Source organism: Crassostrea angulata, chromosome 4, assembly GCF_025612915.1.
Source record: "Crassostrea angulata isolate pt1a10 chromosome 4, ASM2561291v2, whole genome shotgun sequence".
Lineage (NCBI taxonomy): Eukaryota > Metazoa > Mollusca > Bivalvia > Ostreida > Ostreidae > Magallana > Magallana angulata.
In genome coordinates this window covers 38,505,711-38,618,239 of record NC_069114.1, presented here as the reverse complement: position 1 = coordinate 38,618,239, position 112,529 = coordinate 38,505,711, and the positions used below count along the sequence as shown (strand labels likewise).

At 34.8% G+C, this 112,529-nt stretch overlaps 11 protein-coding genes, 1 long non-coding RNA gene and 1 pseudogene across 17 annotated transcripts in view; 9 read left to right on the top strand and 4 right to left on the bottom strand.

Moving 5' to 3' along the window:
* Positions 1-1,696: 1,696 nt before the first annotated feature.
* Positions 1,697-4,690, top strand: LOC128179759 (uncharacterized; annotated as a pseudogene).
* A 1,010-nt stretch (positions 4,691-5,700) lies between these two features.
* Positions 5,701-12,335, bottom strand: LOC128181467 (N-acetyl-D-glucosamine kinase-like). Its single transcript, XM_052849869.1, has 11 exons — positions 12,196-12,335; positions 11,939-12,056; positions 10,819-10,903; positions 10,621-10,719; positions 9,911-10,052; positions 9,380-9,490; positions 9,024-9,136; positions 8,369-8,456; positions 7,882-7,982; positions 7,351-7,429; positions 5,701-7,008 (listed from the first exon to the last, which is right to left on the bottom strand). The coding sequence occupies exons 1-11, from the start codon at positions 12,239-12,241 to the stop codon at positions 6,830-6,832; spliced, it is 1,161 nt and encodes a 386-aa protein (XP_052705829.1). The 5' UTR covers positions 12,242-12,335; the 3' UTR covers positions 5,701-6,829.
* On the top strand, positions 12,218-14,891 carry LOC128181468 (transmembrane protein 230-like). The gene is made up of 3 exons (XM_052849870.1): positions 12,218-12,358; positions 13,370-13,492; positions 14,200-14,891. The coding sequence occupies exons 1-3, from the start codon at positions 12,269-12,271 to the stop codon at positions 14,335-14,337; spliced, it is 351 nt and encodes a 116-aa protein (XP_052705830.1). The 5' UTR covers positions 12,218-12,268; the 3' UTR covers positions 14,338-14,891.
* Positions 14,892-20,567: 5,676 nt separating this feature from the next.
* On the top strand, positions 20,568-26,675 carry LOC128181210 (uncharacterized). The gene is made up of 3 exons (XM_052849520.1): positions 20,568-20,645; positions 20,958-21,035; positions 25,417-26,675. The coding sequence occupies exons 2-3, from the start codon at positions 20,968-20,970 to the stop codon at positions 26,486-26,488; spliced, it is 1,140 nt and encodes a 379-aa protein (XP_052705480.1). The 5' UTR covers positions 20,568-20,645; positions 20,958-20,967; the 3' UTR covers positions 26,489-26,675.
* Positions 26,676-31,042: 4,367 nt separating this feature from the next.
* Positions 31,043-35,804, top strand: LOC128180060 (steroid 17-alpha-hydroxylase/17,20 lyase-like). The gene is made up of 11 exons (XM_052847869.1): positions 31,043-31,139; positions 31,724-31,876; positions 31,976-32,053; positions 32,410-32,508; positions 32,606-32,699; positions 32,816-32,971; positions 33,290-33,501; positions 33,651-33,782; positions 34,521-34,622; positions 34,910-35,041; positions 35,339-35,804. The coding sequence occupies exons 2-11, from the start codon at positions 31,735-31,737 to the stop codon at positions 35,698-35,700; spliced, it is 1,509 nt and encodes a 502-aa protein (XP_052703829.1). The 5' UTR covers positions 31,043-31,139; positions 31,724-31,734; the 3' UTR covers positions 35,701-35,804.
* Positions 35,805-42,921: 7,117 nt separating this feature from the next.
* LOC128180062 (uncharacterized) lies at positions 42,922-53,000 on the top strand. Of its 2 annotated transcripts, XM_052847872.1 has the most exons (4): positions 42,948-42,978; positions 43,203-43,253; positions 44,269-44,349; positions 51,141-53,000. In XM_052847872.1, exons 2-4 carry the CDS (start codon positions 43,207-43,209, stop codon positions 52,207-52,209), a joined length of 1,197 nt encoding a protein of 398 aa, XP_052703832.1. In that variant the 5' UTR covers positions 42,948-42,978; positions 43,203-43,206; the 3' UTR covers positions 52,210-53,000. The 2 variants fall into 2 exon arrangements, with proteins under 2 accessions (XP_052703833.1, XP_052703832.1); XM_052847873.1 differs by lacking the exon at positions 43,203-43,253 and having other exon boundaries at positions 42,922-42,978.
* Positions 53,001-56,358: 3,358 nt separating this feature from the next.
* Positions 56,359-64,297, top strand: LOC128180061 (steroid 17-alpha-hydroxylase/17,20 lyase-like). The gene is made up of 11 exons (XM_052847871.1): positions 56,359-56,411; positions 60,192-60,344; positions 60,445-60,522; positions 60,870-60,968; positions 61,074-61,167; positions 61,279-61,434; positions 61,793-62,004; positions 62,154-62,285; positions 63,021-63,122; positions 63,407-63,538; positions 63,836-64,297. Exons 2-11 carry the CDS (start codon positions 60,203-60,205, stop codon positions 64,192-64,194), a joined length of 1,506 nt encoding a protein of 501 aa, XP_052703831.1. The 5' UTR covers positions 56,359-56,411; positions 60,192-60,202; the 3' UTR covers positions 64,195-64,297.
* Positions 64,298-64,380: 83 nt separating this feature from the next.
* LOC128180059 (histone-lysine N-methyltransferase NSD2-like) lies at positions 64,381-79,911 on the bottom strand. 3 transcript variants are annotated; one of them, XM_052847866.1, is made up of 19 exons: positions 79,762-79,911; positions 76,816-77,075; positions 75,917-76,498; positions 74,850-75,494; positions 74,430-74,512; positions 74,256-74,330; positions 73,789-73,954; positions 72,258-72,461; positions 71,934-72,113; positions 71,521-71,677; positions 71,225-71,353; positions 70,959-71,038; positions 70,469-70,581; positions 69,126-69,395; positions 67,641-67,762; positions 67,099-67,235; positions 66,856-66,962; positions 66,383-66,590; positions 64,381-65,841 (listed from the first exon to the last, which is right to left on the bottom strand). In XM_052847866.1, the coding sequence occupies exons 2-19, from the start codon at positions 77,021-77,023 to the stop codon at positions 65,375-65,377; spliced, it is 3,933 nt and encodes a 1,310-aa protein (XP_052703826.1). In that variant the 5' UTR covers positions 77,024-77,075; positions 79,762-79,911; the 3' UTR covers positions 64,381-65,374. The 3 variants fall into 3 exon arrangements, with proteins under 3 accessions (XP_052703826.1, XP_052703827.1, XP_052703828.1); XM_052847867.1 differs by having other exon boundaries at positions 79,807-79,911; XM_052847868.1 differs by having other exon boundaries at positions 79,867-79,885.
* Positions 79,912-82,238: 2,327 nt separating this feature from the next.
* On the top strand, positions 82,239-88,334 carry LOC128181189 (arginine and glutamate-rich protein 1-like). Its single transcript, XM_052849493.1, has 5 exons — positions 82,239-82,464; positions 82,785-82,895; positions 83,220-83,445; positions 85,515-85,598; positions 87,743-88,334. The coding sequence occupies exons 1-5, from the start codon at positions 82,283-82,285 to the stop codon at positions 87,902-87,904; spliced, it is 765 nt and encodes a 254-aa protein (XP_052705453.1). The 5' UTR covers positions 82,239-82,282; the 3' UTR covers positions 87,905-88,334.
* A 931-nt stretch (positions 88,335-89,265) lies between these two features.
* Positions 89,266-91,469, top strand: LOC128181607 (uncharacterized). Its single transcript, XR_008243337.1, has 3 exons — positions 89,266-89,411; positions 90,852-90,947; positions 91,197-91,469. It is a non-coding gene; the product is annotated as an uncharacterized LOC128181607 (long non-coding RNA).
* A 2,078-nt stretch (positions 91,470-93,547) lies between these two features.
* Positions 93,548-100,395, bottom strand: LOC128181241 (E3 ubiquitin-protein ligase TRIM33-like). 3 transcript variants are annotated; one of them, XM_052849557.1, is made up of 7 exons: positions 100,195-100,394; positions 97,361-98,830; positions 96,394-96,495; positions 96,058-96,099; positions 95,828-95,938; positions 95,365-95,406; positions 93,548-95,203 (listed from the first exon to the last, which is right to left on the bottom strand). In XM_052849557.1, exons 2-7 carry the CDS (start codon positions 98,823-98,825, stop codon positions 94,560-94,562), a joined length of 2,406 nt encoding a protein of 801 aa, XP_052705517.1. In that variant the 5' UTR covers positions 98,826-98,830; positions 100,195-100,394; the 3' UTR covers positions 93,548-94,559. The 3 variants fall into 3 exon arrangements, with proteins under 3 accessions (XP_052705517.1, XP_052705518.1, XP_052705519.1); XM_052849558.1 differs by lacking the exon at positions 96,058-96,099 and having other exon boundaries at positions 100,195-100,395; XM_052849559.1 differs by lacking the exons at positions 96,058-96,099; positions 96,394-96,495 and having other exon boundaries at positions 100,195-100,395.
* A 2,203-nt stretch (positions 100,396-102,598) lies between these two features.
* LOC128182403 (cell division cycle protein 20 homolog) lies at positions 102,599-109,647 on the top strand. The gene is made up of 11 exons (XM_052851016.1): positions 102,599-102,725; positions 103,576-103,715; positions 103,855-104,005; positions 104,229-104,434; positions 104,586-104,711; positions 105,159-105,355; positions 105,698-105,792; positions 106,173-106,401; positions 106,722-106,847; positions 108,586-108,703; positions 108,842-109,647. The coding sequence occupies exons 2-11, from the start codon at positions 103,589-103,591 to the stop codon at positions 109,021-109,023; spliced, it is 1,557 nt and encodes a 518-aa protein (XP_052706976.1). The 5' UTR covers positions 102,599-102,725; positions 103,576-103,588; the 3' UTR covers positions 109,024-109,647.
* Positions 109,648-110,423: 776 nt separating this feature from the next.
* The window catches only part of LOC128182259 (uncharacterized), a 3,389-nt gene continuing 1,283 nt past the window's right edge, over positions 110,424-112,529 (bottom strand). The window contains exons 6-12 of the mRNA XM_052850850.1: positions 111,900-112,004; positions 111,686-111,721; positions 111,458-111,556; positions 111,256-111,328; positions 111,105-111,155; positions 110,865-110,981; positions 110,424-110,739 (exon numbers count right to left, since the gene is read on the bottom strand). Coding sequence (XP_052706810.1) covers positions 110,647-110,739; positions 110,865-110,981; positions 111,105-111,155; positions 111,256-111,328; positions 111,458-111,556; positions 111,686-111,721; positions 111,900-112,004 — 574 coding nt within the window. The 3' untranslated portion in view covers positions 110,424-110,646. The remainder of the gene's footprint in view (positions 110,740-110,864; positions 110,982-111,104; positions 111,156-111,255; positions 111,329-111,457; positions 111,557-111,685; positions 111,722-111,899; positions 112,005-112,529) is intronic.

The window sequence follows — 112,529 nt, the reverse complement described above, 5'->3', positions numbered from 1 at the left end:
AGTGACATGTTTTATCTCATTCATTCTCTGCATTAATTAATCCACTTCTTGCATGTTCAACTTGTGTTGTGTACGATGATTAATGACATACAGGTATAGTCTACGAGCGATGATCACGGTCTTTATGTAAACTGAGACAAATTACTGATTGGAATTTATGTCACCTTTTTCTCATCGTTCTAGCTATGAAGCGAAGCATATACAATGGTACTGGTACTGAATATACAGCAAGGTGGCGTGATTTCCGGTCCCGCGCCACCAATCTAATTTCAGTGGCATATACAGAGTTTTTACGAGAATTTACGGTAGTAAGAACAATAAATTCTTTTAAAGATTATTACAAAAGCTCCTTTAAGATTATTACAAAAGCTCCGTTGTAAATTTTCAGTTGACTTGTTACGATTAGTGTTTGTCCGTCGTCGTCCGTCGTCTGTTAGAATTTGAACATCTTTATTATGAACATCTGAAATCAATTAATCTAAACCAATCTTGACCAAGTTTAATAAGAAGCATTTGTAGGGTAGGGATGTAGGCATAAATTTCATAAATCCCACTCCCTTGGGACCTTAAATGTCGGGTTAAACCTGTTCAACTTAACTCAACCTTCAAATACCTTTTTCTGTGCTCCAAGGCGTCTGGCAAAAAAACAAAGTGAGTGGCAATGATAAGAAGTGCGCCAAAAAGCAAGTGTATTTTATTATTTACATGAGCATTAGATTTTCAAAAAAAGATATACCATTTTCAATCATTTAAACACACCGGAAATAAATCTTATTATCAAAATCATATCCTCAAAATTTATACATGTACATGTAATAGTGAACTAGAATTTTAATTAAAGTCTACTCTCAGCTTATGGTCTCGGAACCTGGTAGTTTTTAACTTGCAAAACAAGCTGCTTCAATTTGTTTAGCAAGACTTCAATGATTTTAAAGGGTTAGAGTCTTTCCTGAACAAGTGGTCCTTGATTAATCAAAACAATTTACTATCTTGATAATTTTTTTTTAAATTTAAAATGTCAACATTCAGTGAAAAGATCTGTGTGAGATAAAATCAACAACCCACTGATTATTCCAATGAACATTTTTAAAATCAAGGCGTAGCAATGGTACTTTTTAAAAGCAATCTAATTTTGTTATGTTTGTAATCTGTAGTATATACGATTAATAAAAATAGAAATTGTGTCTAAGAACGGGCACTTTGTGGTATATATTTTCAAAAACCAGCAATTCTCTTCGTCGCACTATTTATTGAAGTGTTGTAACCAGGAAGTTAACTAAAGACGTTATGTGACGTTACAATTTATAATCGCGCAATAACATCCATTGTGACGTCATTATTGTTTATACAGTATCTGTATATGCAAATACGTTTTCGAGCGCTTATAATTCAATGCAACTACATTAATAATGGAAGTTAGTATCTTATATGAAATATAATTACAATAAGAAAAATGGATATAATTTTCCTAAGATATTTATATTTCGTAAAATTTGATAATTGAGTTGACTTTTTATTGCAGGAAAAGAATACCTTTCCAACAGAAAAAATCGTGTCATTGTACAATAACTTCTCCGATGATACTGCAAATGCCGGGTAAATCTCAGATCTACACATTAAATCGAAAATATTAATTGTTTATATTCTCTGATATATGTATGTCTCTGTATTCTAAATTTAACAGACGTTTGTCAGAAGACACTGGAGCAGAGGAGGAGTCCCCTCTCTCTGTAGAACAGATATTCCAGAATATGAGACAGAGAGAAATGGAGATGTAAGATACATGTAATTCAAATCAATTCAGTCTCTTTTTGGTGATAAAACTGATAAAATGGAGAATAGGACTGCTTAGAAGAATTTCCCATTCTGTATTTTAAGTCTTGCATTTGTTATATTAGACTTCTGAGGGTTGGGTTTCTGGAATTAGACAAAGAGACGCCTAGCAAGAGTGTCACCAACAGCATTGCAGATAGAGGGACGAGTGAGGTGGAAGTCGAGCATAGACATGACAGCATGATATTCCATGAAGAAAATAAACAAAATTCAGCAACTGCCAGGTATAACAATATAAAGTTTAACTCATGTTCCAATTTGAGCAAAATAAATGCAATATTTTAGAATCTGAGAAAAAAATTACAATCTTTATAGATCAGATATTGATCTTCCTGGCGACGAAGCATGGAACGAACCCCAACTAACAGCCGAGGAGCTCTATCAGAGAATAAGACAGAAGGAAATTGAAACGTAAGTTTATTTAAAGGGGCATGGTCACGATTTTGGTCAAATTTTATTTTTCTGTTTTTATTCTTTACAATGCTTTATGAATGCATTTCTAATGATCAAATGAAATTTGGGTGCCCGTCGATGAGTTTTTAGCAAGATACAGGGCTCACAATTCTTCGTCATGTAAACAAGGCTCGTGCTCTGTTTTTGTTTACATAGGTTCAATATACCAGTTAAAATCTTTTTCAAGATGATTTGTCTATATTCTTATTCATTTAAGCATAATTAAACAGTTCTAAACGATTAGTACATTCATTTAAGGTCTAAAACTGGAATTTTCACTTCAACATTCAAAATGTTAACAAAAGCTTTGTTTACATAGCGAGGAATTGTCAGCTCTGTAACTCGCTTATAACTCAACAAATGACACTCAAAATTTGGTTGCCTATTAAAAATGCCTTAATAAGGCATTATAAACATTAAAATCGAAAAAATAATTTTTGACCAAAATCGTGACCATGCCTCTTTAAGATGAAATATGTATGTATATACCGTCTACTACATTTATTATTCCTTTGCAGAAACTTCGTTAAAAATAATCATTCTTAATTGGATAACCAGTCTTACATGAATGTATTTTTATCAGAACAATTACATGTAAATCAAAACTTTTAAACCTTCGCATAATTAAAGTACGCATATGTAAGATAAGCACGGAGTTTGTTGTCTTTCCTGAACAGATTGGAAAAAGCAGGATTCCCTGGCACACTCGCACAACAACCTCTGGTCAAAAGTAACAATGAAATTGAGGCCAATACCTTCCCTTCAGACTGCGCTGATGGGGGACTTCAAAATTCGGCAGCGACACAGTAATACTTTTAACTTGTTTACAATTAATTGATGACAGTTACTTCTGAATTGTCCATAGCAAAATCCATAAGTCCGAATTGAAGGAACTTCTATGGCATTTTCTTTCAGTTCCAAAACAAGACTCTCGAAAGAGAATGACACACAGAGTCGGCCCTTTGCCACTGTTGAAAAACTGTATCAGAAAATTAGACAACGAGAAATAGACACGTAAGCTATGTGGTTCCAAATGTATTTATATCATATACACTAAATCAGATACAATAATTTTTTTTTATTCAAGATGATAATTTTTCAGTTCATTCTCTGACTTTCGCAGACAATTCAAGAAATCTTGCAAAACTAAATTGACATGAGGCTTTCGTGTTTTCTTTACAGATCCCAGAAAGCTAGATTTCTAGGTGCAGCATCAAGGTAGGTAAATCAGCTGTCTGCCGGACTATTTGTTAAAAAAATATTCGACCTACATTCTTTTATACAGTTTGACACAATTTAGTACGTATAAGTCTAGGTGAGCTATGATTTGTAACCCCCTTCCCCCGTCTCTATTTCCCACAGCTCCACCCTCCTGATGTCTGGGGGTAAGACACAGAGTGAACCGGACAAAATGACCGTGGAGGAGTTCTTCCAGTCCATACGACAGCACGATGTCAACATGTAGGTCACGTTAAGTAACACCGCCCATTAACTTCTACCATCCAATGTTACATGCATGCATAATATAAAAATACCAAACATCTCTCTCTCTCTCTCTCTCTCTCTCTCTTTCTCTCTCTCTCTCCTTTACATGTATTTATTTATTTATTTCAAAATACGTACCTGTTTTACTTTTTTAGACTGGTGAGATCAGGGTACCCAGGGGCCAGCTATTATGAGCTGGACAGCGACGATTCCGCTTCTGACATTGTAGTAAGACAGGGTTTTTTTCGGTGGACTTATTAATTTTACTTGTATGCTATATGTTTGTTAAACTTTTTAATATAATTTTTTTTACAGAAATTCGTCAAGAAAATTCTTGGAATATGTATCCCATCTATAGAAATTAGATCCTTTTTTACCTACCACAGTATTTTGATTTAATATTTTTGATTTTTTTTTTCAACAGACTTCAGCTAGTTTTCAAGGGGAGATAATATCCCCGGAAGATATGGTGGACTATTTTACCTCTGCAGTGTACGGTTGTTTCCCCTGTTGCTATTATAGAAGAATGTCCAAAACACATTCAAACCCTGTAAGCATACCGCGGGTTCTTTCGAATAAGATTTAAATTTTTATTCCATGAAAGTTACAAGACAAAGCTTAGGCGGTACGGTTCTTTAATATTGATTTATATATATTCCATTTAGGACAAAAAGAAAGAAAAGAATGAAAAGAATAAAAGACCAAGCCTGCTGAGAAGATTAAGGCAGTTTTTAACCAGAACCTTTTTCAGGAGAAGAGAGTAAGATGATGGTGATGATGATGATCAGGAGGGGAATGATTAAGCTACATCGCTAGCTACCGGAATTTATAATCATGTTTACCTCTGAATATTCTGAGAATTTTCAGTATTTTTAGCCATGTTTACCTTTTAATTTTGATAGATCATATTTACCTATGTATTGCCATCAGTACTGAGTATAAGTTGGTAAGACTCTAGTGCCCTAAGTTACAGTCACTCCGTGATAGCACGTACATGTACTTATCTTTTTTAAAACGTTTACATGAGGAAGTAAAAACCTGATTGTTTTACAGGAAAGTTGTTTCTGAATTTATTGCTCCAGATCCCCTTCTCGTCGTGGGACATCATCAAAAACACTCAGTCTAACAGACTCATAAATATACAGAAATTGAACTTAGTCGACTCCTCGTTCAGTGTAAATCAGGTACTCCCGAGGCGCTATATTGCGTATGTAAGTCTATTTTAGGTAGATAATGTATGTCTTGTTTTGTGAAGTGGTTATAAAAAGTTTTCAATATGATGTTCTTATACAATATACATCAAACAACAAATTAATAACAGTGAAATATAAATGTGAATATAGAAAGATAATTTAATTCTTTTTTAAAAAACCCCACAGTTCAAAATTCTGAACTGTTGCTCTCAATTTCAAATTCGAAATTATTCTTAGGGAAAGTTTGCAATCCATGCATCAAATTGTGGGGAAGAAGTATATATTTTCATGTTTCCACGGAAACGTACTTTTATTATTCTTACACAAGTGTTTCATCATCAGTGAACAATACTGCAATTGTCTTTAAAAGTAGAAAATTTATATTCAATTTTTGGAATAACAAAAACAAATATAATGCTTTTTTTGTTATTTAAAGTAAAATGTAATAAAGATATTTATAAATACAGTACAACCTTTTCGCTAATCATTCATAATGTGATGTTCATCGGACCATAAACCTTCATTCAGAAATACATCATCCTGTGGTTATCGGTGCCTGTGACGTCAGAATAACTAATTCCACCATTGGTTGAAATTGCATCACTGCCATTCAAATGTCACCTTAACATAACTGATACGTCTTGTGGTATTTCTTTTCTTTGTTTTTTTCCCTTGGTATATTTATATTTTTGGTTCGGTGTATTTAAAAATTGGTATACAGAACACACAGAATACAATAATCTACAATTCTTTAATAAATGTATATAGCATAAATTGTCAAAAGTCAAAATGATCATAAAAAAATGATTGATATACCTCAACAAATTATAATTGTAATTATTGCACAGTCAAAAATATACAAATTGATTTCAATTATCAAAATTAAAAGTAATCATTCATACAATAAACAGTTAAATAACATGTGATGGTTAAACCTAATGCCCTTGTAGAGGAATAAGTCTGATCAATTTGTTCTTAAACTTGATGACTTAATTTATTATCTATTTACCCAAGAGGAAGGTTATAAGTTCTGTCAAAGGTTAAAGGGGAAGGAGCAGTTGCATCATTGATCCTGAGCTTGAGAAATGACCTTGAATTTTTACTAGTTATCTATATCTGACCTTGACCTTACAGATTACAAAGAATGCAGTCTCCATTTTGTAAACTCCAAAAAAAAAAATGTTGAGTTTTACCAGTAGATAAGAAAGGGCGAGAGACAAGGCAAACAACATTATGCCTCACATTTTAAAAGTTATGGGCAATAAATCTATACATGAACATCAATAAATGTATGTACATGTATTTATTGATTCTACGCTGTTTTGGGACCTTGTATATTATCAACCATACTGAAATTCTTTGATACATGTTGCTATAAATGTGTTCATACATACAAGGCTTAAGGCATTCTATCATCTAATTTCATACATGTTGTATATATGGCAAAACTGGCACTCTAAATATACGTTTATACTCATATTGCAGGAATGCATACAGACAAGCAATTAATTTTTTTTTTAATCATCTTGGAATGTGTTTATTTTAGATAAATATAAAATTAATTACAACCAAATATCTACTCATGTACCTTTCAAATCTTTAAAAAGATGACTCAAAAATGACCCGTTACTATACTCAATTAGTTTAATGTATTAAGTAATTTTTTTATCAGCATCCCTACAGTATTGCACAATTTTAGAACACTACAATGCTTATCTGTGTAATGCAACTATACGTTATTTGGTTCATTTTGATTTTCCCTCTCAAAAGATTTATAAAATCATACTGCTGAACACTCATAGAGATATCACAACTCTGAGCTAAACGGCATGCTCATACAAGACTCAATAACAATGAAATCATTGTTAGAATTCGGCCTTGAAGTAGACTGCTGCATTCTGGGAGTAGTTGATCGGGAGGTTGTGTTTGATGGACCGTGCCCCCAGGCTGGCGGCCCCTACAGCGGCCGATTCCTTCAGGTCCAGCAGACTGATTTTGGATATTCTAGGGTTCCTTTTCCTGTCCTGTAAAACCTTCACAAAACCTGGAAATAAATAATGGTAGAAAATTAAGAATTAAAATTTGGAAAATTAATAAAGAATTTCAATTTTTGATGCTTAAAGTTCACATCATTCTCACAAAGCAATCATTAAAATGTATACATAGAAAACTTTGTGTGTGATATTACTAGTACCTCAAGAAAACTTGAACTTTTACACATAAAATTTGATTTACTTGAACTTACAAACATAAAATTTATTTAAAATCAAAGTCATAAAGACAGTAGGAAAAATTAATATTCGGTTATTACTGTAAATGAAAAAAAAAATAATTTTAATAATACTCGTGACAATGTGCTGTATTTAAATTTCTGTGAGATAATTACCGTCCTTCATGATGTCCCAGCTCTTCCACACAGAGCCCACCGTCACTACCTGTAGCCCACTGGGGGTGTTCAGTAACTCCTGACCGACAAAAGATAGGGAATGAATCTTACCTCAAACCTTTACTGATAACATATCCTTTCTATGAGAGCGAACACAAAAATAGAGTAAACATGATATTTATACTGCATAATTATCTGACTGAGCCAATCTCATCGAATGAATAATTGTTTTATGATAATTACTATAAACAGGGAAATATTCGCTCCCCAATTTTATTTTCGCACTCATAGTCAGCGGGCAAATTACGACTGGGCAAATTCCAACGTGTCAGATCATCTTAAAGTAAACCCAAACGTGTCTGGATGAATTCAAGATGGAGCAAATCTGTTTGCAAGTGTAGAAGGGCGAAAATATCACGAGGCTAAAATAACCCAGTATACAGTATCTTAACAGAAAATAATGAGAGAAAAAAACTTGTCATTGCATTTTTTCAACATGTAAATAAAGTGTCAAAAAACGAGGCATTCTACCTCTGTAATTTTGGGTTCTACACCCAGAATGTGCTCTGCTAGTATTTCTCCAGCCTGTCTGAAGAGGTCCAGACACAGTTTGTCCTGTTTATCTTTGGCACCTGTAATACATGTATATATTTGTATAAAATTTAAAAAAAAAGGATTTTTATATTCATTAAAACACTATAAACAAAAAACAGTTGCCATTTTTATCACATTTTTTCCCTATTTAATGAATAATGCTATAATTATTATCATTTATTTCAAAATTAGAATTCGTTCCATTAAAATCAAAAGAAAATATACTATGTACTTGAATCAATAATCTTGACCGCTATACCGGTATATTATTATATATAAAAAAAAATTCATTTATGGAATAAAACAAATACAAGAGATAATCAATGGATTCTTTTTTGAAATATGTTGCATATAATTCTGGGTGTAAGAACTGAACATGCAGGTGGAAATATTTTGTTTAATTTGAGTAACACAGCATGCTGACCTTGAGCAAGTTCCTTACACAGGCCTGCTATGAAGGATTTTTCAAACTTGGAATAAAAGTAATGGAGAAGTTCATCTCTTTCACTGATCTGAAAACAGAAAATTACAGTAGTTTATATATCCCTGTGTGTTTAATATGTTCTATAGCAAATAAGTATTTTTATATATGAATATGATGTACATTTACATCTTACAACTGTGATATGTATATGCTTTGTGATTAGTGTGTTTAGATTACAAACATGATCAATATAACAAATGACTACATATACACTTAAATTTCAAAGTACTTATTTTTTTATATTTTCCAATTACATTTATTACAGATATACAAGACATGACCAGTATTCAATTGCATGTAAAATTGATTTATATAGGTTGATATATAAATGTTTTCCATTTTTCCATTTAATGATCTTACATCACTACAGACTATTATTTGTTTAAAAATATAACAGTTCAATATACATCAAAGATTCTTAAACCAACACAAATCAATAAATAAGGTACTGAGTTTTTAAAGATAAATCTCTATTGAACAAATTCTTAATCACATGAAACATGAATGGGACACACATTTTTAATATCTCAGTAAAAAAAACTGTTGACAAGTTGCTTTCTGGGGATGAGATAAGACTTCATTTTTTTTTTAATACCTTGAAATATTTCATCATTGCTTCTTTCACAAACGTTATGTCATAAGGCGAAACTTTCAGATTATCCTCATGGTCGAACACAATTTTGATGGCTTTCTGTGTAATCCAATAAGCTGAAAGCAAAAGGTAAATAATACAGTTACATGTATTAGTAGATACAAATTGGTTTTACATTAAGTGAGATATGTTTTAATTAGTTCACAAATATCTACATAATTTGTGAGTGTTTAATTTTTTTTTTAGATATCGAAATAATGGCAAACTAAAATAAGATCTAATCCAAATATACAGGATATATGGTACAGGTATGTTTCCAAGTTTTCAAGTTTACAGATTTAGAGCTTTTGATACAGTACCTGAGCCTTCATCACCTAGGAGATGACCCCAGCCTCCACACCTGTAGGATTCCCCACTAGGAGCTATCAGCATACAGTTGGACCCAGTTCCAGCGATTAAAACAATCCCTCCTGATAAATGTCAGAGTGCTTGTATCTTAAAATACTACTCTAGAGTGGTTTTAATATGCACAAAAAGAATTCAGATTATCAGAATTAATGTTTGATGTCTCAGACATCAGTCCAGTTCTTTGTCAAGCTGAAACCACCATAATTTGTCCATAAAGTGATGGTCCGTAAAAAAATTAATGAAAGCATTGCAGGAATAAATAACGGAGTTACAGAAGTTATGGACCCTGATCCTTACAATAATATACACTCTCTGATTTCATTGTAACTTTTCCACAATAATACTGATTGTCTGAGCAAAGTCATTATCCATGATCACATTCTGGTTTCACAGTAACTTTTTTTTTTCTGTCACTATATATAGTGACTTTACTGATTCTATGTGAGGTCATTAACGACGAACATTTATTACTTAAACTGTACCTTTCTCTGTGGCAGTTGCTATGGCACCTGCAGTATCACTGGCAATGTACACATTCTGACTACATTGTGGGTACTTGGACTTCATTCCACTGATCAGCTGATCTTGAGCCTCTTTCTGATCAGCACCACTCATTGACAAACCCTGTCCAGGAAAGAAAATGGTACAGGCAAAAAATGACATTTATCATAAAAAAAAAAAATGAGGGAAAATCTTGATGGATTTCCTGCAATGCTTTAATAATCAATTCACAACCAGTCAGCAACTTGTTTCCCACATTATAAAGATTTTTACAGATAGCATAAAAAAAATTATGGTCTTTGAGCCAATGAGGATAGTTTCATTTTATGAACATACTTTGGTAAATGTAATGTAATTCAATGTTTACATTTTTATATTTTATTTCACCATCATAAAACATAGTAATCTAGGTTAAGCACGTGAGTAAGCACATATATTGAATGAAAGATCTTTCATAATTTTGGCTGAAATTAGTTAAGCTTAATACCTGGAGTGACCTCATCTGCAGTGCAGGTGTAACCCAAGCTTAATCTTGGCAAAGATTAGACCTATTGGTAAACATATAGGAAGACAAAATGACCTGGTGGATCTGCATTAAAATTTAGTTTTCCGTTTGTTTCTTCATGTGTTCCTGTAGAAGGTAAAACCCTCATGATCAATGCAAAAATATTACGTAGCTACATGTACTTACCAGAGAAGCTAACTTCGTGCCAGAATCCAGGCCTGCTTTAGTTTTGGCTTCTTCCACCATATTGTTCACCCTCTTTAAACACTCTTCCTGGCCAATTAACTAACAAAGGAAATTTCATCATAAAAATTCCTGTAACATCAATGGCTTTAAATCAGTTGTAATTATTATTTAATGTATTATCTTTCTCTCTGAACAAACCCATTGATTTGTGGATGGTCCATCTGTCCAGGCCAAGATGTCTCCCTTTTCATTCATCAGAACCATTTTAGAATGGGTTGCACCACTAAAACAATCAAGGAAGTCTTATACACTGTATTATGAGATAAATCAAGAGTGACCAGACCTGGTTTCTTCTTTAAAATTACTATGACATACCAAGTAAGCAAAAAAACAGTTTCCAAAAGCTTTATTTAAATTTTGAATAATATGCTATATAATGGTATACTGTTTGTAAACTAAAGGAAGTACAGTGGAAGAGGACTTGTTATTAGCTTAAGTTTGCTGTTTCAAAACGATCCATCTTTATTATACTACATGTACATTATCCTAGAAATGTTGACCAGATGGATGCAACCCAACAGTATTTTTTTTCTCTACTTCAAGATTTAGGAACCCTTGCATACAACAATTTTCTATCAGATCAACACTTGAAGAGTCACCTTTTCCAAACAAAAAATTAGGACTGATATTAAGTGATGGTCTGTCAGTGTACATTAGACTGTAGTACTTTTACTATAGTCTGTCATATGTTATCGCTTCCATCACATTTTGGCAATCTTCCATTTAAAACATGGTACACAGTAAATAGTCAAATCCCAGATCTCTTTACTGACTTTCTTTTGTACCCAGAGAAATTGACAGGAATGAAGACGGATTTCTTGTGGAGATTTCTATATATAAGAAATTTTGACTTCTTCTTTCCATTTTAAAGTAATCAGAGCATCCAATTTTTTAATCTTACCATCTGGGTACTTTCATGTTGTTTGCGATGCAACATCTTCCTATACTGTAGATTTTTAGCCCTTGTGTTCTTTAACATAAAAAGATAAAGGGGCGTGCCGCGGTTCAAAGATTTGATATGGTTGGAATTGTTAGGTATTTATGAACATCGAATAATTGAAGAGAGAATACTGCATAAACATGTTGGGACAGTGTATACCGCTGTCCTACTGACCTATACAGATTGACTAGCTGTTTGTAACTAGCTGTTTGTACAGTAAAAGTGAGAAAGGTTGAGACTTTGACTCCCTGTAGGTTGTTAATCGTTATCACTCAATTCAACTGAAAGCATTGATTGAATAGAAATTTTAAAATATACCCTTCGACCCCTCCATAGTATCCCGTTGATGTCATTTCTGTTGGTTTCCACAATCCAAAACAACAGCAGTCACCTTGTCTACTTTCACTTTCTCCAGGAAGATCGAACCCGATTTGTTCTGAAATTCATTGTCAATATAAATATGTAACAAGATAAAAACATCAATAGTACTAAGATGGAGATGCAATGGCATGAAATAGAATAATCATATGAAAAATTAAGAAGAAAATAATGATTAAAGGTTTTCAAGGAAATACCTGCCGATTTTGAATCGGGCTCGATAATCTTCACATTTGTTGACATGAATATTTGTTTTCTTCTTCTTTGTGGATGATGCCGAAAAAATCAGTACTTAACGGGGGTTCTGCTCAATATTACAAGCTAACCAAGGCGCATGACGATGGGTATATCGATTTACAGGTAATTCAGTTTCTGAATGTCCCATCCTACAAATTATACACTGTCGGGTGATGGGTATCCGCAATTCTCTCAGTCTCTAGGTGTCCTCTGTCTTGTTAGGTGTTTTACCTGACATAGTTGGATTGACAGGTTGTCAGAGTATACAACTATTTTACGAACGGATATAGGTGGAAATGAATGTGAAAGTTTGTCAAAGGGGACCGATATCTCTGTATGGTTACCAGAAAATTTAGTCTGCATACCAAGGCTGCTCAGGGAAATTCTTGTAAAGAATGAATCAGTGAAATCAGTAGATACATGTAGCGAGACGTTGTAGAACATTGTTTCAAATTTACCTCCTGACAAACAAATTCTTCAAACTTTAAGCCAATTTACAAATAAGTTTTATGAGGATAATCAATTGCTTTCAGACGACACACAGTCACACACAAACTTAATATAGTTTAGCAGGAACCTGCACTTGAAATTGTAATTCTGTAGAAGCAGAAATATTTGTTGAGGATTTAATTTTGTTATTTTCGTTGGCAGTATAAATCAACAAAATAAAATCCATAACGAAATTTTAACCCAAGTATTAATGAATACAAAGAGATTACAATATGACGAAATTTAATGCCAACAAAATCTTATTTAAAAACAACGAAATTTTGACCTAACGAAGATATGTGCTTCTACAGTATAGTCCCTTCCAATATATGATTTTGTTGCAACGGATGAAAATCAAAGTTGACTTGTATATTTTGTTAATTTTACTAAGACATTGATTGTCATAAATATTTCATGCAAACATATACTTTACTGAAGTCTTAGATCCTACTTAATTTTTTTTTTTTTTTTGCTTGACTTCATTTCATTAGATCAATGATTTCATTATTCATAGTGGACAAAAAAAGTTTTTGAATCAAATTTTACAAGCAAATACCATTAAATAAAATACCAAAGAATATCAATAAGATATAAAATATATAACAAAAACAAAATTGCTAAATTATTTGGGGGGATTTTTTTTAGTTCCAGAGACCTCCTCCCAAAGTGCCATACAAGGCTATACTGCTGGCGACAGTATTGTTTTCAATAGGAACCATTCTCCTGGTGGTTGGAGCCTTGTTGTTGTCTGGAAACATCAGTGCAGAGGTAACTGTGCAGTAACTACATGTAATGCATTTCCAAAACTCTGTGTCAAGAGACATAACCCCTATAATGTTCAAACAGTTTGTCTGCTAATCTTTAAATTTGTCTCTAAGATATTTATGCAGCACATTTTTTTGATAAAAATACACATTCCTGTGAAAGAAGTGCAATAATGAATTGAAATAAATGAAAGGGAAAATATGAAAAGTAATTTCATTCACACATTATCATTTTTCAATTGGAGAAATTCACAGGAACGAAAACTGATTTTTCTTATGGAGATTTATTATAGGGATTCTTGACATATTTTCTCCATTCGGAGTACCTCACACAATTTTTCATCAGCAAGCCTGAAAGATAATGTTGAAAAATTGTGCGAGAAATTCAGAGTGACTTCTGAATGGAGAAAATATGTGCTGCATAAATATCTTTGGACAGACTATGAGTAAAATGTGAATCAAGGATATCTTGGGATAGAGTATAGATTTTGGGGTGGATGGGTGGTTGTTGGTGATGGATTGTCTATTTTCAACATTTAAATATTTGTAAAATTTTCTTATCTCTTGGAGACTTGCTATTTTCATGCCTAAATATGTATCAGAGAGAAACATCTCATCTCTTTAGCACAAAGAAGAAAAAAGTTTACAGATCAATAAATGAAATAACAATTGGTCTAAATGGCTATCAGTCTCCCTCTTCTTTCTTTGCAGTATGCGGACAGGACGTGGCCGGTGTTAATCATTGGAGCACTCATGTTTATTCCTGGAGCTTACCATGTAAGAATCGCTTACTACGCATACAAAGGATATGACGGATTCTCTTATGATGATATTCCAGAGTTTGACTGAGGACCTTGTAGCTTTACTTTTTTTGATGCATTCCACATGTAAATAGTCATTTAACCTTCTGTGTTCTTCATTTGATGTAAAAGACTTCACTTGTGATAGTTTGGTTATTAGAACTAAGTGTATTGTAACCAGTTGCAACAAATATGTTCACAAATGATTAAATAAATCTAATAGCTAGTATTCAATTTAAAAAAAAAGAAATCCACTTGTAAAACTTGTTTTGGAGAAGGTAATGTTTTATTATATTTTCCTTGTGTTAATACATGTACTGGTAGTTATTAACTTCATTAACATCATGCGTTAAGTGTGCATTTTTTTATATTATGATATTAATATCAATTTTAAATCATTTTTACTATCACATATTTTCTGAGATTTTATGATTGTCTGAAGTCTTTGTATCACATAATAACTTTTGATGTTATTGGTCTTTATTTCTGTTTTATTTTTCTAGTCTGTCCATATTTATATATGCATATTATTGTACACCATGCATCATGTGCATTAAACAGACTGATCACTCCATGCAAAGTGCAGTCAGTTAAACTGATGTATTTCTGGATGTAATACTTAGAATTTGACTAAGCTGTTTTAGCAAGAGCTTTGACTTTCAGTGGGATGTTATTATCTATTTTGTTCATCAAAACAAGCTGTCAAATATAAACCTCCTTTCTTCTAAATTGCAAAGAAAAAGCTCATTAATATTTCATAGTCTGTCAAAATCAGACGCCCCCACCCCCCACCCCATGCAAGATCTGCTCTGTTGTGTGAAATTGATGTTGATTTATCTGAAATAAACAGCCCTGGATAATAAAGTTTGGCAAGTGTCATCATGTTTTATTTCATATTCATATCTATTAGCCAATGACTGAACAGTTAATGAGTCAAATTGAAGTTATGTCACATACTGTCCAAAGTCCAAGCTCTTATTAAAACGACTCTATAATAGTTTTGACTTAAGCATTCCCACCACGCTGAAGGGGATTAATTCAAATGTACCTTTACAAAATTTAGTGTTTGAATTCCTCTCGAGATTCTTTTGTTGATATGGACACGTCAAAAATTGGTTTCAATTTCACGCGTACCCATTACCTGTAGGAATAATCTTGCCGTTGTCAGGAAATGAGTTCTTACAACAATTATTTAAACGCAATAATATTCTATGTAGGCACCCATGGCCTTTTGTAATAATAAAACAGTATTTCGATTCCTTGTGTTTAAAATTTCTTGATATATGAGTCAAAGCAAAATTCATATTAAGTTCTTTGCTGTAAAAAAATCCTCATGACATGAAAAATATAGGCAAAGTCCACTATCTCATATTATGATGAATATGGACTGAAGACCAGATGCTGTAAAAAATGAAAGGTGACAGAACAAAACACCTCCAAATCCCCTGAAAACAAAATAAGAATCTCTCTCTCTCTCTCTCTCTCTCTCTCTCTCTCTCTCTCTCTCTCTCTCTCTCTCTCTGCGTGTCATACGTCATACTACATCGTCGGATACTCACGCGTGATCACGTCTTTCATTCATCAGAAAAAGACGTGATAACCTGGCGGTATCCAACGATGGTCATATTAGATCAGTGACCTTAAATAAATCTTCATAAAATTACTCAAAACATTTGTTAAAATAACAATTAATCAAATGATGCTTGACTTGCATCAATTTTGGCGTGTATATAACACCATGGTGCACGCATTTAGTCGAAGGGGCATCTCTGAGATTGACCAGCCGTGAGAAAAAAGGTATGAAATATTTGTTACATTAAGATTTTATAAAGCCTAAAAGAAGACGTTATTACTATATACTATATTACAGGCGTTAAGTTATACATGTAACTTAATGAACTGAACACTGTTAAGTAACAATGTGTTTAAATGCAGTTGTAAAGGTATATCTAATAACTCTTCAGATAACTAACTCATTATAATTAACGAGATACCTTGTAATTAACTTTATAGAACGAGATACCAACTCGTTTGAAAGAAATAATCACGAGATGAGATACTTACTCGCAACAACGAGATAAACCCACCTTTTCATTGGCTAATCAAAAGTTCTGCGCCAATCAAATATCATCTCTCAAATTCTTAATGATTAAAAACATCACTTAATAGAATATTTAGCTACTGCTGATTGGATGAAGAAGTGGGTTATGTTCTAAAGAGAGATAAATAATTCGTTATAACAAGATGACTAGTTAACTCGTTATAACGAGATATTATCTAATTATATAGTACGAGTTAAATATTATTTCACCTTTAAGAATATTAGCTTATTGGGCCTTTTTTTCAATTTCGTTGATTTTTTGTTTACTCTATTGTAGTCTAAACACAATGAAGACGTTTTTTGTCCTGACGCTTCTGTCACTTTTGGTGGCCGTCCATTGTCAGGTCCAGTACGGCTCTCCCTTCAGTCTGTGGAGCCCCTGGCGGACCTATAGCCCCTACAGACGCTGGAACCCCTGGGACAGGGGGGATGACAATGGGTGGAGGAACTACAACGACGACAGTGGCTGGGGGAGGGGGAATAGCGACGACAATGATTGGTGGAGACGATAAAACAATTAATCTTATATATATTGTGGACTCAGTGATATAAATGAAAGGAACTTTGGTGCATTCTGAGGAACAGACTTATTAAAAAAAAAAAGTCCAAGATGTTACGTATAGCTGGTTTTGCTACACACCACCTTCTCTAACTTTATGTCTTGCTGTTATTTCGATGATTGAACCAAACAGCAATAAAGTTTGATCATGGTTTTAGTGTGAATTTTACAATATAGATTATATTATTTCATGTTTAATCACCACTCGTTAGTCGTTAGTCTAGAGAAGTGTATATATTATTTTTAAACGTTATTTTTTTCCATCATGTAACACTGCGATACGTTTTGTTCGACGATGGACTATTTGAAATTTTACATTTTCCAGTGTCTTTCTCTGTGATAACAATACATAGTCCAGAACATTTTATCAATGACGCAAAAGACGTACTGCTGGGGCGCAAGCGGGGTTTGCAAAGTTCCTAGTATACAAATTGAAAATAACGCAAAAATGTCGATAAATAAATATTGAATAATTAGTGAAAATTATCTATATATTAGTAATAAGGAATCATTTTTTTAATATGATGAGGTGATCAAATACGGTGGGGGTCAAATTTGGATTCAGTGTTTTCATTTTTTTTCTGTGTATCTTTTCCTCCGCAGTAGGGACAGCTTTCTCCATCCGGCTGTTTGATGTCTAAATCACCCCCCCCCCAAAAAAAACAAAACAACAAAAAAAAAACCCTAAATCTCCGAATAACTTTTGGTGTATTGTTTAGCACGATATCTTCATGTATTTTCACAATTGGCCTCTTTGTTTTCACGTGTTAAATCCATACTGTTATCACTTTTTTTTTAGTGTATTTTAATGAGGACTATCTTTCTTTAGTAACTGGTTTCTATTCAACAAAACAATAATATTCTGTTATAGTAAGTTTGTATAAAGAATATCAGTTGGATGTTAAAATGTTAATTCTTTGGTTTTAGGTCGAATTCAAAGAAACATTTTTTTTGACATTATACAGTTTATTGTTCTATAGAACAGAATTTGGCCGTGCGCCGTGACCTCATTTTTGCAGTTTTAAATTCTAAAAGATTAGCTCATGTTGATTAACATTATTGCTAAACTAGGTCTACCAAATTTGGTGATAAGATATTGTATACAATCAATAATTCTACGAAATAAAAATTATAATTCGAGTTACCAATTTATATTAACGGAGGCAAAATAAACATATCTCAATTTGATATCTACTGTCCAGCGTGTTTAAAATATCATTCTTGGGATACATGAATAAATCTTATTCTGGCTCTTCAAAACCGTCAGAGTTGTAACCATCCTATGTTTTTATAGTATGTAGTCTAGTAAAAAAGGACAAAATTTTCAGTAACCTATTGCTTCGTCACCGATTCAAACTTTCTAAAATGATTTTGTTTGCTTTTAACAACCTGTACATGTATCTTTGAAATCAGCTTACCCGTTTATTTCATAAAAAGGGTGAAAATCAACTTTCTACATTGATGCATACTTAGTACATTGTTTTAAAATCTCTTATTCAGAAGAAAATGTTTTCCAAGTTTACAACGGAGACTTCACACAGTAATGTTGAATAAAAAATAAGCAGGTATGCAAAATATTACATTACAAGAGTTTAAATAACTTTATTCTGACAATCTTAAATTATCTCAAAACATTACCTTTACATGCGATTAAAAGAAATAATTTTTTTTTTTTAAATTATAACTTTTTCGGGATTCGAACCCAGTCAAAAATATAAGACACGGTGTTAGTCTATTCTATCTACGTTACCACTCGACTAATCTAGACATGAAATAATGAGGGAAAATTTTATACATTGTTTATAGATTTCAAAGGTATTAATGATTTTTTTTCCAAAATTCAGATTTATTAAAAATATGCCTATTTGAAACAAATATCGGAAATAGCAGTTTTCAAGAAATTGTCTTATTCTAAACGTTAAGATTAAATTAATTTTGTTTCAAGGAGGCATTTTTTCACAATGATGAGGATTCCCCTTTTATATAGCGGGAATTCTGCCACATTTGTCTGTGTAACCATTTTAAAACTTATTTCATGGTCTTAAATAAGTTAATACAAACTTTCGAAATAAAATTCTACACTGCTTTATTTACAACGTTGCATGGAAAAAAAGAATTACATCGAATTCTGTAATTTTGATTTTTCTATTTTATCTGCAACTCCTTTAGGGAAAATTAGCATAGGAAGTGCAACACCTTCTTTTACTTACCTTTTATAACCAATTTATCAATTAGTTAAAAGAAAGCTGTAAATATAATCAATAAAATGCTTTCTTTGATTATTCATGCGGGCTATGGAGGTAGCGATCATTGCAGAAAAAAATTTACATAACATGCTATAACGCGGGTTATGTATTTTTCTGCAATGTCGCCACCTTCATACCAGGTATCCTGTATGAATCACCAAAGAAAGCATTTTATTGTTTAAATAATCAGTTGTTAAAGGACATATCATGCATGAAATTTGGGTAAAAAAGAAACAGAAAGATAACGAAACAATTAATATTACTTTTGTATACTACTCACCAGGTGTGCACATGCATAATTGTATGTGATGTTTACGTAACATTAGTTGCGCCTTTATTCTCAATAAACGTGACTGGATGACTGCCGCAGATTTTTTTTTCTTGTTTTTTTTAGTTTTTGTTTTTTCTTTTTAAGAAATCAACAACAATATTAAAAATTTCACCGGGATATGAATTTAACTTGGATGGTCACGTAATCAAATCCTGTGAAGCCCGAAGGGACTCTCAGAAGATTTGATCACGTACCAAATGTAAATATTGTTTCTTGAACGTTATTGCACATTTGCAAAACAAAGCTAACTGGAGATATATGCAGCTTGTTAAATCTGTGAACATGTACAATGCAAACTACTATTATTTTACAACAACACTCGATGTTTGCACAGTCTATTTGATGTAAACTCAAAGGCATTTCAAACCTCTTTACTGTAAGAAACTTTAACGTTATACACAGTACATTGTGTTTATCTACGGTACATTTCACATTTAAAAAAAGGTAACACGCCACACTTTATCATGCTCTCAGAGCACTAGTCTTGTATATTCCCCTGTCAAGAATACAAGAACTGAAAATATGTGATGGCAGAAATTCTTTATGTAAAATGGAGTGTTGCACAAACTAAAAGAACTATTTTAAATTCAGGGGTTAAATGTCAAATGGTCCTGGGATCAATATTCACAAAAAATAGAAGTTCCTGCAACATTCGAACTCGAGACCTTCGGGTCAGTAGATCGAAGCTACAGCTATTTCGCTATGTACAGATTTGGCGATATATCAGCTTAACACAAGATATTGCAGATACCGGGTGGTTTGTAGTACAAATGTACTGGTAGCTCCCTGGGAAGGTTGACACAAAGGGGACACAAACGTAACACTTTGAACAAAATCAACCAACCCCTACATCGATGGTTAAGGTAAAATCACCAATCAATCTTCATCCATGGCAGAAAAAAAAGTTTTGTTACACGAACAAGACGCTCTATTACACACTTTGTGTAGAACGATCCTTGATTGACGAGTTCATTGAAATTGACTTACATGCATCGGTCAAACGCCGGGTTCAGATAAGTACTGTCAGCAAGATGTATTAAAGACTGGTGACTGTCACTCGGCGTCTTCAGAGGGACCCGGGACTCGACACCTTTCTATCGTCAAGGGATCTTAATTATAGGTAAAAATCCTACTGCAAGTCTTCAGACTCCATGTTATCTATTCATAGTTTTACTATTGTAAAAAAAAATTGTGCTTAAGATTATAGAATTTATAATTTTTCCGTTTTCTTATTATATAAAACTAAATATCTTTGATCATACCGATTTCAGAACGAATATTTATTTATCGTAATTTTTAATAATATTTTCTTGATCGTATTCAATGTATATACTTTTGTTTTTGCTGCAAGGAATAAAGATTTGCCAATTTAATTTGGTTTCTAGAGCTGATGTCTAAACCCTTGTTTAATTATATTGTTTATTATTTTCAGAGTCTCCAATATGAGGACGGTTTGTTTGGGGTTGGTGCTTTTAGTATCAGTTGCCAGTGCGCAGCTGTCATTGAGGAGGTAATAATTAGATGAAATTATTTAATTATGTAAAGGGGAGTTGTGTGGGTTTTGTGGGTGTGGATGGTTTGTGGGCATGGGGGTGCCACTTTGACGGCAAACATAATCTTTAGTTGTGTTAGTGGTTATAAAAGCATTAATCCCTCCTTTTAATAATGTTTAGTTCGCCAGCTAATAGATACACCTTCATGTACACGTAAATGTAATACAGAAAGCTTAAATAAGAAAGATTTATATTTATCTGATACGCGCTTGAAGATTTTGTTAATACATGTAGAGAGATAAAGCTTGTAATTGTTCGTGCAAAAAAAAAAATAAGAAAAAGGGGGGGGGGGAGGAAAAGAAGACGATAGCATTATCAACTTCCATTTAGTTTTCCCATCTCTATTTCTAACGAAAGTCGATATAATACAGTAACAACAATGTGTGTGTTTCATACATGAAGGGCATGGAAGTAAAGGGAATTGCAAAATTTACACTAAAAGTATTATGATATTTCGTAATTTCAGTCTGTGAAGTGAAAGGAACTATTGTGAATTACAAAAGAATTGACCTATAGGGGAGATGGATTTCCCGGGAAAGATCACTCGTGAAAATCAAAGTTTTTTGTTATTTTCTAACGTATATATATATATATCTAAATTTGCTCTTGCAATTTTATTATTAATCTTCAAAGTTGGTTTAAAGAGCATTTTCTCAGTAACATGGTATATTTCTGCATGATTTTGGCCGAGATAATCTCCAGATAATTTGACAGTTTTTTGCTCAAAGGAATAGATAAAGAATTTTAGGTGCACCTCGGCCCTGGGATCGAATTTTGCAAAAAAACCGACAAAAATTTCGGAAACTAATTTCTATCATTGTGGTATATATTTACATCGAAAAGTTTAAGTTCTGGAGAGCTCAACAGGTTAAACTGCTGACTATATGTAACAAATGATGTGTTGTGTGCCCTGGTTCGATTCCATCTGTGGCTATACGCTTTCTTTCTTTTTAAATCAACAGCATTTGTAAACACTGTCTTATTTTTTTTTTTTTTGGAGAATTGTGCATTTTGTATATTTAACTTCGATCTTCTTCCATAAATGCACATTTGCTCTTTGAATTAAAGATATTGATGTAAATCTCCGACAACTCTGCCAACACTAGGTCACGTGGTAGCTTGATGACACGACCTCTAAACAGAGAATGACTCTCTGCTTGTCGGAGATTTACGGAGAAAGCCGATGATTGAACAAGATTATATTGAACTCTGGCGTAGGAATACATACGACTGCAAAAATATCTAAATTGTTCGTACTACTGTGGTTTCATTAATATTCGAGGGCATCAATTTTCGTGGATGAAGTGAAAATCACAGTTTCAAGGATACGTAAATTCGTGGCCAATGACCCTTATCAATACAAAATGTTAAGAAAAATTGCACTTCAATGAACATTCAATTTCGTGGATCAACTTAACAACGAAATCCACGAAAATTGGTATTCAACGAATATTGATGAAACCACAGTATTTAAAATCTATTTTTAGGGTATTTATGAATAAGTTTTATTGAAAATAAACAATGTTTCTGATACATTACATCGAATTTATCGATTATTTTCAAGAACTAAGTCTTGTCAGCGATGATGATTTGTGCTTAGGTCTAAACACTGTTTCAGTTCCGGTTTGCCAGAATAACTGCATAGGAGAGTTGATTAAAATCAACTCCCAAAAATCACGCTGAGCAAAAACTGTTGCGTTTGGCTTTCCAGAACATCTTTAGGAAATTTTATAATTATGGGAGAGGTACTGCAGAGTAGATGCAGTTCACTCTTTGCAAAGAACGTGTGCAGTGGTGACATTTTATGCCAAAAATGCGGGAGAATGGTTTACAGATTAGACTAAAATGGGGGTAGGTCAGTTGAGTTTTCCGCCCCACTGCCATTTCGGCATCAGGTACGTCCCCTTATACCAAGGATGCAGCTGTTAATTTGAGAAGATTTCAGTTGAATGTACAATGTACAGTGAATGATGATGTGTTCGAACGCCTTGTGAAAATCCTATGGTGTTCCGATGGGGCCACTTCGACCTTCGCGCTTTCGCCTTTAGGTCGAAGATGCGAGAGTGCGAAGTTGCGAAGGCGAAAGTGCGAGAATGCGACGGCGAAGGAGCGAAAGTGCGAAGATGCGACGGCGAAGCGCGAAGTTGCGATGGCGAAAGTGCGAAGGGGCGAAGGAGCGATACTACTATCGCTCCTTCGCCTTCGCAACTTCGCACTCTCGCCTTCGCAACTTCGCACTTTCGCCTTCGCCTTTTTTTTATAGCATTCAGAAAGTCTCAGTCGATTACATAGAATTTGATGCAGGCAGCGTACTCGCCAAGGTTTTCCGATTAATCCATGATATTATTGGTACGCATGCACTAGGCCATTGTGCTTACAATGAATATTTATAAATATTTTAATGTGTATGTGACATATATGTTTACCAGTGCTGGTTATGCATAATCTTTACACTCCACATAAAATGTAATGTCCGCCATAATGTATACATATGCACTTCCAGACTCCTGTCACTTACCAGCCGTCTGTTTACCATGGATCAAACACAATATTATTCTAATTTCATAATGCGACACTCCTTGCTCATGTATGGATCTAGAGGGGGAGAGGGGCCCCCAGGTAAATTCAATATCAATAACTTCACACATGCAGTAAAGGGAGAGAGAGGGTCCGGATCCCATCCCCCGGAAAATTTAAATTTTATCAATTATATATGATTAAAACTCTCCAAAATATGCCACACCCCCCACCCCGGCAAATTTAATTATCCATCGACCCCCCCCCCCCCCGGAAAAAGTTATGGATCTGCGCAGGCTGTTGAAAATAAATTCTAAAAAGTTCATCGTCTGCCTCAGATGTCCTTTTGTACAGCTAAAATTGTCTTTAAACGATAGAGAGCTCAACAATTATAAAAAAGGCGAAGGCGAGAGTGCGAAGTTGCGATGGCGAAGGTGCGATAATGGTATCGCTTCTTCGCCTTCGCAACTTCGCACTTTCGCCTTCGCATCTTCGCGCTTCGCCGTCGCATCTTCGCACTTTCGCTCCTTCGCCGTCGCACCTTCGCACTTTCGCCGTCGCAACTTCGCACTCTCGCACCTCGACCTAAAGGCGAAAGTGCGAAGGTCGAAGTGGCCCCATCGGAACACCATAAAATCCTTCTACATATGCAAAGATTACTCTTCCTGTTAGTTCTGTTGGAAAACTAAGGCGACGTTCATTATTTGTCGCAAAGAGTCAAAGGGTTTGCGAACCTTAAAATCGCGTCGTGCGAGACTTTCGATTTTGTATATAAACGCATGTAGAGTGCCTGTATCGTATTATAGAGAGTAAACTGAAAATAAAATTTATCTAAAGATCATTAAGAAAAAAATCGTTCATAACTCATACTGTTCAGACAACGAATGTGAATTTTTTTTTCAATCACTATATATTATGAGAACTAGAAATCAAGAAGTGGAACGGAAATCGATATGCAATTAGTAAAGACAGAAACCAATACCGGCCCTATAGGTCAAGTCTTTTGTAATATACTAGTGATTCTTTACGTTCTATTTGTTTACATACAATTAATTATTTGTTTTTCATGTAGGAATTTGCTTTCCCAACATTGTATTATAGAAGCAAAATGTATAGCGTTATATTTTGCATGCATTTGCATTGTATATAATAAGCTGATGTCCTGACTTTTACGATATGGTATGGTATTCTCATGGATTTTGACATCTCAAAATATACTTTATCCTTGTAATATTTTAACGTATACATCTACACACATCATTCAATCCCGCTAATTATGCCATGGTTTGCAATACAATAATGAACTGTTGAAGGACATGAGCTTTGGTATGAGGCTCCATCTACGCGGTGTTTTATATGTCGTAAAAGATGTGCAAGGCATGACTGTGATTTTAAAGGGACTTGGACACGATTTGAGATCAAATTTTTTTTTTTACTTTTTATGTATAAAATGGTTTACTTGTGCATTTTAAATGATTGATCAAAATATTGAATGTTAAAGTCAAGTTACAGGCGAGACACAGAGGTATGAATTGATTGTTATGTAAACAAAGCTCGAGTCTTTGTTTACAAAAAATGTAATGTAGAGAATAACCATTTCTTAGACAATATGGCATGTAAAAAACAATTAAAACTTATTTAATATTTTAACATAGCATTATAAACGTCTATATTTATCAGTGTAAATATTGAAAATGGAAAAATAAAATTTTAAGTCAAATCGTGGCCAAGTCCCTTTAAAGAACATGTATGTTGTTTCGTCTTGAAACACAACAGCTATATTTAATAATTCTGAAGTTGAACCTCTGGTTTGTATTTCAGATTTCCTTCTGCCTTGCGTCTAGGTGATATAGATGACAATCCCTATACACTGCGAGGACCTTTCGCGAGAGGTATTCGTCGCGCACCAAGGCTCATCAACCCGCTACGCTTGGACGACGACAACGACTGGTTACGTTCCGGGTCACTGCTCAGAAGAACCAGATCACCCCTAGTCCGAAGAGGACAATTAGCTACCAGGGGGCTCACGAGAGGGCTAAGAAGAGGTTTATACTTGGATGACGACAGTGACAATTGGTACACTTCAGTGATGAACAGAGGAAGGAGGCTAGCAAGAGGAGGCCTGTTTGGCAGAATGAGAGGAGATGATGATGACAACTGGGCCACTTCGGTGATGAACAGAGGAAGGAGGCTATCAAGAGGAGGCATGTTTGGCAGAATGAGACGAGACGATGATGACAACTGGGCCACTTCGGTGATGAACAGAGGAAGGAGGCTAGCAAGAGACGGCCTGTTTGGCAGAATGAGAGGAGATGATGATGACAACTGGGCCACCTCGGTGATGAACAGAGGAAGGAGGCTAGCAAGAGGAGGCCTGTTTGGCAGAATGAGAGGAGATGATGATGACAACTGGGCCACCTCGGTGATGAACAGAGGAAGGAGGCTAGCAAGAGGAGGCCCGCTTGGCGGACTTACAGGAGATGATGATGATAATGATTGGAGATCTCCTTTCTCCAGATCAAGAGGTGCCATGGGCAGAATGTTCCGTAATCCTTGGATGAACAACGACGACGACAATTGGAGCCGACCCGACAGGCTTGGGTTGAGATCTCTAGGTCTCGGACGAACCTCGCTCAGCCAAAGATTTGGATCAGTTGATGACGACAATAATTATGAAAATATGTTCGGACGAGGAGCATTGAGCAATGGTCTGCAAGGGCTGAGAAATGCTGCAGCGACATTGCGACTTGACAATAACGATGACAATGCAATAAGTCCCCTCCTTCCTACGCCACAGCTTAGCCTCGACGACGATGATGACGACAGATTCAGTAGTCTCAGTTCTCTTCGCTCATCGCTTGGCGGTCCACTTGGAGGTCGCCGCTTTTTTTAGAACATTGAAAATAAATATGGATATGGACACCATATCAGCCATGCTTTATGTGACTTATTTTTTAAAGTATGAATAGATTTAGTATTTTGAAAAAAAGTAACTAATTGTCAAATTTATCAAAATTTGTAGATGGGTTGCATCTAGTGATGAAACGTTTAACAGGTTTTATACTATGTCCCGAGTTTTTGCTTCCACCACTTAGATACCTTTGTGCTTAAACTACGTTCATCCACTTATATATGAAAATGTCCAGATTATCTGTTTTGAAACGCCCCCTCTACCGCTTCAGGTTTCAATACACATCCAAAAATAGAAAGTCTACGGGGATTTTGCATTGCATCAGCCATTAATAAGAAGCCCGGATGATACCGTTGAAAAATTGCGCGAGGTATCCCGAGTACTTCCAAATGGAGAAAAGATGTAAACATTTCCCATTATAAATCTCCGTAAGAATTTTTTTTCCGCTGAACATTTATGAGTGAAAAATGATGCCTGCTTAATGAAAATATTTTTTGATATATTCCCTTTTATCGATTTCAACTGTATTTCTTTCACAGGTATGTGCATTTTAATTAAAAATCATCAAATTGATGGAAGCAATAACTTGGGACAGACTATTAATAGATGTTGTGTGTTGACTTATAACATGTAGTTTAGAGAAGTGAATAGGTTAAAAGGTTAAAGATTTATTGGAGCATATCCACTCATAGGTAACAATGAATAATTATGATAATCAAACTAATTTTGGAAACATCGAGTGATGCATAATAAAATCCTGTCTTAATTAAGCCTTAATTGTAAGTAACATGCAACAGGTTTTTAAAAGCAGGTTCGTTTCTTAGTTACCATGATCCCCCATTTAAGGACCCTGGGTGGTCAACATTTTAGATGCGACTTTTATCGCCATAAACTATCTATTTTGAAAGGAAAATTCTTCATGTTTTACCTTTAAAGTTTTGATATTTTACTTCATTTATATACATAGCATCTCTTCTAAAGGAGATTAATAAAGTATATAAATGGCCACAGCCATCCTGCCCTCTTAAACTAAATGTGTTTTGATATTAAATGCAAGATTAGAGGCGTGAAAATAGTCATACATTTTTGCACCAAAACAACTGTATTTTATTTATTTTTACAACGATTGATAAACAGATTCTACATCTTATTAATTTTAATATCTCTCAGCACAAGGGGGTCAATGAAGTGGGGGGATGCCGGAGTACCCGGGGAAAAGTCACGTGTCCGAGAGGGCAGACACCACGTGCATGACATATCTAGAAGAATGACTAAGCGTAAATTTTTGAAAGAGATTAACGACTAAATAGCATGCTATTCTTTGACCTAATAGGGATGACGTATTGCCTTTGGATCATGTATTACAGATCCTAAAGTGTTCTGAGTATGTGACCTGTTTGTTCCGGCGAATAAACAGGTTATTAAAGAGCATACTAGTACACCCCTGCGAATGTGTTATAAATCCAGAGGTGCTCGAATGAAAGTTCACGAGACTTCACCGAGATTTGTTCAGTTCCTGTGAAATTTCGAGCGGAAGTATAAGTGTTCGGATAATATTCTCAAAATACGTAAGAACTGGTCAATTTTCATATCATATCATACTTTGATTTATGTTAAAACATCAAAATCTTTTAAGATGTATGTCTTATTTCACAATCTAGCGGTAATTTAAATTTAACGATGATATTCAGAACAGAGTTATCGTTCGTGTTCAACCACGTGTAGAGTGGTTGAAAATATAAACATTGGGTTGCTAAATAAAATCATAGCCATGTTTGATGCTTGTGGTGTGCAATACTATGTTTTTAAAAAAAATAATGGGTGAATGTTTTGCATAAAAATTCAGTATATCGAGCCATTTTCAAGGAACATACTGCATAAAATAGTGTAGTCTCTTTCACTATTGATGTTATTACTAGGTCAGGCGCGGATCGAAAATTAATTCCTATGGGGGATCTCTACTACGCATGTTAATTGTTGCAACAGCAGATAAAAAACTATTTTTGTATTGTCACATTTATTTCTAGAACACTTTTTATCCACCAATTAATGAAAATAAAGTTTAAAATCAATATACGTCTAGAATTCATATTTGACAACAAGTACCTAGATTCTATAAAATAGACTATAAACACGAGGCAGGATTTTTACTGCGAAACTGAAAGGGTCAAATAAAACCACGTGGTCTAAAATTTAAATGACAATAACATTCGCAGGGGTGTAGTAGTTAAACTCGAAAGTAACCGTGCACTCCCTTCGTCCTTTACAAGCAAAATATGGTAAACAAAAAAAAAAAAAAACAAAAAAAAAAAAAAAAAAAAAAAAAAAAACCAATCATTTTTTGAGGCTTCAATTGTATCTGAGTACTTAATAACTTAATATGACAATTTGGTAACAATCCAGAAGCAAAAATTATTACACATTCGAGTGATTCTCTTCATATAATGCGCTTCCGATTTTCAAACACGGATGCTCAAAAATTTAACGGCTATATTGAAGCATAATTATATAATTGAATCATGCACCAAAACAAACAATCAAAAATATATACATGTAATTTAGATAGTTTCTCCATTTGAACAATTTTACACAGAAAAAAGCCTAGGCCGAAAAAATGTCTATTCTGCACTAATAAAAAATCCATATATTCCACCGTTACAATTTGAGTATTTTCCTATACTTTTTAATATAGAGATCTTCTTCTAAAGGAGATCAATATAGTCTAAAATTGACCTCAATCATCGAGCCGTCTTAAATTCATTGCATCATTTTAATACAGAAATTTCATAATCCTTTTCTTTAGGTTTATGTAAATATGGTCGATGTTCTTGATAGTTTTTTTCTTCTGTATATCGATCGAAACTTTGCGGGATTTTACTTTATGCACAGTCGCATTTAAACAGGTTAGATTTTTTTTAAACATTGATATATGTGGCCCTTGATTTATTGTAAAGTTTGAAACTAGGAAGGTAATTAATGAATTTTGAGACACCTGTCGATATTAATGTGGATGAAACTACAAAGTTATCGAAATACTTTTATCCGTTTAGAATTTTTTAAATTTTACAAATTTTGATCAAAAACTATGTTTTACAAATTTGAGGAAAAAAGATTTAAAAGCCCCAGCAGGATTTGACCTTATGAACTGCATATTCGTAGTTAACGCTCTGACCGTTTGCGCTTCGAACACTCTGTCGGATAATTATACCAGTGCCAAGGTGGCATTTCTGAATTCGTCTAAAGTACATCTATCGGCAATTGCTCAAAGAGTTTATTATAATATCCACTTTTGTTATTGATGTATTTCACCTGCCTGTAAGGCGAGATATTTATTTACCTTTGAAAAATAAATTCCTACAAGAAAATAACTTTTCCTATAGGGAAACAATTTTTCTATCGAATATTTCGAATTTCCTACTGAAACAAAGGAGCTTCCTGTAGGAATTTAAATTCCGATAGGAATATAATTGCAAAAAACTCCCATACGATTTTAAAATCCGTTAGGAAGTCTTAATCTCCTATAGGAAAACTACATTGTACCTGCCTGAATAATATTCCTATCGGAAATAATTTCTTCTATAAGAAATATAATTTCTGTAGAATTTTTAGAAAATCTTATAGGAATGTTAATACTTCCCGAATGAAAATATTATTTCCTGTATGGGAATTGTTATTTTCCTATGGGATAATAATTTTCAAAGGTAAATACATGTATCTCGCTTGTCAAGCGAGACACACTATAAACTCAAGTGGTTATATATACTTTTTAGGCAGTGGTCTATCATTTGGTATATATCAATATTTACGAAACTGCATCCTAAGCGGGTGCCAAAATGTCATCCGGCACAGTTTTCACGCTTTTGGGTTAGAATTTTCTAAAAAGAAAAAATTGTAAAATTTTACTTTATTTTATTGCTTATATCGATAGGAAGTACGTCAGAATATGGAGGTGTCCCTTAACAAATTAACTGCGCTTTACAAAAAACTTACGACTTACGACCAAATTAATGAATGCTTATTGATCACAAAGTAATCAATATTTGAATTTAATGGCTGTAAAATAAGATTATAGAAATCAAAATAAGGGTAAATTAATGGTTTTATAAAATAAGTTTTGTTCGTCAAAGATGATTCCAAGAGAGTGAAAATACATGTACATGTATTTACGACTTTGTTGAAAGTTCTTTTGTAAAACACAGTTCCTGGAATTCTCTTCATTACACTTACAGATAGCAAAAATTGGCTTTAAAATTTGAACATTTTCCTATATTTCTATAGTATATATAAAGTACTAAGGTAAAATTTGGCCTGTACCATTAAGCTTTGTAAAGTTCCACTTCATATTTTGACTTTAAATGTATCTTCTATACTGCAAACTGTTTGCATGCTTGCCAATACACAAGTAAATATTTGTAAACTAAGTAAATAGTACTTTTTATAAATAATTATAATTCTAGTGGACGCAAACACAATATTAATAACCTTGAACAAACAGTCAAACAATGACCCGTTAAGTAGGTCAAGGATTTACCTGGAATTTGTGTTCCAGCTACCCTTCCATACAACATACGAGACCAGACTTGGAAATAAGCAGCATCGTCCCGAAATATTCGTCGGCAGATATTTCTAGTTGGTAAGCAATATATAGAAACTGGTTTTCTATTCTATTTCTGTTAACTACATAACTAAGTTAAGTTTTCTAAAATGCTCTAATTTTAACTTGAGTGGTCTTTACAAGCACTGTGCGTAGATACATGTACATGTATTTCAACATTCCCTTTATCTATTTATCTACGCGCACGTACGGTGGTATATACAAGATACATGTCAATACCAACATAGCTATTTTGTGATTCATCCCCACAAGAGTCCTGAGGCACAGGTCGTAGCATTGAGTGGGGGGGGGGGGGGGGCATTCCACTTTTTTTCCTAAATATACAGAATTCATTTAAAATTTACAATATAGAAAAGCAATGGCCGCCTTTTCCCCACAAATTGGCGAATTGATTTTCTTTTGGCTTGCAAAATAAATAAATTAAATTTGAATAAATGATGTCATTGTATTTTTTTTTTCAGTGAATTGGGAAATACTCTTTTTAGGACAAACAGGGTTCTCGTATTTTAGTCCTCCTTTAACTGAGAAACATAATGAACAATTAAATTTTCTTGCTTTGTAATTGCACGTAAAAAGTAAAATTCCTTGGTACTTGATTTCAGGGTATGGGAAAATGATGATGAACATTTCTTTAAATTGGCAAACGGTACTGGTGGGCGTTTGTTTCGGTCTTCTATCGTATTACGTCATCAAGCGACTGAAATATCGTCTGCCGCCCGGCCCACCGTGTGTCCCTATCATTGGAAATGTTCAAGGTCAGTTAAAGGTAAATAGGAACGGAAAGACTCATCTCACTCGATTGTGTTAAAGATTTTCAATTTTTTAAAAAATTACAAAACCATTTTTTTTAATAGTTTACACCTCCCGGGACCCACACAGGAAGGTCTTCAAAATGGTGGATAAATACGGGCCGGTCATCAATGTATCGTTTGGTATTTACTGATCACTATTTTTGATAGAGTTGGATGGTTGTGACTATTTTCAGTCAATCAGTATATAAATTTTCTTTACACAAAGTGCTTAGTGTAAAGATAAATACATGTATAAAAAAGTGTTCAAAATTAAAATATTCGGAAATTTTCTCTACGAAATAATATTTAATGGTAAAAAATATCATTTTCATAATTTTAAGGCAGGTCTGCTTCCTAAATTCGTTGACCATCTAACATCCTTTAATTTATGTAAAAACTGAATATATAACTATGAATTGGACACATATATATCAATCAAGGAAATATGGACGATGATATAAATACCAATATGAGGAAAGGTTTGTATTTATGTCTAGGCCCTGTAACCTGGATTTTCCTGAACACCATCGAGGTGGTGAACGAAGCATTCGTTCAGAGAGCGGAAGACTTCGCCGGACGATACCAAATAACTTCCGGTAAAAAATAATTTTTTAACAGAGCTTTTTGTATTGAAGAGCAATATTTTCATACTTTCTGTGTTCTTGAAGGGTATTTTTTTTTTCAAATATTTAGGAATTATGTTCACTGATGGTGGCAAAGACATTGCCTTTGCTAACTATTCCCCAATGTGGAGGATTCATCGAAAAATTGCAGCCAAAGCTCTACGGTAAAGAACTCTATTTCAACTTGAACGACAAAAAAAAACATCATTTAACTTGTGTTGAATATGAACAACTCCAGTATCTTCGATCACACCCTTCTTAGCTTACAAATTTCTTACAGACATTATCTTCATGGAAGTCTGCTAGAGGACATGATTCAAGAGAATATGTCAAAGTTTATGGATAGAATGGTGAAAGAAACGGGACCATTTGAACCGAAACAGTATATCAGTTTGATGGTTTTCCATCAACTTTACACTGTCTGCTTTGGAGAACGGTGTGTATTTAACTTATATTCTGTAATCATAATTAACTTGCATTTCAAACCAAAATGAAAATCTATTTTTGAATCTGTTTTACAATCTGAAAAACTCAATAAATGTCACTTTTATTTACATTTTTGTTTTTATCAGTCGTTAACATTACTGAACCATCGAATATCTTATTGAACAATTGTCGTACCTGACTTTCAAATGACATTTTTAAAATGGTCAAATATTTATCGCTTTGAAACATTTATATAAAATGTACATTAAAACCAACATCAATTAACTTCATGAAATGCCTAATAAAAAGTCCATGACCTTGACAATAGGAGACCCCCAGATGACCCGGAAGTGAGAGAATTTTTGGAAATTTATGATCGGTTTGTGGTGGACTTTGGCGCGGGCTCTTTGGAAGATCTTGTGCCTTTCCTTGCGCACGTTTATGAAACCGCTAAATTCAAAAACCTAGTGAGAATGAAAGAAAAGATGTTCTCCTTCATCACGCAAAAATACAACAGGCATAAGGAATCCTTCAGTCCTGGTATGTTCTTATTAATCTGCAACTTATAACAAACACAAAAATATATTACTTATTCATATGATGAGGTACATTATTAGGGGTTTCTTGGTGGCTATTTGCCTATAAGAATGAACCCTATTGATGTCACGAAATTGAAATCTGAATTCCAGGCATCAACCGAGATTTGATAGACAGTCTCCTGATCGCCAAACACGAGGCAGCAAACGACAACTCCGAGGGTGAGGACTTGGAGGAGTTTGATGACGTATATCTGATCCAAACGGTGTCGGATATTTTCTTTGGTAATACATGCAGACAATTTATAGCAGTTTTTTTTTTCTCCGTAATTTCAACGAGATATAGATTTAGAATTTTTATAGAGATATATCTGTATTGGTATTAGAGAATGAAACACACATTATTTCAGCATATTTAACAGGTATCCATCTTTTACTGGAAGCTGTACACGACTCGCAAACGGCATTGTCCGCCATATTTCTCTTTCATCGCAGCTATCCGTATAATCCCTATATTAATCACAGGCCTTTAAACAGCTCAAAGTATTTCAATATAGAGGTCTCACCTGTGTGGACGTACATCTTGCATCGCCATGTTACTCGGTCGCAAAAAAATTTTCAAATTGTCGGCAATTTTTCAAGGTCATGAGGAAAGTAATCTCAAATATACAGGTCAATGCGTTACGATAATTCACAAACAGAAAATGCACAAAATCTAAGACAACCTAGGGAATACATACTCGTACTACACGTCGGTCACAGTTTCAGGTGTGCAATCGGTTGTAACAAAATCGAAGGGTTTATACACCTGTGCGGTGGAGCATATTTGTAAGCAGTGTTAACCTTAAGTAACAATTTATTTTGTAGGAGTTATCTCTCTTTCCAGATGGATACTGTACTTTAACGAAAACACATATAACATTTTAATAAAAAAAAAATGAAATAAAAGATAAAAACAAGTACATGTTTCTCTCAGTGTCTCTCTGATTTATTTTATTGGCATTTTCTTTTCTCATTTGACAGCGGGAATAGATACCACAAAAGCCATCATGGACTGGTTTGTGTGCTTTATGTCAGGACACCCAAACGTCCAAGCCAAATGTCGGGAGGAAATTGGCAACATTGGTGGGTTTTAAGCCATACCGGTATAACCATTCAATACTGCAACAACCTGTAAACTAAGTTGACCACACTGCTTTCTTGGACGTTAGACAACGTCATTTCTAATCTATATTGGTTTAAAATAGTTCTGTTCGAGTCTTTTGATCGCGGTTGCCCAGAGTTATACAAACAATATTTGGTGTTCCGATCATTTTGACGCGCTTGATTCCATGTATAATAATTTGTAACGGACCAAGACGGTACTTAATATACTTCATGCTGTTATTCAGAACTTGCTTGTCTTTGACCAGGTAGTCGTCAGCTAACGATGAAGGACCGACATAAGTTGGTTTACAATGAGGCTTGCTTGTATGAAACGATGAGGTTGGCGCCTGCGGCTTCCTTGGGAATTCCTCACTGCACGTTGTGCGACACACAAGTCGGTGAGTAAGGCTATTAGATCAAAATAGACATGGTAACAGGTAACCAACATTGCTGATGTCATAGCACATATTTCCTTAAGCACAAGGTCAAAATTACAAAATCAATAAATTCAGTGTCCAAACCTTCCAAACGCGGGAAGTGGTTAAACAAGAGCATGTTTGTTTAAAGAAAATTACAAAAAAAAAAGAAACTGGAGCTCTACTTTGAGATACTAGTACATGTATTATTTTGGGAAAATTGATTGACTCACGAATCGGTTTGAGTGATAAATTCATGTATGATTTTTTTTTTTATAGGAGGATACGATATTCCAAAGGGGACAGTGGTCTTATCGAACTTCTATGCAATACACCGAGATCCTCATCACTGGAAGAATCCCGAGTCATTTGACCCGTCGCGTTTCCTTAAGAAAGATGGCACCCTAAATGCCAAACCAGACAGTTACCTCCCCTTCTCTGCGGGGCGCCGGGTCTGTCTAGGGGAACCTGTGGCTAAACCTGAACTACTTTTGATGTGCGCAACACTGCTACAGAGATTGGAACTCTGCCTTCCGGAGGGAGTCCGGCCATGTTATGAAGGGATTCCCTTATCCTTTGGCGTGGAAGCTCCAAAAAGTTATAAAATTGTTGTGAAAGACCGCCAAAATGCAAACTGTTGAATATTTATAATATATAATATAATAATATAATATAGTGTGCAACTTCCTGACTTTCTCATATTCTTTTCTGTCATTATCTCCAAATTAAACATTGGTTTGCTCAATATAGTATCTTGTCTGTTCCAAATCGCACACTATTACCTGTCATATCAGTTCATATATGTATTGCCAGTCAACCAACTAAGAGTGCGAGACTTTTATTTACATACAGTACACACAATGTACAGGTACATAATAAATTAGACATCAAGATACCTACTGTACATGTATAGGATTTTATTTCCCATCTCTTTCACGCACTTCATTTTCTAAAACTCTTGACAAGTATAATTTTTTCCAAAAGATGAGAAGTAAAATAATTTTTCTTTCTTTTATAAATTCTATTTTTACGATGGTTAAAACAACTTCATTCTTTACATCATAAAATGAGTTAAAAACAAATTTCTCACACAGTAATGATCAAATGCAAAATACTTTGTAACACGAATATATTCATATATATGTATAAATTGTTATAGTGTCATGATACATAACATGCGCTGCCCTCCTGCAGAAAACAGGGGTCAAAGTTCACATACCACCCCAAAATGACATGCAGTGATCCAACATTTATAATGTGTACCATCCTGGTATCAAAAACACCCCACAGATTGCAAAAGAAGATGTTTAGTGTTTTCCATGATTTAACACTTACAAAATGAGAGGGTACAGCTAATTACATGAACATCAAAATGATCTCGCTGGAACAATCTAAAATTGCACTCAATAAACAATTATTTTAGAGACACTAAATAAGATGTAGAATGTACAATAACATAAAATAAAGACATTCTGATATTCAACTTTACACATCTCCCAAACATTCAAGATATTAAATATAATTCAATGAACTACATTCAAGGAGTTCATGTCAAGTCTAATCTGCATGCTATGACACTTCAATCAATGTACAGAAACAATACATGCTAAAAAAAATAGGTCACATGTTTAAAAATAAAATTCATACTAAATGCAAGTCCCCCAATGTATTAAATCAATAAATTTCAAAGATGTGAGAAAATGACAAAAGGCATTTGCATTTATATCAGTAAAATGGTATCCTAATTCTATCTACAGTTAACGATAAAATAACACGTGATAATAAATGATGTATGAAGCTAAACATAATGCACACTTTACAAAGGGACAGCTGGAATATCTATGACCAGATCGTCCGACCCCTCGTCACTGTCATCAAACATTGGAACCACAGCCAGGAGGTTCCCCCCGGCCGACTTCCCTCTTTTACCCTCCCCTTTCTTGGATTCTCCGACACTCTGTTTGCGGGGCTTCTTGCTTCCACCGGCGCCTGCCTCCTCTTCCTGTTTGGTGTTGAGGTTGCGCTTCCTGGTCAGGTTTTCCTTGAGGATGGCCTTGGTGCGGGCCTGTCCGTTACTATCCTCCCCACCGTCATCAGACTGAGCGTCAGAGGAGGCACCACTCGAGCTGACCTCGTCATGTTCGCTGCAGACCGCCACCCCATCCACCTCCTTGATGTGGCCCTCTGTGTGGGTGGCACAAAACGAGTTGGGACACTCTGTACACATGGTTATAGCCGGTTTTCCGCACTCATCGCAATGATGCCAAGGGCAGTAAAATCAAGCATGCTATCTGCATGATCTGAATATTGTAAATGTATTACATTTGGCTGAGTATTCTTCATAGCTTCATTAGTGGAACACAACTTCCACTATTAACTTAAGTACATGGCCAAATGCCATGCGTATATATGTATATATTGATACAGAAATGCACTGAATAAAATCTATACTAACTTGTTGAAAAGTCAATTTTAGCCAAGTATCATGCATACTTGATACAATATGTTAAAGTTCTTCACTGTCAAAACTATTACAAATTTGTATTTGTACATGGAGAAACAATAAAGTACGGTAAATGAGTAAAAGAAACATTGCTGAAAGCATAACATCATGGGGTATCTTGCAACAATTATCAATTATGCAAATGTATATACGGTACATATATTCAACAGTTTAAAAAAATCTAAAATATAACACGCATATACTGAAAAAAAACACAGAATCTCAGATTAAGCAGGTATCTTTAAAGGCGTCAAAAGTTTTTTGTCAATAATTTGTTAAGGAATAAAAATTTCTAATGCATTATTGAAGCAAGGTGTAAAAAAATTATTTTGAATCCTTCCATAGTATTCAATTTAATGTTTTTGTAATTTATAGTCAGTATTTGCAGAAACAATTGTTGTCAGTTCGGTCCATTTTTGTGGGGGTGCGCACGTTTAGGAGGTTATGAAAGGGCTTCTTCTAATGCACTAACTGATACATGCAGCGCGCAAAAATAATTCCACATAAAATTCCCAAATGTTTTTATTTATAAGTACATTTTCATTTCATAAAGATGATCCTCTTTGACCTTATTTTTGTTGTTTGTTTCATAAACAACATATGCCCCTGTTTATATTTAGATGCATTACGAGACTCAGGTAACAGAGTCGCTAGCTGTATTCAGGCCGTCGCCTAGACGACAGTGCATGTGCTTGTAGAGATGGACGTACACGTTTAACGCCCTACTGTGTTACTGTAACAGAGACATTTTGAATTGTTTCAGTACTGGGAGATGTGTTAATAAAATGGTTCCAATGCATGGTAATTAAACTCAACTTTTCTACAATACGTATACACGGCCGTCTTATAAAGCACAATGTGTATTACTGACATGACAAATGTACGCTGGCAATTTAAACGAACGCGGGATTGCTCCCGATAGAACATTTCTTTTAAAGCAAAACAAAATATAATACTGATTTGCGATGGATATAATATCATCATCGCGGAGATGATTTTAAAAAGTGAACTTAATATTCGTATACGATAATATTTTAATCCAAAGCCGCTAGTTTTAAGTTACGGTTATTAGGGATATTAATTATGACTTGCCCCGCGTTTCACGTTTTTTACTTGCAAAACATATACAAACGAAAATACCAAACAACCTTCAGCAGCAACTTATAAATTATTTATTCCATACACAATTTTAAAGAGGTAATTAAATAAATTTTATAAATGCTTTATACTTGTACTCGCGATCTTCCATGGAAAAAAGTGACATGGAAAAAATGTTGTTCAATGTTCATCAAATACGCTGTAGCCTTAGCAATCGAAAATAATTAACAAACTGTATATTGATAAACATTCAGACCTGTGGGGTTTTTTTTTACAAGTTTTATAAAATGTAGACTCAATGACTGAATTCTTTACCGTTTTCCGTCTGGGTTATTTTGAATCACGTGTGTACGTTATGTGTACACATAGATTAGTTGCCATATAGATGAACACTTTAAGTGTTTAATTTTTAAAAGAAATTGTGTACATGCAGAGCAATGCAATGCTAGGGCAATTAAATTCGAAGAATGTAAATGGTGAGGACGGTCGGACTGATACTGGTTCTGCAAACAGTGAATGTAAGACGAAGTATTGGGGTGTTATATTTTAAACAAATATAAGTATTGCTTTCTTAAAAGCTTGCATTACTCAACAAAGTATTTTATTGGAAGTATTCTTAATTACCTTAGCTGCATATATGTACCGCTCGGTCTGTATCCCGGAAAAATTGACTACCATCCGAAATTTTTCATACAAGGGCTACAGACTTGCAGCTAACATTACCTTTAAAAATACATTTTAAAATTTGCCGCTGTTTATAAATTCATAAAAAAGACGCGCAGAATCAAGTAGTAATATGTCGTTTGATATGGGATTTTGGACGTCTATTTATATTGTTTTCATTAAAATTATTTCATTATTTCAAGCTTGTGGGTGGAATGAAATCAGTTTCACATGTTATATGACATAAAGATTTTTCTCGCAGCAACTTTTTTTTTTAAATTTGCATAAAAAAATTGAATTATCATGGAGTCCCCCCCCCCCCCCCATTTTGGTAGCATGTAAAAAGTAATTGTATGAAAATCATGAAATTAGGAGTGAAATTTTGAAAACTTTGGAAAATTCAAAATTATTCTTTTTTTTTTTTTTGCTTGTCAAAAATTTGTTCGATGAGTTTGCCCCCCCCCCCCCCACTTTCAAAAACAATGCTACGTGCCTGAAAATTACTCATTTCTTTATTCCCCTCTTTAATAAACAAAACAAATCAACAAACAAAACCGATCCAGATAAATATAATTACGTGTATCAAAAATAAACTTCACATTCATCCTTCACCCACAATATTGCCTTTTCGATATCTGTCATCGTTGTAGACCCGTGTAACAATCTGTTAAGTAGGTGCTTGCACGACAAAGAACCCCTTGCTGATCTACATTTTCATTAACGCATACAAAGAAAAAATATATTTTGATTTATTTTTGAATTTCTTTTGATGTAAAAAAGAGAAGAAATTGGTTCTCAGTGTCTCTCTTTTTTTTTTCTTTTTTTTTATAATTTATTTGTTTATGTCAATGTCAAAGCACAATATAAACACAGATAGTACATAATCTCTGCTTTCAGTATTTTGATTTAAATTGAATAATACAGTAGAAAAAAAGTTACATATACAAAAATATTTTTTCGAAGAATATACGCATATACATATGTGCATATCTATTCATATTTGAACAATGTAGACATAAGCATACATAACATAGTTGCATATATAAACGTGCAATGAGATTGAGGTTTATGAAGAGGATAGATAAAAGAAGGAGGAGGGAGTAAATGGGGGTGGGGGTGGGGTATATGGATTTATGTTTCTGCTAAAAAAGAAATTTTAAACATTAATAAGTAAAATATTTATCTCAGTCTCTCTTTATGCCTGTTTGTTAGCGGTTAATCCAAGTTGATTTTGAATATCCTTTTGTAATTTAAAAAAATGCGATGTAAATATTTTTTTCATGCAATATTTCGGATAAAGCAATGAAGAGTTGTTTCTTGAAATTTTATTAGACCATCAAATTGTAAAATTGTGCCCGATTTCTTTCTTTTTTTAAGGTAAAACTTTATTGATTTAAAAAATGATTCTTTGAGACAAACAAATTGACATAATCAGTAAGAGTTTGACAATATCTAACTGCAGGTCTGTAGCTTTTAGTCTGAAAAAGAATCGGATGGACGACCTAGGACCCAGATCGTTCATCCGAATTTATTGAAAATTGCCATTTCTGTCGTACGCGGACGCAATACTCACCGAGACTAAATGGTTCGTATCTTAAGTTTTAACTGCTTTGAAAGGTAATATTGGTTTTCTTATAATTATGAACATGAATAATTAAATAAAAATGTTTAAAATTACAGTAAAATTACCGGCATCGGTCTTCTCCATGCGCGGATCTAGAAGGGGAAGGTTCCAGACCCCCCCCCCCCTTGCGAAATTTCTTTCAATTACGTGTACATTATAAAATTACCAAATATGCCTCGGACATCCCTTGGCAAACTCAAATAACCGTCAGACTTTTCAACCCCCACCCCGGAAAAAGTTTCTGATCCGCGCATGTTCCCCCTCCTCGAAATACAAAATTATTCTTCAAAACCCCCTGTAAAATTTCCAGGATCTCCGCATATACATGTATACTAAAAGATTCATTGGCGCTTGCGTTCAGTAAAAAAGGCGTGTAAAACGTTTGCCAATGGTCTTTTTACCTTCGTACCGGGCATAACCACAGTCCCACTCTGTGAATAAAATGCGGCGAATCAAACTAGAGACAACGTGTTAAGATCTGTATTTACTTATAAACATGTAGTATCACCGTAATTCAAAATTCACTGTTCAATTATAATTTTTTTTTTTGGACTTTACTTGTAAAATTCAACATCTGTTTCGTAATTTTTTCTCACAGTTTATTTCTTACAAAGTTGCTTTTTTATTTAGTGATTGGCACTTTTCAGACTCTATATGTGATTTCAAAGAGACAGAGTGTCATGTCTCAAGGACTGTTAATCTCTTAAAACAACATTGTGCAATTGTCAGGTTTTCATTTCTTGGACATCAAAGACTCATTGAGTTTATTTAATTATTTTATATCTGTGAACCTTTCACTCAGCTTACTTATATCATTACCTGTCAATTTATACTCATTGTTAAGATTCTTATATATAGTTATGTACAATTGTCAATGCGCAGTCTGGAATACGGCGGCCAGCCCCGGCCACGTCCGACTTACCCAGAGTATTGAGTCCGGAGGCCATTACTGGCCATATCCGACTTGTTTGTAACATGTCTGACTGTCTGTTAAATTGTTATAATGTTGCCATTGTTGAGTCTCGTCCAATAAATGTGGAATCCTGCATCAATTGCCTGTTTATTTCTCTGGAACTGTATACTGGTGGACCTTCGGGAATACGGCAAACCTACCCTTCGTTTTAGCTTACGGCCCACAGCGCGCCACAACCTTATACCTTATACACTTTACGCCAACATTTCCTCACCAGGTTCGTACTGAACACGACCGATGCACATCCAGACGAATATTCTCTAGCACCGTACAATCTACGCGGTCACAGTAGTATTATAATAATACTTAGTTTTTCAGTGTTTATACATCTAATATTGTACTATGGTCAGCTATCAATTTTTTGTATTACGTCACAAGTATGACGCAGCTACGACGGAAGACCTAATCGTTGCTTGCAACGAGCTCGTCTCTAGTTTTGTATATTCCCCTGTCAAGAATACAAGTACTGAAAAAATGTGATGGCAGAAATTCTTTATGTAAAATGGAGTGTTGCACAAACTAAAAGAAATATTTCAAATTCAGGGGTTAAATGTCAAATGGTCCTGGGACCAATATTCACAAAAAATAGAAGTTCCTGCAACATTCGAACTCGAGACCTTCGGGTAAGTAGATCGAAGCTACAACTATTTCGCTATGTACAGATTTGGCGATATATCAGCTTAACACAAGATATTGCGGATACCGGGTGGTTTGTAGTACAAATGTACCGGTAGCTACCTGGGAAGGTTGACACAAAGGGGACACAAACGTAACACTTTGAACAAAATCAACCAACCCCTACATCGATGGTTAAGGTAAAATCACCAATCAATCTTCATCCATGGCAGAAAAAAAGTTTTGTTACACGAACAAGACGCTACACTTTGTGTAGAACGATCCTTGATTGACGAGTTCATTTAAATTGACTTACATGCATCGGTCAAACGCCGGGTTCAGATAAGTGCTGTCAGCAAGATGTATTAAAGACTGGTGACTGTCACTCGGCGTCTTCAGAGGGACCCGGGACTCGACACCTTTCTATCGCCAAAGGATCTTAAGTAAAGGAGAAAATCCGAAAACTGTCTATTCTGTGAAAGAAAGAACTGTTCGATGCCCGAAGGGCCGAGAACAGTTCTTTCTCTCACAGAATGGACAGTTTGAGTATTTTATCCTAGTACTTAAAACATTTTCTCTATTGTTAACCTAATAAATTGTCTCGTGTTGGCTTGAATGATTGCTAAGATTACGTAACACTATTTATTGTGCATTTAAAAAACAACAGCAAAATGGGTGAAAATAATGGTGTATTGTTGAACTTAATGGACAGTGCCAGGTAAGTTTATATTTATATGATACCTAAGGTGACTTCTGACTACTCTCTGGGTAAAACTCAATGAGAAAAGATGTCTTCATCAGATGGAGAAAGTATATTTTTGACCCAATCACAATTCAGAGATCCAGAAGAAAGTGTAAATACGGATGGCATTTTGAGTGATATTTTTGACATGAAAAAACAACATCAGAGAGTGAGTGAAATAATTCATTGAAATGGGGGAAATTCAAGTGATGGACAAGGGGGAAATTCAAGTGATGGAAAAGAGGGAAATTCAAGTGATGGCCAGTGTGAAAAAAGATGAAAATGTGCGATACCTGTGATTCCAATAGCAGTGCATCTAGGGAAATTAATAATACCTTTGAAAATATGTCTTTCTCATTCAAATTCTGATATGCTTCTGGAGTCACATTTACAGAACCATTCACTGAAATGGTCAGCATACTTGTTGTGCATGTATGCCTTTCTCTGGAGATGATATGGATATGATAAATTCGTATTGTTGGAAAATAATATTTTAGATTACCAATGTTGGTATTTATGTTTATTTTAATTAAAGTAAATTTTCCTAACTGTTGAGGACCAACATTTAAAACCTGTACAATAAGTTACCTGTAGCTGTACATTAAGTTGGAGAAACTGTCGATTAAGTTAAGAATCGACAGTGTTTTCCACTTAATGTACAGCTACAGGTAACTTAATGTACAGGTTTTAAAACTCCAAATATATTACGCTACGTACATAATGTACCAAAAACATAAAGGATTACATAACAAAAATGTTTTAATTATAGGTAAAAGACCTACTGCAAGTCTTCAGACTCCATATTATCTATTCATAGTTTTACTATTGTAAATAAATTGTAATTAAGATTATAGAATTTATAATTTTTCCGTTTTCTCATAATATAAAACAAAATATCTTTGATATTTTATTTGATTAGATTTGCCAATTTAATTTGGTTTCTAGAGCTGATGTCTAACCCTTGTTTAATTAAATTGTTTATTATTTTCAGAGTCTCCAATATGAAGACAGTTTGTTTGGGGTTGGCGCTTTTAGTATCAATTGCCAGTGCGCAGCTGGGATCGCTGAGGAGGTAATAGTTAGACGAAATTAATTAATTACATGTATGTATGGGGGAGTTGTTCCTTTCAATAATGTTTAGTTCGTCAGCTAATTGATACATCTTCTTGTAAACGTAAATGTAATACGGAAAGCTTAAAAAATAAATGTTTTATATTGAGCTGATATGTACTTTAAAAAAACGAAAAAAAGACGATAGCATTATCAACTTCCATTTAGTTTTCCCATCTCCAATTCTTACGGAAGTCGATATAAAGTTACAGTAACAATCAAAGTACTAAAGTGCTGACGGGAGTTGATTTTATCGATTATCATTTATTTTAAAATCAGCGATATGTGATTTAGCATGGCAAGTAGTATCAGTAATCGAACTATTTCTGAGAAATTGTATGGATCCAGGCAAGATTGAACTCTATTTTTGTTCAACCAAACGCTCGACTGTCTCCGTTTATCTCCGACAAGCAAGAGAGACTCTCTGTTTTGTCGGATATTAACGGAGACAGCCGAGCGTCTGGTTGAACGAGACTACTACATTGAAGTCTAGCGTATGAATACATGCATACGACTTCAAAAAATATCTAAATTGTTTGTACCATTTAAAATCTTACAATTTTCATGGTATAAATAAATAGGTTTTCTTGAAAAACAATGCTTCAGAATACATTGCATCGAATTTTATCGATTATTTTCAGGAACTAAGTGTTGTCAGCGGTATTGATTTGAGCTTAGGTCCAAACACTGTTTCACTTTCGGTTTGCCCGAGTAAGTGCATAGGAGGGTTGATTAAAATCAACTCCCAAAAAGTGTGTGTTTCATACGTGGAGGGGCATAGTAGTAAAGTGAATTGCAATTTTTTTTATTTTAATTTAAACTTAAGGTATTATAACATTTCTTAACTCTCCGTCGGTGAAATGAACTGATCTGAATTTCGTATAAACAGCATTTTCTCAGTAAAATGGTATATTTCTGCATGGTTTTTGGCCTTGATATCCTTCAGGACCGGCCTCCTTTTAAAAATCTTAGATAATTTGACAGTTTTTGTTCAAAGGAATAAATAAAGATAGAATTGTTCAGGGTCACCTCGGTCCTGGGGTTGACAATTTCGGAAACTGATTTCTATCATTGGGGTCTATATTTACATCGAAAAGTTTAAGTTCATGATAACTCGACAGGTCAACTGCTGACTATGCCACACGTTATGTTTTTTGTGCCTTGGTTCGATTCCATCTGTGGCAATACGTTGTCTTTTTTTAAAATGAACGGCATTTGTTAACACTGTCTTATTTTTTTCTTTATGCAGAAATGTGCATTTTGTATATCATACCTTAGTGTAAGCACGCTTTGTTTGATGACAAGAATCAATCACCCTGTATTGTTTTAGACAGGTGCCACTTTAAAATCAAAGTACTGAAGAACTGACGGGAGTTGATTTTGTCGATGTTTATTTATTTTAAAATCAATGATATGTTATTTTGCATGACAAGTACATGTAGTTTTTAATTTGAATTACGCACATTTTTATAATATGATTTTTTGGACTTGAATGTCGAGAAACCACCATATGAATCATGTTAAATAATATTTAAAGATAACATTAATTCAATCAAACTATGTATCAGTAATAGAAATATTTCTCGAACATTGTATGGACCCAAGCAATATTGAACTCTAGTCTCGTTCAACCAAACGCTCGGCTGACACCATAAATCTCCGACAAGGATTTACGGAGACAGCCGAGCGTCGAGTTGAACGAGACTATATTGAACTCTGGCGTAGGAATACATACGACTACAAAAAATATTTAAATTGTTCGTACCATTTAAAATCTGATTAAAATCAACTCCCAAAAAACCATGATGAGCAAAAAGTATTGCGTTTGCCTTTCCAGAACATCTATAGGAAATTGTTTAATTATGGAAGAGGTACTGCAAAGTAAATGCTGTTCGTTCTTTGCAAAGAACGTGTGCATTGGTGACTTTTTATGCCAAAATACAGGAGAATGGTTTATAGATTAGACAAAAATGGTGGTAGGTCAGTTAGAGTTTTCCGTCCCATTGCCATTTCGGCATCAGGCACGTCCCCTTTTACGAAGGATGCAGCTGTTAATTTGAGAAGATATCAGTTGAATGTACAGTGAATGATGATGTGTTTGAACGCCTTGTGAAAATCCTTCTACATCTACAAGCATTACTCTTCCTGTTTGTTCTGTTGGAAAAACTAAGACGACGTTCATTATTTGTCGCAAAGAGTCAAAGGGTTTGCTACCTTTGAAATCGCGTCGTGCTAGACTTTAGATTTTGTATATAAACGCATATAGAGTGCATGTATCGTATTACAGAGAGTAAACTGAAAATAAAATTTAAAGATAATAAAGAAAGAAATCGTCCATAACTCCTGTTCGGACAACGAATGTGATTTCTTTATTTCAATCACTATATATTATGAGAACTAGAAATCAAGAAGTGGAACGGAAATCGATATGCAATTAGTAAAGACAGAAACCAATACCGGCCCTATAGCTAGGTCAAGTCTTTTGTGATTAACTTGTGATTCTTTACGTTCCATATGTTTACATACAATTAATTATTTGTATTTCAGGAATTTGCTTGCTCAACATTGTATTATAGAAGCAAGAAATGTATAGCGTTATATTTTGCATTCATTTGCATTGTATATAATAAGCTGTTGTTCCGACTTCTACGATATGGTATTGTATTTTTATGCCATGATTTGAGATATGAAATGAAAATTTTACTTGAACGTTTTGGTATATAGTACGAAATATATTGTGGACTGTACGATTTGACAAAAAGCGAACATTTTAATAGAAATAAATCCATATTCTTTGCATGGTTTATGACATCTCAAAATATACTTTATCCTTGTAATGTTTAACCTATACATCTAACACATCATTTAATCCCGCTAATTATGTCATGGTTTGCTATACAATAATGAACTGTTGAATGGAGAGTACAGTACAACATGAGCTTTGGTTTGAGGCTTCATCTACGCGGTGTTTTATGTGTCGTAAAAGATGTGCAAGGCATGACTGTGATTTTAAAGGGACTTGGACACGATTTGAGATCAATTTTTTTTTTTACATTTTATGTATAAAATGGTTTACTTGTGAATTTTAAATGATTGATCAAAATATTGAATGTTAAAGTCAAGTTACAAGCGAGATACAGAGGTATGAATTGATTGTTATGTAAACAAAGCTCGAGTCTTGTTTACCAAAAATCCGAATGAAAAGAATTACCATTTCTTAGACAATATGGCATGTAAAAAACAATTTAAACTTATTTAATATCATTATAAATTTATACTATTATCAACAAAAGAAAGATACATTTGATTGAAACTTACATCAATACAACACAGATGTAAAAGATGAAAATATTCGAGCTTTGTTTACAAAACAAAAAATTGTGAACTCTGTATCTTGCATATAACTTGATACTCACTCACTCAATCCTCTCTGCGCCGTCAGGTGCTTGAGGCGTCTACAAGGGATTTCCACCTGACTCGGTCTGCAGCTACTCTAGGTGCTGTCTCCATGGACAGGCCTCTGCTTTTAAGGTCTTTCAGGGCAGTTCTTCTCCAGGTCTCCTTTGGCCGGCCTCTATTCCTTTTTCCCTGGGTAGTCCATCTTAGGGCGACCCTGGGCAGTGAGTTGGGGGGGGGGGCATGCGCAGGACATGACCAACCCATCGCCAGCGTCTTGCTTGGATGATCTCTGATATTGTAGTCATCCCAATTCTTTTCAACAGCTCTTCATTTGAGATGGTGTTTGGCCAAAAGATCTTTAGGATGCGTCTGAGGGATTTGGTTTGGAAGACTTCAGGTTTTCCAGCACTCTGAACCATATAGAAGGACGCTGAGTACATTAGTATTGAAGATCTTGATCTTCGTGCGGATGTTAAGTGCAGTAGATCTCCATATAGTTTTCAACATTGCAAAAGCTTGGTTTGCCTTGCTGATCCTGGTGTCGATTTATTTGTTGCAGTCTCCCGTTGTGGTGACTTTGCTGCCCAGGTAAGTAAACTCCTCAACATCCTCTATTGGTTTGCTATCGATAAAAACTGGATTTCGGTTGGTAGTGTTTACTCGAAGAACTGGATTTCGGTTGGTAGTGTTTACTCGAAGAACCTGTGTCTTTTTGGTGTTGACTTTCAATCCGATTTTGCTCGCTGTTGCTCCAAGCAGCTCTGTCTTCTGTTGGATGTCCCGGTGTCTGCTTGATAAGAGACTCAGGTCATCAGCATAATCCAGGTCCTCTAGGATTGAGGTCAATGTCCATTGTAATCCCTGTCTCTTGTCTTCTGTAGTGTTCTTCATAATCTAGTCAATTGCGAGGGAAAATAGCATAGGTGACAGAATGCATCCTTGCCTCACTCCGGTGTTCACTGCAAAGGGCTCCGTGAGCTGGTTGTTATAAATCACCCGGCACTCAAAGTTTTCATAAAGGGACTGGATGATGTGAACCAATTTCTGGGGGATGCCGTAGTGACGCAGGATCTTCCAGAGAGACTCACGGTGTAAGCTGTCAAAAGCCTTCTCGAAATCGACAAATACAGCATACAGTGTGCTGTTCCACTCACATGACTGTTCCAGTATCTGTCTTAGTACAAATATATGGTCAACACAGGATTTCCCCTTTCTGAATCCGGCCTGCTCCTGTCGAAGTACGTTGTCTACAGCAGTTGTAATGCGCTGTAGTATGATGCGACTAAAGACCTTGCTGGTGAGAGAGAGAAGTGTAATCCCGCCCAGTTGTTGCAGTCTCCGAGGTCACCTTTCTTGGGCAGCTTGCTGATGACTCCTTTCTTCCAGTCATCTGGGATATCTTCTTTATTCCATATATCTTGGAGGTTGCGCTGCAGTATGTAAGGTGTTTCTTTTTCGTCTGCTTTCAACATCTCAGGACATACACCATCCTCCCCTGGGGCTTTATCATTTTTCAATTTATTTATCGCACTTTTTACCTCATTTAGCGTAATGGAGCCCATTTCAATCTCAAGGTCTGTCTCTGCTTCATTTATGTCTGGGGTTATTGGTGGATCTGATCGGTTCAGTATCATCTCCAAATGCTCTTTCCATCTCTCTAGTTTTCCTCTGTGATTGCCGACCCGTCTTCTGCTTTTACCGGGAGGTCTTGGTTGGGACCGTGATCACCTCTTAGTTTCTTCGTGATCTGGTAGACGGTTTTCTTATCTTTCATTTCTCTCTGTGCTCTCTCAGCAAGCTTATCTGTGTATGTGCGCTTATCTATCCTTGCTGATTTCTTCACTTCCTTATCTTTTTCTCTATATAAGGCAGCTGCCCTTTCTTTTAGTCTGGGTGACTTTGCATCAAGAAAGTTTTTCTTTAGTTGTTTCCTCTCTTCAATGGTGTTCCATGTGTCTTTGGATAACCATTCTGATTTTGTGGATTTTTTGTAGCCTATTGCTTCAGTTGCAGCGTCATTCATGGCCTGATGGAATTGGTCGATAGTGATAACTGTTCCTATCTCGGAGTGCGCTGTATCGGTTTCTGAGAGTGATGTTGAATTCTTCTCTGACAACTGGGTCCTTGAGTTTGGTAACATCAAACCGTTTACTGTTGTTAGTACCGATCTTGGCCTTCCTCAACTGGAGCCGAATCTTGGCTGTAACAAGGTTGTGGTCATTGCCGATGTCGGCATGGCGCATTGCTCGCACGTCCTGAAGAGAGTGTCTCCATTTGCTGTTAATCATAATGTGGTTAATCTGACTTTTGATGTGTCAATCTGGTGATGTCCAGGTCAGTTTGTGGATGGTTTTGTGAGCAAAGAGACTGACGTCTATGACAAAATCATTCTCCTCGCACATGCTGATCATATGAGCCTTTCACCATTGTTTGTGAGGTCGCCCACTGCTTGCTTACCCATTACTCTTTTCCTATTGTGGTTTGACTGCCCCACTCTTGCGTTGAAGTCCCCCATCAGTAGTGTGACATCGTGTCTTGGAATTTCGTCAAGTACTGCTTGTAGGGAGCTGTAGAAGTTGTCTTTGGCTTCTTCATCTGCGTTGTCAATTGGTGCATAGGCAATAACTATGGAGACCTTCGCATACCGCGAGTTGAGTCTAACATATAGTAGACGGTGATTGATAGGCTTCCATTGAAGGATGGTATTGGCGAACTTTCGGCTGATGAGGAGAGCTACTCCCTCATGATGGTTGTTATCATTTCGTCCAGACCATATGATGACTTCTCCTGTGTTCAGTCTCTGTTTTCCTGTTCCAGGCCGTCTGACTTCACTCATTGCCAACAATGATAAGTTGAACTGTTTCATCTCGTTTACCGCTTGGGCAAGTTTTCCGGTTTGGTATTGTGTCCGGACATTCCAGCACCCTACTCGGATATAGTGTTTCGGTGTCAGGAGATCTGCTATCGGGTCTTTAACCGTCATAGTTCCATTTGTATGGCCTGCTTCACTCCGCTCACCAGTTGAAATAAAGTTCCTTGTAGTCGATTCCGTAGCAGTCGTAGGTTTTACGAGGTAGGGTCGCTGGCCCTACGCTCAAACCTCCTCCTTTCTCATCCGGGCTTGGGACCGGCAATGGCGGAGTTTATAACTTGATATTTGACTTTCAAATTTTAACATAGCATTATACACGTCTATATTTATCAGTGTGAATATTGAGAATGGAAAAATAAAATTTGAAAATTTTAAGTCAAATCATGACCAATTCCTTTTAAATAACATGTATGTTGTTTCATCTTGAAACACAATAGCTATATTTAATAATTCTGAAGTTGAACCTCTGGTTTGTATTTCAGATTTCCTTCTGCCTTGCGTCTAGGTAATATCGATGACATCCCCTATACACTGCGAGGACCTTTCGCGAGAGGTATTCGTCGCGCACCAAGGCTCATCAACCCGCTACGCTTGGACGACGACAACGACTGGTTACGTTCCGGATCACTGCTTAGAAGAACCAGTTCTCCTCTATCCAGACTCGGATTCAATAACGGCAGAAATCTTTGGGAAGTCCGAAGAAATCAGTTGGCTTCCAGGGGGCTCGGGGGAAGGCTCAGAAGAGGCTCCCCTTTGGGTGATGAAATTTCAATCATGGGCACAGCAAGAAGAGGGCTTAGAAGAGGTTTATTCTTGGATGACGACGACACCTGGACCACTTCGGTGATGAACAGAGGAAGGCGTCTAGCAAGTGGAGGTCTGTTTGGCAGACTGAGAGGAGATGATGATGACAACTGGACCACTTCGGTGATGAACAGAGGAAGGCGTCTAGCAAGAGGAGGTCTGTTTGGCAGAATGAGAGGAGATGATGGTGACAACTGGGCCACCTCGGTGATGAACAGAGGAAGGAGCCTAGCAAGAAGAGGTCTGTTTGATAGAATGAGAGGAGATGACGACGACAACTGGGCCACCTCGGTGATGAACAGAGGAAGGAGGCTATCAGGAGGCCTGCTTGGCGGACTTAGAGGAGATGATGAGGATAATAATTGGAGATCTCCTTTCTCCAGATCAAGGGGTGCCATGGGCAGAATTTTCAGTAATCCTTGGATTAACAACGACGACGACAATCGGGACCGGCCCGAAAGGCTTGGATTGAAATGGCGGACCTCTCTCAGACCAATATTTGGATCGAATGACGACGACAATAATAATGAAAATATGTTCGGACGAAGAGAATTGAGCAATGGTCTACAAGGGCTGAGAAATGCTGCAGCGCCATTGCGACTTGACAATAACGATGACAATGTAATAAGTCCCCTCCTTCCTCCGACACAGCTTAACCTCGACGACGATGATGATGACAGATTCAGTAGTCTCAGTTCTCTTCGCTCATCGCTTGGCGGTCCACTTGGAGGTCGCCGCTTTTTTTAGAACATTGAAAATAAATATGGACATGGACACCATATCAGCCATGCTTTATGTGACTTATTTTTAAAAGTATGAATAGGTTTAGTATTTTGTAAAATGTAACTAATAGTCAAATTTATCAAAATTTGTAGATGGGTTGCATCTAGTGATGAATCGTTTAACAGGTTTTATACTATGTTCCGAGTTTTTGCTTCCACCACTTTTTGCATGATATTTCGATATTCATAGATACCTTTGTGCTGAAACTACATGTACGTTCATCCTTTTATATAAAAATGTCCAGATTATCTGTTTTGAAACGCCCCCTCTACCGCTTCAGGTTTCAATACACATCCAAAAATAGAAAGTCTACGGGGGTTTTTCATTGCATCAGCCATTAATAAGAAGCCCGGATGATACCGTTGAAAAATTGCCCGAGTACTTCCAAATGGAGAACATTAAAGATGTAAACATTTCCCATTATAAATCTCCGTAAGAAATTTGTTTCCGTTGAACATTTATGAGTGCAAAATGATACTTGCTTAATGAAAATATTTTAGATGTATTCCCTTTTATTGATTTCAACTGTATTTCTTTCACAGGTATGTGTATTTTAATTAAAAATCATCAAACTAATGGAAGCAATAACTTGGGACAGACTATTAATAGATGTTGTGTGTTGACTTATAACATGTAGGTTAGAGAAGTGAATAGGTTAAAAGGTTAAAGATTTATTGGAACATATCCACTCATAGGTAACAATGAATAATTATGATAATCAAACTAATTTTGGGAAAATCGAGTGATGAATAATAAAAATCCTGTCTTTATTCAGCCTTAATTGTAAGTAACATGCAACAGGTTTTTAAAAGCAGGTTCGTTTCTTAGTTACCATGATCCCTATTTAAGGACACTGGGTGGTCAGCATTTTAGATGCGACTTTTATCGCCATGAACCATCTTTTTTGAAAGGAAAATTCTTCATGTTTTACCTTTAAAGTTTTGATATTTTAATTCATCTATAAACATAGCCTCTCTTCTAAAGGAGATTAATAAAGTATATAAATGGTCACAGCCATCCTGCCCTCCTAAACTAAATGTGCTTTGATATTAAATGCAAGATTAGAGGCGTGAAAATAGTTATTCATTTATGCACCAAAAAACCTGTATTTTATTTATTTTTACAACGATTGATAAACAGATTCTACATCTTATTAATTTTAATATCTCTCAGCACAAGGGGGTCAATGAAGTGGGGGGATGCCGGAGTACCCGGGGAAAAGTCACGTGTCCGAGAGGGCAGACACCAAACTCTTTCACTATACTTTCTACTTGGACATCCCTTGTCATGCATGTGATGTCGTGCATGACATATCTAGAAGGATGGCCAAGCGTAAATTTTTGAAAGAGATTAACGACTAAATAGCATGCTATTCTTTGACCTAATAGGGATTACATATTGCCTTTGTATCATGTATTACAGATCCTAAAGTGTTCTGAGTATGTGACCTGTTTGTTCCGGCGAATAAAGAGGTTATTAAAGAGCATAGTTTTACTCGAAAGTATCCGTGCACTCTCTTCGTCCTTTACAAGCAAAATATGTTAAAATAAAAAAAAATTAAAAAATTAAGGCTTCAATTGTATCTGAGTACTTAAAAACTTAATATGACAATTTGATAACAAGCCAGAAGCAAAAATAATTACACATTCGAGTGATTCTCTTCATATAATGCGCTTCCGATTTTCAAACACGGATGCTAAAAAATTTAACGGCTATATTGAAGCATAATTATATAATTGAATCATGCACCAAAACAAACAATGTAAAACTATATAATTTATATAGATAGTTTCTCCATTTGAACAATTTTACACAGAAAAAAGCCTAGGCTGAAAAAATGTCTATTCTGCACTATTATTTTGTGAATAAAAAATCCATATAATTATTCCACCGTTACAATTTGAGTATTTTCCTATACTTTTTTATATAATCTTCTTCTAAAGGTATAGTCTAAAATTTACCTCAATCATCGAGCCGTCTTAAATTCATTGCATCATTTCAATACAGTCATAATCCTTTATTTTAGGTTTATGTAAAAATGGTCGATGTTCTTGATAGTTTTTTCTTCTGTATATCGATCGAAACGTTGCGGGATTTTACTTTATGCACAGTCGCATTTAAACAGGTTAGATTTTTTTAAAACATTGATAGATGTGGCCCTTGATTTATTGTAAAGTTTGAAACTAGGAAGGTAATTAATGATTTTTGAGACACCTGTCGATATTAATGTGGATGAAACTACAAAGTTATCTAAATACTTTTATCCGTTTCGAATTTTTTAAATTTTACAAATTTTGATCAAAATCTCTGTTTTACAAATTTGTGGAAAAAAGATATAAAAGCCCCAGCAGGATTTGACCTTATGACCTACATATTCGTAGTTAACGCTCTGACCGTTTGCGCTTCGAACACTCTGCCGGATAATTATACCAGTGCCAAGGTGGCATTTCTGGTTGCACTACAGTATTAAATTCTCCTATATATTCTTACCAAAATTACCTACCTTTACATGGTCATCACTGATTCAAAATGAACTTCTCAGAAAATACCTTTTCACATCTTGTAGTACTAGTCTTACTTTACAATTTAATACAGAAAAATACTTACCCATCCCGCAAGGCGTGAAATTTTGTTTACATCAAAGTCAATCAGGTGCTTTGTAACTATGTCTAAGACCTTATCACCCCCATATTAAAGAAAAAAAATTAAAAATAGTTAACAGTTTCAAAAAAAAATTTAATTTCTATTTTCTGATTAGACATACCCAAGTTTACAACTCATAAAAAAAATGGACACCTACCTCTCCAGGAAAGTCCTGAAAACAAGGAAAAAACTCAGGAATTATTTCCCGTGGGCCATGTTTTGACGTGAACCTGGACTGAATTACTGTAATGACACCTGCTGCATTCGTCTAAAGTACATCTATTGACAATTGCTCAAAGAGTTTATTATAATTATCCACTTTCGTTATTGGTGTTTTTCACCTGCCTGTAAGGCGAGATATTTATTTACCTTTGAAAAATAAATTCCTACAAGAAAATAACTTTTCCTATAGGGAAACAATTTTTCTATCGAATATTTCGAATTTCCAACTGGAACAAAGGAGCTTCCTGTAGGAATTTAAATTCCGAGAGGAATATAATTGCACAAAACTCTAATCCGATTTTAAAATCCGTTAGGAAGTCTTAATCTCCTATAGGAAAACTACATTGTACCTGCCTGAATAATATTCCTATCGGAAATAATTTCTTCTGTAAGAAATATAATTTCTGTAGAATTTTTAGAAAATCTTATAGGAATGTTAATACTTCCCGAAGGAAAATTTTATTTCTTGTATGGGAATTGTTATTTTCCTATGGGATAATAATTTTCAAAGGTAAATACATTTATCTCGCTTGTCAAGCGAGACACACTATAAACACAGGTGGTTATATATATATTTTTAGGCAATGGTCTATCATTTGGTATGTGTCAATTTTTACGAAATTTCATCCTAAACGGGTGCCAAAATGTCATCCGGCACAGTTTTCACGCATTTAGGTAAGAATTTTCTAAAGCGAAAAAAATTATAAAATTTTAATTTTATTTTATTGCTTATTTCGATAGAAAGTATGTCACAATATGGAGGTGTCCCATAACAAATTCACTGCGCTTAACACAAAACCAAATTAATGAATGCTTATGAATCACAAAATAATCAATCTTTGAATTTAATGGCTGTAAAATATGATGATAGAAATCAAAATAAGGGTAAATTAATGGTTTTATATAAGTTTTGTTCGTCAAAGATGATTCCAAGAGACTGAAAATACATGTACAATTCATGTATTTACGACTTTGTCGCAAGTTCTTTTGTAAAACGCAGTTCCTGGAATTACTCTTCAAAAAAATTCAAATATCAAAAATATTCTGTACTGCAAACTGTTTGCATGCTTGCCAAATACACATGTAAATATTTGTAAAATAAGAAAATGGTAGTTCATATAATTACACGGTCCTAATGGACGCAAACACAATATTAATAACTTGAAAAACAGGCTAACAAGGACCCGTTTTGTAGGTCAAGGATATATCTGAAATTTGTGGTCCAGCTACCCTTCTATACAACAGACTTGGAATTAAGCAGCAATCGTCCCGAAATAGTCGTCGGCAGATATTTCTAGTTGGTAAGCAATACATAGAAACTGGTTTTCTATTCTATTTCTGTTAACTACACAACTAAGTTAAGTTTTCTAAAATGCTCTAATTTTAACTTGAGTTGCCTTTACAAGCACGGCGCCTAGATACATGTATTTAAACATTTCAATATTTAAGGTCTTCCGTTTCCAACGGAAGACCTTATAGTTTTCGTACGATTTCTTATTATTATTAAGGTCTTCCGTTTCCAACGGAAGACCTTATTGTTTTCGTACTGTTTCTTATTATTAATGTCTTCCGTTTCCAACGGAAGACATTATTGTTTTCGTACTGTTTATTATTATTTTTTTTTCCAAATTTTGTGCACGCGATTTCTCGAAAACTACTCAACCGATCTGAACAATTTTTTCACAGATGATGGGAAATTATCTGAATTTTATATGTTTTTGAATTTTTTGTCGTCGTCACTTCCGGTCCGGATTTACGGTCGATTTTGTAATTTTTTACGACCAAATTTGTGCAGAGTTGATCTCAGAAACTATAAGAGATATGACTTTGAAATTTTCAGGATAGGTAGAGCATGGTTTGAAGTTGTGCACTATTTAGTTGTTTTGCACCAGTGGCGCTATTCCTTGGAGCTCGCTTAGGCACAAAAATGGGGTACAGATTTCGAATCAAAATTTCCATATGTTTTGATCAGTATCTTTTTATCAGTTGATATTTTGTTAAGACATATATAACAAAAATAGTAGATAATTAAACGTTCTTTCCAACAAAATCAAGAAAAAGGGGCTGACCCCTTAAATTAGGGGCCAAGACACTCGTAAACTCTATTGCAAATAACTTAAAAACGATCAAAATTTTGTAATGCAATATAGAAGCAAAGTTGTTGATTGTAGCAATATTTATCAGGTAAAATCATTTTCACACCCATTTATGACGTAATTAGGGATTTTAAGGGGCCAAAGTATTTAAACTTTGATGCAATATATCTAGAGAAGGAGACATATTTTGTTAGGCAATGTAGAAAAGAAAATGTTTGCATTGATGATTCTAATCAATTCCACTAATCAAAACTCCAAAGTCTGTCCCCATTAAGGATCTATAGGGCTGGCCCCTAAAATATTTTATCATCTGTATCTCAAAAATGAACAACAATTTTAGATGGGTGTAAGAACAAAAAATGTTAGTATTCGTGAGAACTGTCGATTGAACTCAAGAAAAAGGGGCTGGCCCCTTAAATGAGAAGCCAAGACACTCGTAAACTATGTTACAGATAACTTGAAAACAAGCAAGATTTCAAATATCTTTGGTACTTAGCCTTTTTTACAAAATTGATACCAGCGAGATTTTAGTCACTGTAAGTGATTGAGACACAAACTTTTATAAATGATAGACAATCGATTGAAGATATATTTAACGGGTTTTCTTTTGTCAACCGTCACTTCCGGTACTCACCAGAAGAGTTCAAACAATTCATTTTTTTCACAAGTTTAACTGATTATCTTTGGTGTTTCATCTGCTATGATTAACAGTAGTGTACACTAAACATATGTATAAAAAACCCTACCTTTTATTTTCATAAACCTCTTTTGTTCGTCCGTTTTCGGTCTCGAGACAAAAACCTAGATTCACCAAGATCGCAGATTTGGCAGAGAATATCGATATTTCATCGTATCATATGAAAACAAAATCGGACGGAAGACCTACTCGTTACTCGTAACGAGATCTCGTTATTATTATTTTTTTCCACAAATTTTGTGCACGAGATTTCTCAAAAACTATTCGACCGATTTCGACCATTTTTCAGAGAAGATGAGTCTTGATGTAAACTTCATACGTTTTTGAGATTTTTCCTGTCGGCACTTCCGGTACCGATTTATCGGCCATTTTGTACATTTTTACGACCTATTTTGTGCAGAGCTGATCTCAGAAACTATCAGAGATATGACTATGAAATTTTCAGGATAGGTAGTCTATAGTCTAAAGTTGTGCACTATTATTTTGTTTTACGCCAGTGGCGCCATTTTTTGGAGCTCGCGTAGGCACGAAAATTGGGTACGAATTTTCATTCAAATTCTTCATACGTTTTCATCTGTATCTTTTTATCAGTTGATATTTTGTTAAGACATATATAACAAATATAGTAGATAATTAAACGTTCTTTCCAACAAAATCAAGAAAAAGGGGCTGGCCCCTTAAATTAGGGGCCAAGACACTCGTAAACTCTATTGCAAATAACTTAAAAACGATCAAAATTTGGTAATGCAATATAGAAGCAAAGTTGTTGATTGTAGCAATATTTATCAGGTAAAATCATTTTCACACCCATTTATGACGTAATTAGGGATTTTAAGGGGCCAAAGTACTTAAACTTTGATGCAATATATCTAGAGAAGGAGACATATTTTGTTAGGTAATGTAGAAAAGAAAATGTTTGCATTGATGATTCTAATCAATTCCACTAATCAAAACTCCAAAGTCTGTCCCCATTAAGGATCTATAGGGCTGGCCCCTAAAATATTCAATCATTTGTATCTCAAAAATGAACAACAATTTTAGATGGGTGTAAGAACAAAAAATGTTAGTATTCGTGAGAACTGTCGATTGAACTCAAGAAAAAGGGGCTGGCCCCTTAAATGAGAAGCCAAGACACTCGTAAACTATATTACAGATAACTTGAAAACAAGCAAGATTTCAAATATCTTTGGTACTTAGCCTTTTTTACAAAATTGATACCAGCGAGATTTTAGTCACTGTAAGTGATTGAGACACAAACTTTTATAAATGATAGACAATCGATTGAAGATATATTTAACGGGTTTTCTTTTGTCAACCGTCACTTCCGGTACTCACCAGAAGAGTTCAAACAATTCATTTTTTTCACAAGTTTAACTGATTATCTTTGGTGTTTCATCTGCTATGATTAACAGTAGTGTACACTAAACATATGTATAAAAAACCCTAGCTTTTATTTTCATAAACCTCTTTTGTTCGTCCGTTTTCGGTCTCGAGACAAAAAACCTAGATTCACCAAGATCGCAGATTTGGCAGAGAATATCGATATTTCATCGTATCATATGAAAACAAAATCGGACGGAAGACCTACTCGTTACTCGTAACGAGATCTAGTTCTTTTATCTATTTATCTACGGTGGTATATACAAGATACATTGTCAATACCAACATAGCTATTTTGTAATTTATCTCCACAAGAGTCCTGAGACAGGCACATGTCGTAGCATTGAGTGGGGGCACTCCGCCTTTTTTTCCTAAATAAACAGAATTCATTAATTTACAAATAGAAAATGAACTTTGAATGCAATGGCCGCCTTTTCCCACAATATGGCAAATTATTTTTTTGGGGGGCTTGCAAAACAAATAAATTTCATTTGAATAAACGATGTCATAGCAAGAGTCTAAACCACGTAACCCAAAGTATCATTTACACAACATCATTTTATGTCCTAATTTTTACTGCAAAATGACAATTTAAGAGCATTCATTGTGTAAAGTAGTCTCTGGAAGATAACAATTAACTGTATGCCTTAAAAAATTTATTTGATTGATCAAAAGAAAATCTTTTTTTGAAATATAATTCCACAAAACAGCGGTCAATATCGGCTCTTAGTTATTTATAATAATATACGATTTTTTTGTAATTTTTTTAGGGAAATGGGGAATACTCTTTTTTAGGACAAACAGGGTATTTTAGTCCTCCTTTAACTGAGAAACATATAATGAACAACTAACTTTTCTTGCTTTGTAATTGAATGAAAAAAGTAAAATTTCTTGGTACTAGATTTCAGGGTATGGAAAAATGATGATGAACATTTCTTTAAATTGGCAAACGGTGCTGGTAGGCGTTTGCTTCGGTCTTCTATCGTATTACGTCATCAAGCGACTGAAATATCGTCTGCCGCCCGGCCCACCGTGCGTCCCTATCATTGGAAATGTTCAAGGTCAGTTAAAGGTCAATGGTGACGGAATGGAAACTCATCGAATCGACATTATTTAAGATTTTCAATTTTTGTAGCAATTACAAAACCATTTTTTATATAGTTTACACCTCGCGGGACCCACACAGAAAGGTCTTCAAAATGGTGGATAAATACGGGCCGGTCATCAATGTATCGTTTGGTATTTACTAATCACTATTTTTGATAGAGTTGGATGGTTGTGACTATTTTCAGTCAATCGGTATATAAATTTTCTTTACACAAAGTGTAAAGAAATACATGTATAAGAAAGTGTTCAAATTTAAAACATTCCGATATTTTCTCTACGAAATAATATTTTATGGTCAAAAATATCATTTTCATAATTTTAAGGCAGGTCTGCTTCCTAAACTCGTTGACCATCTAACATCCTTTAATTCATGTAAAAACTGAATATATTACTATGAATTGGACACATAAATATCAATAAAGGAAATATGGACGATGATATAAATACCAATATGATGAAAGGTTTGTTTTTATGTCTAGGCCCTGTAACCTGGATTTTCTTGAACACCATCGAGGCGGTGAACGAAGCGTTCGTTCAGAGAGCGGAAGACTTCGCCGGACGATACCAAATAACTTCCGGTAGAAAATATTTTTAACACAGCTTTTTGTATTGGAGAGCAATCTGTATATACTCTATTTTCATATTTTCTGTGTTCTTGAAGGGTACTTTTTTCAAATATTTAGGATTTATGTTAACCGATGGCGGCAAAGACATTGCCTTTGCTAACTATTCCCCAATGTGGAGGATTCATCGAAAAATTGCAGCCAAAGGTCTACGGTAAACAACTCTATTTCAACTTGAACGACAAAAAACATCATTTAAAGTGTTGAATATAAATAACTCCAGTATCTTCGATCACACCCTTCTTAGCTTACAAATTTCTTACAGACATTATCTTCATGGAAGTCTGCTTGAGGACATGATTCAAGAGAATATGTCAAAGTTTATCGAGAGAATGGCGAAAGAAACGGGACCATTTGAACCGAAACAATATATCAGTCTGATGGTTTTCCATCAACTTTACACTGTCTGCTTTGGGGAACGGTGTGTATTTAACTTATATTCTGTAATCATTATTAACTTGCAATTTAAGCCAAAATGAAAATCTATTTTTGAAACATGGGAGTTTCTTTCATATTTTTGTCCCAATCTGTTTTACGATTTAAAATGGTAGCAAAAACTCAATAAATGTCACTTTTATTTACATTTTTGTTTTTATCGGTCGTTAACATAACTGTACCATCGAATATCTTATTGAACAATTGGCATACCTGACTTTCAAATGAGATTTTTGAAATTTTCAAATCGTCATCGCTTTGAAATATTTATAAGATGTACATTAAAGCCTATACCAATTAACTCCATGAAATGCCTAATAAAAAGTCCATGACCTTGACAATAGGAGACCTCCAGATGACCCGGAAGTGAGAGAATTTTTGAAAACCTATGATCGGTTTGTGGTGGATTTTGGCGCGGGCTCTTTGGAAGATCTTGTGCCTTTCCTTGCGCACGTTTATGAAACCGCTAAATTCAAAAACCTAGTGAGAATGAAAGAAAAGATGTTCTCCTTCATCACGCAAAAATACAACAGGCATAAGGAATCCTTCAGTCCTGGTATGTTCTTATTAATCTGCAACTTATAACAAACACAAAAATATATTACTTATTCATATGATGAGGTACATTATTAGGGGTTTATTGGTGGCTATTTGCCTATAAGAATGAACCCTATTGATGTCACGAAATTAAAATCTGAATTCCAGGCATCAACCGAGATTTGATAGACAGTCTCCTGATCGCCAAACACGAGGCAGCAAACGACAACTCCGAGGGTGAGGACTTGGAGGAGTTTGATGACGTATATCTGATCCAAACGGTGTCGGATATTTTCTTTGGTAATACATGCAGACAATTTATAGCAGTTCTTTTTTTTTCTCCGTAATTTCAACGAGATATAGATTTAGAATTTTTATAGAGATATATCTGTATTGGTATTAGAGAATGAAACACACATTATTTCAGCATATTTAACAGATATCCATCATTTACTGGAAGCTGAACACGACTCGTAAAAGGCATTGTCCGCCATATTTCTCTTTCATCGCAGCTATCCCTATAACCCCTATATTAATCACAGGCCTTTAAACAGCTCAAAGTATTTCAGTATAGAGGTCTCACCTGTGTGGACGTACATCTTGCATCGCCATGTTACTCGGTCGCAAAAAAATTATCAAATTGTCGGCAATTTTTCAGGGTCAGGAGGAAAGTAATCTCAAATATACAGGTCAATGCATTACGATAATTCACAAACAGAAAATGCACAAAATCTAAGACAACCTAGGGAATACATACTCGTACTACACGTCGGTCACAGTTTCAGGTGTGCAATCGGTTGTAACAAAATCGAAGGGTTTATACACCTGTGCGGTGGAGCATATTTGTAAGCAGTGTTAACCTTTAGTAACAATTTATCTTGTAGGAGTTATCTCTCTTTCCAGATGGATACTGTACTTTAACGAAAACACATATAACATTATAATCAAAATGAAATAAAAGATAAAAACAAGTACATGTTTCTCTCAGTGTCTCTCTGATTTATTTTATTGGCATTTTCTTTTCTCATTTGACAGCGGGAATAGATACCACAAAAGCCATCATGGACTGGTTTGTGTGCTTTATGTCAGGACACCCAGAAATCCAAGCCAAATGTCGGGAAGAAATTGGCAACATTGGTAGCTTTTAAGCCATATAACCAGTCAATACTGCAACAACCTGTAAACTAAGTTGATCACACTGCTTTCTTCGACGTTAGACAACGTCATTCCTAATCAATATTGGTTTAAAATAGTTCTGTTCGAATCCTTGGATCGCGGTTGCCCACAGTTATACAAAGAATATTTGGTGTTCCGATCATTTTGACGCGCTTGATTCCATGTTCTATAATTTGTAACGGACCAAGACGGTACTTAATATACTTCATGCTGTTGTTATTCAGAACTTGCTTGTCTTTGACCAGGTAGTCGTCAGCTAACGATGAAGGACCGACATAAGTTGGTTTACAATGAGGCTTGCTTGTATGAAACGATGAGGTTGGCGCCTGCGGCTTCCTTGGGAATTCCTCACTGCACGTTGTGCGACACACAAGTTGGTAAGTCAGGCTATTAGCTCAAAATAGACATGGTAACAGGTAACCAACATTGCTGATGTCATAGCACATATTTCCTTAAGCACAAGGTCAAAATTACAAAATCTATAAATTCAGTGTCCAAACCTTCCAAACGCGGTAAGTGGTTAAACAAGAGCATGTTTGTTTAAAGAAAATTACAAAAAAAAAGAAACTGGAGCTCTACTTTGAGATACTAGTACATGTATTATTTTGGGAAAATTGATTGACTCACGAATCGGTTTGAGTGATAAATTCACGTATGATTCTTTTTTTTTATAGGAGGATACGATATTCCAAAGGGGACAGTGGTCTTATCGAACTTCTATGCAATACACCGAGATCCTCATCACTGGAAGAATCCCGAGTCATTTGACCCGTCGCGTTTCCTTAAGAAAGATGGCACCCTAAATGCCAAACCAGACAGTTACCTCCCCTTCTCTGCGGGGCGCCGGGTCTGTCTAGGGGAACCTGTGGCTAAATCTGAACTACTTTTGATGTGCGCAACACTGCTACAGAGATTGGAACTCTGCCTTCCGGAGGGAGTCCGGCCATGTTATGAAGGGATTCCCTTATATGGCGTGGAAGCTCCAAAAAGTTATAAAATTGTTGTGAAAGACCGCCAAAATGCAAACTGTTGAATATTTATAATATATAATATAATAATATAATATAATAGAGTGTGCGACTTCCTGACTTTCTCATATTCTTTTCTGTCATTATCTCCAAATTAAACATTGGTTTGCTCAATATAGTATCTTGTCTGTTCCAAATCGCACACTATTAGCTGTCATATCAGTTCATATATGTGTTGCCAGTCAACCAACTAAGAGTGCGAGACTTTTATTTACATACAGTACACACAATGTACAGGTACATAATAAATTAGACATCAAGATACCTACTGTACATGTATAGGATTTTATTTCCCATCTCTTTCACGCACTTTATTTTCTAAAACTCTTGACAAGTATAATTTTTTCGAAAAGATGAGAAGTAAAATAATTTTTCTTTCTTTTATAAATTCTATTTTTACGATGGTTAAAACAACTTCATTCTTTACATCATAAAATGAGTTAAAAACAAATTTCTCACACAGTAATGATCAAATGCAAAATACTTTGTAACACGAATATATTCATATATATGTATAAATTGTTATAGTGTCATGATACATAACATGCGCTGCCCTCCTGCAGAAAACAGGGGTCAAAGTTCACATACCACCCCAAAATGACATGCAGTGATCCAACATTTATAATGTGTACCATCCTGGTATCAAGAACACCCCACAGATTGCAAAAGAAGATGTTTAGTGTTTTCCATGATTTTACACTTACAAAATGATAGGGTACAGCTAATTACATGATCATCAAAATGATCTCGCTGGAACAATCTAAAATTGCACTCAATAAACAATTATTTTAGAGACACTAAATAAGACGTAGAATGTACAATAACATAAAATAAAAACATTCTGATATTTAACTTTACACATCTCCCAAACATTCAAGATATTAAATATAATTCAATGAACGACATTCAAGAGTTCATGTCAAGTCTGATCTGCATGCTATGACACTTCAATCAATGTACAGAAACAATACATGCTAAAAAAAAATAGGTCACATGTTTAAAAATAAAATTCATACTAAATGCAAGTCCCCCAATGTATTAAATCAATAAATTTTAAAGATGTGAGAAAATGACAAAAGGCATTCGCATTTATATCAGTAAAATGGTATCCTAATTCTATCTACAGTTAACGATAAAATAACACGTGATAATAAATGAAGTATGAAGCTAAACATAATGCACACTTTACAACGGGACAGCTGGAATATCTATGACCAGATCGTCCGACCCCTCGTCACTGTCATCAAACATTGGAACCACAGCCAGGAGGTTCCCCCCGGCCGACTTCCCTCTTTTACCCTCCCCTTTCTTGGATTCTCCGACACTCTGTTTGCGGGGCTTCTTGCTTCCACCGGCGCCTGCCTCCTCTTCCTGTTTGGTGTTGAGGTTGCGCTTCCTGATCAGGTTTTCCTTGAGGATGGCCTTGGTGCGGGCTTGTCCGTTACTGTCCTCCCCACCGTCATCAGACTGAGCGTCAGAGGATGCACCACTTGAGCTGACCTCATCATGTTCGCTGCAGACCGCCACCCCATCCACCTCCTTGATGTGGCCCTCTGTGTGGGTGGCACAGAACGAGTTGGGACACTCCGTACACATGGTTATGGCCGGTTTTCCGCACTCATCGCAATGATGCCAAGGGCAGTCCCATTTACCTAAAACAACAAATAGTGTGATTAAAACCAAGCATGCTATCTGAATATTGTAAATGTATTACATTTGGCTGAGTGTTCTTCATAGCTTTATTAGTGGAACACAGCTTCCACTATTAACTTTACATGGCCAAATGTCATGCATATATATGTATATATTGATACTGAAATGCACTGAATAAAATCTAAACCAACTTGTTGAAAAGTCAATTTTAGCCAAGTATCATGCATACTTGATACAATATGTTAAAGTTCTTCACTGTCAAAACTATTACAAATTTGTATTTGTACATGGAGAAACAATAAAGTACAGTAAATGAGTAAAAGAAACATTGCTGAAAGCATAACATCATGGGATATCTTGCAACAATTTCATACAAATGTATATACGGTACATATATTCAACAGTTTAAAAAAATTCTAAAATATAACAAGCATATACTGAAACAAGCTTAGTATTTGAATTTGAAAAAACCAGAATCTCAGATTAAGCAGGTATCTTTATCATTTGTTCTATCCCCCTTTAAATCCCCCCTATGCTCACCGTGTGGAGGTTTGGACAGCTTCAGACAGTGGAGGTGGTAGACCTTGGGACAGCCTCCGCGGTCACACATCACCAGCTCCCCGCCCTCACCACAGCGGAAACACTCATCATCGTGCTCCTTCTTCCCGTCAATCTTCTTCTTATTCCTCTTCCTCTTCTTCTTCTCATCCTTTTTCTTGCCTTTAGCCACTGAAGCAGCCACAGCAGACTAAAAGAGGAACAATGCTTTACTGTTCAATTTAATGGCTGAAAGTTGTTAAAGTTTGATTTGTGCATTTCAAACATACTTATATACAAAATACCTGTTCATCTTGGTAATATGACATGAAAAACTATCAAGCATCATTTGAAAGTTTTATACAGTAACCACGTAATGCCCAGATGAGAAGACAACAATCTCTATTAGCTGCATCTCAAGATTTCAAGCCTGTCATTCCAAATTTATTTGGCAGAATCTGCTAGATGACACTTACCTTGGGTCGTACACCCAAGAAGCCACTGCATAATTCAGCTCCACAGTTGCACTTGGTTTTATCATTTCCTAGGCACTCCAGGTTGTAGTTAAATGTCAACTCAGTACCTATTTGCCAAATTAGAAATTCAAAAGATATGTAGCTGCATGGATGTAAAACACCAGCTAACAATTGGAAGTATGTCTACAAAGATGAGAGACAATTTTATGAAGACACTAAGATAAACAAATTTATTCCACCAACCTGCAGGAATATCATAAATTGCAAATAATCCGACTCTGACGTCCCCATTGGCGGTCCACTTTTGAGTTTCACAGTTGGGAGCACAGCTGTGGTTCATGAATCTGGACAGATTTCCCTTCGGTCCCGCATCAATTACTCTGTACATATTTTGAAATTATGTAAATAAATTGTGATCTTATTTTAAATACATAAAGCTTTCCAGTGATTGCTAAATTAAAATGCAACCAAATGTCCTTTCCCCATGCAAAAAACAGAATTTTCCAAATGTAAAAATTTTGTGAAAAAAAATTCTGAGGGAAAGTTTGTTTAAAAGAATGTTTAAAAAATTTAAAGGAGCTTAAAACAAAATAGTTTAAAGTTCAAGAAAAAAGTTAACTTAAATGATACACAGTACTTTATAGTGAACTTGTTAGATTCTACTTTATTAATTCAACTTCTTTCAATGATGTTGGTTTTCCCCAAATTGACCAAAATGTCAATTTTTTCCCCCATTCAAAAGGCATATGTGTCTTTTTATACTGTAGAAAATGAACAGTGTATACCTGTTTTTATCCAGTGTGAGCATATAATAGTTGCTGATGTTATTTTCATGGGATTCGTCTATCCTCCTTTTGACTTCCTCTTCATCAATAAGCTCTCCTACATACTCGTGCACAAACTGTCCCTGTGTACAATAGAAAAAAATTCAATAGATAAAATTTTTTTGTAACCACAATATCTCATCTTGTAAGTTGTGATCAAAGAAAAATTCACTTGAATAAATGTACCGTAATGTCTCGTGTATAATACGCACTCGTGTATAATACGCACCCCCAAAGTTGACCAAAAAATGGCGAAAAAACAGCAGGTCCTATGTATAACACGCACCCAAAAAATGGCGAAATCAACGGCCGCCATTTTCCCCCAAACTATCGATGTTTCATGTTAATTTTATAATCCATGTGCAATTTCTTTAATTTTGAGATCGGAACATAGCACAGACGACGAAAATCGACGACCGCCATTTTCCCAAATAACTATCGATGTTTAATGATAATTTTTTAACCCAAGCGTATCACTGTAATTTCATGATCGGAACAGAGCCAAAGCGATATTAGAGTCAAAGTTCTTACAATTTTAATTAAAAAGGACGGCATGATTTACATGGGTGGTATCAAATATCATTTGACACTTCGTAAAGAGTTTCTTACAACATTGGAGAAGTAGAAGATCATCATACGTAGAGAAGAACGGCAACCGAGCTTAGTGCTTAAAAGTAATAATGTTTGCAGACATAAACCAGAAATGATTTAATTGATTAATTATAGTCAAACCCTTTGATTGTTGTTTCAATAAACATTGTGAAGAAACGTACTTATGTCGTATATCGTCATTATCAAGTCGTACAAATGATCGATGTAATTTTAGTGTCTATGTAAAGCAATAACGTTTAATTGCATAACGGGACACAAAGTAATTAAGTTTAATAAAATCAGAATAATTGCTTATCTACATGCACTTGAAAACACCCTGTGAAGTCCGACACGAGAGAGGTGCATGCTTCTGACACCGGAAATTGTTAAACAAACATTGACCACGCGCCGAGTCAACAGGTGGCTGCTTACGTAATGGCGAATACACTGGCGATACTTAAACTTGTTTGATGCAAGAAATAGTGTTAAGAGAGGATAAATATTTCAATGCATGGGGAAAAAAACTAAGAATAAGGTATTTCTGATGCAGTAAATTTAGTATACACTCATTCAATTTGCATAACACGCAATATCGGCAGTCACTACTCCCGTGGTATCAAGAATCACGGCTTGAAAAAATGGGGTACAATTTTTGTCCTATGTATAACACGCACCCCCCACTTTTGATCAAATTTTGGCTGAAAAAAAGTGTGTGTTTTACACGCGACATTACGGTATGTATTTAAAAGGCAGCGTTCCTGCATTTGTAACAACCACATTGATTCATATTGGTAAATTAAAGATTGTGATCAAATAGTAATACAGTAATAATTTACAACAAAGTGGTATCTCTACCTTTTTAATGTCCACATTGGTTCTCAATCCCCAGCCTCTGCCCTCCGTTTTGAACGGAGTACAGTCTGGGTATTCACGCCTCTGGAATCGCTGGTTGTGACATTTCTCTCCGCACTGACAAACGCTCGGGTGACACTCATACATCAGCATGCGGTTCAGGCAGTCCGTGTCACTGCTGCACGGAGCTTCCGAATTTGGGTCACATTCGCACCGAGGAATGCTGGTCAAGTCTGGTTTGGGAATTACCACACTTCCAACTGGAATGTTATTCTGAAAAACACAAGAATAGAATAGAATACATGTAGTAAGTGGTGGCAAGTTTTCTTTCCTTTTTTGACATGTCTAAAATATTTCTTCCTTCATATTAATAATCATTAAAAATATGAAGTCATAGGTTTGATAGAAAAACTGAAATGATACATGTACAAATGCTGAATGCACTTACAGGTAAGTGCAAATGGATGGAGACACGTTTGTTCACTCTTGAATGCGCATATTAACAAGCATTCTGAGAGTATTGCATAAGCAATACACGTCCCCTACCGGTTTGTATTATTCTATGAAAGCTTCCAAGCACACAACTATTTCAGAGCTATTGTAAACGAGATGTCATGCTTTAATCAGAGATAAAAGAACAGAGGAAATTAAAACTATATAGTTGATATAGAAATTAAATAGGAAATAGGTAAAATAATACTCTTTATTTCATCTCCTGTAATTTCGCCAAGTCTATTCTGTATTCGCTGGTAAAAATTTGTGAAAACAATGCACTGTTATGCACAATATCATTTCTTACCGTCTTCTGTACCCCAAATCAAACCAAACAGTTAAACAGCCCAACCCGACAACGAACCCGATTGTAATAATAATACAACTTAAAAAACCTGCCGATTAAATTTACAACACAATGCTTGACACTATTTTATAGAATTTATTTGTTTGTTAGAAATGATAAAAGGAATGGTACAAGAAAAGGAATGGTTCAAGTAACGCACAGTATTATTACTGACTACATACTGACCTCGTTTATTCAGTTACACACCGAACCCGATAACGAACCCGAACATTAAAAAATTGGAATATAAAAAATTAATTTTCTCGAAAATATGTCAATCAGACACTACAAAAGTGTAAACTTGATCTGTAGTTTGACATTTTGAAGCTGTTCAGCAAGTTTCATATTATTCCTGAAATGCATAAAGAAAAAAAGTGTGGAAAACTGAAGTGGGACAGACAGACGGACTGACGGACGGACGGACAGACGGACGCAGAGGAAAGCTATAGTCCCCTCCGGTGAAACCGGTAGGGGACTAATAATTATTTTAGCATAGTGGTCTTAGTACCTTTACAAACTTAAAAGGAGCTGGCTTTTTCTCACTCCTCTCAATAAACATTTTTTCTTTGTCAGCTCGTAAGGCTTTCAGGGCCTGAAATGCTTCAGTTGCCTCTTGCACTCCTACAATAGAGTTCCAAATTTTACTTTAAAACTTCACTCATTAGCTAAAAAAGAAGGATACATATCTCATTAAACTATCTTTATTAATTGTTCAACAAATTTATTCACTTTTTAATAAACACATGGATCATTTTGCTGTTGAGTAGTTTCCAATTCTAATAAATTAACACCTACATGTACAACATTTCAGAATCAAGTACATAAATGAAACGTTGGGAGTTTTTTGGTTTTTATTTTTCATTTATGTATAAACAGAAAATATCATATACTACAGTTAGCAAATCTTAAATGCATAGCCCTGTATTCAAATCTTTTGCCATAATAGTTTGTTTCCTCTTTTCTATATAATTATATTAAAAGTTGTGTAGAGTACAAACCTCTTGCAAAAATCTTAGCTAGATGTTTATTCTTTGAAGTTTCTTTGCTATATTTGTCACCATCTTGAAATCCAAATGCTCTGCAACAAATATATAATCAATTAACATGCATGCCACCATTGTCAACTTTCCCCTTTCTACATAGCAATATGCATTATCACAAGTGTAATTGAATGTTACCGATGCCAATCTTTTGACAAAACTTATTCATTGTAACCAATGTAAAAATCTGTCTAAGAATGCAAAAATTTGTTCTTAATATTAACCTTCCTTTATGGATCCAAAAATAGTCATTAGTTCCAAAGAAATGCACTGGGAATTCTCCCACTTGGTGAGTCTTCTCCTGGATGTTGTGAGGTACACGCTTTGGATGGCAGATTTCAGAGGGCCACCATCTACAGTAAACAGCATCATGATAAATGATATGTACCTAGCTTTTATCAAGGTGTAAGTCTCAAGATAATTTAGCAAAGGTAATTTTAACATTTTTTCAAAGGAAACAACATGCAGAAATTTAAGGAAAAGAGTTTGTAGGTGAGAAAAAAAAAATTTAGTTTCTGACCTATAACTGCCCAGTTTGACCCAGACAATGTCTCCATAGAGAGGCTGTTTACCCATGGCACAGTCATTACAGTACCAATTGCCTTCTGGGGGGTTGATGTTCAAACACTCTGCATGGAAGGAGGCAGGACAGCTGTCACAGCAAATCAGAGATCCGCCTATCACATCAAAACAGATTAATATACAAAATCTTTTGATCTACCGAAAGCTTTATTCTTCTCGGTCTTTATTTTGAATAGAAAGAATGTCATTGGTTGATATCTGAAAAGACTACAACTGGAAATTTAAAAGTTTTTTTTAATTATAAACAATTTTTATGTCAAGAAATACAAAACTGTCTTTCTTGAACTTTCTTGAAAAAAAGATTTACTAGCATTTATAGGGGCTGTACACGTTCTAAAAACTTGTCCTCACCTAGGTTACACACGAAGCACCAGCTGACGTTAATGTGGGTGTGGTATTTCTGAGTGCGGTTGGGCTGGAAATGTTTACTGCAGACAATGTTGTGTCCAGGGAGATTTTCACTCCCGGCGGCGATACAGAAATCTCCAGTGTGATAGGCTGTCGGACATCGCACACACCGGAGAAGTCGACCTGGAATTGCAGAAAAAAATGTTCACATTTTAAGACTGAACTTTTGTCCTGTTTCAATTATTTTATGTTTTTCACTAGATAATGATAACATGTAAAAATTTTAAAGCTAAAGGAAAATTTGTAGTAAGCCATTTATCATTCTACCTTTGCTAGCCTTGGTTTTCTTGGAGCTCTCGATGGCGCATGTAGCACACTGATGGAGGGGGCACACGAAGCCCTTGTTGCTGTCAGACTTGGAGTGCATCAGTTTATTGAGGCAGTTCTCGTGGTAAAACTTCCCACATAAATGAACAGAACACTTCTTGGTGTTCTCATCCTTCTCCTTGCATGCAAAGCATGTGTGAACCCCTGCAAATTGTAAGACATATCTATTATTTCTTCTTCAATTAATTTTGTCATATAAAATGTAAAGCAATTACGGTAATAAACATATAAGAATACAAAGGCAATTTGTCATACAGCCGGTTTTTCTGAGGTGCAAATTTTGTGTTCTAATTTCAAAATAAATGTTGTTACATGTACCGTATTTCACGGAAATTAGGTCGATACTTTTTTCCCCTGACATTTGGACCTCGCCCTATTCATCGCTTCGCCCAATTTATGTTTTTTTGGGTTTTTTTGGTTGGAATTTTGCAAAAATTTATGCAACCCTCCAATAAAATCATGAGTGTTTACTATAATACTGCTTGAATTTCTGTGTAAAAATCGTATGGATTTTAATCAATATACTGTAGTAATTTATCATTTAAACAAAATTAAATGTAAATAGATTTATTTCTTCTTACATTTCTTACTTAGATCACTGACTGAATCATTAAATGCTGTCATGCATTTTGATCGTGTGCTTACGATAAACAGGAAATCGATTTCGCGTGGTAAAAGTAAAATGAGAACCGTACAAAGGGTAATTACGGGGGAAATATCGTCGGGTAGAAATAAAAAAAAAACCAATTTGTTTTCATAATAGAATACATGAACAAGTTTTTTTCAGTATATTCAACATAAAACTTTCGATGAAATTTTAGCCAGGTGTCTCTGAAATCAGTCTGGGTAGCGCTGACTTTGTTTATACACAGTTGAACTCTCGGCACGTGCTACTCATGCCTGCAGGCTTCAATAAGATCAGAGGTTGACTCGTGTGTATATACACAGTAAAAAGTCACATAGAGACACAGGGTGGCATGTGCTACCGTAGTCATGCCTCCAGGCTAGGTAACAATCCCCCGGTTACACCAGTTTGTACACATGGCAGGGAAGTAATAAAAAACGATCTTAAATTAAAACCGGCTGTACTGAATTATTTGGTTTGAAAATTTTGACGCAATTTCAGACATTTTCTTACGATGTTTTCAAGAAATTCATTTTATTTCCCTTTTGTTTAAAACTGTGAAATAAGATTAAAGGCTACTATATGATAACATTATTGGTTTAAACCATTTATTCATTAGAACTAGCGGTAATTTTTCGACCAATTCTTCGAAGTCGACCTATTTATACTTTTTTTTATATTATGGCTAAAAACGGCCTCCTTCGCCCAATAAACCGTATCGACCTAAATTCCGTGAAATATGGTATATTAACTTTTTGTGATTTTATTTTTTGTACATTTTATCAATCTGATGACTATACTTTTAAAAGGCGATTTATAAGTGTCACAGTTTATAGCAGTGCATACCTGATTTACATTCCTCGCATTTGAACGGCTCCTCCACATTCTCACTGACACAAGACTTGTGGAAATAATTATGGCATTCACCCTCACACTCCATCAGGTCGCCATTATCTTCACACACCTGGCACAGGTACCTCGCACTTTTACACAAAGAGTTCTTTTCTTCCTCCTGTCAACAATTTTTTTTAAAGCATTAACAATTTACATAAATGTCCAGCACATGTATATTGTTGCTTGACATTCCACATTAATTTTCTCTTCAAGAGCTACTGGAACATGTATATGTTCATGAAATAATAAAAAATATATCAGATACATTAAAAATACCATATGATATATCTAGACCATAATATAATTGACTTTGCTATTAGCAAACATTCATTATTAGCATGTTTTGTACTGTAAATACTTGTACACAGTGCTGTATCAGAGGTGCATATGTATATACATACACTTGAACACACAAGTACCTGATTATCTGATGAACTTTCATCACTTGTGGATTTTTCTCTCTTCAACTTTAATTTTGCAACTATTTTTGTTTCCTGCAAAAAACATTGTTTTTAATTACCGTAGAAAGAATAAAAATATGAAATGGATAAGTGTTTATTACAACTTTCATCTACTCTCTTTTTCTCAGTTACCTTTTCCGAATCTTCATCTTCCTCCTCTGTTGGGGACATTTTCCTCTCTGCTACCTTGGATATAACAGGCTCTTTTGGGGTGTCTAAACAATTTTTTTTTTACAGGAATATAAATATATGACAAAAACATCAACTATCCTATACATTTTTACCAAAAAATGTCGAAACTTTGTGAAGAAGAACATAAACGGAAAGGAAATCTTAAAATTTATTTTTTCGCTATGGGGTTCAGGGTTATCATATTGTTATTAATAAAAAGATATACCAGTGCAATTCATATAAGTGAAATTGAAATTAATAAAATTTACAGTTTTATTAAGTTTACATAATCTATGTTTTATTATAAATCACTCTATGATTTATTTTTAAGAAATATACATCAAATTTATATTAATTGGACTAAAATCATTGGGAAATGACCTTGGAGCTTGGATTTGTATCGGGACTTCTGTTTCTGGCTCATCATCAGCCATTGCTGCTGCAGGCACTCGTTGAGCGTAGCTTCATCAAATTCAGGATGGTCTGCCATCATGCTGTCCCTGTGTTTGCTGCAGAACACTTCAAAAGAACCTTCCGATTTCTTGTCTTTATGGGAAGAACCTTCGTCCAGTCTTCGTCGCTTGGAGCTAGGTTTTGCTGCAGGGCTCGGAGCTGGAGAGGACTTCACTTGTTCTGATGACTGTCGCTTCCGTTTCTGAATTCTCTCCTTGGATTTACCTTTCGGGGACTTGACTTGTTTATTGTCGTTACCACTGTCTGTGCTTTTTTTCTTTTTCTTTTCGGGCGTGCACACACATTTGAATTTTTCCACACGTTCCTCCACAGACATTGTCATTGCTTCCTCCGCTTGATGGATGGCAATTAGCCAAGCTGCCTGGCGATTTGGATACTCTCTATAGAGTTTTTCAAGTTTTAATTTTTCACCCTTTTTAGCATTAAGAAATGCCTGTTTCACATGCTCATCATATTTGTCCTTTCCTTTGAATTCCATTATTGAGTTCGACCCCGCCCATCCCCGTTCTCCTTCGTTTCCAAAAAATGTGACGTGGTAGAGTCTGCTTCTTGCTGCAATAGACACAAATCTTGATGAAACTATTAAAGACAAAAGTGTCTTGTGTTATGTTGTAGCAAATTAAAGCAATATCAATTCAATAGTATGAAGCATCCTGCATCTACAGAACACAATATGCTTTATTAAGTTCACCAAATTGTTACAAATCTAAATAATGACTTCTAATTTAACCGTTTTAAAACAAAAATTAAGTGAACGAAATTCATATCATTTCACAGGCTTGATTCCTTTTGCAGTTTATATCCAGAGATTTAACATGAAGCATTAATAAAAGTTTTGCATATTGAGAAAGATATGATAGAGTAATATTAGAAAGGTCATATCTCTGTTGTTATTTTTCATTATTTTGTTTCTTTGGGAGAGGGGGTGCATGTTGTTTTCCGTTTTTATAGCTCTAAAAGTGACATCGATTCACCTTTCATTTTGGTGTAAAGATCTTCGTAAGGATCCTTGGCCACCATACACGGCCACCAGGGATGTCCAGCCACCTTCGCCCACAACTGGTCACCCATCTTCCACTCTGCCGGTTTCTCCACCACGGGAGATGTAAATGTCGTCGATTTGTTCACTTCTGGCTCCAGCGAAACGTCCAAATCACCACCACTGAGACTAGTGTTTCTGCTGGACGATTTATCTCCTTTTGACAATTCCTCCATGTCAATCACAACTTTGGGCTTCCTTTGTCTCTTCCCTTCCACACTTGTCACTTCGAATATGTTTTTATAATTTCCTGATTTCTCTTTCACTTGTTTTGTTCTCACTGGCGTACTCTGTTTAGTTTCTGCTTTCTTTGTTAATGTACTTGAGCTTTTGGCCTCACTTTCCCCTGAAGCCTCTGACTTGTCACCAGTGTTTGTCTGTGGGTCCTGTTGCACAGACTGGTCTGGATTACTATCCGACTCCTGCTTTGCTGTCTGTTCCTTTTCGATCTTGATCTGGGATCTTGCCTCAGCTTTAGCTCGTTCTTTTGGGTGTACAAGAGGTCTTTCTTGTTCACCTAATAAAATTAAGAACCAACAATTATCTTCGTGAATGTATTACTGTGCATCCAAGGCTTTTTTTAAAGAGTCATATTTTGTGGTTTATATAGCATACACATGTACAATAACTAACACTATTCCTTAATATTCAATGCCATGGGATAGTAAGATGATCACATAAATTGTGAGAACACAGATTCTAAATTTTGACTTTCTGTCATGAAAATGAAAAAACAGAAATCCATCAAGGATCCCCACTTGTGGGACTGTAATAAACACGTCTTTATAACAAAGATTCTTAAAAAGGAGTGTGCATGGTCATAATTGCTGCTACCTGATGCGTTTTCCATGATCTCGATCTTGACCACTTTCCCTGTGTCCTCCACCACCAGTGTGGCTTCGTCTTTGACGGGCTCCACCTTGGCGCCGGCCTTACTCTGGGCTATCTTGCTGTTCCGGGTTAGATTGGCCACCTGGGGGAGGTGATGCCTGAAGGAGGGGGAGGTACACCCCCCATTGACTGCTGCCTTCGTGTTCTCCATCACAGACTGGGATTGAACTGCTCTTAATGTTATAGGATGTTAACTAGCATACCTACAATACAAACACAAATCGGCATCAATGTTTGATTAACAGATAATTGAGGTCCAAATCTCAATCTTTTCCATATCTGAAATTTTAATTTTCTCCATTAAGTTGGACTTGGATTAGGATCCCCTTAATGAAGAGTCTTATGACTTTACAAATGTATACTTAATCTAATGGTAGTCACAAAAAAGTTTTGTCAAAAAATCAACTTTAGTCTGTCCCAAGTTATTGCTTCCATCCCTTTTCGATTATTATGAATTAAAATACATATAACTGTGAAAGAAATACAGTTGAATTTGATAAAAGAGAAAATACCCAAGATATCTTTATTGACACATTATCATTTTTCAACCATAAAAGTTCAAAGGAACGAAAACAAATTTCTTACTGAGATTTATAATGAAACCTTTACATCTTTTCACCATTCGAAACTCACTTGGAATACCTCGCACAATATTTCTACATTATCGTCTGGACTATTTCGTGGCTAATGCAATGCAAAATTCCAGAGACTTTCTATTTTTGGTTTTGCATTGAAACCCGAAGCAGTAGAGGGTGTATTTCAAATCAGATAATATGGACATTTCTTTATTTTTGTGGATAAACATACTTTGAGCACAAAGGTATTTATGATTATCGAGATATCAAGTGAAAAGTTCCAGAGACTTTCTATTTTTGGTTTTGCATTGAAACCCGAAGCAGTAGAGGGTGCATTTCAAATCAGATAATATGGACATTTCTTTATTTTTGTGGATAAACATACTTTGAGCACAAAGGTATTTATGATTATCGAGATATCAAGTGAAAAATGGTGGAAGCAAAAACTCGGGACAGAGTATAGCAGGCATTGACATTAACAGTTGTTGATTGTCTTGGGCAAGTAAAACCTCGTTTCAGGCAAGTGAAATCACCAATTTACTAGTCCAATCTGGCAATTGAAAATTTCAATTAAAATATTTAACTTACAGTAAAAAATAATTTGTAAACATAGTTTTTAATAGCTTTGCATTCAGAAAACCTTAGTACTGATTTTAGAGAACTCGTTCCCTAAGAATCCCTATTAACATTTATTCAATTAAATTCTACTTTCCTTACTAATTGACATTAGATAGATCAAATATTTTTGTCGTACGAATTATCTTGATCATGATAACATATCCGTTATATGCAACGATCATACTTAAAATGGGTTCACATTCTTAGGGAAGAAGCACCCATTGAAAATTAAACAAAACCTTATTAAAAGTAAATTAAGTTTAACTGCTTTTAAAATGGCAGTCAGAGTTTACAGGTAAAACACAGACACTGGTATGGTATGCACCAAATGCTACATGTAAATGTTGGTTCATCGATGGTTTAACAGACAACTCAGCTTCATAAATAGTGAGTATTTGGTTATCATATTTGTTAGTTGCTCAAATAAAATAAATAAATATGGTGATGTCTTCTTCTAATTTCTGTCCCTATGTCTAAATGTTTATCCCTGACTAAATTTAGTTATTACAGGGATATTGTTCAGTCAGGAACTTGCTTTTTCAGCTTGCAGTTATGAGTAAATTTTAGTATTTTTTCATCTCTAGTCGGTCCCAAGATATCCTGAATTCAGATTTTGCTTAATTGCTTAATATTTATAAATACCTCAGGGTTCAAACGATGTTCATTCAAAAGTATGAAAAATTTCCAAGATTTCTCAGTCATAACGCCCCTGTTAGCCTATCAGGTCTCAATACAATGCTAAAAAATGTGATGTCTACGGGAATTTGCAATGCAGCAAGCCCGGATGATGTTGAAAAATTGCACGATGTATTCCGAGAGTATTCCAATTGGAGAAAAGATGTAAACATTCCCCATTATAAATCTCCATAAGGAATCTATTATTGTTCCTGTGAATTTTTCCGAGTGAGAGATGATAATGTGTCAATGAAATTATCTTGGAAATTATCCCTTTCAACTATTTCAACTGCACTTCTTTCACAGGTATGTGTATTTTTATTAAAATTCGTCCAAATGTGCTGCAAAAATATCTTGGGACAGACTATAACCAAGTTCATATAAACAGTGATAAACAGAACCTCAACATAGATGAAGCAAAAGTCTCTACAAACATTACGTAAGAGTGCAAATATTATCATAATTAGTTCTAGCAATTTTAAACATTCTATCAAATTTAAGTTTTCACTTTTATTGTTTAAAGAAGAAGACATTATAAAGGTAGTATTTCCCATCAGTTGTTTCTTACGAAATCAAACTAGAACAAAACTTTCTTCCTGCAAGATGTGTAAGCCATACGTTCTTTGTCTAAACGTTTAATGTAAAATTTTGAACACAATAGAATTCTCTGCTGAATTATTGATCAACAATTGCAGACGAGATAAGCTTAATGGGTAGATTTTTGTCTCTTTAGAGATTTGCCAAATCCTACTTTTCCTATGCCCCATGTAGTCCATTTTCATGAAATAAATGGCTTTTGAGCAGTATATAGGTTCTAATTTGTGTGCAGGTTTACTAAAAATTATTTAATCTTTCCTTCCCGGTGTTTGAATTTGACGCATTTGAATAGGACAATGGGACAGCCACACATTTTGCACACACCAAGCTATGCACCCCCCTTCCCTCACTTCTTCAACTGCAAAGTTCACTCATAAACAAGCAACGATTTCAAATAAAATGGAGCTAATAAACACACCATTACCATAGGTTATCTTTTATGACCATGATTTGTATTCAGGTTTCTTACTTCAGAAATAAAGTCTTCTTTTCCCTGAGATAAACATGCTATACAGAGACCAACGCTCACCGGAAGATAACTTTCGTGTAAATTCGGCTAATATCGGCGGGAAAAGGGAAAATAGATAAACTGGTTCTCTTCATGCTGGTCATGGAGTTTGTACATTTTGTAGACACTATGCAGAAAATGATAAAATAAAGTAAATAATATATATAATAGAAAATAATTTAATACAAATTAGAAAATTATATATATGTAAAAACTATGATAAGGAATACAAAGTTCATTTAACATTTTAAAACTGGAAATCTGCAGGCTGGCTTGCATGCTCATATGTTATGAAAATTCTTAATTCATAACAATAAAAATAGGAATCATGCTGTCACTAAGACATAAAGCTAAGTCAATTAATAAATATTTATTTTGATACATTTTTAAAAATTGTTTCCCCATTATTAGGAAATTAATGTAAAGAGGGAATCTTTAAGTAAATTAAATCAAATATAAAACTTTTATTAACTCTTCATGCCACATATAAGATTAATCTTGTATTCTTTCTGCTATATTCTTTAAAAAAAAAATAGATATACATAAAAAATATCTTTACACACCATTCACTTGCCATGTTATTTCTAACATGGAACTTGAGATCTTTTTATCAATTACAATAGGCCTATATATTTATAATCAGTATATATGCATGAATGATTTTTGACTGCCCATATACGTATTTATGCATTAATTGATTCTAACACTAAATAATACATATATGAAATATGTATGAATTATTATATATCATAATCATAAATTGTTCAATCAAAGAAAATTTTCCAATGATAATAAATATAAATCACACATCTCAAGTTTAAAAAACTAAAATTCAAGTTCACTCTTAATCATCCCATATTTATTAAATTAAGCGTTTTTCATACACATTATAGATACACTTTATAATTCTTACAGATACGTGGAATTGGGAGGGGACATTTTTTCCTGCAACGAACATTTGTCTTTTTACAGAATATTGAATAATGAAAAAGTTAAAAGTTGCCCCCCCCCCCCCACACACACATACACAAATTAAAAAAATTGGAAGCATATTTTAAAAAGGCAGGGAGAATAACGACATTATATTGAAAAAGCACTTCTAAATGTACCCTACCCCTTCATCTTATAAAGCCACCTACAGGAGTCCGCATGCCATAGTTTTCTCTTACATCCTTCAGATGGGGGAGGATCGCACCTACGTATTAGCTGTGGTTTGCGACGGTGCCCATCCAACCCCTCATGATTAGGATTTTGAAAATTTAAAGAATTGTTTTTTGTTTGTTTTTTATTCATTTATTTATTTTTTCTTTCTTTCTTTTTTATTTCGGATGAGCCCCCCCCCCCCCCCAACCCACCCACCCACTTTCAAAAACCATCGATCGATGCTCCATGCCTCTCTTACAAAAAATCAATGAACAGAGGAATATTGCGGTAGTCTTGACATCGTCGCAAACCACGGCTAATATGCACGATTCTCTCCCGCCTGCCACGGGTAGGAGACAGCTATGCGGACTCCGGACCATTGCTTGAGGCTGCATGTTAGAGTTACTAGAACTGCATTCATGCACTTCATGCATAATACATATATCGCGGCCGGTACACTTAATTGTTTAGAAAATAAGTTTGCACATTTTAGAAGCATTAGTTAGCAGTTGTTTACATCCATAACATAAAATATTTTGCTCTTCATGTCAAATTTGATTAATTTACTATCTAAAAGCAAATTAAGGAAACTCAACTTAAAATAACTCAACAAAAATAAAACCAAAATTGAGCACTTGTAATAATTTCCACTATTTAAAAATAATCAATGAAAAAAAAATACGATTAATTTCATAAATTGAAAATTTTTTGTCTCATATTTTATTTTTAGGGGTGGTTTGTGGGTTTTTTTGCTAGTCAAATTTTCGGGTGTAGCATGCAGCATGCTACGTGCTTGATATCTCCAAGGCCTATTTTCGATAGTTTTATTTTAATTAAATAAGTTTTAATTTTTCCCGGGGGGGGGGGGGGGTAAGAAAGGGGTCAAACCACCACTCCCTCTATAGTCGTGCATACATCATTCATACATCTAACATTTTATATACGTGTTTGTATATTAATATTGTTAAATACATCCTATTAAATAAAAAAGACACAATTTGAGTTTAGTTACAGATTTTTTTTTATGTTTTTGGTCTCTGATTTGCGTTAAATAGATGCATACATGTATGTTATTTGTCAACATTTAAATATATAGTTTGACAATAATCAAGATAAGGAAGATATTGAAATTAAAATCCAATTAAATAATTAATGTTACAAAAAAATATTTTTTATCTACCTTACATGTTTTCTACAGCTTTACATGACATACATTTCGTTGCTTACAGGTTCTATCGGGTCATTAGACTTGCTATGTGCATGTCCGCCATATTGAAAGCTTTTGCAAATCGCTATGGGTCGATCCAGGAGTAGAAGTAGATCTTCTAGTAGACAAAGGCATCGTTCCAAACACAAGAAAAGACGCACACGATCTAGATCAAAATCTAGGGAAGCAAGATCTTCGGTGTCAAACAGACACAGTACAAGCAGAAACCGTTCAAGGTCAAGAGACAGAAAGAGAAGTAGAAGAGAAAGGTAAAAAGCATATTGTAACCTAACGCCCATTGCATGAATACACAATGTATATATTTGATTATTTGTATATGAGGTATATTCAAGTAGTCACTTATGCATGCTATTTTTCATAAAGTAAAACTTACGCATGTCAAACAATACTAACACAAGCTCCAATATCGAGGGCATATTGGAGCTTGTGTAAAGAATAACAAGTAAGTGCTTGTATTCAATATGTATGATAATTATATTTACCCATGCTTATATATTCAGTTTATTGTACGAAACTATTGAAGAAATACATCAATATTTTCATTGATGGGGTGATTTCATGATTTTAGAAAGAGAACCCCATCATCAAGTAGTTCCAGTAGCGATGATGATTTAATAATAAGGGCAAAGCGAAGAGAAGAGGAGGAGAAAAAAGCTGAGCTAGAAAGACAAAGATTAAAGTAAGAAGTGCATCCATTCATCAAAATTTTGAATAACAGAGTGGGTGTTTACATGAGTACTTGTTTAAAAATGTCTCTTCAATATGTAATAGGAAGACAATTTGTAGAATTAGTTTAATGATACCAGGGCTCCCCAACCTTGGCATTAAACTTAGAATGATATTGATGAGGCAATAGAAAAAATTTGCCAAAAAAAAAAATTATATTTATAAAATTTTCATAAGGATAAAAGAGCTCAGTAATCAGAAATGACACACTGGAAATATTGTATTGGAAAGGATACAGTTTGAAAATTCTAAGAATTTGCTGGGTTGTTTTCAACAGACGACAGAAAGAACTAGAAGAAAAGTTAATTGAAGAAGAAGTAGCCAGGAGAGTTGAGGAACTGGTTGCCAAGCGGGTGGAAGAGGAGCTAGAGAGGCGCAAAGATGAGATCGAGGCTGAGGTGCGGAGGCGGGTGGAAGAGGCCAAGAAAATCATGGAAAAACAAATGCTAGAGGAGCTTGAACGTCAAAGAGAGGCTGAGCTAGAGGCTCAGAAAAAGAAAGAGGTAATGAAAAGTTTCTCCCTAAGTGTATGGGTGGTAGGGGTCTGTTCAGCATTTTTATTTTCGGAGTCAATAAGGCTTAAGTCATTAACAAGATAAATCACAGAAAGAAAAACTTAACAATTCTCTATATTTGGAATATACTGTTGATAGAAAGGAAACAACACCTTGAATCTTTTCTCGTTAGTCAGGTAGTTTCTCAAAAAGTGTGTAGATTTGTTCACAATACAATATAAAGGAAAAGGAAAATACCATGTACGTAATTCCATTTTCTTGTTTTCTTGTAATTCCTTTCTCAGTGATATTTTTTCTGCTCCTTTCAATACTTTGCAAAAAAATCCCTAATGATTTTTTAAACATAACTGTATTGTAATGTAGCATTAAAAATTGATTTTTGTGTTCATTTTGTAAACATGTACATGTATATGCATGACAAAATATTCAAGGATCTCTTTATGTTCTCCTATGTAATTACCCTTTCTCCTGAAAAATGCTTCAATTACATCCAAGATTTGAATTAGAGTGTGTATTAGTTTTACGAGGTTAATTCAGAAATGTTAATCCTAACCATATCATGGTCACTGGTGTAGAGAAAGCGTGAATACAATGTATTTGGTTGAGTGTGTAATTTTTTTATTCACAGTTAACATTATTAGATTTCTAACAAAAATAGTGAACAAATCTACATAGTTGTTAACTTTTTCAAATCTCTCACATAAAAATCATAAATTAACAACTGTAAAATCTTTAAAAATATGTTTGTGAATAAAAAGTATTAATAACAAATTCTGAATAAGAAAATAAACTATGGAATTTTTTCTTTGAAAATTATAAAAGCTCAGATAATGAATTGGATTTGGAAAAGTTAACATGATATATATTATGAAGAGAGCAGTAAGATTCTAAGAGGATAGGAAAAACAGAGCAGACCTCTACATTCCCTCAGTGTAAGGTCACAATGGAAACAGTCATAGATTCTCGGGCCATGAACAAAAAAGACAAAGATGAATTTAACCTCTCAGGTTCATACCTGTATCATCAGATCTGATTACCTGCTCTCACCTTTTTGAGAATGCTTATTAAAGTGCCTTTGACAATCTATGAATGTTGGTGACTGAGCCTGAAAAATCAGAAATGACGTTCACGGTGCATGTGTTATCTGATGTTTTGTTTTCAGCCAGTTTGTTACATTTTGATATAGCCATTATTTTAGAGCCACCTAATGAACATGTAAGTGTTAAGATTTCTCAACTGCTTTTTTACCCCCATCTCTTCTAGGTTTTGCTGTTTACTTATAAAGATCCATACAGCATACGTGTAATGTTGCAAGTATTGAATATGTTGTCTTGACATAATCATTCTTCATTGCTCTTTTCTGACCAGAGCTTTGCTCTCACTCACTGACGACTGTGAATTCAGGGGGAGACAATTTAGTGTATGTAGGATATCAGGTTCTGGGCTCCAAAAAAACCTCAAAACTAAATTTTATCATAAAAGTTAAATTTATTTAAAAAAATCCTGGATTGAAGAGTTAGTTTTTAATGGCAATCCACCAGTTGAATGTGTAGATATTTTCTGAAGAGGAGGAATTTCACTGCTGATGTTGGTATGTAAAACGTTAGAGGTAACTTATAATCTATTTTGCCTAATCATCATTTTACAGCTGTCAAAATTTGCACAGTTACAATGTCCATTGTACATCCTGCAGATCTATTACAGTCACGTTCGGATTGCTTTCTGACAAGAAATCAGTCCTGTGGCATTTTGCAGTCCATTTTTATCATTTTTCGAATGAAATGTAGCAAACAATTTACCGTATGTATTTATAGAAATTAAGAATGTATATACCGTAGGATGCAAAATTTTTTTAGGGAAAAATATGATGTTATTGCAAGGTATTATATGAATTTTGTAATTATTAATAATGCTACTATAAATATTTTATGAAGTTGATTTTACATAGATCAAATTTACAGATGTGCATATATATTTAGTGAAATCTGTATGATCAATTTCTTATTCTTTCAGACAAAATGTCCCACACTCTCTGATAAATTCTTGCATTTTTGTAGGAGGAAGAGAAACTAAAACGCAAGGAGTTAGAGGAAATTATGGCAGAAAATAATAAAAAGATTGAAGAGGCACAAAAGAAATTGGTAAGTGATTCAGGATATTATACAATGCTGGGAAAAACTGCATTTTTAGTTGCATTTAGGCTGTCCAAAGTTAATTCAACATTTAATGTCACCAGCACATCTGGGTTTAAGAGAAATTGTCTACTAACTGTATTTGTATTGTTGTAAATGAATGACAATTACTTGTCTGAAAATTTTGTTTGTTCTTTTATTGGCCTCCCTTGTAGGTTTGGTATTTTGAAGATGCCATTAAACATAGAATTAACTTTGGTCAGCCTTATGACTTTATTGTATTAAGAGGTCTCGGGGGAGAATGTTTCAAACATACGATTTCCTTTAATTTTTTACAGTGAAATGCCAACTTATGAGAAAACTATGTGCAAAATATAAAGTAAATTGACTGGATAGTTTATCTGTTTGCCGCACTCAAATTTTGGTCGTATGTCCGATTCATCACCGACATTCTATATAGGATTACCGGTATATAGGAAAATGAGGGTTTTCATTTTCAATTTTATATTTAGAAAATTACAAACATACGATTTTCTTTTAATTTTCAGCGATGAAAGGTTAACGTATAAGTAAACTAAAACAATGAAAATCACAGTTTCAAGGATATGTAAATTCGTGGCTCATGATCCTATCAATACAAAGTGTTAATAGAAATTGCATTTCAATGAACATTTATATTCATGGATCAACTTAAGGTGTAATATCCCTCTGCTATTAATTTTGCCATAAATTTTTAAAAAAATTTCATATTAATTTTCATCAAAGTCAATATCAATCGATTCATATGAAACAAATTTTAAGTGATGAAGCGCTGCTAGATTTTTCAAAAATTGATAAAATATCTAATCATGATATGAAGAAAACTAGACATAGTGATTAGAAAAAACAAAATTTTACCATCGCAGCATGAAATTAAAAATCCAAAATGTATATGAAAATAATATATAGTTATATACATTTTATATACATATTACAAAACATATTGAAGTGCTGCATTTTAGTTCAGAATAGCACTTTGTCGTATAGATTTGCAACAAAAATTGCGTTAATCAGCAAGAGTTATCTTTCTTTATCATAGACTATTGAAGGTTTTACATACATGTTTTACATACAGTGCAAGAAAAATTGCCAAAGTTTCTTAAATTTCAGAAAAGGTTATCTTTTTTAAATTTGGATAAGACAATAGCAAATGGATATATAATTTAAACCAGAGCATTTTGTTATGTAACACAAAAAGGGATTCAAGTGAATACTCTTCCAGTAATTGATATGATATCAACACAGGGATATACTGTCTTGAATCAAATGAGCTGAGATATTAGCGTTTTTTTTAAAATTTGTTTTCCCATATCTGCTCCCTCAGAATAGAAAAGCTTTATTCAATTTTAAACATTTGAAATGTTATAAGTTTTAATTATTTAACGATATCAACTAAGTCTAGAATTTGTAATTGTCTTGGTCACATTTTTCCCAGTTATAATTCATTCAGCTCTGTAAACGAGCTATAGATAGAGAAATAAAAATATTCAATCCAAATATTCTCTGGCCTAAAACATCAAACATGTACTGAACAAGTACATAAAATTTAGTTATATTTAAAAAAAGAATAAATCCATCGGGAGGGGGGGGGGGGGGAGAGGGGGAGGAATAGTCATGTAGATATTGCCTCATAAATACTTTTTCATTATGATACATTTCTTGTAATATTTTGTAAAAGTTTTCTTTACTTTTTTGCCCCCCCCCCCCCCCCCCCCCCGCTTCAAAAGAGCCATGGGTTCAGTTCTAATTTTCTTTTTCTATCTTTGAATTCAAATAAGTGTATCGCCTTCCAACATAAATTGCATGCACCACCTCCCTTGTTGTTACATGCATTAATAATTGTGAGTTAACAGAAACAAAGTGATATTATTTTCTACAGAAGTTATCTCTCTTATCAGAGGGACATTCCACCTTAGCAACGAAATTCACGAAAATTGGTATTCAACAAATATTGATGAAACTACAGTATTTATTGAAGATTAACAAAAATAATGATTAATAGTTGCAAACAACCAACTAATTTTCAGTTTGAACCCCGATGTTACTTCTCATTATTGTATTTCTGCGGAGCTCATTCATTTTATCTTATTTTCACCTTGTTTTAATTGATACAGGCTGAAGAACAATTAAAACTTGTTGAAGAACAGAGACGCATGCTAGAGGAGAAACAACGAATGGAAGAGGAGGACAGAAAACGTAAAAAGCGTGAACAAGAAGTCATTCTGAACAAAAAGAACGCCAGACCCAAACTGTCTTTCAGTTTAGGGGGAAAATAGCATCGCCTCATGTTGTTTTTTTATTTGTGCCGACATAATGAAGGAGTGAAATAGTGTCAGCAAGATCTGAAAGAGCCGTTGTCCTCTTCCTTCTGTGTATGTGAAATATATATGTGAATTGTATGTGTATACCTTACAGAAAGGAATCATTTACCTGCCAAGGGATTTTTTTTTTTACCTGGGGAGCTGGACGGGGTATGGGGGGGGAGGGGGGGGGGGGAGTAGGGCTGCACAACAGATGAGAAGGAGGATTTTACATGATGCAACTTCACATTTATTGTTTTGTATTTGTTTTGAAATACATTTTCAGGTGTAATAGGTCTGTGTGCATCATGTGAAGTCCTTATATCATCTCACAGTGCATGATACTTTGACAGAAATCACCCTCATAACTTAATTATTATCATATGGAAATAAAATTGATAAAGTATTCTGGATTATTGTCTTATTTTTCTCAAGCCTGTGTCAGTATCGGTGTGCAGAAGAAGAGTATGTTGGACACTTTAATAAGATTGGGCTGAAAACGACAGACACATCATCAGAGACTGAATGAAAACGTATACTTCATGCAATATGCATTATGAACAAAATCAAATACTGTACATGTATTAAGAATTTAGCTTTAATTTCAATGTTTAATTGATAGCAGATTTTAACATTTGCATACTTTTGTGGGATTCGTTAATTTAAAAAAAGGCCTTCGGGAGGAATTGAAAAGCGAGATGTGTTATGCAAGCTCTGTCAGAAAAGCCGAGGAAGTTGTAATTACGGTTTAGGTAAAAAAAAAAATAAAAATGCATGATTACGATGCCCAAGTTGAAGATATAACGGGACAGCATTGAACAAAAGAACTTGCAACCTCGTGATGTGATTCTGAACTCTGAAAAAAATATTAATTTCAATGTAAATATTGAGAATATTTCACTGGTATTGAGATAAAACATTTTGTACCTAATGAATGAATGGTTGGCAGAAATAAGTTTGATCTTGATTAGTTATCTAAGTTCTATTGTAAAGTGCTGTCCTTGCTCGCAATACGGCGTTATGGATTTAATTTTGGTACAAAAATCGTATAGTAAACCATCCGGAAATGAAAATCGTGAGAAAGACAAACTCTCTACAGTAAACACATGTACATATACTATTCAGGCATGTCAGTTCTCTGTAAGGTACAGTGTACTTAGACCCGACATGCAGGAGCGAGGGGGCAATAACCTTGCCTCTTTTTAGTGGGAGGAGTACATGCATGAAAATAATGCAATAAATGTTAAGACCAGTCTTTTAACATCAGATAATGCAGTAGTTTCCCTCTTTGTCAACACGAGTCGTTCATCAGAGATTAGAATGACCGAACTATTGTAATGCCAGTACCTGGTATAGTATATATAGGTATGTATGTCGTTGAGTTACGATAGGTTCGACGCAACATTACAGATGAGCCCGGGATAAGATAAGAATTGTACATGATTTGTAAATACAGGAATAGTTCCAGTTTTCTACACAATAGGTGAGTTCTATATCAGTTTTATTTATCAATATTTACATGTTCCAGTGTTTGTCTATGATGGCACTCGATTTTTCAATGACTATTTTAGTATTTAATCGTCAAATTGCTGAAAATTATTTAAGTAACAAGGAATCATTCTTCGAATATTATGAGGTGGTCAAATACGGTCGGGGGAGATCAGATCTATCATAAAGCATTTTTGTCCTTTTTGAAATTGATCTTCCCTTCGGACTCTATTGGATTTGATCACCCCAGCCATATTTGATCACTTCATAATGCTCAAAAAATGATTCCTCATTTCTTAATGAATTGAATCTGGGAAAATTTCCCTTATAAATTAACAAAAGCCCTTTTCAGACACAATCATTAAAAATAAACAATTTAAAGCTTAAGAAAGTAAAACGTTAAACACTGCACGTTTGTATAACCTAAATTATACGTCTATCATGTTTCTTTTATCGTTATCAACTTGTACTCTTTTATAAAAATGCATTTCACGCCTATCCGGAAACCAAAAGTTGATTGCAATGCCCACTGTTACCGATAACACGAATACAGTTGAATTTTTGTTAAACCATAACTTGCTTATGCATTATTTAAAAAATAAACATCCCAGTGCTCGACACAACTTTTTGGCTACTCCAAACCAAAATATTTTAAATATACACAACAAGTTTCTCTCCTTTATGAACTGTTTTAAAAGAGAGCAATTTGTTGGGTAATTTCTCGAGGACTTTTCAAGGAACGTTGGACTTGTTGGACATAAAAGCTTACAGAAAAGGGTTTCAATTTTGAGGACATTGACAAGCAGTAATGGTTATCTGACCTCGAATTCCACTTAACAAGTCCCGACATTCAATAGGACGCCCCGCAAGATTATTCATTTTCTAAGCAAATTTATTTAGTATAATTCATGTATAGTAATTAATACCTTTCCGTCTTTGGTTGCTCTACCATAATTTTTGGCAAGATTCTGTATCATTATCGTGGTAACAACTACCGTATTTTTGTAACCAAAACTTAAAATTAATGTCTGATATGACAGTAACATGAACATGTACATGTATATGGTTTTCACATAGAGGATTCAATATATATTTAAAGAAGTATTGTAGAAATACATGCATAAGTATTGCGTTATAATTCAAAAAAATATCTTCTATTTTGAATCTCATTTAAACGTTTTCACCAAACAGAACTTTAAAATATGTACTTTTTCTTTTTTATCTTTTTCCCACTGATCTCAGGAATTCTCAAAGTTTTGGATCAATCTGCTATTCTCCAATGAACTGACATCATGCCAAAATATATATCCCTAGTTACGCATAGGGACAAAAACCTTTCAATTGCGAAGATGAATGTCAACTTATATAATGTGCAACGGTTCATATCTTTACATAGTGTGGTGCAATATTCTGACGACACCATTTTTTGGTCTAGTTTCCAGTATGAAGTCTGCTAGCGTTGTGGTTTTAGTTTTGATGACGTCAGTCTGTGCCTCTCCAATACAGCGAAGAGAGCTTGAGGAAATGGCAAGTAAGTCCAAGCTTCAGTTGGTCGCTGAAAACGCATTCTCCCAAATAATTCTTACACTTTCAACCAAGTTTGTCGCTTAGACTATCGATCAGTTGTGGTTCTCTATTCCAAAACTCAGCAGAAAATAGTTCAAACAAAATTAATGAGGCCCCAAAAAAAATTCTAGGAAGTTTGATATGCAATAAATTTCACCGGGTTTTTTTGGTAGCTTTTTTACGTGTTTGTTCACTGTTCATGATTTCCTTTCAGCACACACCACCGTGAAACCCGATTACAACGCCATATTGCATCAGCTAGGGGAATACTTCAAAGGTAGAGACCTCCACACGAGGCAGTTGGTACCCGTTGCCGGGGACTCCGACGTTGCTAGGGACGACATTCTTCACGAGTTGGGCGAGTACTGGAAGGGGCGCATAGCGGCACTTAGCGCACTCTTGTCACAACATAGCACCCAACAACACATTAACTTGTTCTCCCAGTTACCGAATAATTTGAAATAAACAGTTTGATCAAATTTTTAAATATCGGTTTTAGGGTTGCTTTCTGCATGATCGAAAAGTGACAAAAAAGAAAAACTGACAATTTTTAGCTTAGTGGTTTTTTTAGGCATATTTCTATTCTTCGGTCTTTTTCTCTCTATCTATTTTTACCAGCCCCTAAAATTGTAAATGCAATAAATTTATTCATAAAGGGTTGGATGGTCATGGCAACTCATGCACTATATCAATCTGCTTTAAATAAGGATTTCTAGTTAAATTAAAGTTGAAATATTTAGATTTTTTATTGACTTAAAAAAAGTTTATAGTTTATTATAATTCATCCGGCCTCCTAAAGCCATTGACTTTTTCTAGTCAAGGTACTATCCATCTGAAAGCTATTTGAAAATGATGCAGAAGATTGGTACGACCAGAGAGTTTTGTGAATGGCGTCGTTACTATAGAAACTGACCAAGAGGATTTTCAAGGATGTCGAAAGGAAAGCAAATTAAACTAAACCTTCTACTCTCCTTTTTAAAAAAATATAAGCCTTATAATCTTGGATTCCCTTGACTTTCATCACTTGCATATAGCAACCATGCATTAGTTTCTGTGTGGTTTTGCAATGTTCAGTCTAATCAATCAACCTTTACGTCATAACAAATGATAATCAAATAGTGTACGATAATTCTTCAGACCAATGTTTTGTTTCCTTATCGTACTTCTGCACGACCCAGTGCCTTGATCATTAGGGTTCATTTCTGACGCAATTTTACTAATATTCCTCACGAAAGCCTGACCACGATCAGGCAGCAGGATCAATCCGTCTGAGACTGTCTGAAAGTTTTGTTATTATCAAAGTCAAACTTCATAGGGCCCTAGGGTTGAATACTATTTCAATATCAATGTGTCCACTACAATCAAATCAACTAACATATCAAAGGTGTTGTTTACTCTTTACTCTTTACATATTTAATGAGACAGAGACTTGAAAGAATTTTTGTAAATTTAAGATAGTATATACCAGTATCTTTATGGTATATCGGTATCTGTATAGTAATTAGGTATCTGTATGGTATATCGGTTTCTGTATGGTACATCGGTATCTGTATGGTACATCGGAATCTGCATGGTACATCGGTATCTGTATGGTATACCGGTATCTGTGTGGTATACCGGTATCTGTTTAGTATATCGGTATCTGTATGGTAGATATCGGTATCTGTATGGTATATATCAGGATCTGTATGGTATATCGGTATCTGTATGGTATATCGGTATCTGGTATATATCAGTATCTGTATGGTAGATATTGGTATCTGTATGGTATATATCGGTATCTGTATGGTATATATCGTGATCTGTGTGGTATATGTCGGGATCTGTATGGTATATCGGTAACTGTATGGTATACCGGTATTTGTATGGTATATCGGTATCTATATGGTATATCGGGATCTGTGTGGTATGTTGGTATCTGTATGTTATATCGGTATCTGAATGGTATATCGGTATCTGTATGGTATACCGGTATCTGCATAGTATACTGGAATCTGAATGGAATATCGGTATTTGTATGGTATATCGGTATCTGTATGGTATATCGGTATCTTTGTTATATCGGTATCTGAACGGTATATCGGTATATGTATGGCATATCGGTATTTGTATGGTATATCGGTATCGGTATAGTATATTGGTTTCTGTATGGTATATCGGTATCTGTATGGTATACCGATATCTGCATAGTATACCGGAATCTGAATGGAATATCGGTATCTGTATGGTATTCCAGTATCTGTATGGTATATATCGGTATCTGTATGGTATATATGTGTCTGTATGGTATTTCGGTTACTGTATGGTATATCGGTAACTGTATGGTATTCCGGTATATGTATGGTATATACAGGTATCTGTATGGTATACCGGTATATGTATGATATATACCGGTATCTGTATGGTATATCAGTATTATTATGATATATCGGTATCTGTATGGTACATCGTATTCAGTTTCCTTACTGCATCATTTTAAAAGGCCTTAGCTCCAGTGTGTAGTCATATACAATCAATTCATCGATTTACCTTTATCTCAGAACAGAAATAAAGTGGAAATCAAGATAGAGCTAAGAATTTATTTATGAAATTAAATAAATATATACATTCTGTACAATAGAAGTGATCAGTATCATGTTATCGATAAGCCCACACTCGGTGGTAATATACATGTACTATATACCTGTACGGAAAACACGACAAGATTTTTCTAGGTATATTATTTTTTTAAATTCAAACCTGTTAATACAAGAATTAGATATAAGATTATTTAAATAAATTAAAGAATAAAAAAAATCATTAAAAAAGTAATAAGAATATATATAATAAATTCACTCTGGTTTTGAAGTACATGTATACCGTACAAAAATAAATTACTTCATTCACTGGCACAAAGATTCCCAGACAACAAGGACAAGGCCTTTGCCAACAATATTGTGACAACAATTGTATTTCACTTTTCTAAATCATTTTTTATTCATCATGTTCGATTTCGAAAACGTCCCTTTTCTGACAAATAATGGAATCGGCGTCGGGCTATTTTTATACAATAAATTCATAAATAATTCATAAATTTTAATCGCTGCAGCAAAATGTGCTGTTCACCAAACATACTCTCATTCAAAATATCTCGCATTTCTATAACATCAAGTTTTACATCAATCGATACACATTTTAATTGTTCAAAAGGCCATATATAGAGAGCGCACTTATTTCCCTTGCCCTATCTGATTATAACAATAATAATACCTCCAACGGTGCAATATGTTTTAGGTAAAATCATATCTGTTTTTCAGTAGTCAGATAGCTAAAAGTTAGATATATCAACAAAAGCTTAAGGAAAGCCATTTATTCCGAAAAGAACTTGATGACGTAGTCCTCAATTGATATGCCTCTGTATATGATATCATAATATTAATTTAAATATTGATAAACTAATCAATACTTTCGAGGTTTCTTCCCTCTTTTCTTATTGTGCAAATTTTCTTGCAAGGAGACCTGTGGAACAGGGTTTTATCACATCTAGCTATTTGACGTCCAATAATGACGCCATATCATAGTGTAAGTCTAATGTAATCTAAAACCCCTTCAAAAATGGCGGAAAAGCAGAGATTTCTGATCCTGTTCGAAGAGTCATCTCGACACTGACCAGATCAGGGTTGTATGTACCGAATACCGGATAAAGCGCCTCCGTGAAGTCGATTCCAGTAAATGTGTGCAGTTTCTTCTGTTTTCCAACGTCTGCAATTGTCCACTTCCTTCGTCTCGTGTCCACCAACAAACCGTAGGTAAGATCCACAGTGATTCCCGCTGTGTTATCAGACAGTGGAACGTAGGTCAAGAGGTCACGGTTGTGCCAGAACTCGTGAGCCAATTTGCCGTCTTCCGGGTATCTTGCAACGTAGCAGGATCGCGCATGCTCATGGCGCTCCACTGTGTGATGGGTGTCAATAATATCCTTACGACAAATACCCAGTTCATAGACCAGCCAGGTTTGCTCCAGGGGCTGATAAATAGTAAAGGAGACGTCGACTTCATAGTAATATTTCCCAAGTTCCTTGAAGGGAAAATTACCTACAATTCCCTTGTAGTTTTGGAATTGTTTTTCCGCGGTTCCGGAACTGCTTGGTTTACCAGTCTTCCGATTTCGTAAGATTTTGCCATCCAGGGAGACCTCACGCTCGTTATGAATAGTCAGGACGTCAAATGTGAAATCCGGACCTACAACACAGTGAAATGGGAAGTAAACTACATGCGGTGTGACCTACTGTATTGATTTTTTAACATTCATCACGTTTTTTGGTAATTGATAACACTCATCAGAATAGAGCACAAAATGTGAAAATTATCTCAATTAATCCACAAATAAACACAAAACTTACAAACAATATCCCCATACACGACACCAGGTAAGTTCTTCAGCTCTGAAACATAAACTTTCGATTAGTCTTTCGAGCAACCTTCAATTTCAACTTGAGCCCCTGATCAAGAAATTCCACTGCTATGTGTCTGATATGACGCCAATATCGATAAATCATTACTCAACGACAAGGTATGACGATATTGAACAGGTTTGAATAAAAAACATTTTTAGGTTGTTCAATATACAGTAAGACATGCGTATAGTGAAGTGTTATGCAAGGACGAACATTTTAAATTCGTTCTGTCAAATACGAATATAAAACTGAATTTACTGCAAGTTTGAGAAATTCATTGTAAGCGTATTCGTTGAACTGTATTTCACTGTTACTGCATCTATTGAGTTTGCTAACCATATTACAGGAATGATAATTTGTAACTTTCTTGCCTACCAAACGTTTCCTCTTCTCTTTGATTTCAACTTACCAGGCGGCATGGTCGTGGGAGTCTTTGGGGAGATGGGAGAGGTGACGGGCTGGAACGGTCGGTCCGGACTCAGCTGTTGGAAGGACTCCCGATTTGCCTGGGCTGTCTTCTCTGTAAAAGAATCCCGCTGAATCAACATTTACTAAATAAATTCTTTATTCTTTTTTAGAAAACCTTACATTTGGTTTTAAAACAGCAGTAGTATATGATCTCTTTTATCTGTCACATACCAGATTTCTTCATCGGCAACTCCCCTCTCATTTCTAGATTTCCTGTTTAAAAGGTTGACAGACGTGTTAGTATAAAACGTTGAAGATTAGTAAGACAGTAAATGAAAGATTAACAGTAAAAGGAGAAAGAAAACGAGACGTGAAATAATCTTTGAAATATGACTACATGATTTGATTATATGTATATTTATGTTAGTCTTCTACAAGTATAGGAAAAACGCTAAGTCTAATATTCAAAACTCGAAAGAGAAAATCTGGAATATTTTATACAAACATGCAGAAACTGCAATTTGCAACAAAGGATAGAGTACATGCACATGGGGCGGAACTACTTACGCAAAAAGTCCCCCAAACCTAATGGTTGAGATGGTTCCAATTTTAATGGGGAAGGACGTGGTTTCTTTTCAGTGACGTCAGCAGTCACGTGATCATCAGGTGCTATGAATTTGATTGAAACCACAATAAAAGCGAGAAGCAATATCGTATAAATTTCTGTCTAACATAATGCAGGTAGATATATTATGTTACCACACCAAATAAGGCAAAACCAGAGATGAAAAAATAGATCTGAATATATGCATCGTAGAAGATCTGATAGTTTTGCAAATAAGCTCATAATATTCGATGCGCCGCTTACAAGATTATGGAAGTAGGTGTGAAGATTTTAAATTATTTTTTAATATTTTACAGAGAACGTAATTAGAGTTGTATTTATCTTATACTTCAGTAAGAAAAGCCCAGGTTAAAATTACAAAAGTTTCAACTTATCTGATACACCTTAAGGATTTCAATTCATTTCCGCTAGCAATATTTTTAGTTTGATAGTAACATCAAATAAGTTAATGATTACAATGTCTGCATCTTTGGTGAATAATGGCGTAATGAAACAGAGAGTGAAAGAAACCAATATCAAGTCTATTGCACTGCACGAAGAAACAATCAATCATAATGGCTCATCCACCTAGGGTTAGTAATCATCTAGTTCATGTCCCACAAACGTAAACTACCCCAACCCACATTCCAGAAGACTAAATGTAACACACACCATCTGTCACACAAATTACATTACAGTATTTTATCTACTTTAAAAAAAACCGGTATTATTTCATGATTGAACCATATTTCAAACAATATGGTAAAAATTGATCTTTCACGGGGCGCAATTGAGAAATACTCCAAACATATGTGGAAAAGTTGAGTCATCACACTAAATAAGTTTCTATTGCACGCATTTCGTTTTACAACTAAGTCCCTGATACCAAAAAAATTTTTTGTGACTTTTCATTTCTAGCACGTGACTTACGTTTCGCTTTGCTGAAGAAAGATGTTTTCTCTTCTGCCGGGGTTTTGGGCATGCCATTCATCATGGCTACCGTGCTCATGGTTTTCTTCTCTTCCAGCGGCGCGGGAAGACTGGTTTGTCTCTGAACTGGTTCTCTGATCGGTGTTGCTGCTGCTGGAATGCTCATCTGTCGACTCACCGCAATCGAATCGCCGACTCGCTTGACAGACTGAGGAGTTGTTGGGGTGACAGAGGTGGTATTTCTTGGAGCTTCGCTAGGTGGCGTTCTAGCTGGTGAGCGCGAGAGTTCCTGGTTTATCGGCGAGGTATATTCGGACCTGCCAGACTTCATTGGTCCGGTGTCAGAGTGTCCGTTATGTAGCGTGCTCTGTGGAATTGGGCTTTCTCTAGAAGAGACGTTTCCTATACCGTTTATCAACTGCACAAAAGAATCGTCACTGACCCCTCGCAAAAATCTTAGTGCAACATCGTCTTTTGCCGGAATTGACACGTTCACATTTTTTAGCTCAAGTATTCTTCTCAGTATCACGTTTTTAAGGTTAAGGAACTCTGTTGCTGTGGTATAAAGCAGAACGCGATTAGTAAAGTCTGTGGCAGTTTTAACGTCAGTGGTATAAGACTTCAACGTCTTGACTTTTTCTTGAAGATCTCGCTTTTTCACTTGACAGTGGTTTTGAACTTCCATCTGCAGTTGATATCTTCGCTCGTTAAGAATTTTCTGGTATTTATCGAAGATGGTATCAATTTCCTGACTGATGTCGGTTTCTGTGGCCGCCAGTTCGTCTACGACCTTCTCCAACTGGTCCACAGCTTCCGACATGGGCGTACCACGAGCGTTGATCTCGCGAATAACGCTTTGTACGACAGTCTTGGAATCTTCGTACACATCGCTCAGATTCCGAATGAGGTGACCGTTGGTTTGGTTATGGTCGCAGACGGCACACAGCGTGCAGATGGGAATATCACATCCTCGTCTGTCGCAGTAGAACGTGAAGACTTGCTCCTCGTGCCCCGGTTTGTTGCACGTGTCTTTTCGGTGGAATTCATTAAGTCCCGATTCTTTCAGTTCACTGACGGGAACTACCAAGTGTTTGCGGGTGATGGCAGTTCTCTTGTGGGCAGTAGTGCACTCTGGACACATGAAGGTGAAACATTCCTTGCAGAAGGAAGAAGCAGACGATTGGTCTGGACAGTCCGTGCATTGTATGTCTGTTGGTTTCCGTTGGATGCGGACGAAGTCCAGGTAATTTCGACATGCCGTGTCAAGAGGTAGTTCCTTGCAGGGATCACTGGAAATTTCGGTTTGGGAGTGGCAATCCGGACAAAAGATTTGTTTTCCATTGACGATTCTCTCTAGACAAGAAGAACAGCAGGTGTGAAGGCAAGACAAGACGTGCGGATGTCGTCTGCTTTCATCAAATTCATTATGGCACTGGATACAGTTGGTAAACGCCGTGTTTTCCATATTACCTGCAGAAAAAGAGTGTAGTTTGTTGAATGTTAAATTCTTTTTAATCTGGAGTTGAATTAAAGCCAATTTTTTTCTTACATATCAAGTCGCTTGAAGCGGTAAATGTTCAATGGTATTTTATCCAGGCAGTTTAAAGCCTGAATCTATGTTTGGTCAAAAAAATGATAAAATCTATTGAGCTTGTTTAAAACATATCACATTCTTTAGATATACAAAGTACTCAATCAATTGATAAAGTTTATCGATGCTTAACTCTTAGATGTGATTAACACAATATGAAAAGTAAAGCAAACACATGGCGGAAAAGTCTTGAAACGGTCTCTAAGCTACCTTAACTCGAGTAAAGTTTGGCCGGTGGTATATTTATTCGTTTAATTGATTTAATTTATGGAATGTATAGTCCTATTGAAGTAGTTATAATATACGGGCGCGGTGTCCTCTTTTACGCCGAATGAGAAGACCTTGTTGACCCATTATTTACAAGAGATGTTAAGAAAGATTGAGCATCGATCATTGTGGGGGGTTTAAAAAGATCATTGTGAAAGATGACAAAAGGAATATTTGTATGAATTACTACATTCGCCCCCCCCCCTCACCCCTCTTTCTCTCCCAGCATTTTCTTTTGATATAGAACTCCTTAATCGTTACAGTTATATATATACTAATATGCATAAACATTTATTTCATGATTAAGGCCGGAGTATAGTTATAGTCCAAAAATTTGTTTTCGATTATTATTGTATTGTGTTTTTATTTTGCTTTGATTTTTTTAAATTTTTTTAGATAGATATATATATATATCGAAGATTCAATGCAGGTTATTCTCATCAGATCTTTTTTTTTCAAGATTGAAATTTTAGGATATTGAGAAAATGAAATATAGTGTATCAGCCTTCATTTTAAAACAAGTTCCCTTAATGCAATAGAGTAGTTCATGATGATGCGTATTAAGGAATATGAGTTGGCCGCTCAGTTGTAAAATAAAGAAAAACTAGTACTGTATGCAAATCTTGTTCTGTATTTATTGGCCAAAGATAATGTTTGATTTCAAAACAATGTATAAATTCCGATGTATATATAAACGAGAAACATGTCTGAACAAATTTACGCGCGATCCTACTTACTCTACCGATAAATTCTTCATTTAAATTAGATAAGCAAAATCGTTTTTATTTGATATCATTAAAGACTTTGTATGCTTACTGCAATAAAATACTTGAGTAATCTTCACACAATACTTCCTTACCCCCAAAAGACTAGAAACTGTCAATCCAAAATGTGACTATTCGCTGACAGATCTGATTATAATATTTAAATGTCTCTTATGCAGCTAACAAAAGGTGCACAGGAATTTGATACTTACAAGTGCAAAATTTTGAAAATTTCTCTTCCAGAAGATTCACGCCATCACAAATCAGAAGTCGTTCGGCTTTCTACACACCGACGTGCACTGATTTGCAGAAAATAACCTCCAAGTCGGTCACAGATTGAGGTGTAACCCAGTAGTAATTTTTTTTTTCAATGGGTTAGCAGGTATTTAAATCTGCAGACGTATGGCGCGGTCCTTTAAATCCTGTGTATACTCAATAAAAACCAATTATGAATACACATGTATATACAGGGGAAGCTTCCAATCTCCGAGGCAAGATCAACAGCTTAATTATTAAGTAGCGATTACGATTGCATGTTCCTTCTCAATGCGAAGAAATGTGATCAATTAAGTAAATATATTCCCTTTTATATCAGTTCTATTATCATGTAGTCAACAGACATTTAACATGTTTATTCTCTAATCGTTGATTTATTGTCATCGAATGAAGACTTATGCTCTGTTCTTTTCATGGAGAGAGAGAGAGAGAGAGAGAGAGAGAGAGAGAGAGACTGACAGAGAGAGAGAGAGAGAGAGAGAGAGAGAGAGAGAGAGAGAGAGAGAGAGAGAGAGACTGACAGAGACACAGAGAGAGACACAGACAGACAGACACACAAACCTGTATTTTCATTTACAGGAATCAAACGGGGCTAACTCGCGATCTCTTCTTTAGATTATTTTTTATTTCAATAAAATTTATATAATTAAAAGTTTTAGACAATCTTGGTAAACTGGGGAGAGGGGGGGGGAGGCGCTTTGTTTGCAAAGATTGACATTATAGACTTAATGAGATGTTTTTTTTAATGATTTTGTTTTCTTTTGCTGGTAAGAATTTGGATAAGTCTGCCATCCCAACCCCCACTTTTTCAATTTTTCTTTCCTTAGCCGCCTATGGCATTAATGGATGATTTTAGAAAAATTCAAATGTATTAAAACTGAAATATTTGGAATTTTTCTTTATTAAATAATGTTAATCAGAGGCGGATCCAGCAATTTTGAAAAGGGGGGGGGGGGGTTCCAATTGATGAAAATCAATATGTGCAAAATACATCATTTGTCAATAAACAAGGCCTTTTGAACGTTTTCCGTGCGTAAATTTAATAAACAATTATCTCATCAATATCTATTTCACATCTATTTTAATATCAGAGTGCACTGCATTATTGAGCGTTTTGGTTTAGGAAAGGAAGATTTGCATAATTTCTAGCCTTAAAAAAAAACAACGAGTCTCCAGCAATGAGAACGTGCGTCTATGCTATGCTTAATAGAAAGAAACGCTAAGAAACCAAAATTAATTCAGACTTTTTACGACAAGATATTATAAAAATGAATTTTTGGTAAAAAAAAAAAAAATTATGTCTTTGATGTTTAAACTCTGAACTTTTCAATATTTATTGATTTTGAGTTCTATCGATTGCCTTCTTAAATAAAGGTCTAAATGATAGGATATGACAAAAATGGGGATAGTTTATCTGCTGAATAGATGGAACATGTGTAATACAATTGTACAAGCAGTAGTCGTCCCACGGAACTTGATGTGACCTCTGTATAATGGGTGCGCCACATCACCCGGCACTAGTACTGAAGCGATCTTATTCAGGAAAGTTTTGAAAAGTTGTGCATTTTCATGATGGTTTATATATAAACCCCTTACACGGTATTTTGTAGCATAATTTCCGATTCTTGGAAACAAATCAAAAAAGGGCTTTCTTTTGTGTTTCATGTGAGTACGAGGTACGGTATAGCTAGCATTCCAGAAAAATAGCATAACTTGCATAAAATTAACTATAATTGATTTTTTAGAGAAATAGAGTAGACAATACATTGTAGATGTAATTATAAATCTGTGTTTTTAGTGACACTGCTTAGTTATTTTTTTTTTAATTTTCCACATGTTTACTCACAGATGTACCTTTTTCGAAAAAAAAAACCGTTAGGGTTTTTCATATGAAATACATGTACATGTAAATTACGGTGCGTTGTAAAAAATTCTTTAAATTAGCAATTTTAAAAGCATTTATTTGAAATAATTACAGTATTTATATTATAAATGGGGACAATTGCCTTTAAATAGGCATTACAAGTTTTCAAAAAAATTTATATGCTCCAGAGAAAGGGGGGGGGTTCCGACCCCCGGAACCCCCCCTCTGGATCCGCCAATGTTAACGACAAAAAATATTATTCTCAAAAATTTTATGTAAATCTGATAAGAAATTAGCCTCCGCATTTCATCTAATGCTCCTTTGATTTAATTCTATAGTAAGTCACTACTACTTTTCCAAAATAGTGTTGAACGTTTGATTATTCAAAGCAGAGACATGAATATGTAATTTATGTCTCTGTTCAAAGAAATCAATGTAATTATGAAGAAGTTCTTTTAGATCGGGTTCGAGGTTTGAAACCTTAAAATCACGTGGTTAAATTGCGGGAAGAATGAAAATACTTGTCAGTTGTATGAATTGTACATGTTTTAACGTTTGAACGTCAACGGGCCATATTATCATTATAACCAGTACATAAGTAATGTAAGTATTAATGATAAACAGATTATTCAGTTTGTCTCAATTTTGAACAGTTGATCAGTATTTTGGTTTAAAATAAGAAAGAAAAGTCATAGTGTAAAAACTAATGAAATCCTCTTGTTGCTTTACTTGATAAACAAATGCGGATTGGGACCAATGAAGCTTTCGTGACTTAGGTGTCCACTTACTCCTAATATTAAAGTGCTATCTGAATCATGTTTGTTAAGCTTTTAATTTTGTTTAAAGTTTTAATATTTTGAGTATCGTTTTCATCACCTGTCAAAATATTCAACAAGACAATTGTGAGCAGTGGAAGTACCATGCAAAACCAGACTTTATACACGTAACCTGTCAACCTGGCCTACTGCTTGGGAGGTTGATCTCTGAGTAGGTCGCACACATAGGATTAATCTCAGAAAGTGTAGGTCTATACAGGGACGCTTATATACCTCCCTGGTCCACAAAAGAACTTGATCAGCAAGTTAATGGATTACTGTATACTGGGAAATATTCGCCCCCGATTTATTTTTGCCCTTGTTGTCAGCGGGCAAATTTAAGACTTGACAAATACGAATGTTCCAAGTTTTCTCTTTAGTACACAATCTTGTCTGGGCGAATTTAAGATGGAACAAAACCATTTGCAAGCGCAGAAGGTCGAAAATAACCCTGAACACAGTACATGTATATATAAATCTATAACAAAAGATACCAAGTGATATTGCAATGTAAAATTATATCACATTTTGGAATTTTGTCGATTATTGAGCTATTGTTATTGTATAGCTGTTGTAACCACTTTGGGTGGTTGGTCCCAACCCCCTAAAATGAGATTGATCTTTACTTTTTTTCTTAGAAAGTCTATAAAAATGGCACACTTCAATTTTGAAAAAATGCTAAACGAAGCTATCAAGCTTGATGGACCTTTGCAGAATGGACCAAAGTTTAGATACGAAAGAAAACCTATGGAGAAAAAAGGATCAGAGTCTAGCTTGGGTACTGAATTATTTCATAATATTGTTTTCATATCAGCATTGTTATGAATTTATTTGACAGACATGCAGTGTATTTAGGGATACACTTCTACAGAAGTGTAAACATTAGACATTTTATTTCTTATATCAATTTAATTTAGGTTTGTCACCTAGACCCAAATTGAGTGAAAATTCAACAAAAACACCAAAAGGTCTGTCTCAATCAAAAACACCTGGAAAATACAGCAAAATGCCAACCCAGAAAGGGAAGACTCCCAGCAAAACCCCAAACAAGCAGTCTGGTCCAGACAGGTTAGATACCCAAGTCTCTGTGTACGCATTTCTATATCATAACTATATAGGAGCGTGTGTGTTGGTCATGTTGATTTACAATGTGTAATTTATTTAATAATGAAGTCTACAATATATGTATAGGTACTACTGTATTAACTGATATTTTGAAATGACTAACAAGAAAACGACCCAGATGAAGTTACATCTAAAATAGCTCTATACAAAACCATTATTTTTATAGATTTATTCCGAGCCGTTCGTCACAAGACATTGACCTCAGTCACTTTGCCATAATGAAAGAGAAAGCTGAAAATGAGGAGAACGACCCAGACTGGTCCCCTTCTAAAGCTCCCTACCAGAACCAGCTAAATACCGTCCTTAACAAGGGAGATAATCCACAAGATACAAAGATTCTGTCATTCAACAATAAATGTCCAGCAGCAACAGGTACAAGTGCTGAAAAGCAAAGACCAACTGAATGAATAGAAAAAAGTTGAATTAACCATGACTTTGAAATTTTTAAAGTGAAACAGATTATATATATAAATGTTTTAATTAATCAAGGGGCATGTATGTTGATATAAAAAATAAACTGCAGGTCACAGCAACAGAATGAAAGTATTGTACTCCTACAGTAAAACTACTGTCCCTAAATCCGCTGCACGGAACATTCCACAGCAACCAGATAGGATACTGGATGCTCCCGATCTTCTGGATGACTACTGTAAGAACAGTTTTGACATATAGTTTTGAGTCCAACCTAATTACTTAGGCAATGGAAGGAAAAAATATGGGTGTTTGGCATAATACCAATTACAGATTTTGAATTTGATTTTTCTAGCTATAATGTTACATAGGAAAAATCCACAAATTAATGGTTTGTTGAAATTTAAATAAAAAATGAATATTTCCATTACAGAGCTTTTCTTGTCCAATGCGTTTAAATTAAGTATTAAATTTGCCATGCCAATTCAGCCCTATTAGCAGTTTTAATCATTTTGCTATTTTAATCATGGTTTTGGACAGTTTCCTTGACAGAATTATATATTTTACATGCATCTGAAAAATTCTAACGTATTATCGTGTGAAATATGAATGATTTTGTAAGTTTATGCATCATCCAAAGACTTACTTTAACATACAAGAGCTATATGGATACAATACATTGCAGATTTGAACCTGTTAGATTGGTCAACATCGAATATCTTGGCTGTAGCCTTAGGCACGGCCATCTATCTCTGGAATGCCACTACATGTACCATAGCACAGCTTCTAAACATGCAGTCCGAGAACGATTACATAACAGGTTTGTCCTGGACCCCAGAGGGAGGAATCCTAGCGGTGGGGACTAATGCAGGGGCGGTACAGGTATAGAATAAAATTGGAATACATATATCTTACAACTGTTACTTATTGAAACATTGCATAGTGCATACATACAAAGATAAAGTTATAGTGAAGCACTAGGGATGAGCAATTCTGATTTGCTATTAATGTTATTTATTATATAGGTCTATGATAGGTTCATAATACTGTACATTTAAAAAATTAGAAATTAGGGGAATTGAATAGACTTCGTTGTAAGCAGATTTACTGTAACTATGTTTATTTTAACAGGACTTTTTATTATCTTAATGTAGTATGTGAAAGATTCAGGTAGTATATTTATAGTATAGATTGAAGAGTAATGTGAGCCCTGGTGTTTTGTAGCTGTGGGATACAGAGGCGGAGAAGTTATTACGCGTGATGACAGGACATGCCGCTAGAGTTGGCGCCCTGTCCTGGAATTCACACATTGTCAGCAGGTGGGCTCTTATCATTCGTGTCTTTTTACAAATAGTAATACATGTATAACGAATTAAGGTATTCATTGAAATCATTCTATTATGGTAGTGCATGAAAAAAAATTTGTTAGAGAGAGAGAGAGAGAGAGAGAGAGAGAGAGAGAGAGAGAGAGAGAGAGACTGAAATTCTGAAAATGATAAATACTTGTAATGGCAGCCATTAATGCATAAAAAGTTTAATTTTGAAGTTTGAGGTATTTAATTCTGCAATTGATTATCCAGTATTACCTGTAACATTTTGAACTTGATGTTGACAAAGTGCATCAACTTTAGCATCACATTGTACAATGCAGTGGAATGTGTACTTGACAATGACTTTCACACCACCCTTTATCCTGTAGTGGGTCTCGTTCTGGAGCTATCCACCACCACGATGTGCGGGTCCCTGACCACCATGTGGGGTCTCTGATTGAACACACCCAGGAGGTGTGTGGACTAACTTGGTCCCCGGACGGACGCCACCTGGCGAGTGGTGGCAATGACAATGTAGTGAATGTGTGGGACACCACCTTGGCTCTAGAAGGAGTCTCCCCTGTACAGACCTTCACACACCATCTTGCAGCAGTTAAGGTACATGTTTTTTCTTGTATTTATTTCTTGCTTGCTTGCACCCTTTGGTTCATAAGCTCAAAAGTGGTGAATATATTTAAAAGGAAACATTCATCATGTAATAGATTTATTGTAAACCAACTTTTATCCGTGTTTAAGGAAATTTACCAATTAAAGTTTACATGTCACAAGAAATGGTCACTGCAAACCAGTTTATCAATGATAAAGATACAGCAAATTAAAATGTTTACAGTTTATGTTTGTTTAAAACAAATAGAAATGGGTGTAATATTGAAATTACGGTAACACTCAGAAAATAATACAGCTTGGATTGTCTGTAGGCTTTAGCCTGGTGTCCATGGAATCCTGTGATACTAGCCTCAGGGGGAGGGACTGCAGACAGACACATCAGACTCTGGAACATTTCCAATGGTTCTTGTGTAAATGCCATAGACACAAACTCTCAGGTGACTTACTATCATCTACAGGTTTTTATACCCCCGCAAACGAAGTTTAGGGGGGTATATTGGTTTCACCCTGTCCGTCTGTCTGTCCGTCCGTCTGTCCGTCTGTCTGTAGACGCAACTTTGTCCCCCCTATAGAATTTTTTATTACTGCATGGAACAGTTTGAAAATTTGTACATATTTTGAACACCATCTGAAGATGTGCACCTGCAATTTTTTTTAAGATCAGACAAGATTTAATGATTTTATGACAGTTTTCATTTTCCTTATTCTATATATTGTACACTAATGTTGAAAAGTAAGGGAGGTAATCCTTACAGATTTTATTAATTAATTAATAGAAAGCACTCTTAAATATATTTATATAAATACATCCAGATGAAGTTTTTTGTCTTTATGTCTTAATTAATAAAAAAAATTTTATTTTTTATAAGTATTCTATCAACTGACAATGCAAAGTTTTTGTTTGTCAATGATAAATTCTTAGGAGCTAATAAGAACATCAAAGACAAGTGTGGCTGAATTCATTTGTCCCAAGGGAGCCATTATCTGAGCCATGGTTCAGATGGAGCATGTGTTTAGGGGAAATTGATAATCTGTAAAGTGGGTGATGGTTTTGGGGCTATTTTAAAACTGTTTCAAGTAAACCAAAAGGTCTATCATTATAAGGAAATAAATAATATAATGATTAATTTAAGAAGTTAAACTATTTTTAGAGGTTGTTTAAATTTATTTGTCAAGTAAATTGATGAAGTGACCCTATTGGGCATTAATTTAAATGAAATTTAAAATTACTGATATGATTGTAGTGTTTTGGCAATTTTAAAATTGTTTGTAATATTAAATTTTCTTTTTTTTTTTTTTTTTTTTACATATTTTTACATAGTATGGTAATTATGGTAATGTTTTGGGAGTTTATTGAATTTAACAAGTTCATCAAAGAAAATCATAGTCCTATGGGATCAATTTTCTGATGTGGAGTTCCACTGTGCCAAAGGAGAAAGTGAGGAAAATTTGAAACAACTAATTACATCTGTCAAGACTCTTATTAGAAAAATATGGAAAGTTTTATCAACAGAAGAGCATTGCTTGGCTACTGGTATTTCTATTCACTGCAAAGGGAGGGGTTATTGTCATTTTGTTGGTTTTTCTTTAAATCAATTAAATTAAAAAAATATATCATCAAATACATACATTTGTAAATGTATGACTGTTATAGATATGTATTTACAGTGAAATTCTGACAATTTTGATTTTAATTTTTCTTTGTTATTATAACTAATTTTTTTTTTTTTTACAATTCTAAAAATTTTTTTTGGTATGTGTTCCAAACCTTTATTATTCAATTCAATTATTTGTCCCATTTGAAATTAGCCTAGCGGGGGTATTAGTCCCATTAGGACAGTTCTAGTTCATATTGAGTGCAACAGAAGCATATTTATTTTATGAATATCTGAGACATATTCCTTGATCTTTGATTATTTTTACCAATCTTAACTTCCAAGTTTAATATTTAATTGTTATTTGTTTCACATGATTTTAGTAGACATGAATAAAAGAGTTTTTGCTGAAAAATGTTGGTCTTTTTTAATGAAATGATTTACAATATACCAAATTGTCAAGTTAAATTTGAAATTTTTGTTTTTCATCAAGATGAACAATCTTTCTTATATTTATGAAATGATTACTATATTTCAACACTATATATGAATCTGCTTTTGTGAAACCATTGCCTTTTAGGTGTGCTCCATTCTATGGTCCACTGAGCTTAAAGAAATGATCTCGGGTCATGGCTACTCACAGAACCAACTGACTATCTGGAAGTACCCCCAAATGAACAGAATCGCCGAGCTTACAGGTTTATAATATCAAGTTTGAGTTTTACTAGTCATTATAATTTCAAACAGATTCTCTGTATTTTTTTTTCGTCTTACGAATACTGGTCCGCACCTTTTTAAAGTCTGGAGTTTGACTACAGCTATGATTTGATTTGTAGGACACGAGGCTCGAGTCCTGAGTCTGACTATGTCCCCCTGTGGTACGACTGTGGCCAGTGCAGCAGCTGACGAGACCATCAGGTTATGGAAATGCTTTGCCAAGGACAAAGAGAAGGTCAAGAAAACTGCTCAGACCAAATCGGTGAAGGAAACATTCTCCCTGCCATCCAGGATCCGCTAATTCATTGAAGTCCAACACAGGACCTTCTTGTCATCGATTTTAAATGACGAGCTATTGGTAATAAGACGTGCAGGCATGTATATGTATGATGGGTTAAAGCCAGAAATTTATTGCTCCTGAAACCAGATGAAGCTCAATGAAACAAGAGTAAAATTGATGATACTGGACAGGTGCTGTTTGCATGTATTTCTTGGAATTCTCATGTCTGTACCGTGTACAGTTTGTCACTGAGCCAATCAGATCAGCCAGAGCTGTGGGTTTGAAAGGGGACATCTGGAGAGACTGGGAATGCCAGATAGCTTTTAATATCCCTCTTTAAAAATCATCTCCTTTGTTTTAATATCCATTGATAGGTATAATACAATATTGATAATAATTATTTTGAATTGATGTTTGCATTTTAGCATTCCTGATTTAGTTCAATTGTGGATCAATTTTCATTCTGTTTACCAATGTATACATGTCATCCAAATGCTTCAAGTTTCTTTTTATTTTGCATGTAATTTTTGTTTTGTTCAATTTTAATGCCATATCCTGTTCAGTTACTACACGTGTCTTGGACTGTGTTGAGGCCATTTAAAGTTTGCAGAAATTTAAATAAATAAAAAATTTTCTTAATACTTATTGTTGTCAAAATTTACATTGATATTGTGAAAAACAAAATATAGATATACTATTCAGTGAAAACCTAATGGTTAACAAATGCAAGAAGTACCGGTATATTTTCCAAGAAAAAGCAAAACTTCATTATCTGCCTAATGCACGCATCATTTATTTAGATAATGTTTTGTTAAGCAGTTTAGAGAAACAATTTGATCGCTTCCAAATGAAACACCAAAAAAAAAAACATTTTATATTTACTTCAATCTTTAAATTTTTTTTAATTACCGGTATGCATTCATAACTGTACAATTGCACTTTTACATGAAACCAAGAAAAACTTTTGAGAAAATGTTCTTTACCTTGTCTACGTATTTTGAAATGCAACAAATGATATTATTGATTAAAATATAACCACTTATTAAACGTGTAAATATTTATTGCAAAGTAGAGATGCAATACAGTGGAGTTCAGTTGGTATTTATAAATTTCTAATATTTCCTTATATTAAGGAAAAATAAAATACTCGTTATTTTTTACGTTTTAAACATGAATTATCTGATACACGTGAAAAATTCGTTCATCTAGGGAAAGACCTTTTCAAATAAATACTATTTACTTGAGTACCAGTAGAATTGTGTAAGCTATAAACTTTCAACAAAGTTGGAGAATTTAGAGATTCATGAAATCGATTTCCAGAAATATAAAGCAGCCCTCCATTTCTGAAAAGGGGTTAAAGTTTATATCTTTATCGTTTGAGGTACGAATGAAATGGAATCTTACCGTTAATATAACGACGATACATTTCAATATTTTCATTGATGAAGCACATCAGTAAAATATAAATCTTTAAAATGTATCAAACAATATTGTAACAGAATTTGAAAGACCTATCAATCAGAATTGCACATTATTATCACTCACAGTGGGGGTTTTTTTTTTAAACAAAATAAAATATAAATTTCATTTTCATGATCATATTCACAATATTTTAAAATCATCTTTATCTCAGCAGCAGCAGTTCTATTCCAGCCTTCTCCGAACAATTCTGGACACAAATTGTCGAAATCTTTTCAACAAACCGGGTCTCTTTTCTTTCTTCTCTTCTTCTTTGTTCTAGAGTATAAACATTTTTTCTTTTATAAGAAGTAGAATTTTATTTGTGTAATTATTGAATTATTTTTTCATAACTCGAATTGTCTTAAAATTTAATCTGATTGGACTTTGCTTGATGATCTTACCTTAACATACAATGGTTTGGGCCGCTTTGCGTAACAGCAAGGAAGACACAGCATGACTCCTGTGAACGACTCCACGCTCTCTTCTTGGGTTATTCCCTCTTTGATCCAATCTTGTATCTGTGATATAATAATGTATATAATTGTACATGATAAAACAAATCTACATGTACATTTTGTAGAAATTATATTTCATTTGACACTGAAAGTCACATTTGTCTGCAATACATTACGTATACCTACATGTGCATTTTCTTCTCTTATGGAGTGTTCATTATTCTTCAGTTCCTCATGCTGCAAAAAATCATTTTAAAGTAAATGGATGAATACAAGTTTTGACCCTGTATTTAAAATGTTTTTAACTTCTAAACTGAACTTATATAGTAATACTTACCACGATCTCGTAAGCGGAGTCTTCGCTGTCCAGTTGGTGATAGCTGGCACCTGGATACCCCGACCTCACTAAGCTAAAAAGCAAAACCAATATACATGTAAAATATGATGAGAGAGAGAGAGATTGGTATTTTTATATTCAGTATGCATGTAACATATTGGATGGTAGAAGTTAATGGGCGGTGTTACTCAACGTGACCTACATGTTGACATCGTGCTGTCGTATGGACTGGAAGAACTCCTCCACGGTCATTTTGTCCGGTTCACTCTGTGTCTCACTCCCAGACATTAGAAGGGTGGCGCTGTGGAGAAGGGGGGGGGGGGTTGTTACAAATCATAGCTCACCTGGACTTATGCTTGTTTCAAACATCGCAAAGCGAGGAAAGTTACATTTAGAATTTTTTTTTAGGTATTGCGATTATTTTATTTACCTGGAACCTGCCCCCGGAAAGCCGACCCTCGGTATTCTGTAATTAAACACAGGTAATATGAAAACATTTATGTAAGATATGTATTGTATAATAATATTATACTGGTACAATAGTAAAGTTACATGAATTATGCTGTTTTCCGCCATATATTAAGTGACCATTCTAAATTTATCATTTTAATTTTTGTTTTAATTTGTCTATTATGACTTTATACCCTCCATTAACTGACGTCTCCATTTCTCTCTGTCTGATTTTCTGGTTCAGTTCCTTAGGAGAGATAGGAGGGTTATCATTATTTTCCAACAATTGTTTGCTTGATCTGAAGAATAGAAAAAAAAACATTTGAATTAATATTATCAATTCATAAATTACTGTAACCAATAGCCTATAAAATACCCATGTATACATTTTTATTCTGGGTGAACGGAAAAAGAAGAAATCTTACAAATGAATAATATCTAATTATAACATACTATAGTACACTTAATCTGATTTTTAAGGGGGGGGGGGGTAGCATAATAAAATACAGCAGAGTTAATCAAACCTGTTTGTTAGTCACTGCTGGGCTACTCTATTTTTAACATCTTTGATATTAAGGAGGCTGGATAGTCGTGACTTCGCGGTTTATAAAGCGTAAACTGCCCCAAACCATTTTATATCGTATAAAACAAATAAATATTGAATTCATTCCTTAAATAAATTAAAAATTTTCAAGGTAAAAATATTTGATATATTTTTTCTTCATTAGTTTATATAGCTACTCAAATCGTACCTAAAAATTTCAAGAAAATCTGATGGCAAATTTGTTGACCACTCAGTTAAGAGTATCCAAAAGCAAGTTTTT

What these genes read in the sequence shown, in the direction of transcription:
- LOC128181467 (XM_052849869.1), bottom strand. Translation starts at nt 12,241, where the DNA reads ATGTCAACAAATGTGAAGATTATCGAGCCCGATTCAAAATCGGCAG. An exon ending in GACCATCCACAAATCAATGG is followed by an intron (nt 10,720 to 10,818) that starts GTTTGTTCAGAG and finishes TTCCTTTGTTAG; the next exon opens with TTAATTGGCCAGGAAGAGTG. An exon ending in CCTAGGTGATGAAGGCTCAG is followed by an intron (nt 9,137 to 9,379) that starts GTACTGTATCAA and finishes TTTTGCTTTCAG; the next exon opens with CTTATTGGATTACACAGAAA.
- LOC128182403 (XM_052851016.1), top strand. Translation starts at nt 103,589, where the DNA reads ATGGCACACTTCAATTTTGAAAAAATGCTAAACGAAGCTATCAAGCTT. An exon ending in TAAATGTCCAGCAGCAACAG is followed by an intron (nt 104,435 to 104,585) that starts GTACAAGTGCTG and finishes AATAAACTGCAG; the next exon opens with GTCACAGCAACAGAATGAAA. An exon ending in CGATCTTCTGGATGACTACT is followed by an intron (nt 104,712 to 105,158) that starts GTAAGAACAGTT and finishes AATACATTGCAG; the next exon opens with ATTTGAACCTGTTAGATTGG.
- LOC128181241 (XM_052849557.1), bottom strand. Translation starts at nt 98,825, where the DNA reads ATGGAAAACACGGCGTTTACCAACTGTATCCAGTGCCATAATGAATTT. An exon ending in GTTGCCGATGAAGAAATCTG is followed by an intron (nt 95,939 to 96,057) that starts GTATGTGACAGA and finishes ATTCTTTTACAG; the next exon opens with AGAAGACAGCCCAGGCAAAT. An exon ending in TCCCACGACCATGCCGCCTG is followed by an intron (nt 95,407 to 95,827) that starts GTAAGTTGAAAT and finishes TTTATGTTTCAG; the next exon opens with AGCTGAAGAACTTACCTGGT.
- LOC128180061 (XM_052847871.1), top strand. Translation starts at nt 60,203, where the DNA reads ATGATGATGAACATTTCTTTAAATTGGCAAACGGTGCTGGTAGGCGTT. An exon ending in ACGATACCAAATAACTTCCG is followed by an intron (nt 60,969 to 61,073) that starts GTAGAAAATATT and finishes TCAAATATTTAG; the next exon opens with GATTTATGTTAACCGATGGC. An exon ending in TAAGGAATCCTTCAGTCCTG is followed by an intron (nt 62,005 to 62,153) that starts GTATGTTCTTAT and finishes TCTGAATTCCAG; the next exon opens with GCATCAACCGAGATTTGATA.
- LOC128180060 (XM_052847869.1), top strand. Translation starts at nt 31,735, where the DNA reads ATGATGATGAACATTTCTTTAAATTGGCAAACGGTACTGGTGGGCGTT. An exon ending in TATCATTGGAAATGTTCAAG is followed by an intron (nt 31,877 to 31,975) that starts GTCAGTTAAAGG and finishes TTTTTTTAATAG; the next exon opens with TTTACACCTCCCGGGACCCA. An exon ending in GTTGTGCGACACACAAGTCG is followed by an intron (nt 35,042 to 35,338) that starts GTGAGTAAGGCT and finishes TTTTTTTTATAG; the next exon opens with GAGGATACGATATTCCAAAG.
- LOC128180059 (XM_052847866.1), bottom strand. Translation starts at nt 77,023, where the DNA reads ATGGAGAACACGAAGGCAGCAGTCAATGGGGGGTGTACCTCCCCCTCC. An exon ending in AAGATGAAGATTCGGAAAAG is followed by an intron (nt 74,331 to 74,429) that starts GTAACTGAGAAA and finishes TGTTTTTTGCAG; the next exon opens with GAAACAAAAATAGTTGCAAA. An exon ending in AATTTATGATATTCCTGCAG is followed by an intron (nt 66,963 to 67,098) that starts GTTGGTGGAATA and finishes TTTGGCAAATAG; the next exon opens with GTACTGAGTTGACATTTAAC.
- LOC128181468 (XM_052849870.1), top strand. Translation starts at nt 12,269, where the DNA reads ATGATGCCGAAAAAATCAGTACTTAACGGGGGTTCTGCTCAATATTAC. An exon ending in ATGGGTATATCGATTTACAG is followed by an intron (nt 12,359 to 13,369) that starts GTAATTCAGTTT and finishes GATTTTTTTTAG; the next exon opens with TTCCAGAGACCTCCTCCCAA. An exon ending in CTGGAAACATCAGTGCAGAG is followed by an intron (nt 13,493 to 14,199) that starts GTAACTGTGCAG and finishes CTTTCTTTGCAG; the next exon opens with TATGCGGACAGGACGTGGCC.
- LOC128180062 (XM_052847872.1), top strand. Translation starts at nt 43,207, where the DNA reads ATGGGTGAAAATAATGGTGTATTGTTGAACTTAATGGACAGTGCCAG. An exon ending in AACTTAATGGACAGTGCCAG is followed by an intron (nt 43,254 to 44,268) that starts GTAAGTTTATAT and finishes TATTATTTTCAG; the next exon opens with AGTCTCCAATATGAAGACAG. An exon ending in CAGCTGGGATCGCTGAGGAG is followed by an intron (nt 44,350 to 51,140) that starts GTAATAGTTAGA and finishes TTTGTATTTCAG; the next exon opens with ATTTCCTTCTGCCTTGCGTC.
- LOC128181189 (XM_052849493.1), top strand. Translation starts at nt 82,283, where the DNA reads ATGGGTCGATCCAGGAGTAGAAGTAGATCTTCTAGTAGACAAAGGCAT. An exon ending in AAGAGAAGTAGAAGAGAAAG is followed by an intron (nt 82,465 to 82,784) that starts GTAAAAAGCATA and finishes TCATGATTTTAG; the next exon opens with AAAGAGAACCCCATCATCAA. An exon ending in AGGCTCAGAAAAAGAAAGAG is followed by an intron (nt 83,446 to 85,514) that starts GTAATGAAAAGT and finishes GCATTTTTGTAG; the next exon opens with GAGGAAGAGAAACTAAAACG.
- LOC128181210 (XM_052849520.1), top strand. Translation starts at nt 20,968, where the DNA reads ATGAGGACGGTTTGTTTGGGGTTGGTGCTTTTAGTATCAGTTGCCAGT. An exon ending in GCGCAGCTGTCATTGAGGAG is followed by an intron (nt 21,036 to 25,416) that starts GTAATAATTAGA and finishes TTTGTATTTCAG; the next exon opens with ATTTCCTTCTGCCTTGCGTC.